At 39.1% G+C, this 125,910-nt stretch overlaps 4 protein-coding genes across 5 annotated transcripts; 3 read left to right on the top strand and 1 right to left on the bottom strand.

Annotated features, from left to right (window-relative positions):
• Positions 1 to 4,295: 4,295 nt before the first annotated feature.
• On the top strand, positions 4,296 to 6,609 carry LOC129718551 (activating signal cointegrator 1). Its single transcript, XM_055669429.1, has 5 exons — positions 4,296 to 4,458; positions 4,530 to 4,642; positions 4,699 to 5,555; positions 5,613 to 6,102; positions 6,155 to 6,609. Exons 1-5 carry the CDS (start codon positions 4,391 to 4,393, stop codon positions 6,229 to 6,231), a joined length of 1,605 nt encoding a protein of 534 aa, XP_055525404.1. The 5' UTR covers positions 4,296 to 4,390; the 3' UTR covers positions 6,232 to 6,609.
• A 2,447-nt stretch (positions 6,610 to 9,056) lies between these two features.
• LOC129718559 (casein kinase I-like) lies at positions 9,057 to 72,898 on the bottom strand. Its single transcript, XM_055669440.1, has 2 exons — positions 71,264 to 72,898; positions 9,057 to 11,594 (listed from the first exon to the last, which is right to left on the bottom strand). Exons 1-2 carry the CDS (start codon positions 72,085 to 72,087, stop codon positions 11,423 to 11,425), a joined length of 996 nt encoding a protein of 331 aa, XP_055525415.1. The 5' UTR covers positions 72,088 to 72,898; the 3' UTR covers positions 9,057 to 11,422.
• Positions 72,899 to 103,223: 30,325 nt separating this feature from the next.
• On the top strand, positions 103,224 to 112,499 carry LOC129733898 (ras-related protein Rab-40C). Of its 2 annotated transcripts, none has more exons than XM_055695486.1 (4): positions 103,224 to 103,739; positions 104,155 to 104,264; positions 104,330 to 104,571; positions 111,142 to 112,499. In XM_055695486.1, the coding sequence occupies exons 3-4, from the start codon at positions 104,448 to 104,450 to the stop codon at positions 111,840 to 111,842; spliced, it is 825 nt and encodes a 274-aa protein (XP_055551461.1). In that variant the 5' UTR covers positions 103,224 to 103,739; positions 104,155 to 104,264; positions 104,330 to 104,447; the 3' UTR covers positions 111,843 to 112,499. The 2 variants fall into 2 exon arrangements, with proteins under 2 accessions (XP_055551461.1, XP_055551462.1); XM_055695487.1 differs by lacking the exon at positions 103,224 to 103,739 and adding an exon at positions 103,902 to 104,055.
• A 3,654-nt stretch (positions 112,500 to 116,153) lies between these two features.
• LOC129718405 (putative vitellogenin receptor) lies at positions 116,154 to 122,536 on the top strand. The gene is made up of 6 exons (XM_055669175.1): positions 116,154 to 116,496; positions 116,566 to 116,805; positions 116,871 to 117,623; positions 117,684 to 118,430; positions 118,494 to 118,910; positions 118,967 to 122,536. Exons 2-6 carry the CDS (start codon positions 116,595 to 116,597, stop codon positions 122,395 to 122,397), a joined length of 5,559 nt encoding a protein of 1,852 aa, XP_055525150.1. The 5' UTR covers positions 116,154 to 116,496; positions 116,566 to 116,594; the 3' UTR covers positions 122,398 to 122,536.
• Positions 122,537 to 125,910: the final 3,374 nt, after the last annotated feature.

The following is a 125,910-nucleotide window of genomic DNA, read 5'->3' as shown; positions in this document are numbered from 1 at the left end:
ACTTTATTACTACGATTAACACTTTAATGTCCGATCACTACTGAATTACACACAAGACTGAATTGAAAATTAAATCTAGAAAGCTTAAATAAACTAAATCCACTGACTCGTCGTTCCTCCGGTGGTTCAATTCTGATGCAGCCTTTGTCCGCGTGGTTCGATCGAATCCTGCAGTCGTCATCGATTGTCAATTTATGGTTTCGTTGCTGGTTTGGTTCCTCCGCTTGTTGCTACGGGCCTCAGCTGGGTTTTTGCTGACGTCTCGGCTCCGGGTGCGCCTAGGCCGGTCGGTCGTGGTGTAACGTATATATATATATATATATATATATATATATATATATATATATATATATATATATATATATATATATATATATATATATATATATATATATATATATATATATATATATATATATATATATATATATATATATATATATATATATATATATATATATATATTATACTGACGTTATAATGGTGCTAGGGGACTACAACCTCCCACACCTAAGATGGCAATGTGACGCGGATCTGAAAGGTTATTTGCCCAGTAATGCATCGTCTGAACAAGAGATAGTACTTACTGAAACACTACTCGCCTGTGGTTTAGTTCAATTGAACAATCTCACAAATGTGAATGGGCGCTGGCTGGACTTGCTCTTCAGTAACATGCCGGATGAAGTCGAAGTAGACGAGCCCCCACACCCGCTGCTACCAGTTGATTGTCTTCATAGACCATTCGTTGTATTGCTCGATGCTCGTTGCGATGTGTTAAATGCTGCGAATCGACCAGCCGAAGTGGAGCTAAATTTCAGGCGGTGCGATTTTGATGTGCTGAATAATGCTCTTGCCTCTATCGACTGGCAACAGCATCTGGTTAACGAATCCGTCGATTTGGATATGTCTACTTTCTATGATAAACTGTTTGAGGTAATCAACACACATGTTCCGCTTGTACGTCGTGCGCCCCACGCATCAACTCGCAGGTCTTGGTGGACTCCCGAACTTCGCCACTCAAGAAACATGCTTCGTAAAATGAGAAAAAGCTTCTTCAAGTCGAAAACCCAAGAAAACCGTAGGGTGCTTCGGAATATGGAAGCTACGTATAAGAATCTTCTTGCTGATACTCACAGGGCGTATTTGCAAAATTTACAACAAAACCTAAGGCAAAATCCGGCCTCTTTCTGGAAATATGTAAAGTCACTTAAGGCTGGCCCTAGAATACCGTCCAGTTTACAACATGCGAGTAAAACCTCAAATACGGCTGATGAAGCTGTTAAATTATTTTCCGACTTCTTCCAAAGTGTCTATAGCAGTGGTTTTCAACCTTCTTCAGTTCATGCACCCCCTTTTGATAATTTACACAAGCTTTTCCCCCCTATTGGCACCATGAAAGAAAAGTTGTTGTAATAAAAAAATATAAGACTTTTTAAACTTCAATTTTTATCAGATTTCAAGCAGGAACAGGAGAACATCAATACACGGGCATACAATTCAGCATCTTTTGTGAAGGTGTACCCTTTTCACATGTTTGGCGAGAAATGTGCTTGTTGACGATGTTCACATGTTTGGCGAGATTTGACGTATGAATGCCTATACACGCTCACTCTGGATAACCCAAAACTGAGTCAAAACCTAATCAGTTTCGCTAAAACCGTATGTACTCAAAATTCAGTAGAAGTCGTTTTACTCATTTTTGAGTACCACCGAATGTTGTAAAAATTGAGTAAATATTACCCATATTATACCTGATGCGCGATGCGTAAATGTTACTCATTTTCGACTCAAAAATGAGTACTTTAAGCTTCAATGAGGGAATTTCGGAAAAATTATCATTATTGACTCGATATTATTATATTTTGCCTTATTAATAAATTGTATTTTAAAACAGGCTTATTTCAAGAAATTTACCTTTGTTCGCTGGGACACCGGAGATCTTTGAATTTATTAGCCGTATATCCAACCAACGAGTCCTGGTGAAAAAGAAAAATTGGCATTAGTTGCAGTCAATTATTTCAAATTATGAATCACCTACCGATAACAACTAATTTCAAACATTTCTATTTCATCCTTTTTTCAGACGGTTTGCTTGGTTTTCGGTTTGCTTTTAATTGCAAACAAAAATAACAAAAACAACACGCAAGCACCAGTTACCCAATTTTGAGGAAATTTGCCGCCATGATCAATTTAATTCTACTCATAATTTGACATCTTCGAACTGAAAAAAATGATTAAAATTCAACTCAACTGCTGAGTAGCCCAGAGTGAGCGTGTAGAGCAAAATAATTCGCAACTGCTGCATGGGTTTTTTTTCGAGCTAATTCATTGGACACTGAAAAAAATGTCGCACCATCGTCAATCACAAAAGCACATTACATGTGAAATTTTTCCACTCGCAATTCCCCCCCTGCAACGGCCAAATTCCCCCCTAGGGGGGAATTCCCCCCCGGTTGAAAACCGCTGGTCTATAGTACATCGTCCCCTGCGATACGTCCCGAATGCTTCCAGAGTGTAAATTCGTATGACATAAGTCTACCAGAAATAAGGTTTGGAGAGGTTCGAAAAGCACTGGAAAATGTCGACACCACAAAAGGCGCTGGAGCGGACGGGCTTCCGCCTCTACTTCTCAAAAATTGCGCAGCATCACTGGCTCATCCTGTTTCTGGCCTCTTCAACTTATCGCTCTCTTCGAAGGTCTTCCCAACGGTCTGGAAAACCGCACGCATTGTACCGATTCTCAAAACTGGCAATATTCACCACGTCAACAATTATCGTGGCATATCAATACTATGCTCACTTGCGAAGATATTCGAGTCGCTAGTTCATGTCGTGCTATATAGAGTAGCACGACCGCTTATATCAGAATACCAACACGGGTTTGTGCAACAAAGGTCCACAACCTCCAACCTGATGTGTTATACAAACGCACTATTTCCTGAAATTGAGAACAGAAAACAAGTCGATGCTGTCTACGTCGATTTCTCTAAGGCTTTTGATGTTGTACCACACGATTATGCCATCGAAAAACTTAAACGTATGGGGTTTCCAGAGCACATCACCGAATGGCTACACTCATACCTCACTACCCGTAAAGCCTCAGTCTGCGTGAACTCCGTGTGTTCCAAAGAGTTCGTCCTCACGTCTGGTGTCCCACAGGGAAGCGTACTGGGTCCGCTTATATTTGTCTTGTTTGTAAACGACATATGCACTAGACTGAAGTCCCAGAAGCAGATGTTTGCTGATGACCTCAAATTCTATAGAGTAGTATCGGCACCTCTGGACTGTCTGGCTTTGCAAGACGACATCAACGAACTTTCGCTATGGTGTTCACAAAATGGCATGAAAATGAACGCAGCGAAGTGCAAAATTGTCTCATTCACAAGACACTCTGACTCTGTAAACCATACATATTACATCGATGGTAACGTCCTGGAGCGGGTCACTTCTGTTCGCGATCTAGGAGTCACAATAGACTCTAAACTCCGATTTCATGATCATGTCTCAATCATTGCAGCCAAAGCGTTTGCAGTGCTCGGACTCATTCGAAGGCAGTCGCACCATTTCACTGATGTATACACTCTAAAAACCCTCTTCTGTGCATTGGTTCGGAGCATCCTTGAGTATGCAGTTCAAGTCTGGGCACCATACCAACTAGCGCACGCCGTGAAATTAGAGCGGATACAAAAGCAGTTCATTCGGTATGCTTTACGCCAACTACCGTGGAATGATCCGGTGAATTTACCTGACTACACCGCGCGTTGCATGCTTCTTAATTTAGAAACTCTCGCAGCCCGTCGAATCAAGCTGCAGAGAACGTTTATTTTCGACATAATAGAAAATGTTATTGACTGTCCTGAACTGTTAAGACACATCAATTTTAATGTACCCCCGCGAGCCCTCCGAAGTTATCCCACGATTAATTTACCTTTCCGAAGAACTAGTTACGGACGTGATAGTGCATATAATGCGTGTCTGAAAGCATATAACGATGTCAGTGACCTCCATGAACTGGGTATGACGAAAACGGCTTTTAAAAATAGAATTAGAAATTAGAATAAGCTATAATTAGTCTGTACGATTTTTATTCGAAGACGAGAAACAATAAACGAAATAAACGAAAATTTCATATGGCACTTTTCTGCAGTTCATCACGCAAACTGACGTGTAACATTTTTTGTGTGCACCTGCCCTCACAAAAAGTTCAGTTCCATCCACACACTGTCTCGCTATCGATGGTGAGTTCGCAAACTGTGCGCACTCCTGCTGCAGCTGTCAATGTCAGCTGTTTTATTATTTTTTGTGTGTGCTTTGTTAATTGCGGACGCTGTTTAATTTCAGACTAAAACGGCCAATAGTTTCCAAATTTCCATAGAAATAAAACCAAAACATGGACACTTGGTTGAAGGAACGTCTCTCGAAATACCTCTGCTTCGAGGTTCCGGATGAGATGATCGGGTGAGCATGTCTATTATCCAGATACGAACTTACCAAACATTGTGCAATTCTATTTACCCGGTTCCAAATAGCTACATACTCACCATCCGCGGAGCACAAGAGATTGACGAATACTTCAAGACTCTGCTCGATTTCAACAATCCTAAACATATGGGTTTCCTGAACGAGTTCAAGCAAAGATTGCGTAAGTTATGATTAAATTACATTCAAAATAAAATAATATTTACCGTTTTCAAATAGGCAAAAGTCCCATAGATGGCCGTGGTGGCAAAGGTCAAAAAGGGAACAACAAATCCCAGCTGCAAAATAAGAAACCGGATCAAACTCAGGTGCAGCGTCATCAAAAACTCGCCCCCGAACCGACACCAGTGCCGCTTGCAACTGGCTCCAGCACCAGCTCGACAAGTCAGGGAGCAGTGAAAAAGAAAACAAAGTTTGTCAGCTTGTACGACCAGGAGGGACGCGCGAATGTGGTCCTCCTAAAGGGACGACACCTTTGCGATTGTCAGGCTTCGAAGCATAAATTGGTAAATAATTGTCTCCACTGTGGGCGAATTATTTGCGAACAGGAGGGCAGTGGACCATGTTTGTTCTGTGGCAGTCTGGTGTGCACTGACGAGGAACAACGGTTGATTGATAGCACTTCCAAGAAGGGTGACAACCTGAAGCGTACCCTAATGGACCAAAACCGACCAAAGGGATGGGAAGAAGCGGTGGCTACCCGCAATCGACTTCTGGAGTATGACCGGAACAGCGAAAAACGAACGACGGTTATCGATGATGAGAGTGACTATTTTAAAGCCAACTCCGTCTGGTTGTCTGATGCCGAGCGTAAAAAGTTGGAACGGTTGGAAGCGGAATTGAGAGAGCGAAAGCATGCCAGTCGATTGAGCCGCAAGGTGACGTTGGATTTTGCTGGCAGACAAATTGTGGAAGAGCCGCAACTGACCATAGACGTCGAGGATGAAGTGTTGAAGAAGATTGCCGAATCGGTGGTGGATAAAAATAAAGAAAATAAGAGTCGCTTTTCTAATGGGAAAGTAAGTTTGGATCAATCTGCCGATATCCATCCAGGAATCATTGGAGAAGCACCTACGGTATGATGTCACATGGATAGGATTTATTACAATATTCAATAACAATTATGATTTTAGTTTTTAAATCACGTCTCCGGTATGACGTCATTCAATAGGAATGCACCTCCCAGCGGATATGATGGATTCTACAGTAAGGTGCAGGACAAAGAGTTCCTCGAGATGTCTGACATGCATAAGTGCTTGTCGATGCATCAGCCCTGGGCTACACTGCTGGTTGCAGGCATCAAGCGTCACGAGGGTCGCACCTGGTACTCCCCGCATCGTGGTAGACTGTGGATTGCCTCTACGGTGAAACCGGTGGATATGGAAATGGTTAAACAGATGGAGCAATTCTATCGTGCTCTGTACAATGACGAAACTATCGAATTTCCCACACAGTATCCCTCCGGTTGTCTGCTGGGATGCGTTTCCGTTCAAGACGTTCTGCCACAAGAAGAATACCGGAAGGCGTATCCAAACGGCGAATCGGAAAGCCCGTTTGTGTTTGTGTGTAGCGATCCGCAGGAACTGCCGATTCGGTTCCCAGTAAAGGGACAACATAAGATTTGTAAGTTTTGTTTTAGAGTGAAAGTTTTCTTCTGAAGTTTATCTATTTTCAGATAATCTAGATTCTAAGATTCACCAGGCAGCAGTAAAATCGCTACAGAGACTGTCGAAGCTCAAAGCTGAAGAGTAATGGTACTCGAAGATTTGTGTATTTAAAATAAAATTTTTTTGGCACGAACGATTGTTTTGTTTTTTGAATTTTGCCTTTCTCCTAGAAAGGTATAGCAATCACTTTTTAACATAGGACTGGGACATTGGGCACACTGAAGGTGGTGGTCACCAGGTTCTTAGGTCACCTAGTATCTCTAGTAGTTTAGGTGGAGGTGGATTTAACCGACAATCAGAATAAACGGTTTGAAAAAAAAACGAAAGCGAAAAGAAACATGAATATGTAATCAATTTACTTATTCGTTTGCGGATCCGATGAAGGATTCCTATGAGTGTAGAAGTTAATGTGCGCAATGGAAAAAATGTGAAGCTATTGAAAAAATGTATAAATATATAAATAATTTTCCAACAAATATAGAAACCAAATTAAAGGAGTCTATCTGTGCATGGACACTCCACAGCAGTCGGTCCTCGGATCGTCTCATGTTCCGCAGTTCTTTTTAACATCTTCGTGGGTTACTGAACCCGCGTATGCACGTAAACCACAGCTTCTGAATCAGGTGGAAATTGCCACCTCATTTCAATCAACCGAGTATTGTATTCCAATGTTTTATAGTGGAAAAAATACATTCCACGTCCAGGCATGTCATCTGGATCTTTGTTGGTTGTTAGGTTCCGATATACATAATGGGTACTGTCAGCTTTGATTCAGCGCTCTGTCCTAACCCAATTGGCAAACATGCTTTTCATTCGATTCTGCGCTAGAAAAAGCTGCTTAATTTCCTGCACACGGCTATGCTTATAACTCCCAATCCCTGGGCTTGGAGGTTGAGCCCCTATGTCGGGTTCTTATAGCTTTACGGAATCCTGAGATGCAGCCACAAAGCTATTGTATGAGAGTTTTGACAGCCCAAGGACGCGTGCTCCCGGGTGGCGGATGGGAGCTAAGGGAGATTAGTGCAAGCTCTTTTCTTGTCTATACCCATGAATGCATTACAGTCCCACATGATACTTCGTCACTTATAAGATAAAATGAATTAAAACTTTTACTTTTTTCTGGCAGTGTGACTTTTATATGCTTTTATGAATGGACTGTAGTTAAACTTTTTACTGTTGGTTCCATGGGTTCCATGTGCTAATTTGCAAAGTTGTATTGTTGAATGTAGAGTATTATTTACTAAACGTGTACTTTAGGGTGGGGAAAAATGATCGAATTTCCAGAACCAAGTTTTCTTGGTTCCTTTTGGGGCCCAAAACAACCCTAAACTTACCGGCAGTCGATTGGTTTTGTCTCCGCTTGGCGCATTGCTTTTCAAATTTGTATGAAAGTTTATATGGGAAAACCTACTTTTTTGCATTTACCTTTATAGAGAGCTCAATAATGATCTAATAATGCACTGCATTATGTTAAAGTATAGTATTTTAGATGCCTAACAGCTTTGCAGAAGACATTGAAGAGCTAGAATGTCCCTAAGAAGCGCTATAGCTGTTCAAAGTTGAGTATGTCGATTTAGATGCAGAAAATCTCGTTTTCTGCCAACATTACCAATGTACCGACGTCAGTAGGATTCCCATCAGAAGTAGCCTGTTGTAACGAGTTTATACACTCAGATAGGCCAAGCAAACAAATTCAGGTCAATATTCTAGCCGTAAATAGAATCTACAACGTGTTTCAGAGGTTACTTCTGATGGAAATCTGACTGACGCCGGTACACTGGCAGTGTTGGCAGAAAAAATGATTTGCAACATAAATTTCGACATACTCAATTTTGAACAGCTCCAGTATTTTTTTGGGACACCCTAGCTCTTTGATGTCTTCGGCCAAGTTGTTAGGCATAAAAAACCTACCATTTGAAGTCATGAAACCTATGGTTTGAGCCGCTTTGAGCTCTTTAGAATGGAAAATGCAAAAACGTTGGTTTTTCCATACAAATCTCCATATAAATTTCAAATGCAATGCGCCAAGCGAAGACTAAACCAATCGATTTCCGATAAATTTAGGATTGTTTGGGGCTCCAAATAGAACAAAAAAAAACTTGGTTCTGGCTTTCTGCTATCAAGTTTCGTTTTTTCCATATAACGATTTCCCACCCTATTGTACGTGGTTTCTTTATCGACTATATCGTTCATATATACATTTCTTTCTCTTTTTCTTTTTGTTTTTTATGATAACATTCACGTTTTTATTCCGAGCTTCATAATGAAACTTCGGGTTTAGATGTCTAGATATGTGTTGAATTCACCAACACAGTGAAATTTGATCAAGAAACCACAGTTCTTCGTTTTCAAAGCTAAGTATTTTTTTATCAACATGTTTGTTTTTTGTTTATTTATTAGCATATGTTGTTGTTACTATATTCTGTTTTTATTATAATTATTGTTATTACTATTAGATAATTTTTTTTTATTATCATCATTATTTTTCAGCATACTCAAACTCAACAAACAAACAAATGCACATACATTTACACACACACACTCACTCACACTTGCACACACTTATTAACCTTCAGAGATCCTTGCCTTTCCTTATCCTTCGGCAGTTAATTGAAACTCAGGGGTTTGCCAAGATGCTACCCAAACAAGACAGTATTTTGGCAACTAGCCCAGGGTTATTCTAGTTAATTACACAGAACTTAATTGGTCAGCTGGTTACTAAAGCTGTGATGCCGATCTTCTTATCACTGGTATAGCATGAATGGTGCCTCATAACACCAGTGACCCGGTCCTCGGCCCCTTCTATACCTCACAAATGCTTACAACTCCTAATCAGTTTGTTACCTTACAGGAAATCTCATTATTTTCTGCACGATTGTAAGTAAACCCTCCTAAACAAGAAAAAGTTAGTTTTTTGTGTCTAGTTTTTCTTTATTCCATAACTGTTTGCTGCTTCTTCGACCTATCATTTTAATCTTCAATCATTCAAGAAAAAATAATCATTATACTCTAGTTATAATGGATCCGCTTCCCGCTGGGTGCGCGGTACGTTTCGCCACGCATCCACATATCGGCTGAAATTTATTGTTTCTTTCTTTCTCTTTTTTTTCTGTTGCTGTTGTTGTTTTGCTTTGTTGGTGTAAGAATCCATTAGCCATCTCTGAGCTGGGTCCCGCAGTTTCTCCACAGCCGTGTCCGAAGTCTGTTCGAAATCCAGCCCAATCTTAGCGAGATAGTAAAACAGTTACCGGCTCTGCTCTGGTGTGTGTGTTTGTATTTTTATTAAATTCAACAAAGGTGCCAACCTTTCCTGCCTGTTGTTTGCTATTACACTTTGTCTTAGTTTATAATATGTGTCGTTCTAAGTTTTTCTTTCTCCTAAGCTGTTGCTCGCTTTGATTCACACTTCCGTTATTTTTTTATAAGAAATTTTATGCTTCTCTTCACCTTCAACATGTCAACAGTTTTTGTTTTGCTTTATCAGTTTACTCTCGTCGCCGTGATTTGTTGGTTGTTTTATTTTGTTTAATATATGTACACTTACTTTGTTTTGTTGATAGCATATTCGATTATTTTATTATTTTCTTCAAGTTTTCCATTTGTTTCGTTACTCTAACACGTGTTTGTTTCGACACTTTTTTATATATATGTATCTTTCTAACTAAATTAGAAAGAGCAGTGTTTTGATCAGTTTCTACAGAAAAAAGATTGAAGGGCGCAATGCAGACGCGTTTCTATTTAAAATTACAAAAAATGAAATAAAAATGAAACGAAAATAACGAAACATGAAAGCGGAATAATCACAGGAAAGGTGAGCGCAACAGGGGCCGGGGAGAAACTGAGAATATTCGTAAGGTCTTGTTCGTCTATTACAAACAGCAGAGAGTGAAATGGAGTAGGTGCAGACGGTAACAAGCAAACAAAAAAGTTAAAAGAAACGAGGCGCGTCCTTAGAGTAAGTAGTCAAGAGTAACTATGCGCACAAAGCGCGTCTGATGCACGGATGTATGTATATGTTGCATCGATTTTGTTTTTTTCAATACATACAATTGGTTCTATTCACGACAAAAATTTACTCATGCCTACTACGGTTTGAGTTCCATGAGTAAGGGACTTTTGTTTACATTCTACATAAACATGCTTTGTTTAACTTCTTGTTATTTGTTGTATTGGCTGTGTTTATTTACTTCTTCTTCTGTGTTCTGTTATTGTTTGTTTCCTTGTAACGGGTAATTTCAACGTTTTCTCCTTCACTCTTCAGTTCAGTTGAGAAGCAAAAGGGAGAAAATGAGTGTTTTTTAAACTTAGAACCTATTGGAAAACAAAACAATTGGCAAATTTGCGCATTTGCGTGTATCCCCAGTGTGGCTTTCCTTTTTTTTGTAGTAGTAATAGTAGTATTGTATTAATAGCTGTTTTTCTTATCAAACTTTCGCCTGAACAAACACGTGCAAAACGTGTACATTTTCACTGTATGACTGCTGCTTCGGAGTGAGTGATTTTGTATAAGAGTGTATTATAAAATGTTTCGGACAACGGGGGAAGAAAGTATCGCGTGATGAATAACATGATTATGCCTGGTGCACGATTGTTTATGTATGTATGTGTGTGTGTTCGTATGTACGTCGGTGTATGTTTGTGGTAATTCTTTCGCCATGGTCATTGTTTTGAAGGTTTTGTAAGTGTTACTACAAATGTAGAAAAGGACGAATGGGAAGTGCAGTTCTGTTTTTTTTTGAGTTTCGTCCGTTCCTACGTTTGCCGTCCCTACATTCCTGATTCCCCTGAACCGGCGCCAGCTTTCAGCTTTCTTTTAATCAATATTTTAAATTACTAACATTATTTTAATTATACATACTTTTGTTTAATTAAAGTTAGAGTTTGCTAATGTTTTGTTTTCTTGTTTTTCTTGATTTATTTATTATTCTCTTCAACGCAAATTCCCACTTCACTCGTTCCATTTTCAAGTGTGTGTGTGTCTCTGTTTCAAGGTTTACAGATAATCATCCTCTTGAAAACAATGCACAATCAACTGCACTCTCACTAGCTTCTAGCTGGTTTGTTTGTCTGTTTGTATTTCTACTGCCCCCTTTTCGTTTTTTGACTCGCTCCTTCCTTTCCTATCTCTCTTCTGCTGCTCTCGCTAATTCGCTTTCACATTAATCATGTTTTGTTTCGTTTCGTTTTGCTCTCCTCCTTGCTTTGTCTTCTACTTCTTCTGTTTACTCAAGTTTAGTAATATTATATATTTTACACATAAAAAAAAATTTAAATTTCTATTTCTCAGTTTCAGTTGGTTGCTTATCTTTATCACGCCGTTCCTCGCGATTCCCTTCGCCGGTTGCGTGGGGCAGAGCGTTGGTGCCTCCCTTCAGGATCCCTCGCTGTTTCAGCATCGTCCAGTCAAAGGTGTAGTCGTACTGATGATTGAGCGTACGGAATAGGATTCTGCAAATGGAGAGACGGTAAAAACAATAACGATGGTTAGTATGTTGTGCAATTTTTTCTCTAGAAAAATGATTTATTAAAATATAAAAAAAAATATCAAAAATAAAAATAAAACTGTTTAAGCTACGACAGTGAATAAGTTATAAGTTAGTCTATAAATTCGATTCAATCCTTAGCAATCGTAATGGTAGAACCAACCGTGCTATTAAGCAGTTATTATTATTTCATTTCTAATTTTAGACGAGAATAAGACAACACCTCAAACTCAATGCAGCGACGGGAGTCTACACCGCACCTATTGCAGAGCTAGTTTGTATCAGCTGACTACTACTAGAGTTAGAATTAGCGGCCCCGAAGATCGATAAATCAATAGATACACGGTTGATTTTCCCTCTCTCCCACACACCAACACCCTGTTCGTGGGCAAAGTTGGGTAACACAACTTAAACCCAAGAATAAGCCATCGGTAGACTCTCTTCGGTTTTCCTTCCGCACCTAGGCACGGAGGCCACCAGCCAATCAGTCGGTGTTACGTTACGTTGTCGGTTACTATTGGAGCTCTGTTGCCGTTGTCGGAGTGCCGCCATGTATTGAATGGTGACACCTTCAAAGGAAAGACAATCAGAGCCGCATCCCGTCCAACCTCTCCTTCTTCCTCTTCTTCTTCGCCATTGCAGCCAACCGCTTCGTGGGACCTAATTTCATAATCCACCCTAGCGGAACGACCCCTTACACTTGGGTTGTGCTGTTGCCGTGCCACTGCTTTCGAGGGCTTCGCTCGCTGCCACTAGAGGTCGGTTCGGCAAACTACGAGCAAGTATGTGCCAACTTGCTCGCTACTGGTGCTAGCTGTACTAACGCGGAGGCTTTGCTGACTTTTTCACCATTCCAAATCCGCTGATGTTTTCACAGCTTTTACTGTTTTTAATAAGCCTATTTTGTGACCGAATCCGGATGAAGCTTACGAAGCGCGGTCAAAATTTGCCTATTGCGGATGAGGTGTAGAAACGGAAAATAATTGAATGGAGGTTCACGAGAAAATAAAAAATGTTTCGTGAGTCAACCTTGGATTTGCATTTATTTTGTTTTAAATCGAAGGAACAATTTCACGTGAGAATCACACAGAGCGTTTTTTACCATAAACATTCGAAAACCGCAGAATCGTACATTTCCAGACCTAAACTCTTGTAGGATAGAAATCGAAAGTGCTCACATCATTGGCAGCGATTTGCATGGTTGCATTTTCCAAAAATAACCTTTCCGAGCTGACTAATGAGGGACGCTGTAATTTGGATGTGAAAAATTTGGCTAAAGTTGAACATATTTGTTACTGGCTAGAAAAACATTGCCAACATGCAATAATGTATTGAAGTGATCTTGTCCTTGATGTCAAGCTTGGTTCTAATTTAAATTTTTTAGTTTCAGTTACAAATCAGCATACAATTTCGATACTAATATAAAATTACTGTCAATAAAAAGAGATAGTACATGTGAGGAAACATATGGTTTGAACCTTCAAAGTATTTGTTTTCGAATTGGAACATGACCTCAGTGAAAAGCTTTTGAGTTGATTTCTAGAAATTTGTCGAGGGGATTGCCGAAAACGAACCGACCTGTTATCGGAAGCAGCTGTCTTGTGCAAAAGGAGTACTGGTCCACTGTATTGTTCAAAATTATCCAAGCGGCAGCAAGTAAAACACAATCATAAATCTCACCACAGGCTACAACTGTTTTTTTTGTGTTCGACCAAAAAATTGTTAAATAACATTTTGTAAAACGGCTAACATTTTGTAAAGTGATTGATGAATACAAAAAAAAGGATCCAAAATTCAGCTCAAGATTGCTGAATGCTGAATGCAGAATCAGAAATCATAAAAATACACAACAAAAATTATGCAAAATATCATCCAAATATGCTTTCAAAGGCCAGCTGATCACTTAGCGGCCATCCACATTCCACGTGGAAAAATTTTTCACGATTTTGATGCAGGGAGCTGCGTAACCGCAAAGTTGCAGAGTCCGCTTTGTCAAGCAGATGGTCGTGAAAAACTCTAATACCTTGGCGTGACTTTCTCTTAACAAATCCCTCTTATCAATAATACTGGCTAAAAGGACGCACGACGAAACTTCTCCAGGGAATTGTAATTGGTGATATTTGGTAGAAGGAATGCGATGCTAGGTATATTAGAGCAGTAAGCGTGTAAAAGGTTGGGTAAAATCACATAACACAGAAGCACTGATGAAATAATAATAAGCATGCTACTTCTCAATAGCGGTATTGCTAATAATAGAAGTGCGGGATACAGCAGACACCCGGGCAAATCTCACAATAGATCAACGATTCTGGTCGCAGTGAGGAAGTCCATACAGGAAAAAAAAAAAAACCATTTTGATCCCCCACCTCCCACTTCGTGGACAACTGCCCATATGAATTCTAAAAATTTTGTATGAACCGTGGACATTACACATACGACCCCCCCCCCCTCCAAAGCTGTACACGTACAATGTGGATAGCCCCTGACTAAACTTGAGGCCGTCGATAACTCTGGATACTCAGCTGAAAATCAGATGAAAATGAGCTCTGTTAGTCAAATAACTGAAAGCGATGCTGAACTTAACCATGCAAAATATTCAAAAATAGCCTTAGATATACATAGATTTTGACACGGGGTACGAGGTTGCGATAAGACTCCTTCCTGTTGACATAATGAGCTCCTCTTAGATTTAACCTGGCCAGAGAGGAACGTTGAGTCTAGTCTCACTTCAGGGAATTGTAATTTTGCGGTACTGCACACTGTTTCCAAAGTTGTGTCTTCAGTGAAGTTGTTCTATTGATTATTCTCCATTTTGTAGAAGTTAGAATTTTGTGATTAATCTACCTTAAAGTGAGAAATGAGTTTTATTTTTGTCATTTTTGCGTATAAAAATCCACTTTGCTGAGTAAGGTTTTGGCACATTTTGTAAGAAACAACTTTGTCGAAGACACTATACTTGTATCTGCTGATTTAAATGAACTACTGTGGAGTTTTCTCTAGAATGTCCCTTAAAATCATTTTTTTATTATAACTTTTTATAGTGATTTTCCAAAAATTTTCAATATTTTACAATGTTTTTGACTATAATAAAACACACAAGTTTACCGAAGAAAGTTTTTTTTTTATCTCTTAAGTTTATTTAGTTATTAAAGATTTTTATTAAAATAATGCACTTATTTATTTACAAATATCTGCACAGGAGACAGCGAGAGACAAATGCCTATATCTGGATTAAATGATGTTTTACTTATACCTAAATATAGAAGTAATGTAGTCTGTAGATACCTGCAGCTTTTAAATATATCTGTTAGTAAATTAGTGCATTGTTTCAATAAAAATCGTCAATAACTAATGAAAAATGAGAGATGAAAGTAAACTTTACTCGATGAAATTGTTCGTTTTGTTTGTGATAGCAAACAACAATGTAGAACATTGAAAAATTGTAAAAAAAAACTACTAAATGTTATATTGATAAAAATTAATTTTTAGTGGCAATCTGTAGAAAACTCCACAAAAGTCCATTTAAAAAGGCAAATAGAAGTATTGACAAAGTTGTTACTTATAACACAAGCAAAGAGAATTTTTATATGCAAAAATAAAAAGTAAAATTCGCTTCTCACTGTCAATTGGATTAATAACAAAATTGCAACTTCTATAAAACGGAGAATAATTAATGGATCAACTTTCCTGAAGGCATTATGGTCCTAAAATCATTTTTTTTTGGGTCAGAATAATTTTGCCCACGTTTTTGCGGCTTTGGAAACAGTGTGTACTGGTAGGATAAAAAGAGGCCCGGTATAGTAGAGCAGCAAGCTTGAAACGAAAGGATAAATTCTCACACACAAGCACGGATATAAATAAAAAAGCGTATCATTTACTTCAATAGTGATCCCACCAATAATATGAAGTTCGGAGTGCAGAAAACACCTGGACAATATCACAATAGATCAAATGTCTCTGGTCGCAGTGCTGAGTCCACACAGAAGAAAAAAAATCGACACAGGGTGCGGCAGGGAAAAATGCGATATTATATGGTACTTCTTTAAATCTTATTTTCAACTACTTTGAGCAATAATATCAAAATTTTCGAGTTCAGTCATCTTAATTTGGTTCTTTCAAACAAATGTACTCAATATGTCCACCATTATTACCACGTCTCCAAACAAGCTTGTACAAAACATTCGGTCTAGACCTCTTCGACTCAGGAGCAAGTAAGTTACCAAATCTAATCTGTATCTGAACTATTTCAAACCAGGATTAATTTAGGTATGATTGGAAGTAGGATCGAAAGCCTTGGAACGTAATCGCGAATTAATCATTTAACCGGCGAAAACGCTACTAAAGGTTAAGAAAAATCAAACTTACAATCTCTGCAAAATTTTCTGAAATTAAAAGAAACTCAAAGTTTAAAGAGTGGACCAAAAATAAACTTGAAATAGTCGAAAGTCATCTCTTTAGACAAAAACGGAACGTTCATAAAGATCAAAACATGACAATAGCAAGATTAAGAGCAGCAGAATGACAATCTATTTTATATTTTTATTATTTCGATATTTGTTGAAATTCTCGATCCCTCTGACATCAGTTTCTGAATTTAGAGTCAGTTTCTCAGTTTCTGTAGGTATAATAAATTAAAAAAAATACTACAAAGTTAGATACTAAGGGCAAAAACTTCCTGACTTTTCCAGGATTTTCTAGGTACCCTGACCCGTGTCAGCAGAGAATCCTGTGTAAGAATCCCCAGAATACTTTTAAGTCGGTGACGGAATCGTGAAAGGAATCGCAAACACGATCCGGAGGATTCCCACTCAGGATTCTTATTCAAGAATCCTAGAGCCATATACAGGGCATTCCTGAGGATTCTTTTTTCAGGCATTCTTTTCAAGGACGCTCACGAATCCAATGTGAGGAATCCTAGAGAATCTATACGAATCGTATGTGTTCGTCCGGGGAGTTACATGGGTTACTTAATTTTTTAGTGTGTATCCTTTTGCTGAAATTTTTACAACGTTTCTAATTTTAATCTGGACGTGACATTTTTTGCGACTGCAATCGAAAACCATGTTTTATCAATTTCAATCTGTTAATATAGGATTGGAAACTTACAACCCAAGCGACACAATTTGAACTATGTATTCCAAGTTAATCCTTCAGAATAGAAGACCAACCATTAGACAATGATTTATCTCTCGGTCACATGACGCATGACTCGTTAAAAACAACTTGATTAATGGCAATATTGAGTGAAAAACTCTAGTGCACGCGATATATTCCGCAGACCTAATCCCTTCTGATTACCACTCGATTCGATCGATGCTAACTGCATTCTCTGGAACAAGATCCACACCTCTGTCGATGGAGTGAAAATAGGTCGAAAAACACTTTTTGGAGCCGAACAATTAGTAGTTTTTTGAGGTTAGAATTTCCGTTCAATTTTCACTTCCCATTAACCCATAACTTTTTTCATCCGCGATTTAATGTTTTAAGAACTAGCTCAACGACAAAAATAGAACGGCCAAGGTAGAACTATATTCTCAAGTTGAAGCAAAATTATATTCAGAAGAACATAGAAAGTAAAGCAACCATAGATTTTTTGGATACGGCTGAATGGAAAAAAATGCTGAAAAATCGTTACGAAAGTGTATAAACTTTTATGGCAAATTTTCTCCTGTCGCAAAATCACCAGACCGCGAACGACGGAAATATTTTGCGATGAATATTGAATAACGCAGATTATTTTTCTTATAAGTTAACTTTCGGAATAATTCAATCAGCAAAATTATATTCAGTCGTTGGTGGTTATTCACTGTACTATCACTCCCACCACACAACGGGGCTACATGGTGAGAGAGGGGGTGGTAGGCAGACGCACGTTTATGCGCACGTTTCCATCGAAGTGAGTGAATAGTTCCATATGTGTAGCAACAAAGCGCTGCTGCAACTCCACCGCCGCTGTCTCACTTCGAGGATGACCTCGAAGCAGCCAGCAGCGATTGTTCCATTATTAAGAAACCCAATTTACCATTCGCACACGACTGGCTTTGTTCTCCGTACGTGTCAGCATCTTCACAACGCGCAATGACAAGAGAAACTGTGTAAATGTGGTTCACGTCTCAGACACAAACATTGCCACCGCATTTGCAGTCCTCAAAGACACGGATAATGGGAGATGAAGAACTGTAGTTTGATTTCATGGGAAACAACCTTAATGCAATTTGTCGATTGGCCAACCCTACCTCAAGATTTAATTCCGATAGCTGCCGGCCAGCATCATCATCATCATCATCATCATTCTTTGTCGTTCTTGGAGGCCAATGCTGTTCTGGACCCTGAATCAGAAGATAATTGGTGGAAATCTAGTCAACCATGAAGCCATGAGTTCTGACTAGGTCAATTTTACTTTCAACAGTAGAAACAGTTCCGACAGGAATTTTCTGAATCGGCTGCGAAATGCACTCAAGTCAACCACAAACCATAACAACCACCACTAGCACTGCCAGCAATGTTGGACAGCATCATCCCCTTCTACTGGCTTCTCCTGGTTCATTTACGCCGCGCGGCCCGCCAAAGTTCCAAAGTTGGTAGCAACAGTGCGCTTTAACCAGCGAAAAGTGTTCCAGTGCCAGCGCAGAGAAGAAGCTGAAGAACACAACAGAAGTGAAACAAAAACAACCGTTGTGCAAGCATCGGCAGATCGTCCCACTGCAGCCGAGCCATGGGGGTAAGCCTTTGCCTGCACTTGGTTCTGAGCCCGCAAGCTTGGGCTTGAAGGGAGTGTGACAACGGGGGCAAATGACGCGAAATGAGACCTTAAATGGGTCACAGCAAAGAATACCCATACATGTACACACTCCTCAGGTTGTTTTGAGAAGAGTTCTATTCGAGGCATGGGTGGATCATACGAGTCATGAGCATGAGCAATCATACAGTGATAGTGAGAGGTGCCCCCGAGGTTGGTTTTCGTATGCGGCGGCGTGGGGGAGTGGTGATGAAACGTGACACACAACAGCACACCCGCTGCCAGGGTTGCCAATGTCCCAGTTTAAACTGGATTCTTCCAGTTTTTTTCAAGTGATCCAGTCAAACAGTTTATTCCCAAAATCTTCCAGTTTTTTCAAAATATTCGCCAGTTTTAACCAGTTTTTCATTCACTGAAGCTCCGATTGATTTTCGGAAATATTTTTAAAACGTAAGTTTTGTAGATTGATGAATTATTGTGACAATTTTCAAGGCCATTCTCAGTATTCTATCTTCTCGCACGAAACACTGTCAAATTAAAGACTGCATGACATGGTTGAGATAAAACCAAACAAATAGAATTTACCAGACCATAAAAAAAATCTATTGAAGTAGCAGTTAAAAAATTGTTCGAAGAATTAGATACCAAAAGATAACGAAGTCAGAAATAATTGAAATTTAAACTCACATCCCTGTCACGAACGTCATCCCCATACATTTTGCTAGAAGCCGTTTTTTCTCTGGTTCTCTGGCTCGATTATACGTCAAAAGGCTGTCAATACTTGCGAAACAGCCGAATAAGCTCCGTCCATTCGAGATCAACTATTGTTGCAAGTGGTGTGTAAAAATGCAAAAAGCGAAGAACGACTGTTCGTTTCAGGACATAGCTGGTCACGTTCAAACATGTTTCAACACATTCTAGAGAACCCTACATTCAATATACTTAGAAGCACGCAAAAATCCGTACTGTAACACATGCGGCACAATGAACGGAGCTTATGATCATATTTTCAACACTAGCGCCATCATCATCGGCGGCGGCTCCAGGAAATAGTTGTCATGACATCGGTCTGTTTAAACTTCACTGATGTAACGGAAGAAAATATTCCTCTGTTTTCTTTTTTTTTTTGCAATTTTGAGATAGATTGATTGCGTAATTTTTGAATTTTGTTGCTGTTAAAGGAATTTTTTCAGTCAATAATTTTAACAAAATGTAAGCCCGAAACAAAACAGTTCTGATTAAAATGAGTAATTTTTTGCGAAGAGTTATCTCTTTAGTTGCTGTATAAAAAACTGACACTGGATCCAGTCCCCATAACAGAAAAGCACTCTCATCATTTTTTACTTTTTTTAATTTATTTGGAATCCAGTTTTTTCCAGTTTTTTCTTCAGCCTTTTTCCAGTTTAATTAAAAATTTCATTGGCAACTCTGCCCGCTGCTGCTGCTACTCAAGCCATGGGTAGGCTCCGTCTGCTGATGGGGAGTGCTGACTTCGCGCTCAACTGATAGCAGTTAACTGGTTTGAAAGGATGCGGAAGTGTCTTAAATGACTCTCTGATAATTGAATCGCCTAGCTTGTATTCTGTTTTTTAGACTTTAGTATCATGAATATTAAAAGCACTCGTAGGCGCATAAATTTACACACTTAGAGATGCCAATACCTTCGACTATCGGAATCGCAAGAAATCCGCCACATTGAAAACATGCATTTAACCTTATTTGCGTAGTGCCTACACCAAAAACATCAAGTCCGTATTTGTTCTTGCCGCAAGTCTGGTTTGAAATTAACTACTAATAAGGTTGTTATGATTTTTATCATGAAAACTGGAACAAAGTGCACTGAGCACTCAAGTGCCTGGAAACAATATATCACCAATTTAAACTGTAGTATTAATGCATATAGGAAAATCGAACTACTCCATTGGTAAATGTCGACTAAAACGATTGCTATCCGTTTTGTAAAAAAAAATGTAATCAAATTCCACAAAAAACACGCGATCCTTGGTTCTGTCCATTCATCTCTAGCTTTTCTAGCACAGACATCACAAGGTTACACCAATCATCTTCTGCCATGCACATTATTTTTCATTCTGACGACTGCCACAACGGACGAACCAACCAAGCAAGAGCAGCAGTTTTAACCTTCAATTAACTTAAGACAAACCTCTAGTGATTCGAAACTATGTGGTAATTACTCAGAAACCCCGTTCAATGACGAAATGTCGCATTGTTATTTATTACATTTTTTCGTAAACATGTTGGCTTGCTCGAAAAATTTTCATACATGTTTATATCGAATGACGACTTTCTCCTTAGAATGGCTACACAGTATTAGGGTTTTGTTTGAAAAATTTAGCTTCTAATTTACTTAATGATGGATTTTCAAAAGTAGATTTCGATTTCACAGAGTACCGTGGGCAGGAATGTTTCTACTTTTGGTGAAATATCATCGCTTCTGAAGTGTATTCGACTGAAAAATAGCCAAATACTATTCAATATGAGGACACCCGATTCTTTCTTTACACGGGGGATGCGTCCCGTGTAACAAAACCGTACAAAAAACGTGTTATTTCGTGAATCCGTGCAAAAAAACGTGTTGTTTCGAGAAACTGTGCAAAAAAGGCGTAAAAAAAATTTCCGTGACCGTGCAAAAGAAAAGAATCGGGTGCAACAATTTTTTTGCACGGTAGATGCTTCCGGGTTATTTTCGGTTATTTTTTTTATTAATAACCGGGTTATTTCGAAAAACCGTCCAAAATAAAGGCGTGTGAAAAAAGACCGTGCAAAAAGAGAATCCGGGATGAAACCCAAAGGCCAGAGTCTGACTTAGGTGCTATTTTGAAATCACGAATGACTATTTCCGGTTTGTCCAGACATCATTTTGAAATCCTAGATGGCGACTTCCGATTACTGGAAAAGTCAAAAAAAAATTAAGACATCGGGTACAGGGTGGCTAAAACTTGAAAAATCAGGGAATATCGAGGAATTCATTTTTCCATCAATGAAATTAAAGAATATCAGAAAAAACGGAAAAAAAATTAGTCCAGACGCGATTCTTTTTCAAATAACTTTTTAGCGTCAAAACGGATTTTTTCAGCATAAAAGGCTAATGCGGGTCTCCACAAATTTGATCGAATATTTTTTTACTGGGATTTCTAAGTTGCGTTTATCTTCGTTGCACTCAGGGCCGGCGTTTCATGTGGGTAGTATGGGTAGTATTACCCACTCGAAAAATATCCCTGTGGGTACTTACCCACACGGAACTATCGGACAAAACCAAAGTAAATGTAATGTTGCGAGCGACAGATTTCTTTATGGATATCGTTGAGCGAGAGCAAAGATGACTAGAACAAGATACCTGACTCTTGCAGTATGCCGCGGACACGATTGTCGCTGCGCGTGAACGAAAGTCGAACTAATTTGTATACTGGTAACCTGATGATGATGGCAAAGCGGCGAGAAGTGAAGCACTTTTTTCAATATCCTTGTACAGTGAAGGGCAAAATAAAGTGCCCACCTTATTATTTTTTCTTTTCGTTAATTTTTCTGGTTAAAATTAAACGAAACCACATCGTAATCATTTTTAAAATCTTATTTATTATGTTCTTTTCAAGTTTAGTTAATATTGCTCTGGTAAAAAAAAATTTTTCTACTAGAAAAAAAAACAATTTGGAATACTTAAATAAATAGGGACAAAAAAAAGTGCCCAGATAAATATAGTTTCAAATAAGCCAAACTGAAAGCAAACACCAACAATTTAATAGTGAGTATGGCCTCCTTTAGCCTTCAACACCTCCTGTAGGCGCTTCGGTATACTTTCTACTAGGTTTTTCAAGTGTTGTGGGTCGAGTGCTTCCCACGCGCGTTCCAGGGCTTCAAAATAGTTTTTTTCATTAGTTACCCCAGTTTTATCGATCCGAGCATCAAGGATGGCCCACAGATTTTCGATGGGGTTCAGATCAGGACTTTGTGGGGGCCATTCAAAGGGTTTGATGCGACAGGAACGGAAAAATGACTTCGTCAGCTTGGCGGTATGCTTCGGATCGTTATCCTGCTGGAAAACGAAACGCTCCTCGAGGCCCGTCTTTATGAGAGATACCTAGAGATTTTCCCGCAGGATATTGCAATACGACTCAGCTGTCATGATTCCGTCTATTTTCACCAAACTGCCCACCCCACTCCAAGAAAAGCATGCCCACACCAGCACGTTGCCTCCTCCGTGCTTGACTGTTCCTTGAATATGGCGGTCTTGGAACTCCTCAGCCGACTTGCGCCAGACACGATCCCGCTTCTTCCGTTTGAACAGCTCGAATTTGGATTCGTCAGTCCACAACACAGTTTTCCAGTATTGCAGCGGCTTATCGGCGTGCTCCTTGGCGAACTTGAGACGCTTAGCCTTATTCACCTTGCTGATGAAAGGCCTTCTCATTGCCATCTCTCTACGGAACCCCTGCGCTTGGATGCGGTGACGGACAGTACGATGCGAAACCGAAAGTTGGAGCTCTTCCTGTATCTGCCGGATCGTAACTTTTGAGTTTTTCTTTACCTCACGAATTTTTTTTTTTTTTTTTTTTTTTTTTTTTTTTTTTTTTTAAGGGGGGATTTGTTAGTAGCTTAAGTATTTATGATAAATATTAGTAAATAATGAGTATGTGTGTCCAATCACAAATGGTGACTTCTCAACACTGTTAGAAATTTGAAATTTTAATTGTTAGGATTTGTTTGCTTTCGCAATTAGGACTTATCATTCGTAGGGATTTAAACCTACTTGTCAGAAAAGGGGAAGTAAACTTACAACTAACTTAATTGCTAACTTATTGGCTATAAAGAGAGCTTATCGTAGCAATTGAGGATTGCAACGATTTTTGTCGAAAATTGTTAATAATTTTATTTGACATAGCTTCTAATGGTTCAACACCAGTAAGTCTATGTAATTCGAGTGTACCATACCAAGGAGGACGCTTCAAAATCATTTTCAGAATTTTATTCTGAATCCTTTGGAGCGTTTTCTTCCTTGTTGAACAGCAACTTGACCAGATCGGTGCAGCATAAAGCATTGCTGGTCTAAAAATTTGTTTGTAAATCAAAAGTTTGTTCTTTAAACAAAGTTTAGAATTCCTGTTAATGAGAGGATATAAACATCTCGTATATTTGATGCACTTGGCTTGTATACTCTCAATGTGCTCTTTGAAAATAAGTTTTTTATCATAAATTAGTCCCAAGTACTTAACCTTGTCAGACCAACTTAAAATAACCCCATTCATCTTGACAACGTGATTATTGTTTGGCTTGAGGAAAGACGCCCTAGGCTTATGCGGAAAAATTATCATTTGAGTTTTAGAAGCATTGGGAGAGATTTTCCACTTTTGCAAGTAGGAAGAAAAAATATCTAAACTTTTCTGCAATCGACTGCATATGACACGAAGGCTTTTTCCTTTTACGGAAATGCTTGTGTCATCGCAGAACAATGACTTTGTGCATCCTGGAGGCAAATCAGGAAGATCTGAAGTGAATATGTTGTACAGGACTGGCCCCATGACTGAACCTTGAGGTACACCTGCTCTGACAGGAAATCTATCAGATTTTGAATTCTGATAGACAACCTGCAGAGTTCGATCAGTAAGATAATTTTTTAAAATTTTGATAAGGAAAATCGGAAAATTAAAAGTTTGCAATTTCGCAATCAAACCTTTATGCCAAACACTGTCGAATGCTTTTTCTATGTCTAAAAGAGCAGCTCCAGTGGAATAACCTTCAGATTTGTTAGCTCGTATCATATTAGTAACTCTGAGCAATTGATGAGTAGTGGAATGCCCATGGCGAAATCCAAACTGTTCATTTGCAAAAATTGAATTTTCGTTGATGTGTGACATCATTCTGTTAAGAATAATTCTCTCAAACAGTTTACTTATTGAAGAAAGAAAACTGATTGGTCGGTAACTTGAAACTTCAGCTGGATTCTTATCCGGCTTTAAAATTGGAGTAATTTTTGCATTTTTCCATAATTTGGGAAAATATGCAATTTTGAAGCAGCAATTGAAAACTTTCACTAAAAATTCCATTGTGCTCTCAGGGAGATGTTTGATTAGTATATTAAAGATTCCATCGTCACCAGGTGCTTTCATATTTTTGAAATTTTTAATAATTGATTTAATCTCATTCAAGTTAGTTTCAATTATTTCTGCAGGTAAAAAATTCTGGGAAGAAATTAAATCAAATTGACGTGTGACTTCATTTTCAATTGGACTCACAAAATTCAAATTTGAGTTATGAACACTCTCAAACTGCTGAGCAAGTCTTTGAGCCTTTTGTTCATTGGATACAAGAAAACGTTCACCATCTTTTAAAACTGGAATAGGCTTTGAAGGTTTCTTAAGAATCTTCGACAGCTTCCAAAATGGTTTTGAATATGGTTTCAATTTTTCAACTTTAGTCTCAAAATTTTGATTTCTCAGAAGAGTAAATCTATGTTTAATCTCTTTCTGTAAATCTTTATAAATAGTTTTAAAAACAGGGTCACGAGAACGTTGATATTGACGTCTGCGGACATTTTTCAAACGAATTAGAAGTTGAAGATTTTCGTCAATTATTGATGAATCAAATTTCACTTGAGCCTTTGGAACAGAATAATTCCTGGCATCAACAATTGCACATTTTAATGCTTCCAAAGCGGAATCAATATTCACTTCGTTTTGCAAATCAAGCTCATTATTGAAATTTCTCTCAATATGAGTTTTGTATCTTTCCCAATTAGCCTTGTTATAATTAAAAACAGAGCTCATAGGGTTTAAAACTGATTCATGTGATAAAGAAAAAGTTATTGGAAGATGGTCAGAATCAAAGTCAGCATGTGTGATCAAATCACTACACACATGACTTTGATCTGTTAGCACCAAATCAATTGTTGAAGGGTTTCTTACAGAAGAAAAGCATGTAGGACTATTCGGAGACAAAATAGAATAGTATCCTGAAGAACAATCATTGAATAAAATTTTTCCATTGGAATTACTTTGAGAATTATTCCATGAACGATGTTTAGCGTTAAAATCGCCGATTATGAAAAATTTCGAACGATTTCTGGTGAGTTTTTGTAAATCACCTTTAAAATAATTTTTGAGCTCGCGTGTGCATTGAAATGGTAAATATGCTGCGGCAATGAATAAAATACCAAGTTCAGTTTGAACTTCAATTCCCAAAGTTTCAATAACTTTCGTCTCAAGATGGGGAAGAGCACGATGTTTGATTCGGCGATGAATAACAATTGCAACTCCACCGCCGGAACCCTGAATCCTATCATATCTATGAACCACGTAATTGGGATCATATTTTAATTTTATGTTAGGTTTCAAAAATGTTTCAGTAATAATTGCAATATGCACATTATTTACTGTTAAAAAATTAAAAAGCTCATTCTCATTGGCCTTCAATGAGCGAGCATTCCAATTTAATATTTTAATTGTTTTATTTAAAATCATTGCTAAATTTTAAATTAGAAACAACTTTAATAGTAAAATTTGTGCCTATTTGAATGGCTTCAAACATTGATTTTGCCTGCAACATGGCGTTCATAAGATCGAACATTGCCTGTTGCAAAAAAGAAAGTTTACCTGCCGTAATAGGCCCCAGGCAGTTGACATTAGAAAAAATATTTTCGGTAGCAATATTAGCTGGAGTGATAGGTGTACAATTATTTTCTAGCGTGTTTTGCTTACCCATATTAACAGTCATTTTCGAACTACCAACACTAGGCGGTATAATGTTCGAACTACCTGTAACCTGTGCATAAGTTAAACGGGTATGCAAAGGAGTAGGTAAACTATGCGTCACTGGTACGCTTGGAGAATTTTGTTTTGAAGTTGGTTTTAATTGAGAAATTGAATTTTGTTTACCTTGCCTTGCCTTAACAATTGCTAACCGGACTGGGCATTGATAAAAATTTGACATATGGTTGCCGTTACAATTCGCACAGCGAAAATTTTTACTCTCTTTCACTGGACATGTGTCCTTTTTGTGAGAAGAGTCTCCACAATTAAGACATTTTTGGTCCATGTTACAGAATTTGGAACCATGGCCATAACGTTGGCAAGTACGGCATTGGGTGATATGCTTTTCACCTCCGCCATACTTCCTATAAATTTCCCACTTTACACGCACATTATACAAAGCATGTGCTTTTTCAAAAAAATTTAAGTTGTTAACCTCATTGCGGTTAAAATGAATTAAATAATTAACAAGGGAAATTCCAGTTCTCTGACTGTTTTCGCCTCGTGATTTTTGTTTCATTAGAATTACTTGGGTAGGGGCTATGCCAAGTAATTCTGTTAAAGTAAGTTTGATCTCATCAACGGTTTGATCGTTGGTGAGACCTTTCAAGACAACCTTGAACGGCTTGGTGTTCTTGGTGTCATATGTAAAAAATTTGTACATCTTGTCAGTTAAATACTGGACAAGACGATCACGACCCTTTACTGAGTCGGCTAATAAGCGGCATTCACCTCTACGGCCAATTTGATAGGTAACTTTAACGTCAGAAACAAACGTTGAAAGTTCCTTTTTGAATATATTAAATTCAGAAGAAATAGTTACCACAATAGGAGGAACTTTCTCCTTTTTTAAAGATTTTATATTTTGTATAGTTTCATTATTAACAACTTCCATTTCACCAGCTTCTTGCTCAGGCAAAATATCAAAAGGATTGTCACTACAGACACTCGAAGTGTCAGAAAGAGATGCCTCTCTTTTCCTCCCCGCAGCGATGCGAGGTTTCTTTTTCCGTCCAGCCATTTCAGGTGATACGAAAAAAGTTAAAACAAATGTTAAATTCAAAAGTAGGAAGTCTTGAGAAAGACTGATGGGAAATAACTTTCAGGTAGTCTTTAAAAGACACACTGACAAAACACAAACTTTGAAGCTATAGGCAGTCAAAGACCAGTCCACAAGCAACCGAAAAAACGTCTGACCTGTAGGACAGTTCAAGACGCACGTTTTACCTCACGAATGATTCTCTTGTCCGTTCTGGCATCTGTCTTGCGTTTTCGTCCCCTTCCTGGGCGATCCACCAATCTTCAAGATTTTTCCGACCACTGCCTTGCTGATTTTGTAATGCTTGGCCACTTCCCGGTGCGATTGGCCGTTATTGACATCGCCAACAACCAGTTTCCGGATGCACAACGGAATCGTACGGGAAAGTACTGCGTTCTCCATATTTTACAACTTTTTCGAAGGCAGACACGAGTACAAATGCTTTAGAGCCAAGCCAGTTGTTTATGAAACGTCAAAATACTCAAAACGAACAAAATCAAGGGGTCTCACGATGGAAACTTATCGAAATTTTATCGATTTTCAGAGTTGGCACTTTATTTTGTCACTGTTTTTTTGGGAATAAAAACTGTTTTTGTTCTATCAGAAAAACTTTTTTTTATCAGAACAAAATTAAAAAAATTAAAAAAGAACATGATGAGAGCGATTTTAGGAATGATTATGATGTGTTTTCGTTCAATTTGAACCAGAAAAATGAAAGAAATGAAAACAAATAAAGTGGGCACTCTATTTTGCCCCTCGCTGTATGGTAGTACCATTTAATTTTCAATATCCTTGCACGGTGCGGCCATCTAATTTTTAATATCCTTATATGGTGCTGCCATCTAGTTTTCATTTCCATCTGGCGGATTATGCACGATAAATCGATTTTGCTGCCAATGAAATCCACGTGAACATATTTAATAGTTAAAATTTTCAATCATACCTGCTAAATACTTTTATTAAAGACTCCCTCTTAATCTCAAATTCTTCTTCTTCACATACGACTTTTTTCTAAATGATCAAATGTTTTTAAATGTTGGCTCCTGGAAAAATGGTATAGTTACCGCTTGTTGGCAATTTTTTAGTCTTATATTTAATTTATTTTGTATTCTGCACGGAAATTATTTGTATTTTCTTCTTTTTTTTTATAGTTGATTAGGGTTCCAATGGAAATCGACTTTTCGTATTTCACTTACGATAGAGTTCTAAAGTTTTGTTTTCTCATAAAAATTTCTCATGCCGAATTCGAGCTCAATCGGACTTCGAGAAGTAGAGCCTCAAAGCAGTCAAAGTTTCAGTTTTTGATCGATGGAAAAAATGTTCCAGCTGGGAGTGTTTCTTGTGTGTAAAATGTCAGGGAAATTAAAAATTTATTTTTGAAATCTTTTTCGCTACCCTGCGTGCATCTTGGATAAAGACAAGTTAATAGATTCCAATGGTTAATTATCACCTAATATGAGTATTTACAGAATCGGGATGATGGCCTGAGGCCAAAAATTGATCACATAGCCCATTTCAAGATCTAATAGGGCGGTTTTCAGTTTCTGGAATACAGCTTGAAGTGACCAAAAATTTTAAAATATGAATGTTTCCAATATGAATAGAACTAAAATGATGTCCAGAGGCCGGAAGCCATTTGAATTACCGAGATGGTAACTTCCGGTTTCTGAAATACAGGTTTCCATTATCTACAGAGCAACCTTAAGCTGTCGAATTTCATCCAACAAAGGAATTACAAAACCAGGATTACGCCCAGAGGCCGAGAATCAACCACAAAGGCCATTTTAAATCCAAGATGGCGACTTCCGATTTCTGGAATACCTAAAGTGACCAAATATCATTCAAAATTAACATTCCCGGAACTGAAATTATGCTCTGAGGTTGACAATCAAATTCCGAAACTACTTTGAATCTCAGGTGATAAATTTCGGTATGTTACTCCAGGCATCTGAATGATACTCAGAAGTCATGAATCAATTCCAGATGATCGATTTCCGGTGTCTGTAAAATAATCTTGAATGATCAAATATCGCTTAATACGGGTATTTCCAGAACCGGGGTCTATCGATTAATAAATCAAGTACCAATTTTATATCCATCGCGCTTTTTTCTGATTTCATAACTAAATGACTAAAATTGCTAATCAAACCAGGAGCTAGCATAACGACAAGCTCCTTGGAACCACTATAAAACCATTTTACAGCCAGTTGACTGACATTTGCTAACATTTTTAGAGAAAAAAATCGAACAACAAAAATCTTCTTCGGGGCCATCCACATATCACGTGGATAGATTTTAAAAGATACCCCCTGGACAACTGCTCATAGGAATTCTAAAAATTTTGTATGGGCCGTGGACATTACACATACCCCCCCTTCAAAGCTGTCCACGTGGTATGTGGATGGCCCCTCCGAAGTTATTCGATTAAAAGCTCATTACACTTGAATTATGTAAGAAAAAATGCATTTTTCTCAAGATATTCGCGGTTCTTCAGCAACATTAGATCAAAAAATGTATGGTCAATACTACACAAATATAATCATACCTCGATATAAAGGCAATTTTATTTTTGTTCTCGTTACATTTTACATTATATCGAGTTATAGTAAAATTATAACAATGCAAAATTGTTGGAATAGATACTCAAAGGTGCACGGAAACTTATTTTCCATTACCTTAATATATTTATGAACCTTGCTCATACTTGTTCAAGATAATTTTCGTAAATAAACATAATCAGTTTCAAAACATTGAGTAGAACCAGATCAATGTTACCCCATTTTATTATACACGGTACTTATTGGTTTCAAAACTTACTACAAACATTTATTCAAAACATTTTCTACCCCAAAATATTGACTACACTTTAATTTTGAGATATCTAGGAAAGTTGTGGTATATTGAGGTTGTCCTATATTGAGGTATGACTGTATTTCTTTGGCAGCAATATTATTAGGTACATATTTTAAATCACAAAAAAAATTAGAAAAATTATCCAAATTTGGCATTCATTTTAATTTTTTTTTATTGAAAAAAAAAATTGTCTTCAGAGTATATCATTTTTGCAGCGCGTTATTAGATCCTACAGCTCGTTTCTACAGTTTTTCTATACAAGCAAAGGTTTTTGAGTAACAACACTTCAAATAAAACACATGCTTAAGACTGTAAACCTTTTTTAAGCAAATTACTCAAGTACATCTGCAAAGTTTTATTTAAATCACAATAGTTTGAAACACTTTTTTCTGAAGTAGAATACTTCTCTCAGGAAGTAAGGCTCCATAGGGATGTGAAATGAAAATCTAAAACCGAAAAAAGTGAAAAATATGTCCAATTTCAAATGCTAATAAATCGGTTAGTATTCGATGGATTACCTTCGTTCTTGCAGCAATAGATTGGAAAATCTTCTAAGATTCTTCCCAAAAGAAGATAATTGTATTTTTGGTATTCACACTATTGTACTATTGAAAATAGTCAAGCTTTGTCAAAACGAAAAATACGACCTCTGATTGATCGTTATATGATTGCTTCCCAAGCACGGTCGACAAAATCATATACCTTGCATTTTAAAACATGCAATTTGCCTATATAAGAGCCTGTTTCAGTCGAAGCCGCTCATAATAGTTCTAGACAGCGACAACAGCAGTCGTCCTTCCTCAGCAGCAGCACTAGCAGTACAGTGGATACCAGCGATGGCGGAAAGCGGCCACAGCTATGGCGTAGCAATGGATAGCGCACTAGTTGCAGCGGATTCCAGCAACGATAGCAGCTGGGCCAGCTGATGCAGGGACAGTGGATACCAATGGCAGCGTATAGCGGCCACAACTGTGGCATGGCTATGAATAGCGAACTAGTTGCAGCGGATCTCAGCATCGATAGCGGCTGATGCAGTGAGGCACTTTAGTGAAATGCAGTCTCTGTGCGATAGTGGTCACTAGTAAATGCATTCAATGAAAAGTTGAGAGTTGAGTTGAGTGTTAAATCAGCTTTTCACTGTTTATTTTATCACATGGAATATTTTATTCACACACAGTGATACCGCAAAAATGTGATCGGCATCTTATCCGATACTAAAATGAACAACAAATTGTTCTTTCCAGGATGAAATAAAAAAAAGGAAGAATAAGAAAAAGTTAATATTTTCTAATGAGTTAATTCACATTTTTAAATTTGTAAAAGTTATAAATTTTACTTCATCTCCGTGTCTCAAAACGTACTAAATTATCTTTTCCTTCAGTCATGAGCACGACTTACTATATTATTGAAAATGGTCAATCCTTGTTGAAGCGCAAGATTCGTTTGATCTGATTAGTTAACGTTTATTTACTAGAAAAAATGACTGACACGCAAGCAACCGGGTTATCTTTCTTGTAAAAGTATTCTACTTCAACCTTGCGGTCGTGACTTTGCACACAACCATCCTGTTATTTTTCAAAAAACTACCAAGAAACCTTGAAACATCAATGCTTTTGACATTTAATAAATGTTGGGGTACTCTCCCAGCTAATCTCGAGGTAAGATGCTGACCTAACAAGCCAGTCGTCGTAGGTTCGAGTGTCGCCTCGGGAGAGACTGTTAGTGTCAGTAGGATCGTAGCGCTAGCCCCGCAATTGTCCTGTACACTTGACAGTTGGCTGCGAAGTCTATGTATAATAAACAGACGGTCGAGTTCCGATACGGAATGTAGCACCAAGGCTTTGCTTTTAAATGTTGGGGTTTTATAATAAGCTTCAAATATTTCATAGGACTTGATTTTTTCGGCAAAATTTTTGCTTGTTATTTTAAAAATAATAACGAAAAATTCTCCTTCTGGTAACAAAATTGTTACTTGGAAATCTATAACATACATCTACAGTCAAGCAACAACACATAGCGTCATATACCTACTACAGATGCTATAGTACTACTTATACAATATCTATTCGTTACTTTAAAAACAGCAACAAAAAATCCTCCCACTAATAACAAATTAGTTACTTAAAAAGCAATCAGGTCCATCTTCAGTCGACTAACAACACATTCTGTTGTATATTTTGCACATGTTACTAGTTTTTTCCATCTTTATTTTATTTGGTGTTCGTGCATTACAGGTCGGACTCGATTATTCGGAACAACAAAAAAAAATTCGGATAATTGAATCACAGAAAAAATATTCAAATTTGCTATCAACGAACATAAAATAAATATTTCCTTTTTTTTATTCAACTTGTATGATGCACTGGCGTAACCAGAAATTATTTTTGAGGCGAAAAGGGGTAAAATCTTGAGAAACAAAATAAATGAATTGGACATTGATTATTTTCACTTAATTCGAACATGTCCCAAACATGCCGGAAGTGACATAAATGGTCACAAATATGCCAGAAGTGATGGTAAAGGTAAAATTTCGGAATAAAAATTAAAAACGAACGCCAAAAAAATTAATTCCGGATAATGGAGTCTAAAATTCCGGATAATCGAGTCTCCGGATAATCGAGTACGACCTGTAGTTCCTTTGTCGTACGCATATGGAAGAACAAATATGATAAGATCTGCCAAGTAGGGGTATCTGGGGTGAGAAGCACCGTTGAGGCAAGATGCACCCCCTCCAATTCACTATGGAGAAACATTTAAATAACAAAATAATAATTCTATTATTTGAATCTATGTTTTCGATAGTCACCCTGTCAATTTGGCAAACACTACAATGTCAGAAAATGTAAACAAATACAAAAAAAAGTTTTCGTTGCATACGGTCTAGTTTTTTTTTCAGCTAAATTTAGTGTTTTTAGCTTTATGTCGAGCAACATATTTCTGATGAAATATCGGTAATTTTCAAAGATAATTACCGTTATGTAACCAGAAACATTCTTTTGTTACGTTCAGGACATAAAGCTTCCTGTAGCTCGGGCCAAAAGGACTTTTTGTAAACAAAGAAGTATCTTCAGAAGCGTCTGTTTCCTCTATTGAAGGAACACGAGGGACCTACGATATTCTGGCAGGATCATGCCTCTATTTAAATTATGCCCTGGAGTGGTACGAAGCCAACAGGATTACCTTCCGTACCTAAGGACATGAATCCCTTCCAAACGCATTAAGCCGGCACTTCCCAAGGAGATCTAATCTGGGAGGACATGAACAAAAAATGGGGTTTCGCACAGAAAAAGCTGCAGCCAGATGTTGTACAAAACCTACGGTTATGGCTTGAAGTTGAATGAAATAAATTTTGTTTGAAAGTTTGAAAAGGATCGGTCAACTAGGTAACTGTCTACAGATTTTCTCCGACAATTTGATGTGGGACACCCTTTACGTCCTAATTAGAACTACACTTTGTTTTGTCATTAAGCTCCCCATAGCTTTGTAATGGTTCAATTATTCACCAATGTTTATTTTATATATTTTATTATTGTGTGTTCTTCCACAAACGGCGACATATTACCACTATAATAATTACAATCTTTTAAAATATATGTAATAGTGGCACTATTACATATATTTTGAAAGATTGTAATTACTTACGCAGTTAAGTGAATATAATTGATATAAACTTGTAAACCAACTTGACAAGCAAATACTGCGACCCAGATTGCTTTTGCACGCCGCACTAACTACGACGAGCGGGGTTAGGTTTCGTTGCTCATGAATATTGAAAATTTATTGCCTTCGACATATCAAGAAAAAAAATGATTTAGTACTGAAACTTATAAGAGTTTCTTCGTCTATCGATTTAACACTTACCACCAGGAAGAATGGGAAAAGCGGGGGTGGTTTCTATTTCACCTTCCACAATGCAAGATGTGGTTAGCTAGAGAAACCTTCTATCCTATCCTGTCCTGCTTCGTGTCGGAACTGCATTTCCTTCGCAAGCGTTCTACTACAGCTCGTGCTATCTCTCTAACAGGTTCTTCCAGCATTTTGCAATTCTATACCAATCCATATTGGGACGAGGAGAAAAAGAAGCAAATTCAATCTCATACTCCTCGCAACTGTATTTTCTTTCTGTCCCGTATCGTATCCCGTGCAGGGTTGAATTTCCCTTCTAAGAGCTTCGGAAAAAGCCACTCCAACCGACATACGACTCAAAGTAGATCGATTTCTACTAGTGCTTGCCGTTCATCATAAATAATAATGATAATAATAATACCATCGGCGCTGGGTGCACTCCGCACTGACAGTTCGCGGTACCTCCGCTCCGATCACGCGGTGGCGCCTAGAGTTGTTGGAAAGCGACTCGTCTATAAACCTCAACAAACACACGGGGTTCATATATTTATATGTATGAAACGAGTCCAATCAAGTTTGAGCTCTCTTCCTTCATGCCTTACGCCGATTATTCAAAGACAAAAACAAGTTTTTGCTCTTCTTCCAAAACAAGCTCACGCTGCTGCTACCTTCTCAGCGATTACGACGCTTTTCACGGGGTGCTGGTTTTATTAGCTAGCTACTTTTCAAAAACTAGTTGCGTTGCGAGAAGTTGCTGTGGTGCTACTTTAGAGAGGGGCATCTTTCGCGCGTTATCCCGCAGACAATGCTCGTCCGATTACAGAAATAAACACTTGTGATAGCGCCGCCTTAATTTACCTCTGAGGTGTTGTTGTGAAATCACAACAAATCTCGTGAAAATTTCGTGAATATGTAGAACATCACCCGGGTTCAGGTTAATTTGGGTTTGCAAAAAAAAATCTGGTTTGTTTTTCGGACAACAGTCCTTCGAACCGTCAAAACTCTCAGTTGTGCTGGGGTACGCCTTTCACCAGCTAAGGCTCACGAGAGCAGTGGTGCCGGGAAAAAAGGGCACACAAGCATCAGGCACATAAATAGGTCACTCTTATGTCACGATTGCGCCGCGACTAGGCCAACACCTGGCAACCGTCGCTAATATTTTATATAAGTCTACCACGATCGTCACGAATCGACCGGCTTTGACAAAAGCGCACAGTCAGTTAGTACGAGACGGAAAGTGGAAAACTAAAAGAAAAAGAGTAATCGGGCGGCCATCGGCGAAATGAATCACGAAAAAAATCACACTGAAACAAGATTGACATATTGTGCGGATTTTTTTATTGAAGAGATGTTGATTGAGAGGAAAAAAAGCGAGACAGAAACTCGAGCCGAAACGCAACAAAAAATGAAAACTATCTGTCGGATCAACTTTCGATGAGTCTGTGTCCCGTTTGACTTCCTCTGGAGAGCAGTTCAGGTCCTGAAGACCCACTACTGCGTTATTTACTGTTTTTTGTAGTGCTACAAATAAAAAGAGCCGGTAAATCATGTCCGGTAATGCAGAGGAAACTAACTTCAACGGCATCTTTATTATACTATAATAAAGTGTGACAGAATTTCAAAAAAAAAAAACAGATATTCATTAATTCGTAAACATAGAGATAAAAATTTGCGCGAATCGGATCGCGAGGTAGCCGAAATTAATTAGCTATTTCAATTTCTTGTATAGCGATAATGCGATTATGATACGGTTTCAAACATCTTGTCTCACAGTAGCCGGATGCCTAGAGACAATGAAGTACCATAAAGCCGCACACTCAGAGAAGAGTCACCGACGGAACCTGGTGAAAGATCGATCGCAAAATCGGCAAAGGGAGAGTGAGAATCAAAGCAGATAAATACGATCCCCGTTAACGATATGCGGGTAAAGGGGGGAAATCCTTCTCCTCTACGATATCTTACAAAGAAGCCTGAGAGGACCAAAGATGACTTCAAAGATGCCTATGAAAGATGCGACTGTGTAGTTACTTATCGACTTCACTGACCAAAGTCTCAATGTCCAACCAGCTATCAACATTGCGGTAGGACCCACCAAGAGTACGATGCATCATCTCAGGGCCCCCCATCGATGGAAACAGCTATCCGATGTATACGATTCAAAGCTCCGAGGGTCGATCGCATACAGAAACGGAAGTTGACCTCGTGCAATCTGTACAAATGCTGGATCAATTCATTAATATCTAGAAAACCGCGAAATTTCCGGCCGCCAGAAAAGAGGATTGGCTTATGTGCTTGCTCTGTGTGAAGTTATCTAGTCTACAGTTCAACGCGACTCTCCGGTGGCAGTGGATTATATTCCAAACCTGAAGATCTTGTGTAAACCATCATTCTATGGATTCCAAAAGTTTCTTCGAGAAGGTTCCGATTGAGTCAGTCACGAAACACTGTGGGATACCTTGAGACATACGAGGCCAAAGATTAATTTTCGCATCAAGATCCGTATCTTCAGCTCGAATGTGTAATCTGTGCTGCTATACGCTAGTCAGACATGGTGTGTATCAGCGGAGAACAGCTAGAAGATATAGGTCTTCGTCAACCGATGCTTGCGGTATATGATTCGCACTTGGTTGTCTCACAACTGGATCTCGAGCGCCGAGCTCCGATGCCGGTTCCGTCAAATGCCAAGTCTTTTGCCGATGCCCACAATCGATCCTTTTGTGCATTGTGTGGCTACTCCAGGGCAAGTTTCTTATCCGAAAAAATGGACTCGTAATTAGCATGCACATTGATCAATTGTGATACACTATTCGTTCGCTAACTGGGCTGAGGGCCTAGCCCAGTTAACGAATGTCGCTCGCTAACTGGGCTGACATTTCAAATGTCGTCAAATACCGAGGGGGATTTCGATGTAATGGCGCTAGGCAAATCTCCCTCAGCGAAAATTGGAAAATGTTTAAAAACAAATACACTAAAAATCCTGATTGATGAAATGGAAAATAATACATTGTCTTTAGCTTTGCGTGTGCTTTATTTACACTAACCGTTGCTTGGAAACATGTTCTTTCCACAAAATATTTATTTGACCTGGAAACGAGTCTGGTGGATCGCATGTGTGATGGCAACCAAAATCCATTGAACTGAAAAAATCGATCTCAATTCACTATTCATGAGCCCCTATCTCGTTTTGACAGCGTTATGCCAAACGCTGATTTTTGACGTTCATCTGCTTTTTAACTGGGCTATAGCCCAGTTAGCGAACGCCCAGTTAAAAAGCAGCCCAGTTAAACAGCACCCAGTTAGCGAACAGTTACTGTATTGCCCAGGTGTCTGCTGTATTCCGTACTTCTCTTCTCAGCAGTATCATTGAGAGTAGGTCACATGCTTATTATTTATCCGTGCTTGTGTGTAATTGTTTTTATCCTGTCTTTTACGCTTGGTGGTTTACTATTAACGTAATATTAACGACATTTGACATTTTTTTAAACATTTCAATCTTTCGTGGATTTTTTTATAGAAAATCTACTACTCCTCAAAGCAAATGACCCATTAAAATCCAAAAACTGATCGTTGACCTGAGAAATGATGGTAAAAGCTTGCATTGTAAAGCGTACACGTACGTTGGTCCAATATGTACTTCAAAACTTCCAAAAAACAAATTCTCTAGAGACTACTCTTGGTAGGAGGTCGTAAACCAAAGCTTACAGGGTCGTCACCATCGATTTGATCTGCAGGAAATTGATCAGAACTCTAAAATTAGTGTCCCCAAGCTGGCTGCTAGATTATCACAGCTCGACCATTTACAGATTAATTCCCAAATAGCATGCGATGTTCTCCAGGAAAACAATTACTGCCAGCAGACGCTTTCAAAAATACGTGCCGGAGCCGGGAATGTTCTGGCAGAACGTCAAATTCACCAACTAGAGCAGGTTTTATACTTTTGAGCCTGAAGGACAAGTAACAGACAAGACGTATCAGGGTAAAGTATTTCGAGGACAGTGCGATGAAACTGGATCATGGATAAAAGATTCGTCAAAATTCATCACGGGGTACTCTAAAACAGCCTTCCCAATCCCGCATCTTAATCCCATAGAAAATTTTTGAGACCGTTTTGAGAGAAAAATTTAAGAACACATGAACAAAAATCCGCTGAAGGAATTAAGATTTCGCAATCACAAGAGGTGCAAAAAAGTTATGCTGAACACACCTCTATAAATAAACAAAAAAGGGCACAAATCATGCCACCAAATATTGTCCGCTTTGTTCTTCATCACTACCTGTTAAAGTTAATGCTGCTGAAACTTTCTATGTGTGGAGATGATGGCGCTGCATGGAACCAAACGCAGACGAACCCTCGAGGGGGATGCAAACCAATCTGACCCATCACCGGGCAGAGCATGTGCGACCGATAAGCGACGGCGATGACAGCGCCGCACTCTCATCATGTCTGACTATATAATGACTAAATATATGTAACGGTTCATTTTCATTACCTTCTCTCACTCACTCTCTCGCACCGCAATGGTACCTACGAACACACACACCACTCAGTCTCTGACATCCATCGGTGAAAAAAAAAAGAAAAACCAGCAAGATCCAGGTTGCATTGAACAAAACCGATCGGCATACGGCGGCTGAAACGAGGAAGCCTGTTGTAGTGTGCAACGTCTGGCTAGTCTGTGCAAGTAGTAAGTAGGTACTGTAGCTGTATTAAGGCACTGTTGACTATTTATCGCGTTTTTAGCGACGCCGAAAACAAAAAAAAAATCGTCAAACTAATTTCCCCCCGAGCGCTGGAATGGATCGTCACCAACTCAATGACGACGTGGATAATCCAGCGGCTGGTCAATGAAGAGCTGGTTATGACTCACAGCACAGATTAAAACCTCTGCGGTCTGCTCAACTTTTCGTGGTTCTCCTATCTACGCGACTGCCGCACTCGCCGTCGTTCTATAGACACTTCAATGATTGAAGAGCTGGCTATGAGTGCGGTATTTCGTCACGTAGGTATTCATTTTCGACGATTTTTGCGCCGTCCACAAACTGACAAGCGAGCTGAAGCTGTTCGTTAGGTGACTTTCAGTTTTTTTGGTTGTTTTCTGCAGGAGGAAACTAGACAGCGGCTTCGTTTCCAAGAAACGGCGCTGTCGCATAGAATGCTAGGCGAAATGTTGCGAAATACCTATCAAGCAGCTGAAAGTCCTCTCTTCAAGTCTTCACCCAGTGAGGGTGCCCCGCCCCCTCGTGTTATTTGATGTTATACATCAATGTGCTACGGGTTAGTTTTTTTTGACTTTTGGAACTGAACAGTATTTTTCACCGTGGATAATTTCGGAATTTAGTTTTCATATTTTTCAGTCAAATGACAGTTGTTAATTGGATACCATACCATTAAACCGAGGCAAGCGTCAAAAATTGAAAAACGAACCTTGAGTTTTCAAATAATACCATACGATATCACCCTTCGGGGTCCAACACAAATTCAGCAACTGTTTACTCTGGCTTACGTCATCATTGATGGTCCCTAACAAGTTCAACTTGCTGAATTTTAATTGAGCGTTATATTAGTCGTACCTACGTGATGCAGGTTGAAAGAGCTTGAGCTGAGGGAGGCAGACTGGCACACTGTTGAACTTGTTATTTAACACGTTGAAGACTGCCACCGTACTTCGGTACGGGTAGTTGTTATTGGAAACTTTAAGATATTTCTTTGCTGGCAGACATTGTGTTAATACACCCTTGAAAATACAGACGTTCAGTGAAGTGGTGTTGTGATCATGTAAACTTACACATTGCTGAGTTTTACGAAACGTTAGGGACATCATCGGTATCACTCGCAAAGAAATTTGCTTATCTTAAATTTTTTAAACATGTCTCAGCGTTGTGAATCCCAGAAGTCTAAAGTAGTAAACAAGACTTTTCACGGATTACGGAATGCTATGCACCGATAAAAAGCAGGGAGCAAATGTCGCTGTAATGTCAAAAAAGTTATTAGAAAACCTTTAACCGGTTTTATCCAAAAAAACGTCACAATTGCAAAGTTGACTTTTTGAATATGTTATACAAAAGACGAATATGATGTTGGTAACATCTTCTCAGATTTCATTAAAATTTTTGGGTGTATAAGCCTTATTCGACTAAGCAATTTTGCATACTTTTTTTTTCGAAAAAAATATCTAGACGAACATTTGGTCTAACTAAAGCCTTTTTTCAATAAACATATATAACCAAATAATGGGGTTTGCAATCTGGGGAATGATTTCACGGGAAATACGTTTTTCCGGAATTCCCGGAGCCCGGATAGGGTGGTGAAAAAAATTTCATAATAAAATTCCCTGATTTACCCTGAAATATAACGTTTCCCTGATATTTTCCAGCATTCAGGACAATAAAGTGCAACGTAGGTGAACACAACTCTGAATTCCTAGTAAAAAAAAGTGTTCGATCGGATATGAAACCAAATATTAGTCTTTTACACTGGAAAAAACCTTTTTTGGCGTTAAAGAGCTGTTCAAGAAAAAATCGCGTCTCGGTTTAAACATTTTCCCTGATTGTTTTTCAGTTTTCCCTGAAATGAATTACCTGACAGTCCCTGATTTTCCAAGTTTTCGACACCCTGCCGAAAATGGAAATATTGATTCCCGGATTCCCGAAATAGCATTCCAGTCAATCAACCTAGAGTTATATTCTTATATTATCGTTGTTTCATCCAATCGCGCACCCACACGCTCGGAGAACTCCGAAGACTCTTCTGGTTTCCGTTATTTAGGATGGTGAGTTGTGGCAAGCATTTCCAAAAAGACAAACACACAACGCATTCTCTCATTTGAGATCCGCCAGTCTCGCTCGAAATAAAATAGCGTGTTCGGCATTATAACGCTTCAAAAAATTTACCGTATGATCAGTTTGTGACGAAACACTAGGTTTCCTGCGCGTGCTGTGACACGTTTGTTATTTTCATATTCCTCCAGTTGTGTGAAAATGTCTGATTTTGTGCTCAATAATAGTCATTTTCGGGAAGTGTTACTTTTCTCATTTCATTCAGAGAAAACGGCGGCTAAAGCGCATCGAGAGTTTAAAAAAATTATGGAAATGCCGCTGCAGATGAACAACATTTTATGATTGGTATCGTCGCTCTAAAGAAGGTAATTTGATTGTTGACGACTGTCCGTGAGAAGTAATAGAAGCCAAAATTGGAGAAATCATTCGATAAGTATCTATACCAAACTCTTCGGTGATGTATAAAATTGCGGTCCTGGCAGAGTCTTATAGTCCAGTTTTATGTAGGTTTCGTCATCCATGATAACACACCCCATTTTTTTGGTCAGAAGTTTGTCATAAAGCTTCCGAGCTTCGGTTTCACAGATTCAGCTTGTTTTGGATTTCGTTTTGGCTGCTTCTGCTTCCCACGGGTCTGCAGACCCATTCTTCTCTTGACACGCATAACGTTACTCGAGGAGGTTCCAAGCTTTCTCGCCACATCTCGTACTGATACTGAAGGATGCCGCTCGTAGTGTTCCTTAACCTTTTTGTCCATTGTGGGATCAACAGGCCCGGGTTTTCTACCACGTCTTGGGGCATCAGTAAATGTGCACTCTTCACAATACTTCCGCAATGCGGTTTGAACTGCTCCGACACTTATACCATCTTCTCTGGCTAATTTTCTTATAGAAAGACCACTCACGGTGCCCCATTTGTGCACAATTCGCTTTCTTTGCTCGGGAGAAAGGCTACGCATTTTCAAAATTTCGCACTAAATGCTAGAAAAAATGACAGCATCTGTTTCTTTTGAATGTAATCAAACAGGACGCAGCCAACGTTTGGTTGAATACTGCACGTTATTTGAAATGACGGTTGATCGTAAGTGTATTTATAATTATCGGAACGGTCTTTAAACACAAAGAGCTCCGTGGCCCCCTTTGATATAAACAACCCCCCCCCCCCCAGAAGAATTTCAGATTCGAATTTTGCAAAACGTTGCGTTTTTCATTCTCATATCGTCCTATGAGTCCAATTTATTTCAGGTCTTGGTCCTAATACGCAGAAGAGTTGAAAATCCGCTTTTACAAGATATCTAGAAAAGAAAAAAAAATAGTCACCTGTCTTCATGTGTGTCTCTTAAGTATATATCAAATGAGGATAGCATCCAGGCAGAAAAGCAAATTGAGTTTTTTGCTTTGCTTCTCGAAACTGAAAAAAAAATCCAGTCGCCCGTCACGCATGTTTGCTCTTCGAATTCTATCGAAATTATCTCAGCAGTGCACACTACCGCGTACAGTTGTGTGTTCTCCCTAGAGTGATTCACCACCCTTATTTCACTCAGCTGTGGTGTAAGCAGGAGGTGTATCATTTTTTTTCTGCGAGCAGCAGAGACACAGCGCAAAAGAGAAAAAAAGTGCAGTGCAAAAAATACTACAAGCAGCGCTCACATGGTGGCCACTCATTTTACATTTTCGAGTTCCCGCATTTTTCCCGCATGATTGCAAGAAATTCTCGATTGTCAAAAACAGTAACTAGGTTATGTTCTATCGACGGTTGAACCTTAAATTGGAAGTAATAGCGCATATCAGTTTTACCGAATTTGCTAGGGACATTCTACACAAACAGTTGATTAGTTACATAAAATGCATCTTTTGCCTTTCCACAGGGTAAAAATAATTTTTGAGGTTTATCAAATTTGCAAACTTTCCATTAAGCAATCAATAATCGAGTTAGCTATTTTGTGCTGTCTGTCTTCTTGAAATATGATATAAGGCTCATTTCAAGATGGCTTGACAAAGTATTTTTTTTAATTCTTTTAGCACCAATATTTAGTGGTTAATTTGTGAGTTCGAAATCCAATTTGTGGTAATTTGTGGTTGAGTGGTTTCCGAGAGATTTTCAAAAAACTGAGTCAAGCCATCTTGAAACATGATTTTTTTTCAAATGAATCGGACAGCGATGATATATAATATACATCAATCGAAAGCTCTTAATTTGTGGTTCACGAAAATGTAATTTTTAAAGTCATAATTACTACTGTTTGTACAGAAATTTGTGTTTTATTGTTCACGTAGTTCTACGTTTTGTTTATTTGTTGATGACGCTGCTGTCCGCTAGTGGCGTTGGCTGTTTGCGGTGTTTGTCACTGATATACCGAGCGTGCGTGTGGGGAATATGGTAAATATCGAGATTTGGGGAACTTAGCCAACACACTTGCTATTATTGTAGGTAGCCCAAAAGGCGCAGAATGTATATGTGTGAATTTGTTGTCCAAAAGGATACCGGTAACGAAAATGTACTTTCAAAGGATTCGACGGATTATTTTTCAGAACCAGTAGGAATGGCAAACAATAATTATCACTTTTTCATCACCTAGATTCTGAGAAATGTTTCGGAAATACTCAAACAAATGTTCAAATAAGCTGCCGGGATCCAACTTAATGTTGCTCTTCTGTTATTTTTTCATGCATATGTGCTAACTTATGAGCAAAGTAATAAAGAAGATGTCTGCTGTCCGCGGGTCTGTTAAGCTACTAGTGGCACCGTCGCACCGTACTTATAACAAAAATCTGGCCAAAATAGAAAAAAATATTTTTTTCTGCAGCTTAAATGAATGCTTCACAATATACCATCACTCGATTAACGTTAAACGGTATTATCATATGCTGAGAGCGCTGTAAACGTTGACAAATTTTCAAGCATTTTTTGGGAATCGAACCAAGTTTGGCCAGGCGTCAAAAAAAAAAGACAATTGATCAATATTATGCACCAAATGAATTCTTTATGTTCAATGCTAATAAACCGGTTGATAAAAATTTCGATATTAAAAATTATAGCTACTCTTAAGAGGTTTTCGCAATTAGCGATTTTTTTCGTATTTTCGAGCGTTTTTAATATTGAAAGAGTTATCAAATCGCGCGGAATCCGATCATATAACCATCGGGGGAATGGAAGTTCATAACATCACATTCTCGCAAATATCTCATCCGGTAACGTCCGGATTGACATTTGCGACCCGTTTGAAAAATGTTGTTCATGACATATTTTGACGAATACCTGCCACATGCTTAAAACAGAGTTTAGGTTCAACAAAGATTAAATGAGATTAGTTAAGTGAATGAACTTCAACTAATTCAAGTTAACTTAAAATTAACTTGATGCACAGAATCAATAATCCAGGTTAATAACACTCCGCCCAAAAACCTTTTTCCAACCTACGTAGGTTCCACGAGGCATCATATAATCTGTGAGCAACAAATTGAAAATTCAAAATGAAGATATTTTGCTACATCATTTTGCTGGTAAATTCTTCGATTTGTTTCGCTGCCCGTTTTGCGAACACAAATTATACGAGCGTATTTCTTCATCTATTCAATAACATTAATGAAGCCACATAGGCTATGTAAATGTAAACATCAAGTTATGTGCGTGATATTTAGAGTTACTCTTTGATACAATACTCGAACCAGCCACTTCCACTTCTCACTCAAACATTTTCCAACATGTTACTAAACAGTAGCAAAAATAATTTTGGCCAGGTTTCCACTCGAGTTAGTTTTCTCTGTGCGCTCGAAAAATAATCCGTCGAATTTGGATTGCCAGTAATTATGACCTTAAAATTACATTTTCGTGAACCACATATTATGAGCTTTCGATTGATGTATATATCACCGTTGTCCGATTCATTTGAAGCAAAATCATGTTTCAAGATGGCTTGACTCAGTTTTTTGAAAATTTCTCGGAAACCACTTAACCACAAATTGGATTTCGAACTCATAAATTAACCACTAAATATTGGTGATAAAAGAATTAAAAAAAATTGTCAAGCCATCTTGATATATGCGTCTATTGTGTTGTTTTTTTCTGATGTTTAGAAGTGTTTTCAATCGTTCAAAGCCCAATTTGTCATTATATTGACGATTCCTGTCTACGTGGAATGTAGCCAGCCTCTGATTGACATCATGTCGGGAAAACAGCCAATCTTCTAAAAAATTTAAGGTTTTATTTACTGAAACACTAGACACTAAAGCCGATATGTCGAATGAAACGCTTACCCCTTCAGCTACTCGAAAATCTCAAATTTCAAACGAAATCTCCTCTGCTCTTAACCGATCGACTCTAAAATTTCTCAAGCATAGCTTGGAACTCTCTCGCCCATGGTGCTGTGCTGAGATTCCATGTTTTGTGAATTTTAAGGAGAACCTTTATTCTCGGAAGGCCTGGAGCTGAAACTCGTAGAGTTATGGGTTAGCAAGCACCCACAGTGGATTTGCATTCTTTAATTGTATTTTCAACACGTTTTACCGTATCAGCAAGAGGGATAGTCGATATACAGCTGCCAATAAACCAGGGACGACTCGTGCCTTTTGAACCTACCTGTTCAACTAAGAATTCTTTAAATCACAATTTGGAAAAGTAGTCACAATCATGTCCGCGTAATCACGTAAGTCATTTTCTCTGATACTATTTAAATGTGAAAATGAAAACCAATTCAATATAAATAAAAATTTACGTTTGAAATTTATTTTTTGCTGGCGTCCCCGTGTGCAGTGCACAGGTAGCACCTATGGACGAGTCGCCCCTGCAATAAAGACCGTTATCAATTTGACCTATCATTTGTTCATCATAGTCAATCTTGTCTGTGACGACGGTTTGCTTATTTGCTTTTAAAAGAAAACCTGTTGTTTTGCGTAATTCCTCGATTTTCTTTGTATTAGACTAGTATACCGCATCATCTAATAAATAGTCACCAATAAACAGAAAACTGAAAATTTATAAAGAAGGAACAAAATTCTTAAAGCGCTGATAAATGATGGTTTTAAAAATACAAAAAACATGTTAATTTTGACTTTTTTTATGCAACAACGTGTCTGAAAGCAGTTTTTACTCATGTTTTTACCCGTAAAATAATTTGGGAAAGATGACTTAAAACGTAAGAATATATAGTCCTGCTGATTGAAGCTGGAGTTTCACCTCTCTCACATATAAACTGGATAACGCGGCGTGAAAAACCAGACGATGATTGACATTGAAGGCTATCTGTCAGACCAGATTTAAAAGTGTCTAGAGTGCAATTTTTTTACTTCATTATCTGTGGTTCGTTCATTCGAATCCGTTTCCACCAAATCGCACATTTACGGTTGTTGATCCTGGTGGTGCCGTAACGTGGCTTCCGACCGAGAAAGTAACAAAATATACAATTTTGCGATTCATGTGCACACACTGCGGTATGGACTTGTACCTGACCTTAGCAAGGGTAGACAAATATAGCGGCAATTCTCGAGGCCAGAAGACAAAGACAGTTAGACCGAAAAAATAAACTAAAGTCAGCACGGTGATCGATATCGTTGACGTCGTCGTTGTTCGGCGAACCCGACCTAGCACTGGTGACAGTCGTTAGCTGTCGGGACACAAACACACACAGTGATATTTTGTTTTGCAAAACGAAATCGTTAATGCAGCAAAAATCCAAGCAGGCAAAATCCGAAGGTTCTTCGCTCTCGTCGCGGTGTTCGACCGGCTGAGCGCCGTTTGTTGGCGGCCCACTTGAAGGTAAACACGATAATCGAAAGACCGTATTCGAGGCCCTGGATTGAAAACCAAAACCTAGCGGACTCAGCTGAATCTTTTCAACTTAACGATAAGAAGATGAAAGTTGATTGAGAAGAAACAATTATGGTTGTTTGAAGTGGAAAACCGTACGTCAGACTATTCTTTTTTCTTTGAAACTCAATATGGATTGCAATGATCAGTTGATGTGTACCTAGTAAAATGCATTATACCTTCAATGGCTACTAAGCACTTCTTATTGTAATGTTTTTACAGCAGCAGAATATACTAATAAAATCTTGTGCTTTTTCACTCTTATCCGATTTTCTGTTTAGTTTTGAAACTATTCGCTTTTCATTGTTTTGTAAGTTGCAAGTATTTTGGCTTTTATTAAATTTGTGATCCATAAATGTTTTATCCATTTCAGTTAATCCTTGTTGTTTTTCCAGTTTAAAAAAAAGGGTGTCAAGAAATATTTGTAATGTATCTTTGGTGATCATTATTTATGTTGCTTTTGAAGCAAAGTTAACGTTTAATCAACATAATTGCTGCCTAACCAAGCCTAAATTGGCTATTTACACAGCAGTTTTGACGCTTTCCCGCTTCCGCTGTACTCGGTGCAAACTGACAGACGCAAAAAGCATAAATATAGCTAAGTAAACATTCTTTGCAGTTAACTATCGATTTTACATGCATGTGTTGTCTAGCTGTAACCCCTCCGCCGAGTGGGATCCGCAGGAAGCGATATTTTAAAACTTCTTCAATGCTCATAGCTGTTGAAACATGATCTTCCGCCTCTTGCTGAAATGTTTTTCTTCGCCGGACCGAGCTAATCAACACGAATTGCGCTTCTGCCGACGACGCTCGCATCTCACCTCTACACGAAAAACTTCTATGCACACAACAGTCGTCGATTTGCTGGTTTGTGTGCTGTTGGTTGGTATCGTTTTTCCAGTTTTGTTTGAACCCTACCCATTTCCAATAACTACTTAATACGTGCGATAACTGTCCGACAGCGGCCAAAGCCGAGTCGGAAAGCCGCGAGCAGTTAATATGCGCCGCCGCCAGCAAGCAGCAAGGTGAGAGAAAGGCGAATTGTGTCAAGGACAGCTCACGATTGCCCGAAACTATTGCGCTGCTCTCTGCTTGCTGGCGCTAGTGATTCGAAGGTTTCCCTGCAAAATATTGATCAGCGAAACCAACAAAAAAGAGCTATTCGGAAGACTTTGAAAAGCTCATCTGAAAAGACATCAAAACAGACAGGGAACCACAGTCATACGCAGTAGGGATGGTGATTTAACATAATAATAAGTAAACATTTGCTTCCTACTATACTAACATCAAATCTAACAACGCAAAAGATGTTATCAACCGTGTTAATATCGTTAGCGCTTCTACAGACGGTGACAATTGCACTCAAATCTTCCAACCGCAAAGCAACAACAAACCAACACGAATTAGTCTATCGATAAAAGGGTATCGTAAGGGAACAAAGTCAGCCGCAGAGTGATACACTGGGTGTTGACTTACTAGTTGATATGCGCATGGCGAGCAGTTTCCTGTGTGGCGATGAGCATTTTTCAAGAGCTGACAGATTCGAACCGAGCAACGACTAACAGTAAAAATAAGCGCCAATCAGAATGCTCATCACTTGATTCATCAATCCTGCTTAGTAGTACACTGCGGAGGCTAAAATGTGTACATCAGCTCTTCACTCGAGGCTTATCATTTGGATTTATTCCCACAATCGCACTGCAGCCAGGCCGGATGTCGTCACACTCCTCAATTATATACCCCGTGTGGATTTGATTCACCGATTCGAGTCGGGTCACCGCTGCTAGCGACGCAAATCAAAACGAAAACAAATCATTCAGGAGCTTGGCCACTTGGTAGACAGTCTCATTTGCTAGGCTGCTGCTGCACCTGCCAGCAAGCAAGCAAACCAGTGCGAATAAATTCTTACTGACGATGGATGATTTCAAAGTCAGCACTCGGTTCCCGTGTCTTGTTGTCGGCGCTGATGATGATGCAGTGGAAAATGGACCTTTTCTCCTTCTACGTGGTACGAACGCTGCCGGTTGGTAACACAGACTGATGCATGCTACAGCATTCTCCATGTTGCAATAAATTTTATGCCAAGTATGATATTTTGGCAATTAACTTACACCGAACGGGGTGGAAGTGGTTTAGTTGGTGTTTAGATGTCGATTAATGCGACAGCGCTAAAAGGTTTGGAAAAAATGACATTAGAAATTGATAAATAAATAATGATAATTATTAACATTTCAGTCATGCTACCTGAAGGTTTTATTTGTCATGCATATTTCAATAATCCTTTTATGAATATGTAAGAGACGCAAACCTCATGTTTCATGATACTTATAATTCGTCTTCTGTGCGATCTTAACACTTCGCTAGCTTTTATATTCACAACAAATACTCCAGACAAATTAAACCAACTAATTAGACAGTCTAGTCAAACCTTTTTGCCACAAGCCTCTCGAACTAATCTGTAGGTTATCTTGTCATTTAAGTACCAGTTGTCACGTTTTTTTTATTTTCTAGACAGGTTTTTTAAGAGCATTTCAAGAGTATTGAATTATTTAGACCATTATACAGCAGTTAAGTTGTTAGAAATACTGGTTTTGACCATTGTTCGTCTAACCTTTTTCTTAAGCTAGCAGAACAATATTCTTGAAAAAAAAAATGGAAAATGCCCTATTGCACCTAATTTATTCAAAATACCTGCGTGTGCGTCGAATGTCCCAGATGGTCTCGAGGTACGATGCTGACCTAACAAACCAGTCGTCGTAGGTTCGAGTCTCGGCTCGGGAGAGACTCTTAGTGTCAGTAGGATCGTAGCGCTAGCCCCGCAATTGTCCTGTACACTAAACAGTTGGCTGCGAAGACTGTGTATAAATGAATAGAAGGCCGAGATCCGAATTGGAATGTAGCACCAAGGCTTTGCTTTACTTTTTTTACCTGCGCATCGATTTGCCTCAAAAGGTTTCTGATCGTTTTCAGAAAAAAATTAAAAAAAAATCGAAGCTTTGTATGTATAATTATATTTTTGAAAAATTGAAAAAAAAACGATAAATTTTTTCATGAAAACCAAGTTTTTCAGGAGCATTGAATTTTTTGACCATTCTACATCAGTTTATTGCTTGATGCTGTCTTTGACCATGGTTAAGCTCAGCCACGTTGAGAGTCCAATAGAATGTCTAAATCCTTAATCTCACTTGAATAAGGCACTAGTTATTGATCAACCTTAACGGATGGGGTATACACGAGGGTCGTTCACTTAGTTTTGAAAATTATAGCTTGTGTTTTCTTTGCATTTAAGCTTAATCCGTTTATCTTACTCCAACGTAGATTTTTTTCAATGTCAGGGTTAACTTCATCTACAACTGAGTAACGTTGACTAGATTGTCAGAAAGATAAAGTTAAAAATCATCAGCACATATGTTTTTTTTGACGTGAATCAGCTCGTTAGGGAGTACACTGATAAACGTTAAAAATGAGAGTGGGTCCAGAATAGAGCCTTGCGGTACGCCAGAAAATACTGGCAGATATGATATGATATGATTTTTTGTTAGTTAACTCAACAAATTGAAAACGTTCTGTCAGAAAAGAAGAGATGAGAATCGCTGTTCTATTCAAATGAAATATTGATCGGAGTTTTTTACAAAACAATTGGTGGTTTATAGAATCGAATGCCTTATAAAAATCAAGTAGAGCTGACACTATTGCTTGTTTTACATCAAGTACACATCATAAGTCAATTTCTACTATGATAAGTGCCATTGTCGTACTGTACTTCCTGCGATAACCTGACTGCAGAGGACATAGCAGGTTATTAAGTATCAAGTATTCGTTAAGTTGTTTGCATAAAAGGCTTTTAAATATATTCGATAGGACGGGTAGTATATTTATTAGCCTTAAACATTTTTTTTCGGCGGGGTTCTCAGTTTTGGCAATAGGAACTATACGAGCAGTTTTTCATGCTATTGAAAATGCTGATATAGTATTGATACAATTGAAAACACCAGTGTAGTCAGGTAGAAGAACGCCAGATACCTTCTTCAAAATTATTAAAGAAATTTGATCACAACCAATCGCCTCACAGGTTGCATGGTTGAGTTCAATTCTTCGCTGAAGCAAGTAGGAGGATAAAATTAGTAACGAAATAATTGTTTAGCGATTCTGCAGTTACTTTACCTCAGTCTATATAGCTTCCACGAATTTTTGCTTTGGTGAGTTCTAAGTGATTCATATTTATCCTTAATTTGATTTGTACAATATGAATGAAGCGTTTTTCGTTTTTTGTGTATTTGATAGTTTCATAAATTTAGTATTTTAGAAGAAGTATGCTATGTCTGTATTTCTATTTTCGTTTCTCATAATTGCACAATCTTTCTTTTGCCTCATTTTGTCTTTTCTATTTTAATTATCATAATTATTAATTTATGAATGTTTTATTTCTATTTATTTTTATACATTTTTCCTCTATTTGACAATTATCTGATTAAGAAATGCTTTCAACTTTTTCAATTTATGACTGATTTTAAATCTTGACCCGTCAAAAGATTGAAAAATTTGTCTATTTTTAGCATCCGGGGATCTTTGGGGCCAAGGTTGTTAATCGATAATTTATCGTAAATGTCGATAACGATACCGTCTGTTATCGTTATCGACGATGACGCTCACGTCTTCAGACATTATCGTCATTGTCAGTGACGAAAGCTACTGGACGATATCGAATCAATAACGTTTGCTTGTTACTAACCACTGCAATACCGTCTTTTGCTTCATTAGATATATTATTTAGATGCATTTTCAATGCAAATATGACAATGCTACATACCTTTCTTTTCCAATTTATGCTTCAAAAAGCGCCTCATAAGTTAAAACAATGAAAACTGAGACATTTATTTTCCTGATGAGAAGCGAAACAAAAAGTGATGTTTCGCATCAACCCTCCGAAGTGCAAAAAAACGATTCCTCACCGATAACGTCAAGTGACTATCGTCATCGCCGATATCGTTAATAACGATACCATACGTTATCGGTAACGGCGATGACGATTATCGACGATAATCTATCGTATTAACAACCATGTTGGGGACCATGTTCCGGTGAGACGAATTACAGTAAGGTCTTTTTTACGCGGGTAGACTTCCTCCATCACTCAAAAACGTTTAAAGATATCGCCCTCATTTCAATCACGTTTTCCGATTCAGGTCAAAAGTAATCATATATTCGTTTGGAAAAAAATCACAATTTTTGGTGTAAATACTGACATTTGAAGTATTAAGTTTTGGTTTCTAGATTGACCACTGTCATGTTCAAACGAGGTTTGAACATTTTAGGACGGTTTGCCATACAAATTTTTAACGCATCCCCTGCGTAAAAAAGACCTTATTGTAGCAACTTTTTGTATCAAGATTCGTGAAATCGCTCCAGGAGTTGATTTACGTCATTTTGAATAAATCTGATGAATTGTCGCCGAAGGACACCGTAGCAGATTCCCGTAAGGCTCTTTATGACCACAAATATGGTTGGATAGAAACTTTAGCAATATGTATGTCGAATTTCATGAAATCACTCCAGAAGTTGATTTACATCTATTTTATATACACTTTTAAAGTTGTTCCTGGAATGGCCACATGGGCGAAAATCAATTCCTGGAACAATTTCACGAATTTTGACGAACATATTGCTGAGTTTTTATAAAACATGTTTGTGGCCATGTAAGACATATTGCTGAGGTTTTTATGAAACATGCACAGGAACCTGCTCCAGAGTGGCTATTTCAAGGACAACTCGGCAGATGAGGTGATTTAATGAATTTTGATACCAATTGTTTGGTTTTATTTTTATAGTTTTCCCTGGATCAAGAGCTTGTGGTTAATCAATAGTTTAGGTTCGGAGTTATGACACAACGTGGTGCTACTCCAGACGCCATTTTGAATTTCAAACTTCCGGTGTCTGGAAAACAAACTGATATGATCAAATACCTCCCGATACGGGTGTTTCAAACCCCCAAACTAACGATTGATGAAAAAATCTGCTAGAATATGCGCAAAACTTCAGAAATTAAATAAAAACTGATTCCTCGAAATTCTCGCCAAAATGTACCTATTATTTTTGATTAGAAATTTCACTAGCAACTTTGCACAGACTGTTCTGATTGAGTATGTATGTCGAATTTCATGAAATCACTCCAGAAGTTGATTTACATCTATTTTATATACACTTTTAAAGTTGTTCCTGGAATGGCCACATGGGCGAAAATCAATTCCTGGAATAATTTCACGAATTTTGACGAACATATTGCTGAGTTTTCATAAAACATGTTTGTGGCCATGTAAGACATATTGCTGAGGTTTTTATGAAACATGCACAGGAACCTGCTCCAGAGTGGCCATTTCAAGGACAACTCGGCAGATGAGGTGATTTAATGAATTTTGATACCAATTGTTTGGTTTTATTTTTATAGTTTGCCCTGGATCAAGAGCTTGTGGTTAATCAATAGTTTAGGTTCGGAGTTATGACACAACGTGGTGCTACTCCAGACGCCATTTTGAATTTCAAACTTCCGGTGTCTGGAAAACAAACTGATATGATCAAATACCTCCCGATACGGGTGTTTCCGTAATTGAGATAATGCAAAGCAAAGCCTTGATGCTACATCCCGTATCGAAATTCAACTTTGCAACCAACTTTTAGTGAACAATTTTGGAACCATCATACTGACACTAACAGTCTCTTCCGAGCCGGGATTCGAAGATACTACGACTGGCTTAGAACGTCTTTTTAATTTATCTCTAAAAAATGGGAAATTCCCCGAAACCTGGAAATGTTCTTATTTGGTGCTTGTTTTTAAATCAGGCGCGAAATCTGACGTTCGTAACTTTCGTGCCATCATCTTTTGCATTCTAAAACTTTTTGAATCACTTGTAAATGACAAAAATTTCCAGGAAGTAAAAAACTATATCCCTCGTAAACAGCATGGCTTCTTTATAGGTCGCTCAACGACCTCGAATCTTTTGGAATTTGTAACTTTTATTCACAATGCAATGGATAATAGTAGACACGTAGAAGTTCTTAACAGTGACTTCAGTAAAGCATTTGACCGAATCGACATACCATTATTACTCTTCACATTGCAAAAAATCAGATTGGCGCCTCAACTTCTGAGTTGGCTCCAGCCATATCTAACAAATCGCAAGAGTGCGCTTTCAAAACAAATTCTCAAAACCCATTTCTGTCACCTATGGGGTGCCCCAGGGTTAGCATTTGGGTCCACTTATTTCCATGTTGTATGTAGATGGCATTTCCCTCATACTTAAAAAATAAACATGTTAATTTACGCAGACGACATGAAACTCTTCATGTCAATGGAAATTAGTAACTCTAGCGACGCAGAAGAATTCCAGAAAAAAGTCAACTTATTCTTCACTTGGTGCAATAAAAGCCTACACCAACTTAATGTCAAAAAATGTAACGCAATAACATTTAGTCGAAAAATGGAAATAGCACTTATTGCAACATCTTTAGGAAATCAAACTGTACAAAAATGCAAAATTGTTAGGGACTTAGGGGTAATCCTAAACAGTAAGCTAAGCTTTACAGAACACTATAACTCATTAGTAACGCAAATAGTATGCTGGGCTTTATTAAGCCGTTTAGCCACAATTTTCAAGACCCGTACTGCCTGTGACCGCATAATTGTAACATTTGCAAAATTGGTTGTTCGAGCAAACGACGCTTTTATATTTTGGCTTTAACTGCATTGTTCTTAATATATGTAGTAAATGGATGGTCAAACTAATACATTTATGCCGTTACTTTCAAGATGGATTTGGAATATATTCGCATATCAGTCACACTGCCTTCTTTGATTGAAAATCTGCGTTTTTTGCATCGCAAATCCCACGTATTGTGATTTGTGCTGCAACCGAACTGTCAAGATGTCTCTTGCTCTCCTGTTAATAAAAACGGCTTATGAAAGTGATGAAAATTCCGAAGAATATTCAGATATCGACCAGAATAACTTCCGAGTTCCAGTGGATGCTGATGTGGATTCTGATGGCAGCTTTTTTGAGTCTCCCGCTAATCCTGTTACCAGAAAACGCAAGCGATCAAAAAAAAGAGCAACAACGTTTATTGAAGGCGAAGAAACGACGAATAATCCATGGTGTTAAGTTTGAGAGATGTGGATGCCGCATAGGCTGCTCAGAAGAGTTTACAAAAGATGAACGGATGCAGGAAAACCTGAAGTATTGGAATGACACCTCTGGGCAAGCAGCATTCGTACGCGAAAGAGTGTATCGTGTGGCAGTCAAACGGCGTCAAAGGAACCGCCATACCAATGGAAGGTTCAAAATGTTCCGGTATGAATTCAACATTATGATGAACAATGGCGAGTTCAAAAATGTTTGTCGAAAGTTTTTTTTTGAACAGAATCGGATTCAAGGACACGTGCGGGTATGTTTCTCCGCAGAATGTGATTTTTCTGTTCTTAATCCGTTTTCTTTGTATACCTATATAGAAACGTTCTATATCGCTGCCTTACCAACGAGGTAGATGGAATGCCCAGAGAATTCAAACGAGGCAAATACGTCCGTAGCACCTCGAAATACGACGCCGTTAGGAGCCATATCATGAGCTACAACCCTACTGTGTCCCATTATCGAAGGGATCATGCGCCAAACCGTCTATACTTGCCCTCAGACTTGTCTGAGAAAAACATGTATAACGAATACCAAAGATCCCACGTGGTGAAGCTCCAAGTCAGCTACTCGTTTTACTGCAGGGTACTAAAGCGGCTCAACATATCCTTGGTCAAATTGGGCCATGAACAGTGCGAGAAGTGCGTCAGTGGAAAACAACATAAAAAGGATTTCAACCACAATGCTGATCCTTTTCCAGATGAAGTTGCTTGCAAAATATGTGAAGATATGGATGCACATGTTGAACTTGCAAAACATACAAGAGCTGCATACCGCAAAGATGGTGAAGAGGTACAAGCTGGGTGCGTTGTGCTAGCGGTAGATCTGCATAAGGTATTCGTTTTATAAAAAATAAGAAAATGACTGCATCCTTAATAAGTTATTTATAAATAGGTTGTCCAGATTCCACGCCTTGAAGGACTTAAAACCGTTGTTTTTTCTCAAAGACTGCTAGTTTTTAACGAAACCTTCGCTCCTGTGGGAAACTATTCCAAAATATATCCTGTGCTTGCCTGCATTTGGGATGAGCCGACTGCAGGTAGATCATCAAATGATATTTTAAGTTGCTTTGGACGGATTGTACATCGGTTCAATGATAAACCCAAGATCATCATGTGGCTGGACAACTGCTCGGCTCGAAATAAAAATTGGAATCTTTTTTTGTACTTGATACTATTGATAAATGCAGAAAATATTCAAGTACAGGAAATTGTTTTGAAATATTTTGAGTCAGGGCACACCTTTATGGCTGCTGATAGTTTCCATGCTGCTGTGGAAGCACGCATGAGACATGGTAAACCCGTTACAACCATGGATGATTTCGAAACCGCTGTTAAAAACGCGAAGAAACGAGTGGAGGTCATCAAAATGGAGCCTGGAGATTTTCTGTCCTTATCGATGATTGTATCACAATATACATTGAATAGTTGCAAACCTCGTCCATTTATCGACAATATTCGGAAAGTTATACTAAGAAAAGGATCGTTTTTATTCCAATATAGCGATAAAGTTGGAGACGGTGAAATTAAGAGCTGTTCCTTACTTTCAAAAAAGCAACATCGTATTGTTGAAGATGAAATGTTCAGATTGGAAAACACTGTCAAACGACAAGTCATGGCCCGAGGAGTAGAGTCCGAGAGAAAAACTAGTCTGCTATAGATTTTGTTACCTGTTCTTAGTGCTGAAGATAGGGAGTATTGGAAAAATATTCCTGAGATAAGAAAAAAATGTCTTATTTATAGCTTGCTTTCGTTGTTCACTTAAATAAATAAAACAAACAAAATCCAGAAATTGTTTCATTATTAAAAGCAAAAGAAACGGAACAATTATAAGTTGTTAGTATTTTTTGTTTCAGCGACACATAGGTTCATATTGAGCATTAGAGTAGTGAGACAATTATGCGGTTATTTATGCTGTGTGACAAAACAACTTGGTATTTTTTACGAGTTTTTTCGAACAAACATAAGCATATTATTGCAGATGTAAAAAGTACATACCATTTTAAGCACTTCCCCATTAAAAACTCTAAAACCATGAAATGTCGAATGTTACAGTTATGCGATCACAGGCAGCGTACACTATCAAACTATTGTATATTACATATGTTAGACCTATTGTGGAATATTGTAATCTCATATGGAATCCTTATGCTGCCTCACACGAAGAACGTGTAGAATTAGTCCAAAAACAATATCTTATATACGAGCTTCGCAACTTGAATTGGACTTCATTTCCTCTACCATCGTATGAAGCACGTTGCATGCTTATTAATCTGCAAACACTTAAACAACGCCGCGAATTTACAATGCCTTCGTTAATGACATTATTTCAAATCGTATAGACTCATCTGCATTACTATCACAACCCAGCTTTTATATGCCTTACGGCATCTTAGAACATGAAAACTTTTTTCAGAAAAACAGTGCAGAACAAATTATGCAAAAACGGTCCCATAAATCGAATGATGCCTCGGTATAATGTACATTGTGAAACCATTGGCATAACAATGTCAAAAGAACAAATTTAAAACTGTCTAGAATACACTAGAAATAATGCTTAGCACGTAAGAAAAACATTGTAAACACTATAAGAACAAATGTAATGAAATATTGTATGTATAGACACATTTGCTTGACGAAATAAATAAATAAAGAAAAAAATTGAGCTTGCTAGACCACTAGCATCGTATCTTGAGACCAGTTAGGAGGTTTCGAGATAATGCACAGAAACCAAAAATTGACTCAAGAATAGCCTCTAATCCTTGAGAAAGATGAAATAAATCATCGAAACGTCGGATAGTTAAAGCGAAACATCGTTTAGCTGCTCTAAATAAACTGAATAGCCGAAAATCTTACCCCGACTTCTCAATATGGGTATTTCTAGAATCTATATGATGCCCAGAAAGCGAAAATCAACTCCAGATGCTATTTTTAAAATCTAAAATGGCTACTTCAGATTTCCGTAATACAGCTGAAAACGACTAAATACTACCAACATGTATATTCTAGTACTCGGGATGATGCACAGAAGCCAAAAATCGTTGTTGATTTGAAATTGCGGTGCCTGGAAAACAACCTAAAATTTTCAAATAAATGGGCATTTGGCTATTTGCATTCTCTTTGCTCTTTTTACCTCCAGAGGCTATGAATTGACCTCAGATACCATTTTAAATCTTTTCGAAAACATCACATTATTTTAAAAGTTATTCAATAACAGTTGATAAAATTGACATAAGCATATTGATACAAACTAGTTTATCGTAAACATAGCGTCTATCATTCAAAGAAATATTTAAAAGGAGAAACTTGTTTAAAACTTATCACTTACGATCACTTTCGAATGCAGCAAAAGCTAGTAATGTAACAAATACCCTTATGTAGTTCCACGTTAACCTCGCGGTTGTGGTTTTGCGCACAAACATTCTGTTATTTTTCACTGAATTGATTAGAGAGGGTTCTTTCGACTTCAGGGTTTTGACTGTAGAGATACAAACTATGGAAAACTTGAACTTATCAGCATGATAATGTTGGAGTCGCATGTCTATGCGATACGTATTCTTTAAAAAAAATTACGCTGAATCGATTGAATATGGATATACAGGGCCTAGATCCATATATTTTGTGGCCGTTAGGATAACGATGTCATCCACGATACAAAAGCCTTTGACCTTCTGAACAAGTTTACTTGGAACCGCAACTCTCTAGGACGTCGGAAACACGATATAACTGCCCATTCCAGGCGAAGCTCAACTTGTTGAGAGGTGCTGCATTATTTAAGCCAGATGTTGCAATACTCAATGAAGTGTTCTAAAGTTAAGGTGGGTAGTATATGTATTCTTCGAACATTATTGAACAAATCTCGCCTAACTTTTCAAAAGGACCTAAGTAACATGAAGAGCCTTTTTTGTTTACTTTCTCATTGATTAACAGCTAAGTTATTTTTACTTTTTCCATGATGCTTTTTGCATAGAAGGCAAGGTAATGTTGTAATCTTTCGATTTGAAGAATGAAGTCGTTGAAAACTCTCATAATGACGTTGTGAATAAATAATCAAAGTGATAGAGGAGAGAATCTTTCTTTTTTACTTAGGTTGTTTTTAAAGGTTACATGAGAAATCTTTGCAAAATTATATCAGAAATTTAATTCTCTCGTGAACAATAAAAAGAGTAGGTATCAACAAATTTGCTTTTAAACCATCGTTCCTATTTTTTCTTTAAGTATACAATTTTTGTAAAAAAAAATCAAACCCCCAAACTCACGATTGATGAAAAAATCTGCTAGAATATGCGCAAAACTTCAGAAATTAAATAAAAACTGATTCCTCGAAATTCTCGCCAAAATGTACCTTTTATTTTTGATTAGAAATTTTACTAGCAACTTTGCACAGACTATTCTGATTGAGATGTAGTAAATATTGATTGCTCTTTCGAAAAAACTGTTTTCCGCTAATTCTTATATATAAAATTAAGTTACATATATGTGCGACCGCCCATAACTATACAACGGAGCGTCCGATTTGAGCTGGCTTTGTTTTGTTGTGTTCGTCTTTGCCCAAGGCAAATTGTTACGGCGAGAAAACTAGGAAAATTCAAAGGAAAATGCTAGAATTCACGAAAATAGAATTTCCATACAAAGAAGAAATGATCGCAGAAGGCGTAATGAACAACAATAATATGACAGTAATTTAAACAGGTGACTATCGACAGATATTTTGGAAGCATCCTTTGAAAGCTACCACCGAAAATTTAATAAAATATAAGTGCGCTCGACTGGTCGCTACCGTCACGGTAATCGGTTGAACTATCAAGTGATAAAACTTCAGTGATTGCAGTGAGTATTGATAATATAAGAGGTAATCTTACAAAAAATTAAAACTTTGCAGTATAGAGGAGACACTATGCCACCAATCAGGAGATCGAACATAGGTTCACGCAGTCGAGACGCAAGAAGATTAACGATCCGCCGCGGAAACCAAACACCTCAGCAACGCTCCGAAGCGAATGAGCAACTACGAGAACGTATGTCGCGAATTCGGGCAGAACGATCCCAGCAGGAACGAGATATGCATGCAGCAGCAGAACGACTTATCCAGCAGCAACACCACGGTATGCATCGTCGAACCACATCAAGCTCCAACCGTAGAGCTAGAAGAAATGCCGTGAATATACAGTTGAAACGTGCAGCTTTCAAATACGACTGCACCATTGACTACAGCGAATTATTATGTGTTACGATAGGACAAATGGATGTGGTATGCAAGTATTGTAAAGCACTAAAATTTGAAAAAGAAACACCTGGACTGTGTTGTGCAGGTGGCAAGGTGAAGTTACCACCTTTGATACAACCACCAGAACCGATGCGTTCTTTGCTTTACGAAGATTCACCAGAGTCAAGACATTTTCTAAAGAATGCCCAAAAATACAACTGTTGCTTCCAAATGACGTCATTCGGTGCGAATATTGTCGAAGAAAGTGGATTCAATCCGACGTTTAAGGTAAATAAATAACAAATAAAAAAAAATATGATTACCAAATAGAGAATTGATTCAAAAATACAGATTCAAGGACAAATTCATCATCGAACTGGATCATTGTTGCCGCCAGCAAATGAAGAACACAAATTCCTTCAAATTTATTTCGCTGGAAATGAGGAAAGCGAAATTAATCAACGATGTGCGATTAACCGTGCGATGAAACGCCAGACGATCGCGGAATTGCAGGAACTTCTTCACGAACACAACGCATTGGTTCGGTTATTTAAAATGGCATTGGAGGAGATGCCGTCTGATGAACACGCAATAGTCATCAGAGCAGATAAACGACCAAGTGGGAGTCATGAACGACAATTCAATGCCCCAACTATCAATGAGATTGCTGTGCTCATCATCGGTGAAAATGTGGGAAACAGGGACATAGTACTGAAGCGTCGGAATAATGGTGAACTGCAACGCGTATGTGAGACACATCGTTCATACGACGCATTACAGTATCCACTTATGTTTTGCCATGGAGAGGATGGATATCATCTACATATAAGTATGATCAATCCATTGACAGGTTTGTAACCAAATAATTCATAAGTAATTCAAAAATCAATAAAATGTATGTTGTATGTGAAAGGTGAAGAAACAAACAAGACGGTCAGTTCAATGAACTACTACGCACACCGATTAACGATTAGGCAGGATGTTGATAATCATTTGCTGCGATATCGTCGTTTGTTTCAGCAATATATAGTGGACATGTATGTCAAAATTGAGACTGAGCGCCTAAACTTCATCAGATTTAATAAAAAAAAACTGCGATCCGAGGAGTACGTACACCTCAGAGATGCTATGATTTCAGAGGGAAACGTGAACAACATTGGTCGTTTAACAATTCTACCGTCTACATATGTAGGAAGCCCACGTTATATGAATGAATATGCTCAAGACGCAATGACCTACGTGAGGAAATATGGACGCCCGGACCTATTCATCACGTTTACTTGCAATCCGAAATGGCCGGAAATATTGCGATACTTGATACCTGGCCAGACATCAAGTGATAGACATGACATCACTGCGCGCGTATTTCGGCAGAAGCAAAAATCACTCATGGATTTCATTGTGAAGCAAAGTGTTTTTGGAGAAGTCAGATGTTGGATGTACTCCATCGAATGGCAGAAACGAGGTCTCCCACATTCACATACATTAATTTGGTTGGTAGATAAAGTACATCCAGACTAAATCGACAACATAATAAGCGCGGAGATTCCCGATTCAGAAATCGATCCAGAATTGTTCGATATTGTTACAACACATATGGTGCACGGTCCTTGCGGTCAACACAACCCAGAATCACCATGCATGGCTGAAAATAAAAGTAAAAAACGATATCCACGTCCATTGCTCGCAGAGACTATCTCCGGAAACGATGGATATCCACTGTATCGGCGTCGTTCCCAAGAGGACAATGGTAAAAATATAACAATGAAAGTGAAAGGAAACAATGTTGTTGTTGATAATAGCTGGATTGTTCCGTATTCGCCACTGCTCTCCAAAACCTTCAAAACACATTGCAATATTGAATTATGCAACTCAATCAAATCAATAAAGTACGTTTGCAAGTACGTGAACAAAGGTGAGCAATTCCAAGCAACATGGGGTAACGATTTCTATAGACCATTTTCATTTAGATGAACTTTTTTTCAGTGTTAATTCATTTTAAAAGATCGTAACAACATCTACAATTTTGTCGAAACCACTATATCTATCATACAAACTGTTTTGCCTCTAAAAATATTTTTTTATTAATAGACACTCAGCTCAACATATTGTGCTGGCATGACTAAAATTTGCTGAACCAATTGTCTATTGATGAGAAAAAATTGTTTTGGAGCTAAAACGGTTTGTTTAAGCGATATTGTATCTTCGGCAAAGTTGAAAATAATATTTTGTCCTAAAAAAATAAATATAGACTGTAGAAATGTATATATAAGATTCTAACTTTACTTTACAACCTTGTCGAAAACTCCACACCAAACAAACATAAGACCTTTTCAAATAGAAGTTGTTATTTAAAAAAGTCATAACACAGAATGACATCTTTAACCTATAGAAACATTTGTACAAAGTTTTAGTCAATTGAAGAGAAGGCATTTCAACATGAACAATTTTAAAATTTAAATTGTTCTATGTGTCTTAAAATTTTTCAGGTAGCGATATGGCAGTTTTTGGGATTGATGCCCCTGATGCTAACGACGAGGTGACGCGATATCAGTTAGGCCGTTACGTGAGTTGCAATGAGGCTATTTGGAGAATTTTTTCATTCCCGATTCACGAACGTCACCCGACAGTCGTCCATTTAGCAGTCCATATAGAAAACGGACAACGTGTCTATTTTACGGAAGCAAATGCAGCCCAAAGAGCGGAACGAGCCCCTAACACGACACTGACAAGTTTTTTCAACATCTGCCAGAGTGATCCGTTTGCCAGAACTCTCCTATACTCTGAAGTTCCACAGTATTACACATGGAATATTGCGTCGAAAATGTTTCAGCGTAGGAAGCAAGGGCAAGCAGTTCCCGGATTTGTCAATGTTTTTTCCACCGACGCACTTGGACGTATCTATACTGTGCATCCGAAAAATGATGGGTGCTTTTATCTTCGTCTGCTTTTGGTGAATGTTCGTGGACCAACTTCATTTGAATCACTTCGGACTGTAGATGGTGACTTATGTGTGACATACCGAGAAGCCTGTAGTCGCTTGAAATTAGTTGAAAACGACAGTCATTGGGATTCAACACTTGCTGATGCCATTGTTACAGCACCTGCGAATCAAATTCGCACACTATTCGCTATAATAATTTCGACATGTTTTCCTTCAAATCCAGTTGAATTGTGGAGCAAGTACAAGGATTATACGGCTGACGACATATTGCATCGAGTTCGTACAACCACTCTGAATTACCAACTTGAAATGGACGATGGGATACACAACGAGGCGTTGCTTTTGATTGAAGACATGTGTTTGGTCATGAGCGGCAGTTCGTTGGACAAACTAGGCATGGCAGCACCGAATCGTGCAATGCACGATGCATTGAACCGAGAGTTAGAACGTGAACGAGAATACGCATTGAACCAGGAAGTTAGAACTAAAATTCCGTTATTGACTAACCAGCAAAAGGACGTATACGACACATTGCTGAAAGCGGTTGACGAGGGAAACAGAGGCATTTACTTCATCGATGCGCCTGGCGGAACTGGCAAGACGTTCCTGATTTCATTGTTGTTGGATTAAATAAGATCGAGATCGGAAGTTGCAGTGGCTATTGCATCCTCAGGGATTGCAGCAACATTGTTAGAAGGTGGTCGTACAGCTCATTCCGCGTTTAAGCTGCCATTGAATCTCCAACTGACTGATGAACCGACATGCAATATTTCGAAAAATTCAGTCATGGCAAAAGTGTTGCAGAATTGTAAAATTATCATCTGGGACGAATGCACAATGGCAAACAAACGAGCATTGGAGGCACTAGATAGAACAATGAGAGATCTACGAAGCAACGCAAGACACTTTGGAGGGGCACTTATTGTGTTGGCAGGTGATTTTTCTTATATTTCATCAATCAAGTAGGTATAGAACTAATATTCAGGAACATAACTTCTAGGCGATTTTCGACAAACGCTTCCCGTTATTCCGCGATCAACGGCAGCAGATGCAATCAACGCTTGCCTTAAGCTTTCTCATTTGTGGCGTTTTGTGAAGAAGCTGAAATTGACAACCAACATGCGAGTACTGATGCAAAATGATTCGTCCGCAGATGTGTTCTCAAATCAATTGTTAGCCATTGGTAATGGGGAAATACCAATCGATGTTTGCAACGGATTGATTACACTGCCGCCGAATTTCTGCCATTACACAACGACGAAAGAGGAACTGATTACTAATGTATTCCCAAATATCGTACACAATTATACAAATTACGATTGGTTGAGTGCACGTGCTATTTTGGCAGCAAAAAATAAAGATGTTGATGAGTTGAACTTCGCAATTCAAAATGCGAATTCCTGGACAATTGTGTCAATTTAAGTCAGTAGATTGTGTGACTAATCCTGAAGAAGTGACCAATTATCCAACGGAGTTCCTAAATTCATTGGATTTGCCAGGATTTCCACCGCACAATTTGCAACTAAAGATTGGATCAGTCATCATCATGCTCAGGAACCTCAACCAACCTAAGTTATGCAATGGGACAAGATTAGTAGTCAAGCAACTCAAAAACAACATAATTCAAGGAACAATACTCAAAGGGAAATTTCAGGGCGAAGAAGTGCTTATACCCGGAATTCCTTTAATTACTAACGATTTACCATTTGAGTTCAAACGCATTCAATTTCCCGTACGCCTTGCATTCGCTATGACTATAAACAAATCTCAAGGTCAATCTTTAGAGGTATGCGGAGTGAATCTTGAGTTTCCATGCTTTTCACATGGTCAATTGTATGTGGCATGCTCGCGTGTTGGTAAGCCATCGTCTTTGTTTATTTATGCACCAGACAACAAAACGAAAAACGTAGTTTACCACAAAGCATTGAATTGACTTTTAATGTGATTACTTAACCCATTTCGCAATTGATGTATATAATGAAGTTAATGTAATGTAAATAAGTTAAATAGGGTAAATAATGTAGTTAATGTAAATAATGTAAATAATTTGAACAATGTAAATAATATAGTAAATGTAAATGATGTTATTAATGTATATAATGTAAATAATGAAACTAATGTTAATAATGTTAATAACAAATAAAAACTAGGATGCAATTTGAATATATTAAAATAGACGGAATAACTTATTTGAATGAGAACTATGTCCAAATTAGCGGTGTTTGAGTAGTTATAAATATTAACGATATGTTGAGGAAGAGGTATTTTTATTTTTGCTGTCCTGATTTTTGGTGTTTTAGAAATTAATAGTTTTTATATAGATTAGATATAAATAAGTTATTCAATAAGTCATTTAACATTCAGCAATTTGGCATGAAATCCGCCACAAAATGAGAATCTATCTAATAAAGTATTCTGTCGTATGGAAGTGGTAACACCGTTGATGAAATGTCTTTCAGCGAACCGATTTTTCACGAATGTTCAAACATAGGGGAATGTATTTCAACAATCGCGGAAACTGTGTCTATAGTTGTGTTGGAAAATTGCGAAAAAATTAACAATGCAACAGTAGAAACACAAACTGTGAGTATTTGATTGCTTATCTTTAATTTATAACTAAAACCACTTTCTGGCGAAATGAAATTTGCCGGGTCAGCTAGTAAAGAATAAAGTCTTCTTCTGGTAAAGGTTGGGGGTTGACCAAAAGACCAGGGGGAATCAATAATCAAAATAGAACCACGAGGTTTAGGAACGATCCTATTGTTTTTTTTCCTTAACGTCACATGGTGAAGTTACATGTGATAACATCGAAGTCAACAAAAAAATGTCATACGTATCAGAAGGAACCCCAATGAGATCAATAATGTAACCAGATTAAAATAAAAAAATACCCGATTTTTGTTAGAAAATATACGCTAGGTTCTCCTAAAGAAAACCATGCATTCCACATTTTGTTGCTTTAATAAAAAGCAATGAAAGAAATAGTAGGGTAAGGGCACCGGTTTTGGCCATAGTATGTTATGTATGAGAGATATTTGTCCTTCTTCCTTCGAAAAATATGTAATTGAATAATTTCAACGGGGAAATCGGATGAAATCGCCTATATTCTACACTAACGATGAGTTCAAATAATCAAATTATGTTGTATTGTTTACATATTTTCCAATCAAACAACTTCTCTAGGCTCCTGTTTTGGCCATAGTATTTCTAAATTGGCCACTTGGGTCTCCTATTGTGGCCATTTCGTGAAAAAGTTGAAGTCACACGAATTTATTTTATATTTTGACTTGATCATATAGATATAGGGCCAGTATACATAATAATCAAACTAAATAATGATATTATATTCACACATAGCTAGCAGGGCAAAGTACTTAAAGTTAGAATTTGTTAAAACTTAATAGGATGTTTAATAACACTGACATTACATCATTGACCTAGCTCATTTCAAGATGGCTTGACAAAGTTTTTTTTTTCAATTCTTTTAGCACCAATATTTAGTGGTTAATTTGTGGTTTCGAAATCCAATTTGTGGTAATTTGTGGTTGAGTAATTTCTGAGAAATTTTCAGAAAACTGAGTCAAGCCATCTCTGAAAATGATTTCGCTTCAAATGAATCGGACAACGATGATATATACATCAATCGTAAGCTCTTAATTTGTGGTTCACGAAAATGTAGTTTTTGTAGGCATACTTCATATTAAAATAATTAAAAAACTATTATTTAAATTTTTGAACATTGTTTACCTCTTGTTGTCAACGCCGACCGTACGCGGCGCTGGTAGACTATCAAGAGCTAAGAGATCTAGAGCATATCGAAAACCGGTAAATCTTTGTTTGAATTCTATCATCTACCTGCGCCATCTGCACGTAACGTTTTCCAATTCGTCATTTTTGTGTAGTGCGTATTGTTCGAGTAACGTAAAACAGATGATTTTTTCTCAGAAAGCTTTCGTGTAGCGATGAGTATGGTGAACCTAGAGATACTCAGAGGGAGAGATATGCGGTGAGCCAAACGAACCGTCAAAATTGGAGCTAAACGAACAAGAAAGGTAACACCACATTGAGAGGTATTGCAATCAGGTACAAAAAAGAACGTGTTTATTTCCATACGATTTTTTGATCTATTGCCAATGAATGAATTAAGAATGCTGTGAGTGATTTTTACCCGGAGTTCAACAAACCTTGTGTATAGGTAACAAAATAAGTGAAGGTGTATAAAATTAAACATAAACATAAAATATATCACCTTAACAGTTTTTGCGAAGCACTTCACTATTCTTAAGGACTTTCACCGTCACCACCGATTATACAAGTCGAATGTTAGTCAACATTGCGCTTTGAGAAGAGATCTGGCACCTCTGACATATGAAACTCAGTTGCCAAATTGGCGATTTTTTTCACCGCGGATCTCTTCCTCTGAGTATTTCTAGGCGAAACAGTATGTAAACAGCAGGGATACTATATGTGCAGATTTGCTGCGAAATGCAAATGTTGATCAATTAGCAGATATTTGTAGTTGACAATCCTCCGTGTGTTTTACGTAAATTTTCTCAAAATAAGTGAAGTTTTACGTAGACATGCGAGCGTAATTTTCTCGATCTTCGGTCGAATCATTTCCGGAGATGTAGTTTTGCCGTTTACCGATTGTTTGAAAAAAACCTAAATTAATACACCTAGGGGTGTGATCTGGTCTTTCTCATACAAAATCTATTATATGTTTAAATCTATTAGCACATACGTTTTAACTGTTGGAATAAATTACAGCCTGATAATAATAAAGAACATTTTTTTGTTTCAAAAATATAATAATATTTTGATAACCAACTACGCAACTGTATTCGACTGTTGGGTATTTTCGAAACCGGAATGATGCCTGAAGGTCGGGAATGGGCCTTAGAACTGTAGGGAACGGTTGAAACGCATGGTAAATGCCCAAAGGTGTGAGTCCTGACTAGAATTAAAATTCGATATTTTCTCGTCTCAGGAATATGCTTGTTGTGAACGCCCCTCGTCAGTGAGCGCACCTTGAAACCTACATGCCGACTGATAACGACAGATCTGTCGTTGGTTGCTGAATTGAGGGAAGCAGATCGAACCTAACGATAAAAACTTCCTTTTGCTTGGAGATCGCCGAGGAATGCGCACGCGTAAAATTATATATCTGTACGACTCATAATTAAGCCAAACGTGTTAATTGTGCATTTGTTAACCTTGAAATCGTAGAGTAAGCTAAACTAAAACTTGATCTAAATTTAAATTAAATTGGAAATTTGTTTGTAGGTAAAATTAGTTATTAAATAAAATTATTATATACTATACTTTACCCTGATAATTTTCAGGAAACTTTAACTTGGATAATAAACCAGTTTTAAAATTTCGAAACTCGCTTTCTTTACGTTGCAAAGGCAACAATGCTACTACAAATACCCCCTGAATAATAAAACAAAAAAGCATTTAACGGCAGCGACAACTGTATGTCGTATATATGAACGACTGTCGATATGTTCTAGATAACCCACTAGCACTAACATCGGCAGGTGCCAGTACCTACTATGCTCATCCAACGCCGCGTACGGTCGGTGTTGACAACAAGAGGTAAACAATGTTCAAAAATTTGAATAATAGTTTTTTAGTTATTTTAATATGAAGTATGCCTACAAAACTACATTTTCGTGAACCACAAATTAAGAGCTTTCGATTGATGTATATATCATCGTTGTCCGATTCATTTGAAGCGAAATCATTTTCAGAGATGGCTTGACTCAGTTTTCTGAAAATTTCTCAGAAATTACTCAACCACAAATTACCACAAATTGGATTTCGAAACCACAAATTAACCACTAAATATTGGTGCTAAAAGAATTAAAAAAAAAAAAACTTTGGCAAGCCATCTTGAAATGAGCATTGACCTATATTAATTTTTCGTCTGTCATTGATCTACATTAAAAAGCTTCCGCTCTTTCATTTTTCACATAGAAACTTTTTCGTATTATTTGCTAACATCAACTTCGGTAACTCAAGTGCCATTTATTATAGGCAAGTTAAGGTTGAGAATCCAAAGCGTTAGTTTTGGTAAATACAAATGAAATTACAGATTTGTAAATAATTTGAACAAACGGAGACTTTCTAATCCCAAACCAATTTTGTAGTTTCACATATCTCATGCGATTAAAATATCAGCCCGAAAAACTCCATACATTTCATGTTTTGCATAAACATCAATACGTTACCATGGTTTTGTTTACATATGGCCAATATCAGGATTATGAATCATGGAATTGCATTAATATGTGGCCAAGAATAGATCAATGAACGTTTTTGGAAGCTGTAGGTAATCTTGATATAGGAGAAAAATCACAGCAAAATGTCTACTTTTTTTATCCATGTGCTGTAGTGAGTTGTGCCTGATGCTGGTAACAAGATTTGTTATAGAAATGGGCAAATTTGAACAAAGTCTAGCTCTATGAAAAACAGCTTGCAAACTACCTAAACGTTAGGCTGTATAGTGAACTGGAGAAAGCATAGTTAGTTCCTTTATTAAAACTAAAATACGCAAATTTATTTGCTTAAGTTTGTAATAGTTTTGTTGAATAGTATCAGCAGGTTCAATAGGAGACTTTGAATTAGGAGTAATCTAAGATACTTTTTCACAATTATCAATTTCATTCTATCATGGCCAAAACTGGTGCTATGGCCAAAACCGGTGCTTCTACCCTAGTAGTCGAAAATGGATATTCTTAGGCTTGCTGCATTTCGAAACGATTGTGCGCGAAGTCAATCCCTAACAATCAATTACTATGCCAAATACTTGAATCGTAAAGATATGATGCTATCTATAAAACCATTGAAAAGTTATTCATGAGAGTATTTTTTTTTGTCACGAAAATAAATAAATTTTCTAACCGCTGGCTATGAAATTTATGAACAGACGGTTGCATTTCGACAGTTTCGATTATATAAGCTAATTCTCATACAATGTGATAATAGTATCTTGAATTATTTTATATCCAACCATATTTCGCTTCGATTGTTTAATTATACTGTTTTTATCTAGCTTAACCTTTTTACGTGATGCAGATCGAGAAAAAATAAATGTTCAAGCTGAAATTTGACATAGGGTCACAACATTGGATGACTATTAGCGATGGCGTTTTGCTAAAACAGAACAATGTTTGTGATTATTTGAACTTTTTATAAGTCTATCACAATATAGCGAATTAGGAAAGAAAATCATCAGTTTTTGTCCGCAAACTTTGAGTCTCCTCACATTCTTGTTGGACCCTGTTAAAATCATGGAAAATCATCATATCGAGAGTAAATAATAATCACAAATACAACTGCCTAAGCAAGCATAAAGGAAGGCTTCTCTAGTATCAATTGTAGAACCAAAACGTCTGTAATTAGAACCGGCGACAGAACTGAACTGAAGTGATGAGAAGCCTACAAAATCCTTTCCACGGTGTTCTAAGTTGAGGATCTTTTGATTTTCGTGAGATGATACCTTGTACCTTCTAGAAACGACTTACGACTTGTATGCAGCTTATCGGAAAAAGTTTATTCACTTAACATAGAAATCTTTTCCTAAAAAGTATCTGGTACTAATGATGTATAACTTTTGTCTGCATCCCTATCAATCTCGAGGACATCATTGTCCTACTTAATGTGAATTGATCAAATTGATGTTTTGACATAGAATAACTTCCTGAATGTTATCTAGTTATCAGACCTATAAAATTCGAGTAAATCTATCGCAAATTTTTTTATAGGATTATGAAAGAGTGACGATTTTCAGTCTGTGATTTTTATTGCGATCAGTTCGAATCGACTTTTCCGGAAACGCAACAAGAAACGACTTTTCAGAATCCGTTCCGATCAAATTTCGGAACCCATTTTTCGGATTCTAACAGGTTCGACGTCGATTAATGTAACTTTCCAACTTAGAGATGTACAACCATTGAGATACCATCAGTTAAAGCTATTGTTCATTTTAGCATTGAACTTACAAGAGCTTTTTAATAGAATGCTTCAAATTTATGTAGAGAACGTGTTTTCACTAAAGACGCAAAATGCATTGAAGGAAACATCTAATTGCGATGTCATGCTAACTCTAGAGAATAAGCTAAAAATCATTCGATGTGAAACCCCGCAGTCGTGGGTTCCTTCATTTCGGAGAAAAAGCTTAGTAAATTGCGCGGCAGTCCCAACGTACCAGATAGCAACCAACACAATCGTAGGTACTGTTAAATCGGGATTGGCAAACAACGATGCGAAGCAACATCGCAAGCAAATCAGAAAAAAAGGGGCAACAAGAAACCTCAGTTCGACAACCTGCCGCGCTAATGGGAACTGGAAACGAAACCATCAATTTCGGCTACTCCTGAGGCAGAAGCAGCTGTTTTGGTTTCACCGTCGTAGAAGAAAAATTAAAAAACAGACAAGAAACAAAATGAAGATGGTACAAAGATTGGTGCAACACTCACCTAAACAGTTGTCTCAAGTACATATAGTCCGGTCCTTCGTCGAACCGCAAACTGCGACAGTAGTTGAGATACATCGCGAACTCCGCCGGGAAGCCCTTGCAGAGCAGCTCAATCGGGGTGGACATTTTCTTCTCGGAGATCTTTTCATACTTCTGCTTCTTGTTCGTGGCTTTCAGTCCTTGCCAGGGCAGCGAGCCCCGGTTGAAGTACATCATTACGTAGCCTAGCGACTCCATGTCGTCCCGGCGACTCTGTTCGATTCCGAGGTGGGCATTAATCGAGGCGTAGCGGGCGGTTCCGGTTAGGTTCTTATCCTCTCGGTACATGATATGAACGCGCGACCGGAAGTCTCGATATTTTTTCGCCAGTCCAAAGTCGATCATGAAAAGCTTGTTACAATGCCGCCCGATGCCCATTAGGAAGTTGTCTGGCTTGATGTCCCGATGGATGAAATTTTTCATATGCAAATACTCCAGCCGACCGATCATCTGATCGACCAGCATCAGCACCGTTTTGATAGTGAAATGGCGGCTGCAAAAGTTGAACAAATCTTCCAGCGAAGGCCCCAGGAGATCCATCACCAGTACATTGTAGTTTCGCTCCTGACCGAAGTAACGGATGTGTGGAATTCCGACGCCCCCGATTAGCACCTTGTACAGCTTGTATTCGTACATCAGCTGCGGGTGCCGTGCGGTCAGACTTTCCATTTTAAGAGCCACTTCTTCGCCATTGGTTATGTTGATGCCCAGATAGATGTCGCCGAATGAGCCGGATCCGATTTTGCGGATGATCCGGTATTTGCCTGCCACGATGAACTCATTCATTTTGTTCTTCTTCTCAGTTCCCAGTTTGGCGTTTATCTTCAATGTATGTTTCCTTCAATCACCCAAGCTATCCTTTCTCGACCTGTTCGAGTTTGGAGGATCTCCACAAAAGAGCACACTGTAAACCCCCAAAAACCTTGCTAATCACTTATTTTTTTTATTATTTTCAACTCTCCTACGACCCGTTCACAGCATTCGAACACAAACTTCAGATTTTCTTCCTCCCGTGTGGCACTGTTTTCCTTACTTCATCACACCAGTACACGGGGCTTAACCGTCCGGTAATCGGGGACGGAGCAGAGAAAATCTCAAGAGGAAGAAAAATCGTATCGAGAAAAAAAAACTTCAAACGGCAGCGAGCACTTCTTCTTCACCTCCTTCCTGGTCAACACACTTGCGTTAAGCCCAATGGCAATATGCTGACGACGTTGGCGAACGGGTAGGTCGCAGCGGGTGGAAACGGGAGGAAGAATCCGAAGCGAAATCCGCAGTTCTCGCTTGCCCTTCTGATCCGGATCCGATTGCACACCCGAGTTGGACAACGTGGCCAACGTCTGCGATTGGAAGGAAGCGTTTCTGCAAGCGAATTCGTCGGGAAATTGCACTTTTCCACCACGGGGAATAGAAAATTTTCGTTCGAAAAGCACACACGCACTCACCACACTCGCGTTTTTTCTTTCTTCGTCGTGTGTTCGTAGACTGTTCAGTTCAGCAGAGCAGATTACCAGCTCAGCTTCGTCGATCCCGTCGTTTCTTTTTTCTTTAGTAATGATGGCCTCCGAGCTTTGAAGGCGATCTGTTCGGGTGGCTCTCTCACTCGTTTGCTGAGATGATTGGGTCAACTGCCAAAGCTACGTGACGGTGTGGAAAAATTATAACTTGCTTGGGTGTTAGCTGGCGACGTCACGAAATTGCGTGTACATATTGGCAATCTGAAAAGTCTGTGCAAGTATTAGAGAGCGAAGACTAGATTACCTATCACTGTTTGTACCGTCATTGAGCCATGATGGCTGCCATGCAAAATGATCAAGAAAATACTGCATATCAAATAACCATCAAGCCAAATGAGTACGAATTGTGTTCTCACGAGAGTAAATTGCTGAATTCGTTTGAGTGAGTTAGGCCAACACGAATAGGGTCAACCAAGTTAGAACGAGGGACACAAAGTTGACAATACGGTTGTTTGATGCAGAGATGCCAGATATACAGACAAATCTGTATTATACAGACTTTCTGTGTTGCGATACAGACACGCATAAGCCTACAGATTTTATACAGACATTTAGTATAATACAGATATTACACAGATATCTGATATTCTACATAATGGTTTTACCAGTATACACAAAAAAAACGAACACAAAAACCAAAAGTCACTGTAGCCGTTGCTGGAAAAAGTGAACTAGGAACTGAACACTTTGCTGAACATATTAATCTTGCGTTTTTGAGAGTGAAATCATGACAACGGGAATCGAGTCAGGCTATCGGGGTTTTTATCGGCCCCGTGGGCACTAATCTGCCTGTTTCGCCCCCAGTAACAAACAGCTGATTGTCTCGATCGATTGCCATGCAGGTTATATTGGTGAAAAGACCGCTTGTTCTATTCGGAGCAATATCCAACGTTGAAGAATTGCTTAAAATGTCCCAAACCTTGAAGGTACTATTTTTATAACCGCGAGACTTCTGCCATCATGTATCAGTTTAGCTACATTACGACGAACGACGATTTTTATCACGGGAAAGACTCTTACTTCTATGTGTTACTTAGATTTAAAAGATAAATTAGTTATCGATTAATCGACCAACTATGATAGACTCGAAAAAGAACAATCAAAACAAGCAATAAAACAAAACAATCTGACAGGTCGACAAATAATTAGGTATCAATGTATCGGTAACTTTTTTTCGCAGCGGTATACAGACTTATACAGACATTTTTATGGATTATACAGACTTGCCAAAAAAAGTCGGGCATCTCTGGTTTGATGCGATATCATGGGCGAATGATGAAATAATAAAAATATGATTTGGTTGAAAAAATTCTATCTATTTCGTATATTTTCAGTTGTTTAAATGGTTCTATATTCATACTTCTAGCAGAGTTACATACAGGCGGCATCTTATTTCGGCAATTAATTTCTATTGCGCAGCCAAGAGATGGTGAACTCAGAGATAATTGAAATTTAAACTTCACTGATGTAACGGACGAAAATGTTGCATCAGTACTTTTGTTAAGCCTGTAGTACACTCTTTGACCGAGCGTCAAATATTTGTCACTTTTTGACAGATAAAAATTTGGTCAAAGATAATTATTTGTCACTCTCCAATTTTAACATGGGGCAAACACGGGCAAACAACAACCATGATGTCAAATAAATTTGACCATTATGTCAGAAGGTCAAATATTTGCAATTAGACAAAGAGTGTACTACAGGCTTTAAAGGTTAAGGTAAGTAAACGAAAAAAGTTTTATTTTCCTAATATTGAGATAAATTGATTGCGCAATTTTCAATTTGGCTGCAGTTAAAGGAAGTTTTTCAGTCTATAGTTTTCACAAAATGTAAGCTCTCTACGAACTTACGAACGTTTTTTGTTATTAGCCTGTTTTAACAATGTGTTTTGTTGTTGTATCTACCACTAAAAATTATTTTACCATGAAAAACATTGTCAGTGACTTCTAAATCTATGGGAAAAGTGCCTGAAAAAATGCTGTTAAGATACATAACAACCCCCCTTTTGTATGGTAAAAATAAAAAAAAAAACAATGTATTTTATTGTTCTGGACAATGATATTTAATGCAAAAACGATGTATTTACAATGAAAAACACAGTTAAATTATGATAAAACTATGTACAATTGCAGCAACTTTTAAGGTTTTTTTGATGTTATTTTTTTCGGTTGTACACTCGGAAATTTTAAAGGAATTTATTGTAAAATTGTTTTGCGGGCGTTGAAAAATATATTGTTTAGCTATGTTTCAACATAACAAAATATCAAGATAAATGAATAGAAAATCCATGTATTCGATATTGTTTCAAAATTATGGAAGGAATGAATTTTCCATTCATCATACCTAATATATTTCATCACCAAAATTCTACTTCAAATCATTCGCAAAAATAAAACGAAGCTTTTTATCAGCTACAAGAACGTGTCGTTGCTTCGATAATATCATGGACTAAAGCACTTTATACGCTGTTAGAGTGATAGCTTACAGGAGAATATGATAGGGTCGATAGAAGGCAGTAGGTAACTAAGTCTAAAGGAGAAGATTAAAGGCACAATAACACGGAGCAGGTTACTTCTCAATAAGTAGCACTGCAAAAGGTAAAAAACAAATTGTGCGAACAGTAAAAACGTCCGGACAATGCCAGTAAACCACTAATTAGCGACGCTGAAATGCAGTTAGCGATTTCGCTAATTTCTGAGCTGGTTAGCGAAACTGTTAGCGTCACTAAAATTTTGGCCTTCGAAACGCTAATCGCTAATTCGCTAAATTTTGTAGAGAAGTGACAATAGAAATATTTAGAAAAACTGTGAATTTCTGATGGCTTACGTAAATTGCTTCGGAAGATGAACATACTTTACTGCGAAAGTTACTTTTGTCAGTTTTTTTACCCTAGAATGGAGTCCCAGTTATCGTACAAGCCACAGGAGCATTTTGAAGAACAAGCACAAGGTCTAGATTGAATTTTCGGCACACCAAGAACTTTGGTAAATTGCAATGCGCTTGAAATTATGACAACTTTGGTTCTACTTTTTGGATTCAGATAATAATTGAATTTTTATGAAAACATTTCTAAGAGTGTCTTTTTTCAATGCAAGCTAAATAACTTTTGTTATTCTTGTTTTTACAAAATCAAATATGAATACCGTTTCGTGAACCTCTTACTGTAAATAGCTTTAAAAAGTAATTGTTTTCGTTTGTTTAACCAAAACAGATCAAAGTGGTCTAAATCTGACAAAACACGAGCAATAAATATAGCGATATGACTATTTACCTATTAAAAAGTTAGCGATTAGCGATTAGCGAAAGTTCCGCTAATGTGGGTTTAGCGTTTAGCGTTTAGCGATTATCGAGCTAAATTTTCCGGCTAGCGACTTAGCGATTAGCGTCGCTAAATTTTCGGTTAGCGGTGCCCACCACTGGTTATAATGTTTTTATATAAAATAATAGCATCAAACAGATCTTACCAAATACGCGATCCGATTTCTGAAAATATAACATGAAAATTCGTCTGCGCAAACATAAGAAGATACGAATCTGCGGAATCTCTAAAAAAATCTCTAAAAAAACAAATATGTGCAAATTAATAAAAATCTGTGCATGAAATCTAAGAAGACAAACCTGCACATCTGGTACCCCTGTCCCAATGTTTCACTGTGTTTCTTGTCTGCCTTCGCATACAGGCCAGATTTACGGGTTTTTCGTAGATTTACGGATTCGTTTCACTTTTACGGATGTAGGGATCTGTAGACAAACCGACTGGCCAAAGTAACCCCACAGACAGACGTCCAAGCAAGAACAAAATTGATCAAAAATTCCGTGTAAATTTACAAAGAAAATTGCGTTATAAACCACTTGTATACTAGCGCCGCCTGGTGACCTTATCGCTACAATACATTTTTTTCGCTGGTGTATGAGGCTGGCGTCACTGGTAGCGCTATCTGGTTACGAACTGCTACTACAAAAATCATTACACAAGTTTGGCACTCAGCTTGGACGTCTGTCTGTGGCAAGGCGGCATCCATAAATTAAGTAACGCTCATAGGGAGGACGGGGGTATCCTTGAGCGTCACGATTTGTTGCACAGGGGAGGGGGAGGTGAATTAAATGTTACGTAACGAACAATCTCTGGAGATTCTCCAAAAACGAGCATTTTTATCAAGGAAATCCTTCTGCAGCGTTACGTAATTTTTATGGGGGGTAGGTGCTAGCGTTACGTTTCATTACATATGGGGGTGGGGGTCCAAAAATCGTTTTTTTTTTTGCGTTACGTAATTTATGGATGTCGTCTAACCCATTACGTTCATTGTAGTTGAAAAGAAATCTTTCATTAAAAAGAGTGGAGAAGGAAAAAATCAAAATGGAGAGTTTGAAAAATGATGAGAGGCTTGCGTGTGAAATCGTGGAATAAAATGTGAATTTGACAGTATTTTGTTTATTTGAATGGCCCAAACCTCTAAAAATGAAAATTGATTCGGAACCAAACAAGCCTGCTTGGGAAGAAAACGGGATAAATTGGTTCAAAAAACGGAACAAATGAAAAGATTGATTTTGAAAAATTTCTTGAAAATTACAAAATTCTGTAAAATATTTGGTGTGTGATGAAATTTTGCATAACGAGCAATTCAACAAAAAAAAGGACAATCATTGCAATCGACCAATTTTGATTAAGCTGAAACTTAGCGTGGATGCATATGGTGGTCCCCGTGGCTCTGTGGTTAGCGATGTCAGTCGGCTAGCTTTCCCACACGGCTGCGATATCGGGTTCGATTCCCGATCAGGTCAAAGATCTCGAGCTGGAAATTTTTTCGACTCAGCACTTGGGCACGGTGTATCGTTGTACTTAACCTACACATGCAAAATGTGCCGAAAAACAATATCGATAACGAATTCTCTCAACTAATCTAGTTGATCGAGACCGCTATTCGCCCCAAGGCTAGGCTTGCGAAATTTTTTTTTTTTAGCGTGGATGCCATTATGTGTTATTGTTTTTTTTTTTTAAAGAAAGTTACGAAAAAACCTGATTTATCTGATTTTATGAATATTTCTACGTCTTGACCAAGGTTGTTAATTTATAACCTATCGTAAATGCAGGGTTGTTACAGAAACCTTAATTTTGAATCCGCAAAATCCGCGCCACGGGTTTTTGGACCCGCGCCGTGAAAACTAAATCCGCGCCGAAAAAAAAGTAATAAAAACTTATGATTCAACATGGTAAAATTAATACCATCTTTAAAATGCCATGCTGATATGTATAACTTATTTGTATTTAGCTTCAAACGCAGGACAGTTGACTTACTGCGGCCATGTTTAGGAATGATGCTGACCAAAAATGTTGTTTGGAAATACAAATGTAAAATGCCCGTAGCAATGATTTTTTCTCTCGCGATTTTCTCTCGTTGAAAAGAGTATGATTATGACGAGTAAAATTCCTGTGAGACATAAGTTAGACCTAAAAAGTGAGAATTGATTGACGAGATTTGGAAAGTGATGGATAACCATTTAAACCCGTATATTGTCGGAAAATTCAATAAGTGCCTAATAATCTTCGTGAGCTGCAAACGATAGCAAGTTTTACTAAAATTTACAAAAAATCTTGTTGAAAATAATTCAAAAGGACGAGATAAGTTTTAGCTAGAAAAAAGCCCAGCCAACAATTTGGTCCGTATATTTCAGTTGTTGTTGAGATATAAGCACCCTTGTACAATCTGATAAAGTTGTATATAACGTTCTATATGAGCTTATAAGTACCAAAGTGGAGGCAATATAAGTACCAAAATGGTTCGCGTAGTTAAAGATATACAACTTTTTATTCCATTTTTTACAATTTTATAACAATAACCTTTTGCATAAAATCTGAGGTATGAACAGCTCTGTTTGCTACTTAGTACAATTTTCTACTGCCATAATTCAAGCATACATACAATTCCGTTTCACTCGTATTATGATTCTACCACGATGCTCTACGAACTTAAACGCAGCAGTGTGTAACCTGAACTGCGAACAAATTTTGCATTATATACAACCAAAATTTTTCAAATAAAAAAAAACATAAAATTGAGTAGCAACAATTTTAATTATTTTTTTTTAATGATAACTACGCGTACCATTATAAATTTAGTACGTTGTTTGGTATGTATTAATTATTGAGGTTGGATGCGGCATTTTTCTTTATTATATTTTACAAGGCTGTGTTCAGCCTCGAACCCCCAACGTTCTGGATCACTGCTCTTATTCCCTATCCTCAGAGTCATTTTACGATGCTATATGTCAACGAGTTTTATCTAGTACTGTAGAACACCTCAAATCGTATGAACCTGCAAATCGTATATAATGTCACTTATTGTCTTCAATGTTGACCCAAATCAATTTATAGACTCTGATGTCAATGTGTAACTCATTATTGCCTCATATACGAAGGAATAATAACATGCGATCTGCAACGACCTTCTTTTTAACTGTTAGGCGATTCAAGCAATTGCAATCAACAAACGTTAAAAATCTTTCAAGGCATTCCCCATGTTTATGTGAAACCCAACTGTATGTGCCATTTTTTTGGGTGATTTTTCTTTTAGTCAAAACTGCGTTCATGATTTATACCCAATTATTCAAATCTTTCAGGAACTAGATTTTGAAAAACAGAGTTGCTGAAAGGGACATTTTAATTTAAATTAAATTTGACATAAAAATGGTATCATTCTATACTATTCAACGATCTCGTGTTTCATGATAGACGATTTTAACTGTCACAAAAAAGTAAATTGTATAAAATTCATTATGCAATCCTCTTACAACTGTTATAGGAGTTTTCAAGGAATATGTATATCAACGTGAATCACATAAATTAGAAATCCTTCAATTTTGAACTGCAATTAAGTTTAGCACTGTGGACAACTCTACTGCGATGAAACCTGATTTTTTGTGTGCATTTATACGAGGAACAATATGTAGTCATATATCACGGACTGTACGACCCATATATGATGAAAGATAACTTGAACTGGTTATAAAATGAACTTTATACAATTTCGATTGAAACTGGATGTTTATACGATTTTGTATTGCCATTTTTATACGATTTCTGGTTATCTGGGAGGTTATTAAAACGATTAAATACATGTAACTCACGTATAGCGCCAAACTCGAAAAAGTAGAAACAATCGAAAAAGTAGAAAAATCCCTCAACTCGAATTCAGGTCTAACATTTAAACATAAGTTGAATATCATTAAAAATGTTTTCGGAAAGTCTGAACAACATCCTCTGTAGAAACATGGAATAGTCTCAAGTGAACGTTTTTTAATGCAGGATGACCACTCAAAATCAATTTTCGATTTCCCGCTTATTTCCGGTTTTTCTGATGATAGGTTTTAAATTTTTTCGGTGCTTTATTTTTAAAAAATATGTGAGAAACATCAATTTTACATGTTTATATATATCCTTGCGAGAATAGTGTTATTAAAACTATGAAAAATATTTCTCCTTCAAAAATATTTCTTCCTTTAACTGTTTATCGACTATAGCGAGTACCTTCATGGAAACCTGCACAATTTGCGCCCTTTTTATTTCAAAATCGTTGACAATCTTCCTTCTGCTTTTACTCTCTGTAAACCTGCTCTTGAATGCCAATGAAATGTATGGGAAAAAAATTAAACACCGATCGTTTTAAATTAAAGCTTAGAAGTTTTGTCTTCTCATGCAAAATTTGTTCTCAAGCGAACATCGATCGGGAAGAAATGCCTCAAAGTGACCAATGAAAAAATTCACATGGAACTGTTAAAATTATTTTTTTATGGTAAATGTGTTGGAAATTCATAAAACGTTGAGATCTGTCATCTCGAAACATTTTTTTTAAGTTTCGATCTTGGGACCAATTAAATGTTTGAGAAATTCTCTAAAATCCGCTAAATAAATTCAACCGACACTCTGAATAAGCAATTTGAAAAGAATATTATTTGAAACAATCGGTGTAAAACGCGGATTTTCCTGGAAATCCGAATGATAAACCACGGAAATCCCGAAATTCGCATTAAAATACTACAAGGTATACAGCCCTAGGGTTGTATGAAATGGTGACGTGGGACTAAACACTGTAATTAGGGGATTTTTTTGTTACAAAATACACAGAGTCTGCGGACAGAATCAATGTGCTTGCTCAGCGACTGTACGTATTTTCACTTTCAGCCTCCCCTGGAAATCATTTTTTGATATATATTCAACAACACTCGAAAGAATATCGTTTATATCTGACGTTATTATGCCAGTAGTATTTTTTGTGCAAACAACATGTATTTGACAAGGCACAAGTATATCGTGCTTGTTGAAGAAGCACCAAGAATTTCTCATAATGCGTCAAAGTCAGAATTAACTCTATATCCTCAAAAACCAAATCCAATAATACTTACGTTATCATAATGAATGGGTTTGTCTTATTTAACTCTAATTAAATCAAATCTATAACATGGATCATACTTTCAAAATAATATGGGAGCCCTTAGAAAGGTTCATTAATTGGCAAACATAAGAAGATATTTTAAACAAAATTATTAACAAGTTCCAGCAAAAAATCGTAGCAATACACAATTACATTTTTATTTTTTGCTAGACAATTTTTTTCATTTGTCTACAACTACATTCGCTGTATTACGAAGACAGGTAATATACGATTATTATGGTAAAGCATAGAATAACAATATATCATCTAACAATTTTGAAATGTAAAAAGAGATTTTGTATGAATCCTAGTAAATAAACAAAAAAATCACAAGCATTCGCAGGCTATCACTCTTCTATAAATGTATCTATTTTGGAATTCACTCTTTCGATACTATCCGGTCACGATTATTTAGTGAATATCCAAGATAAAATTAAATAAATATCCGTTGCAAAAATCTACAATTCTTGTGGAGTAATTTGTGGTAATCATATTTATGAGATAAACTTTCAATCACCATCAACAGCAGCATTGCAGTTTTTCCTCAATTGCACACGAATAGAAATGTACGAAAAAAAGTGTACCACTGCAATACGAATAGTACCGCTGCAGTACGAATAGAAGTGTACCGCTGAAATGTACGAATAGAAGAGTACCACTGCAATCATAGACGACGAGAGACCTGCGGTTCTTTACTCCACTGGTACTGTTGCTTTTACCAGCATGTTTTCCTTCAAGACATTGTAACTGTAACACTCTCCTAAGAGAGACCACCCGCCGAGATGTGATTGCCCAGCCTGAGACCTTCCAAGGGGAGGTTCTTTTTTATCCCGTTACGGGAAGGGAAGCTGTCCGCTGACCTCAAATGCCCTGCTCTACTCCGCTAAATGCGTCAGATACTTTGCCTACGCTCCCACCTGGTACCTTTATCCGCGGTACTCGACCTCGCAAAAACAGAACGGCAGAGGGTTAATTTTCATCACTGGCCCAATCCAGTCTCGCAGAACTAAAATTGACCAGGGTGGATTCGGGAGCTTTCCGGGCTGGTTTCGGAGCCAGCCGTCCCAGTAAAATAATACCAAAAAAAAAAAAACAGCGAAACTACACGAAACCCCGAGTGAAACCAGTGAAAAACCTTAACTCATCTACTAGGACAGTCTATCACTTTTCATAAAAACTGCCGTTTTCTGCCGTATAACTACTGCGGTTTATTCCAGTGAGATTTGCTACCTTCTATCCCGTTTCAGCATTTTCTTACAATGGTTTTGGTTTACAATTTCGCTTCACTAGGCCTAGTCATTTCTTATCCTAACTCATTCCTTTCCCGATTTATTCCCTATCTTCTACAGTGTGCAATTCTGCTGTCGTCAAAGGGCAAGTGTGCGGCGGGGGCAAATCTTCTCTAGATTCGGCTTAGGGTCACGGCCCTAGTTTAGTCGCATGCGCATGGACAAAAATTAGATGGGAGTACTCACTCTTTACCGGGTTTCATGAGGGTGGGTCGGCTTACAATGGCGTAGCCGCCATACCTGGTTACTGCTGCTGCGTCGTTCTGCTTCGTACCACGCGGGTCCCTTCACCGATGTCCTATCGGCACGCTACCAGTGCTACGTTGGGTCGAAATCGGGTGTCTCCACTCTATCCGTCTAGCCTATTGTTCTCCTCGAACGTCTGCTGCTGCCTGGCAGCGCACAGCGTGCGCCTCGATCAGTGAATCATCAAGGGTGATGGTGCCGATTACTGGTCTTTCGGCCTGTTCCGTACAGGCATAAACGTTTGACGATGCTCGTGTTCGGAATCGTGTTGTGCAGGAAAGCCGCGGGGGTATCCGTGATGTCGCAATCGATGAGCGGTGGCAATTCTAATGGAAGAAAAAGGTGGCCAGCACGTGTCGTTTCATTATCTACCGCCTTTGGGCAAGATTCCGCTTCTTACCTTTATGCACACTTTGCACACTACAATTTTTTACGCACATCCACTCTGAATGGAACCTGCCTTTATCTATCTACGGGTCTATCTGGGAAAAGGAACTGTCCTTAGTAAATTAAATAAAGAGTTTCACTGGTTTTTTTAAACCACCTGTCTCAAACTTCGCGCGGATCTGTACTGTGCAGATCGCTCCTGCCTCTTTCACTAATCAACTTAGAGTGAACTATCAAGCATTGGGATTCCTCAGATCAACCGTCCACGGTAACTTCGTTACCGGAACCTGTCTCGCGAGGATCATTGCCCACGCTAAAAGCCCGAAGGTTGCAGTTTCGGCAAAGTTATCTTCTTCTAGCGTGCATCTTCCACCCAGCATCCAGTATCCCATCCCCGAGGATAGAGAGAAAAAGGAAACTCTCCCAGTGACGCAATAGGTCAATAGACTTATTCGGCTGGGTCAATCCACTCTTCGACCGCCAGCGATGCATGCAAAGCAACGTAAGCGAACGTAAGAGGACTCGTGGCTGAGTAAATATTATGCCAATTACTACTTTTTTGGCGCCTGTTGCGGTAATGTGAACCGCAGCTTATTTAGAAAAAAAAATTAATTCTAGCATGCATTATGTGTAATGCAGAATAAATGAAATAAAAAACAAATCAATTCTGATTCAATCTTACAATATCGTTATTTAATATTACGATAGTGCTGCTAAATCTTAAAAAACATTACTTCCAAGGTACTCGTTACATCATTCCCTACTAAAAATTACGAAAATTTGATTGGCTTTGAAAGGGACCTAACAATAACCAATCAAATTTTCGTAGGCAACAGTCGTATTTTAAAAAATTGTGTTATAAATTCGGGGTCATATACGGTCATCGCCAAGCTAAATTGGCTCAGTATCTATTTCCGGTACTATATTCTTATTAATATAGGCCATCACTGACTATCAACGACCACAGTCTCCAGTCTCCAGCAAAAAATTTAAAAACAAATTTCCAAAAAAATACGACTGCAAACCTAACGTATGCACTACATGGTTTGATAAACAAAACCCATTTTCAAAGAAGTTTTCAACTAGTCAGTTGACGGTGACTGAACAACTCCATTCATGCTTTCCACTCATTCTTCTTAATCATACCTCGTACGGTTAACACGTGTGAGACTTGAGATTCAACTCGCCGCCGTAGACCGGCACGAGTAACTTCAAAAAAAAAAAAATATTACTTGACTTGGTATTATCCTCTACCTCGACAAGTCGAGTAGCGAAGATAATACCACGAAATGATCGCCTGAGCGAAAACAGACTAGTAGGTCCAGCTTATCACCCTCCCCCGACACCTAGCGAGATTACAAGGTGACGCTTTCCCCACCAAAAAGTACTGTTCCTGTTCGCAATTTGCTACCGCAGAACACAATGTCTACACTTGACGCTAAATGGGAATTCGGAACGAAAATCTTGTTTCTACGAAGAATTTTTATGAATCAGCATTCCACAAATCTGATCACCAAATTGTCGTAGTTAACAGGAACAAACCGTGAGTATACAAACTCATTCACATTCCTTTTTTGCGCATGTCAGAATCCATCTCCTGACATGCTCTCAGCCAGTCTACCACGTCTATTATTTCTGTCATTCAGTCTGTCACCCAACTGTCAACAAAATCCAGTCAATCCTCGAACTTGAACGTCATAACCGTAAGTAAGTAGTGAAAGTGTGTTTTCTTATCTAAGAAAAAAATAATTTAACCGGGTCATCCGAACCACGTTCGGTGAATAATGGAGGGATCTGCACATTACTGTTTGCGAGGTGTATCGAACGATAAGGAGCGTAACAAGAAAAAGGTATCGGTTCTATTAGGTGTAAAGTGTTTGTTTTTCCATTCGCAGGCAGCCGAGTTTGCATGCTCATTGTTACGCAACGCTACTGAGGAAATAAATTATTCGAAGAGGAATACAAAGTGGAAGTCGAAAATTCGAGACAAAAAACTACAGGGTCGGTTTACGACAGCTAAAGAAAAAAAACATCGTGACACTTCTTTCGGCTGGGAACAGATAATATTATAAGCTCATGTAAGGTACAGCGAGCAAATCTTACTAATGAAATTTTTATTTAAGGATGGTATACGGAATAACTTAACTTTAGTGATTGCAAATATCCCTGCTGAAGGAAGGGAGGATGCAGGTTGAACTTAAACTGACTGGAAAAATGGTGAATATGCCCTCTGGAGCAAAGTAGGATGCATCAACCACCGAGGGAAAAAAATGTGAGAGTTGTATTTACACCTAAGACTAATCTAGACTAAGTACTAATATTTACATAAGGATTAGGACTGTAGGCCCTTGACAAACTAATTTACTATTTACAAAAATGTACAATGTCCGGGGCGAGCGGACTAAGTGTCGCCACTAAATCGATTTTGCGGTCCCTATCGGTGTTTCTTTGGTTGTCTTGTTTTAACCCCTCATCGGAGGCGTTTCGATGAAGCTTTTTTTTTTTTTCTATAGCTGATCGTTAATTGTTACATTATTGGCCAGATTTTGGTACCCTCAGTGCTAGCTTTTCTCGGAAAAAAAAATGCCAGCACGAGTCCGTCAAAATCGGCTTGCTGCTCATACCCTTTCGGTGTTTTGTGTTGCAAACTGTTGTCGCTCCTTATGGAGGTTCATAGCTTTAACACTTCTGACTTAGTGTCGTGAAACCTTACAAATTCTGAGTACTCTTCCGGTAAATATGTTTTGGTTTTCCTCTAAGAATTGCATTACTGTGATTACCCCGTAGGTTTTTTTTCTCGATTTTCTTTGTTTGAAGTCGTTAGTTGCTCTAAAAAGAGGTACATAGCTGAATGTTCATCGATTAGTTTTGGTTGGAAGCTGTTTTTAGTTTTTTTAACTGATCGGCAAAGAAAACTCCTATTCGTTTTCCCCCTTCATTCTCTAGCTCGTACGTATGGGATCCCAAAACCTTTCTTACGACACAAGGCTCAAACTTTGGTGCAAGTTTCTTGCAAAACCCTTTTCCTTTGTCCGAGAGGTCGAAAGTTTTTTTAAGAACCTTCTCACCAGCAACGTAATGCGGACAGTTGACGTTAGAACGCAGGTTGTAGGACCTCTTATGTTTTTCATATGCTTGCGATAGGTTCTTTTTCACCTCTTCGAGCGACATGTTCCTCATTTTAGCACTCTCCGTATCGTCTGTCTCCTCTGGCAGTTCCTTGTCGCGAATTTGCGCGTACTCTTTACCGTTAGCTATTTGATTTCGACCGAATACCACAAAGTAAGGACTATATTTCGTGGAATCGTGAACAGTTGTCCTTATCGCGTTCGCGATAGCTTGAATACCTTCAGCCCAATGTTTATGCTCCTTTTTGAGTGTTGCTCTTATGGCAGTCCCAATCACCCGGTTTACTCGTTCTGTATTGTTCACTTGCGGATGATAAGCTGGGGTTAACCAGTGATTTACCCCATATTGTTGGAGCAAGCCTTTGAATATTTTTGACACGAACTGAGTGCCGTTGTCAGTTAGAATGATTTCCGGTACCCCAAAAAGCCGGAAAATCATGTTCTCAACGAACTCCGATAGCGACTCTGCCTTCGCCTCACGAAAAGGTTGTACCAACACAAATTTGCTGAGCACATCTGTTGCTACCAGCAAGCACGTGTAACGATTACGTCCTGACGCTGGCAGTGGTCCAATGTAGTCCAAGGTGACAAATTGCCACGGATACTCCACCGGTTTCTGTGACCCCATCGGTGGTGTGACTTTCACATTCCCCGCTTTGCTTGTTTGACAACCTAGACATTCCCTGCAGAAATTTTTAACTTGTTGATTCATCCTTGGCCAGAAATGCCGTTCTTTAATGCAGGCCAACGTTTTTTCAAATCCAAAGTGTGATTTGTTATGTTCTCGTTCGATTATCGAGATCCTTTCCGCTTGTGTTGGAACGTGTTTCCACGAGAAACGTGGGTCGCTTATTCTGCTAGTACCCCTCACGTACTTCCAGATTGTCCCGTCTATCACCCGATATTCGCCGTACTGGATGGGGTCTGTTTGGATGTCTCTGATTAATTTTTCATATTCCGGGTCTGGTGTGTTTATTTCAATTGCCTCGATTGACCTGGATAAGCAGTCCGCGGTAATGTTATTTTTCCCTTAGCGGTACTCGAGTTCGATGTATGACTGTATTCGCAGTGCCCATCTCAGGAGTTTCGAGTTGCCTGATTCTGCTCCAATCTTGAATAACCAGAGCAGGCTCCTCGCGTCCGTTACTACCTTGAACCGGGTGCCCTCCACGTAGTGCCGAAAATTGTCGATCGCTAGTAGCACCCCTAGGCACTCCTTCTCAACTGCCGAATACTTTCTTTGGGTACAGCTAAGCTTTTTACTAAAGTATCCGATGACTCTGGTTTCTCCATCCTGTTCTTGAACCAACGCAGCTCCTACAGCATTTTCGGAGGCGTCAGATTCTATAGTAAACGGCTTCATAAAGTTTGGATTAGCTAGAATTGGTGCTGAAGTGAGTACAGCTTTCAGGTTGTTTAAAGCTGTTTCCGCTTCTTCTGACCAGGTAAATTTTTTCTTTTCCTTTTTTAAAAGGTCCGTTATTGGAGCCGTCATTTGGCTGTAGTTTTTTATGAATTTCTGGTAGAATCCAGCCAGGCCCATCAATCTTCGAATATCCTTCACCGTTTTTGGGCGAGCATAGTCCAAAATCGGTTTAATTCTCGAGCGATCAATGGCGACACCTCTCTCCGTTAACAGGTACCCTAAGTACTTCACCTGCTTTCTGCAAAATTTGGATTTTTCCAGAGAAATGGTCAATTTCCCTTTTTTCAAGCGCTCCGCTACTATTTCGAGGAGACGAAAATGTTCCTCTAAAGTCTCTGTAGCAATCACGATGTCGTCTAGATATACAAAGACATACGGTTGAAGGTCAAACCCAATGACTTTATTCATTAGACGACACATCGTAAATGGTGCATTCGTCAGTCCAAACGGACACACCTTGAACCGTAACAAACCTTTTTCGGTTCGGAATGCAGTATAATTTCTGCATTCTTCTTTTAGCGGTATTTGAAAATAGGCATCCTTTAAGTCGATAATGGTGTAATATTTTGCCCGGCCCAATCTGTGAAAGATATATTGCATATTTTGCATTGGATATGCGTCCTTGATCGTCATCGCATTAATTCGTCGTGAATCAAGACAAACACGAATCTTACCGTTTGACTTCCTCACTGGTACTAGTGGGTTAGTCCATTCACTATAGCATTCTTCGATTGCGCCCAGATCTTTAAATCGTTCGATCTCCGCGTCAATCTCTTTTTGAATGAAAGGAGAACATTTATAAATCGGTTGGTTTCTTGGTTTGGCATTCTCTTTCAGTACGATCTCATGCTGGATGAGATCCGTTAGCCCGAGCTTTCCTGGTGCTGTGAATTCGAATTTTTTTATCGTCTCAATTAGTCTTCCCCTATCCTCGTTCGACAATTCGTGTTCTGTTTCAATACTCTCCGGAACTGGTTCTGCCGGTTCATCAATCGTCGGTATGTCGAGTGTCTCATCCGGTTCTTTTTCCTCTACCTTCGGTAGTTTCTCACTAGGTTCTATGTTGAAACAGATGTATGGTTCCTCCCTAGCTTGAAGGGTTTCAATTGACTCCGGTCCATTCCCAACATCGATCATCGGTTGGATTCTGAAGCTTTCCCAAAAGTCTGCCCCCAAAATGAGTGTTCTAGAAATCTGTAGGACAACGATTGTAGGCACCACTCTAGTTATTCCTTTGAATGTGAATGGAATGTTAAGGTATCCGGAACATTTGTACTCTGTTCCATCTGCTGTGCTTATCCGGACCGCGGCCGGAAGAACTTTAAGTCCGTACTGTTCGGCGATTTCCGATGAGTTGATAACGCTTATTCCTGCTCCCGAATCTAAGAGAGCGTCTATTTCAGTTTCGAAAACGTGCACTCGAATATGAGGACATTTCGTCACGCTCACCCTAATATGATGTATCTTTGTTAAAGGATCCAAATCGATTATGTTTCTCGTTTTGGGAATCTTGTTTAAACTAGGAGTGGATTGATCCCCTTCTGCCCACCCCTTTCTTAGTTTTCCTGATTCGTACTTCTTTTATTCATTGCGGCGCAACGTTCGCAGCAACGTATCGTTCGCCCTAAATTCCCACATCCGTAACAAAAAATAACTTTGGGTCTAGAACATCCTCGCCACCCATGGCCTTGTTGTTGGCAGTTCCAACAACCACTCATTGTTGACTGCCCTGCATATCCGGTTCGCGATTGATTAGGCAAGATTTTCGGCCTATTCCGTGTTGTTGCTTGGTTGTTTTCTTTTGGGGAGTGTGGTTCCATTGCGTTCACTGATGCTGACCCGTCACTGTCGTAATCTCCTCTCTCGACTTCCATATTGTTAATCGTTCGCCTTGGCTCGCCAGTTAGGTGGAGACTCGGGTCAGCTGCATCTATACGATGGTTTAACATGACTAGTTGCTGTAGATCTTTGACCTCTACGATGGATATCTTCGATCGGTAGTGTTGTCTCATATTGTCCGAGATCAATTCAAATTTCCTTGTCCTCGATAATGGTTTCGATAGCATACGATTTAATTTTTCTATTTCCGTGACGAATGCGATAAACGTCTCGCCTCGATGTTGTTTTCTCTCTTGCATTTTCTGACGAATCCCTTGATCCTGATTAGGATTTCCAAACCGGTATTTGATGAGCCTGTCGAACGTTGACCAATCGTTGAACTCGTCCACGAAGGTAAAAAACCAATCAGATGCCGGTCCATCCAACAGTAGATGGACATCTCGCAGTAATTGCTTTTTTGTTACGCCCTCCCGCTCCGCAATTTTTTCTAGTTTATATAAAAAGTTCTCTACGCTGACTGTTCTGGAGTCACCAGTAAATCTGATTTTCCATTTTTCCACCCGGTTCAGGTGGTCCCTGATCCCGTGATCATGTCGGTTATTTCGAGTTCGTCGTCTATCTTGTCTTGACCCTGACTGTTCCCTATCCGTGAGTCTGCCACTCAATACGGAGCTTTCCGAGTCGTAACCCGATGCTTGTCTTTGCTGTCGCGCTCTCTCGTAGTGTCTATCGAACCCTTCAGGGTTATCATCGTCCCCTTCATTGCTTGAAATGGAAATATCCCGTGAGAAAAAGCCAGATATGTGCGGCTTCTCAAACGCTCGCTTGGTATCGCGTGTTTTTTCAACCGATTTTTCTCGAGACTCGCGCTCTACCAGCAACTTCGACATGCTTTCCACCATTCGTTCTAAGTGCTTGATTCTCTGCTGTGTTTCATCGTTTTGCTCTTCTCTTAATTCTGTACTATTCTGTTTCGGAATTTTCGGTATCGCACCTGTTTCCTTTGAATTTTTGGGTGTACTACTACCGTGTGCCCCTAATTGGTCCTGTGGTATCTCACTCCTATCTGCGTCGGTTAACATGTCGTTAATTCTCTCAATGAACGGTGAAGATGGTGGTCCTATTTTGTACTCTTTCATACAATTCTCAATTCCACGTATCAACTCCCTTCTAATCTTCTTTTCTTCTTCATCTCTCGCCACAGTCCGTTTTGCTCGGTACCAGTAGTGGAGTATCCGTGAAACATAGCGCCTCTCTAAACCGTGTCTCTTAATTGCTTTCACCAAATCTTCGACCCTACCCTCAATGTGCAAGTGCTCTTCCCTTATATTATATGGCGAAGGGTAGTTCTTCCAATTTGCTATATCATCTTTCATCAGGGCTCTCAGATGCCTTTGTTTATTTGCAAGATCTAGTGCAGCGACCGCTTCATCTAACTTACCACGGATGAGAAGTTCGTAATTGACTTCTTCGTGGTTCAAATATTCTGGATAGGGAAATTTTTCCATTTTATGTCCTCCAGGGAAACCAAAATTAACAAAATAGAATAAATCACTTACTACTACAAACTAAGCTAAATCGATCAAGGAAGGACTGAAAATTGTGCCGTTCCTGTTTACCAAGTGTAATTGATGTTAGAGTACCAAATAAATGTTTAAAACGCAACAGGATAACCAGGATGTATTTTCGAAGACTATGTAAATTAAGAAAATTAGGATATTCAATGAATATAGAAAAAAATATTATATGATTACTAAATAATTTCCGAAACAACAATAAGAGAACTTCGTTAAACTTATTTACTTTCACTATATACACTGAAAGTATTCTTATTCTTAGGAACATTAGGTTATTAAATCTGGAAGAAAAACACAAGTTCTCTCGGAAAAATAAAAAAAAAAAGAGAAGATACTACGTTGCTTAAAGACTTATTATTAGAAGATGGCAAATGCTTCAGCCAATTGTTAGGCACCCTAAAAAATTTAGAAAATTCTATCAAGAATTATGGCGATAATGTGCAAATCTTAAGAATAAATACCAAAATTCTGCCTTTTCTGTGACCGCCAAAATAAAGAAATTGAAGCAAAAAACAATGCTGGCTAAACCCTTTGAAAATATCACCAGGCCAATCTGCAAAGCCTTGTCTACTGATTGCCAAATGTAACTAAACGTACAATGACTACCCGTATACTGCATAAGCCTTGTTTTGTTGGGCGCCAATGTAACTGGTCGGCCGAATCGCTTCCCGATGATAAGCGGGTGGCTTAAATGCGCCACTCTCCTAAGAGAGACCACCCGCCGAGATGTGATTGCCCAGCCTGAGACCTTCCAAGGGGAGGTTCTTTTTTATCCCGTTACGGGAAGGGAAGCTGTCCGCTGACCTTAAATGCCCTGCTCTACTCCGCTAAATGCGTCAGATACTTTGCCTACGCTCCCACCTGGTACCTTTATCCGCGGTACTCGACCTCGCAAAAACAGAACGGCAGAGGGTTAATTTTCATCACTGGCCCAATCCAGTCTCGCAGAACTAAAATTGACCAGGGTGGATTCGGGAGCTTTCCGGGCTGGTTTCGGAGCCAGCCGTCCCAGTAAAATAATACCAAAAAAAAACAGCGAAACTACACGAAACCCCGAGTGAAACCAGTGAAAAACCTTAACTCATCTACTAGGACAGTCTATCACTTTTCATAAAAACTGCCGTTTTCTGCCGTATAACTACTGCGGTTTATTCCAGTGAGATTTGGTACCTTCTATCCCGTTTCAGCATTTTCTTACAATGGTTTTGGTTTTCAATTTCGCTTCACTAGGCCTAGTCATTTCTTATCCTAACTCATTCCTTTCCCGATTTATTCCCTATCTTCTACAGTGTGCAATTCTGCTGTCGTCAAAGGGCAAGTGTGCGGCGGGGGCAAATCTTCTCTAGATTCGGCTTAGGGTCACGGCCCTAGTTTAGTCGCATGCGCATGGACAAAAATTAGATGGGAGTACTCACTCTTTACCGGGTTTCATGAGGGTGGGTCGGCTTACAATGGCGTAGCCGCCATACCTGGTTACTGCTGCTGCGTCGTTCTGCTTCGTACCACGCGGGTCCCTTCACCGATGTCCTATCGGCACGCTACCAGTGCTACGTTGGGTCGAAATCGGGTGTCTCCGCTCTATCCGTCTAGCCTATTGTTCTCCTCGAACGTCTGCTGCTGCCTGGCAGCGCACAGCGTGCGCCTCGATCAGTGAATCATCAAGGGTGATGGTGCCGATTACTGGTCTTTCGGCCTGTTCCGTACAGGCATAAACGTTTGACGATGCTCGTGTTCGGAATCGTGTTGTGCAGGAAAGCCGCGGGGGTATCCGTGATGTCGCAATCGATGAGCGGTGGCAATTCTAATGGAAGAAAAAGGTGGCCAGCACGTGTCGTTTCATTATCTACCGCCTTTGGGCAAGATTCCGCTTCTTACCTTTATGCACACTTTGCACACTACAATTTTTTACGCACATCCACTCTGAATGGAACCTGCCTTTATCTATCTACGGGTCTATCTGGGAAAAGGAACTGTCCTTAGTAAATTAAATAAAGAGTTTCACTGGTTTTTTTAAACCACCTGTCTCAAACTTCGCGCGGATCTGTACTGTGCAGATCGCTCCTGCCTCTTTCACTAATCAACTTAGAGTGAACTATCAAGCATTGGGATTCCTCAGATCAACCGTCCACGGTAACTTCGTTACCGGAACCTGTCTCGCGAGGATCATTGCCCACGCTAAAAACCCGAAGGTTGCAGTTTCGGCAAAGTTATCTTCTTCTAGCGTGCATCTTCCACCCAGCATCCAGTATCCCATCCCCGAGGATAGAGAGAAAAAGGAAACTCTCCCAGTGACGCAATAGGTCAATAGACTTATTCGGCTGGGTCAATCCACTCTTCGACCGCCAGCGATGCATGCAAAGCAACGTAAGCGAACGTAAGAGGACTCGTGGCTGAGTAAATATTATGCCAATTACTACTTTTTTGGCGCCTGTTGCGGTAATGTGAACCGCAGCTTATTTAGAAAAAAAAAATTAATTCTAGCATGCATTATGTGTAATGCAGAATAAATGAAATAAAAAACAAATCAATTCTGATTCAATCTTACAATATCGTTATTTAATATTACGATAGTGCTGCTAAATCTTAAAAAACATTACTTCCAAGGTACTCGTTACAACATCAGTTTTTATTAGGTTCTTCAGAACCTAACACGCAGGTTTAGAAATTGTTCAAGAATGGGGATTGTTTCAAACTTTTCGGAAAACTTTTACCTTCGAGACATCATATTAGTCTAAGCTCATGGAAGCAAAAATAAATTGACCTATTGGGACGGGGAGACTCTGTCAATTTTTATTTCGATATTGATACAGAGAATATCACAAGCAACGGATGGTGTCCATTCACGTCGTCTGTGCTAGGAATGCTCGCATGTAATTGGTTCATTATTCGCGTAAATTTGTTATTGAAACTTTTTATCAATTTTACCGCTAAGCAATGAAATTAGAGTGATAACTAGCATATTACGAAATTGTTATACATTTTATCTATCCAACAACATATTGGTTATTGTTATCCATCATGTGGTTATGCTGTTATTAACGTTTGAAATCTGACGCAACATTTGCCAGTTTCATTTCCAATTTTACAGAATGCATCCCAGTATAGTAAACAAAGACGTAGTCCCACGTCAAAAAAGACGTGAAAAACCAACTGCGTAAAAAGCAATTTCAATACATTTCTAAACAAAAGTTTGACAGTTTTTTTAGGAATTCGATAAATTTGAGCTCCGCTTCTCCTGGAATGCGAGCAACCTTAAATGAGTAAGGCTGCAGCCGTAGTGCCCAAGCCTCAGCTCTCGAAATAGCTCTTTTTCCTATTCTGTGTAGCCCGCCAAAAATAAATTCGTTTGACTCTGCGTCCGTCCGTATTGTGAAGCTTATATTCAGCAGGTACACCGAAAAACGCTCCACACCCCACACCATTGCCAACGCCTCTTTTTGCGTTTGGGGATATTTCTTTTCGGCCGGTGTCAAAGCTTTTGATGCGCAAGAAATAATCCGGGGTAGGGAATCACTGTCGTATTGAACTAAAATAGCTCCTAATCCATGCGGGGAAGCGTCAACGAATAGTTCCGTTTCGTCACCTCTGCTAAAATAGCCAAGCGTCTTAACGTGCTTCCATGCATCATTTTTCAGGCTGTTGAACTCCTCTTCTAACTCTGAATTCCAATAAAACTCTCTTGAATTTGCTAATTCGCGCAAACAATGGGTTTTCTCCGCTCGCTGGGGAATAAACCTTTCGATGAACGTGATCAACTCAAGGAAACTTTTTACCTCTGCCTGTGTTTCAGGTATGCGGAAGTTCTTGATTGCTCCTATTTTTTCGTCGTCTATTTTTCGATCGTGGGTTTCGTTTCAACCAGTTCACGTCTATGTTCCTGTAATATTTGATTAATCATTTGCTGCTTGGTGGCTGGAGAAGCTTTCTTCTTCTTCGATTGTTTGGATGCAACTTGTTCTGGCTGGGCATGCTCCCATGACACCGGTAGAGGCGAGTCAAATATTGACGGCATTCTGGCCATAACCAACGACGTGTTTATTTCTGAAAAACAACGTGCGATCAGAAAATTTGCCATCCTTTGTTTGAAAATTTAAATCCCAGAAACTTCGTTACTCTCTGTGTGAAAGTACATTTTTGTTAATTTATTCTGACATTGTGCTCCTCAAGCTTTTCTAAAACCTTTTGAAGGTTACGATCGTGCTCTTCTTTCGTTCGACTGGTAACTAGAACGTCGTCCAGGTAATTGACGGTTCCTTCACATCCTGAAAGTACAACCGTTGCATCACCTCCTGGAATATATCAGGAGCATTCGTCAGACCAAAGGGTAACCGGCAGCATCTGTAGAGTGCGTCGCCAGCGAAAAAATTTGTGAGATGCCTCGAACTTTCATCCAGAACAATGTGATGAAATGCATAGTTCAGGTCGATGGTAGAAAAATATTCTGCACCATGCAACTCTAGCTAAATGGATTCAAACGTTGGCATTTTAAAGGGAGTTCTATGGATACATTTGTTGGGTCCCCGCAAATCAACAACGAGACGAATATCTGACTTTCCTTTAGGGATAACCAACAACGAGGAACAAAAGCTTTTGTCCATATCCGGAGTTACTTTTTCTATGATGCCAGAAATCATCAGTTCATCCAGTTTTTGTCTTGTAAGTTGTTTAAACGCCGCCGGAATGTGCGTGTAAACATTTCTTGACAGAGGTAACGATTTGTCATAGTTTAGTATAACCGCTGGAATATTGAATTTAGGAAATTCTGTTTCATGCGCACCATCAATGGTATGCACGGTAACGAATTCGCATTTCCAATATGAATCTGTTGTTTTTTCGATTGTCACATTTAGCCCTACGGCCAATAAACTCTACCTGATCGCAGTGTTGAAACCAAGAAGCGCTTTGGATTCGCTTACAACATAAAATTTTTCCACCGTAAGTGGTCTGTCCTCGGACACAAAAAGTTCTGCCGAAAAGGTTGCTTTTACGCTAATGTTGCCGTCTGTTGCATATGCACGCAGAATTTTATCCGACTCGTAACTCAGTTCGTGCATTTTTTTTCTCGCCTCCTCGTCTCGAAGTATAGCGTTAAAAGACTCTGGAGTGATAGTGTTCACCTGCGCACCAGAGTCTATGTAAAATGTGACTTGTACGCCAGCGACGAATGCTGTAACGTAAGCTTTCGCATCATCTGTTGATGCAGATTCAAGTTGGTCAATATTAGCGTCTACCAAAATGCAAGGTTGATGGACCTGTAATTACCATATTATTAAAACAGTTTTCTCGAATTGATATTTTATATATATATATATTTTTTTTAAATAATTTCAACAAAATTTCACTCGTTATTAACTTCCATTACCTTTTGGGTTTCTTCGTTTTCTTCTGTTTTTCACACTGTTGCGATTTTGTTTGGAGGCTCTGGTTCTTCTCCCGTCCAACGACGTTTTTGAGGTTCTGTTTTTACTATGCAAGCTCGCCCGATATGTCCACGACGATTACACTTACGGCAAATTTTATTAATGTGAAAACAATCATTTGAAGAATGATAAGTGCTCAGACATCTCCAGCACGATTGAGCGATTCTGGGGTTTCTCACTGGGCCACGAGTGAAATTTCCTTTTGCGCGGTTTCCGAAAGCTCCTCTCGAAGATTCATATTGACCACGGCGATATTGATCATAGTTACTGGATTGATGAGAAACTGTTGCTACTGTTGCCACATTTTGCTGATGAAGTCTGCGGTAATCATCTTCGTTATCAATTTTCACTGCCCGATTACGTACTTGATCGATTAAATCGTTCAGTGTTCCTCCATCAGTGAGAACCCCGAATGCTAGAGTTCTAACACGGCTGTCTATACCTCTGGTAATTGTTCGTGATATAGCTTCAAATAATTCATCCGGTTTATAGTTGCATAGTTTAGATGCAACAGAAACTCTCCGCACGTACTCAATGTTTTGCTCTCCATCTCTCTACACCATGTTCGATAGCTCACTGCGTTGAGACATAATATAGGCTCGCGAAAGGAAGTATGCATCCAAACGAGCGATCGCATTCGAGTAAGGCAACAACTTCTCGTCAGGCATACCTTGCTGCGTGGTGGTACCGTCGAATAACTCGAGCAACAATGGACCCGCCTTGATGCGAAATAGATCAAATCTGGTTGATTCGTCAACAGCCTGAATGAGATTCATTGAGGCATGTAGAACGTTTTTCCAGTGATCGTACGCTCTCTTGTTGATTTCCGTTTCTCCTGGCAGTGGTGAACATTCCGGAATACTTAGACTGCCCAGTGACATGTTATTCACCCAAGAAACATTTTTTGGCTAAATAAGCGCTTTTATAACTAATCTTATTCAGCTGACGGCTGAAAATAGGTCGAATAATGTATTTCTAAGTGTTTGATCAGTTTTTAATCAGTCGGTTTTGGAGAACTAAATCAGCTACCTGTTACATTCGACTTCCTAAATAGCCGAACACGGGCTTAATAAGAAATAACTCAACAACTTTTGAACAACTTTTATACATGCTGATCGGTTCTGTAGAAGTGATTATTCATACTTTGTAAAGCTTGTAGAAAAACTCTTTAACAGTCAACAGTAGTTGGCTTATAGTCTATATAAGTGCTTTTTCAGCTTTATTACAGCTATGATTCAAACTATAGAATAGTCTTAATTAGACAATTTTTTTTGCTTAGGCGATTCGAACACATCTAAATCTTTCGATGTTTTGCACTTGTGTGTGTATTCTTCATCGTTTATTTTTATATTATTGTTAGTGAAAATTACCTTTTTAGTATCCAATTAATTTACTGCCAGTCTCGAATCTCGAACTCATGCTCATAAGGTTCCTGGTAGAACGCGGTACCGATTCGTCTATCTTGACACACATGCATACGTATCGATTTAACACATATGTATATTTCCAGTTTATTTCTTAAACAATTTTACATTGGCTGTACATATACTGAATTGTAGCTGAACAAGCGCTTCAGCATTTGTATCATATCCCTTGAACACGATAGAACACGTTTTGTCAAAGTGACTGTCCTCTGTAATTGGTCGATTTAATACAAGGCACTGTAGAATTTTAATATTAGTGGGTACGGCTAGCCGTGCTGCAAAAACTATCGTTATTTTTCGTTTGAACTGTTTGTTTCTGTTTACGAAGTGGATACACTAGCAATGATTTCTACAATTTCTACAGTTAGGGATACAAATGCTGAAGCGCTTGTTCAGCTACAATTCAGTATATATACAGCCAATGTAAAACTGTTTATGAAATAAACTGGAAATATATGTACGGGTTAAATCGATACCTATGCATGTATGTCAAGATAGACGAATCGGCAACATGCTCTACCAGGAACCTCATGAGCATTAGCTCGAGATTCGAGTATTTTTTTTTTTTGGTATTGGAATTGGAGAATTGGATACTAAAAAGGTAATTTTCACTAACAATAATAAAAAAAAAGCGATGAAAAATACACACAGAAGTGCAAAAAATCGAAAGATTTAGATGTGTTCAATTCGTCTATACAATAAAAAAATTGTCTAATTTAGACGAATATATATTTCGAATTATATTAATCGTAGCTGTAATAAAGCTGAAAAAGCACTTTTTCAGAAAAACAGAATGTACAATTTTAGCCATGGAATTGTCATATAGGCGCTTATTTATACTATAAGCCAGCTGCTGTTGGCTGTAAAAGAGCTTTTCTACAAGCTGTACAAAGAATGAATAATCGCTTCTACAGAATCGATCAGCATGTATAAAAGTTGTTCAAATGGCTGAGTTATTTCTTATTGAGCCCGTGTTCGGCTATTTAGGAAGCCGAATGTAACAGATAGCTGATTAAGTTCTTCAAAACCGACTGATTGAAAGCTGATTAAACATTTAGAAATACATTATTCGACCTATTCTCAGCCGTCAGCTGAGTAAGATAAGTTATAAAAGCGCTTATTTAGCCAAAAAATGTTTCTTGGGAAGTGTCAAGAAGCGTTTATTCAACCAGTTGGTTTAGTGTTTGATTAATGTTGTCTAATAGCTATTTTTTAAATCGAAATAGCACTTAACCAACCAACAATTAAATAATTCCGTGGAGTATTTCACAAGTTTTTTTAAACCTGAATTTATTGCTTGTTCAGCTGATAAATAAACCTGAGCGTTGTGGCAATCCGTTTCACCTGTATGCAGACTTTATTCAGCTATTTTGAAATTATTAGCTGTTTTATTCAGCCCAAATGTTTGTTGGGCATTGTCATGAGAAGCGTGTCGTTTTCATTAGCCTGTTCCTCCTGCATCGTGCTTGATCTAGCACCACAAAAATCGCCGTTTTGAGTTATCCCTGCCAGTACACGACACAGCTGCTCCTGTTCCATGCGCGTCTTCTCTTACTATGCATTCATTTTTGCTAGTTCTTCTTCCAACTTCTTCGTACGCTTGCCTTTCGAATGTCTGTAAATAAAGTATGGGACTTCTTAGCTACGAAATAACGTAGAGAATTTTCCAAATTGAACTGAATTTCAATTACAACTTTTTTTTTTCTTCATCTATAGTTTATTTGACACGGCACAAATACAATTCAATGTTTAACGGCGCCAATTATATCTGGTAGCTTACTTTCTCAAGTATCTTAATAACTAGAAGCAAATTCTTTATCCTCGCCGCCGACTACGAGCTGAAACTAAATCTAACTTAAAGCTAGAATATTTTGCATTAAAAGCACAGGTTTGCTGTTTGATGGTTTTCATTGCCATAGGTAAGCAGCATATTAAATTTGTTCCGCTGCTGGGCCAAGATATTACGGACTGGCATATTGGGCTGTTTCCATCGGGCCCTGAGAGTATCGTGCGGGTCTGATTGCTGCTTCTGGATCCGGGGTCTTAACGTGTTCCTGTCGTTTGGTTGGATGTAGGCGGAAGGGGATAGGACCAAACTGCGGCGTGGATGGACTTCAGGAAAACGCATACAAGGGACATGCAGGATAGGTCACGGCTCGCCAAGACATCACGAACAGGAACAGCCGGCTGCCTACCTTCGGCCTGCAGGGAAGCTATTAATCCAGACCTGGCGTCACGGTGTACAGGGCATGACCAAACAACGTGCTCTATGTCGTGATAACCCTCACCACAGGCACAGATACCATTCTCCCCGAGCCCAACACGACGGAGATGCGCGTCAAATCTATAGTGATTGGACACAAGCCGGGACATCACGCAAATGAAATCCCGACCCACATCCAACCCCTTGAACCACGGGTTCGTCGATACCTTGGGGATTATGGAATGTAACCACCTTCCCAGTTCCCCCTTGGTCCAAGAATTTTGCCAGCTGATGATCGTATTCTGACGTACAAATGCGAAAAATTCATTAAAGGCAATTGGTCTTACATAAATATCACCGTTTGTTGCGCCCACCTTAGCCAAAGAGTCCGCTTTCTCATTACCCGGTATCGAGCAGTGAGAAGGGACCCACGCTAAGGTAATCTGAGTAGATTTTTCGGATAAAGCACTTCAATTACAACTTGTTACATATAATTTTCATCAATTTTATCTATGAAGTAAGAATAAGTCAACAAATTCCGCCATTTCTATCGGAATCTTAAATATAATTCCACCTTTCCAATTGGAATTTCTATGCATCGTGCTTCTATATAATTGAAAGAATATAACTCATATTCCACCTTTCCTATCGGAATGCAATCTCTATTCCACCTTTGAAATTCATATTCCACCTTTTCCATTGGAATATATTCTTATTCAATGCACCGCATAACATCTCAATCATAGCGAGAGAAAATAAAACAATACCTTTTTTTTTTTTTTTTCTAGCGATGAAAACAATACCTTTTCTCGGTAGTATTAGGTTCGGTGTTGCCACCAACCGCGCCATTGTCGTAATCAGGCAGCATTTTGCTGCCCGCGTCGCTCAAAATCGTTGCCGATGAGGGGCAGATAGCTTACCACACTCCTAGGCCAGGGACATACTGGCGCGTTCTGCGTTGCGGAGACGGTTCGCCTTGCCGTGGGTTAATGTACAGCGCTGAGTAGAGCTGTACATTAATCCACGGCAAGGCGAACCGTCTCCGCAACGCAGAACGCGCCAGTATGTCCCTGGCCTTAGCGAGAGGGTTCGCTTACTCGCCGATCGGATACCGCTGCTTGTTGCTGACGTTGGCTGGCCCGGCTCAATATGAGAGGGCCTTGTCAGTTAGTTGGATCCTAGATGGTCGCTGTCTGGCGTCCGACTTACTCCCAGTGTGAGTGACGACTGGCCGTGCGTCTTCCTCTGCTTCGGTGTTGCTTCTGGTTCGGTGCTGCTTCTGGCTCGGTGCTGCTTCTGGCTCGGTGCTGCTTCTGCTCCTGCTTAGCTGTGTACTGTACAGCATTGAACATTCGAATGAGGCGTCTCCTGTTGTTGTTTGTTGTTTAAGTTTATCTGTATTTTTATGCATTTGTTGGGTATCTTTCATGTTATTACAAAGTTCAAGTGATTTACATTACTGTTTACATCTTTGGTGCGTGAGTTTTGGTTACTGTTTTGCTATCCTTTTTTAATTACAGAGAATTTTAATCCAAAGTTGACCACTTTGGTGGCGTTTGTTTGAAAAGGAAACTACTTAAGACTACTATTTACAGCTTAAATCTAACTTAACCTACTATATACAAGCCGCTTATTAGAGCGTATTCTGAGTGCTGACATTCATGTACAAATTTAGTTTTGGTTTCTGTAATTTTGGCATCTACTCTTGGAGTAGCTGCTTCTTGGTGGAGGTCTGTGATCCTGGTATCATAGGGACAATCGAGAATCATCCGCAATATTCTGTTTTGTGCCACCTGGATTTTGTTCCTGTGAGTTTGTGCACATGACTCCCACACCGGAGCTGCGTAAAAGACCGCGGGGGCAATTATTTGTTTGTAGACTGCCAGTTTGTTTGTTCTTGAGAGGCGAGATCTGCGACAAATTAGCGGGTATAGTGACCGAACCAAAGCTGAGCACTTAACCAGTGTCCTCTCCACATGCGATCGGAAAAGAAGTTTCTCGTCGAATAGCAGTCCAAGATAGGTAACTTCGGAAGACCACTCAACCCCTGTACCGTTCATAACCACAACGCATGATGGAGGGGGCTTCAGTTTGGGGGATTGTCGATGAAGGAACATTATTGTTTGGGTTTTGGAAGCGTTGATCTTGATTTTCCAGGTGTTAGCATACTCGACAAAGGTGTCTAAGCATCGCTGAAGTTTGTTGGTGATCTCACGAGGCATTCTTCCCTTGACGGCAATTGCAGTGTCATCTGCGAACAGAAAGAGCACGCAGCCATCTCCCAGGGAAGGAATGTCGGAGGTGTAAATGTTGTATAGCAAAGGGCCCAGCAGACTGCCCTGCGGGACCCCTGCTGGGATGGAAAAAGTATTTGATAAACAACCATTCAGCGATACCCTGAACGACCTCTGCCGAAGGTAGCTACAGATGATTTTCGTATGAGGCGTCTCTCGTAGTGCGCTCTCGTTTATAGCATTATCAGCCATGTTTCGTCAGCGATGGGATAGAAGAAATAAGGGGAAATGATTTCCCTGTTCAGGGAAGATTTTTGACTTGAAAGGGAAAGACTATGTTGTATGCTGTTTATTATTATTTTTATTATTATTATTCATTCCAATCCTACACTAACATATAATATCTTTCGCCGGTTCGTGGACTGAACCTACAAAACATCCTCTCGAAGCGTTCAAAATCGGATTGTGATAAACATAATCTGGATTCATGTCAGGAAACAAATAGCTTTAAAATAAGGATCATTCTGCAGGAGTGTTTACGTGATTTTAGTGTTAGTCAGTACCTTTTGTGTTTGTTTGACTTAGAATTCGACAGTTCGTTCGGCTCACAACAACTTCACCGCTCATCTCTGCCACTGAAAATGTTTCTAAATAATATCTTGTTGTGGACGTCATTTGTGAATGTGTAACTTTTTGTGCTTGTTGACCCAACGCAATCGCGCGGCAGCCATCATTTTCGCAGTTGACCCACTGTTGTTGACCCTTTCGTTCATTTGACAGAACTGTCATTCGCTTATCCGCAGGCGTGAAACGCAAAACGAAAACCAACGGGTAGTGTAGCATTCGAGTCGTGTAAGAAAAACAGGAAAAAGCTATCTTCGTTGTAATCGGAAGTCTTTCTTGTGTATGGCAAACATAAAACAAAACTGTTCTGTACCTCTGGAACGGAAATCAGCATTACTGGAGTTTTATGCCTTTGAAATTAATAAGCGATTTCGGGTGAAAAGATTGTCTCAAAAGACTCAAAAGTGAAAGCAATCGGTTTTCCTGGCGGCTGCAGTTTTCCAGTCAGGAAAACAGTGACTTCGTTCCGTCCGTGATAGTTCTTGCTTCGGCAAGAAGTAAGCTAGAAATATTCGGTGAATGCTAATATAAAGTGGACACAGCAAGTTTAAGAAGATAGGTTTGGTTTATTTTATTTTTTTCTCACTAAAGTGTAAGGTGCAAAACAGTGTTTCGCAATTTGAGTGCCCACACGCATATACAAAGCCACACAGCACACAGAACGGGAAACGGGTTTCTGTTTTCGACACACACAGGTAATAACGTTAAATAATAAGAATCGCCTAGCCAACCCACTCTTGACCCATCAGCCACCCACCTGCCTTTGCCTGAACACCTACGAGTGGCCCCCGCCTCCTTCATGCGTTCTACATGACAGTAGACCTTTGTGTTTGTTGTTCTATTTGATCATTATTTTTTGCCGTTCAGCGGCACTCATCGAAAAGCCGCCGACATATTTTTCAGTCGTCATCTTTCCGAATAGCCGCTGGGCAAGCAACCGAACAAGCAGTCAGCCAGTTGACCTTGCATTTTAATTTATTCACAAAGTTTAATTTCTGCTGCTAGCAGCGGGTAATACAGGCTTCTCTTCGATACCATTCGCTGCGGAGTGGTGCGTGCTTTTTTCGCTAATTGTTATCGCATTCCTCTTCTTTTTTGCTGCTATTGCAGGTGATACGAAGTTACTTCCTGGAGAAACGGTACGAACGTTTAGGGGTGTTCCTCAGAACGAGATTCCGTCCCTATGGCTGTGGTAGGCCAACTAGGGGTCTATTCGAAAGGTTCGCGGATCGCATAAAATAAATCGTATCCTTTTTGTTCACTTGAATAAGTTTTTTGCTACTAGTTTTGCAGTGGCTTTGGAACACTAGAAAAAACAACTGAGAGAACTGGTTATCGAGAAGAACAGATTCGGCATCGGCATCTAATTTGGTTTGCTACACAACCGGAACGGTTTCGAAACCATGGCCAAGGAGTATGACTATCTGCTGAAGGTGCTTCTGGTTGGAGATAGTGACGTGGGCAAACAGGAGATCCTTTCCGGTCTGGACGACGGTTCGTCCGAGAGTCCTTTCTGCAGTGGAAGTAGTGAGTAAAAGTTTTATTTTAAATTTAAATTGTTTTGACCGTCATAGCAATCGCAATAGAGAGATAGCATTGGAGGTTAAAAAGCTATGAGACTGTTTGCAATGTTATTTATTCATGCTCTTATGAGATTTTATTGTAAGTCAGGCAGTGGTTTGATAACATCTTTCATTGCTTTTGCTAAAAATCTAATCACGCACCGAATCTGTTCTGCAGTAAAACGAATAAGTATCAGATGTAGCTGGCAAAATATAATGGATAATCAAATCAATTAGCACATCATTGTCTTCTAGCGTTCGCCGAATATATTGAATATTGATAAATGATTGTTTTCTGTTTTCATCAGCAACAAAGAGATGTAAAGCTTTCTGTTTTTATCAGCTTTGATAACTATTACGTTAGCAAATTATCAAAAAGCTTTCGTAATTTAAACGAAGACATAATCAGTGATTATATATGAGCCGTTGCGGAACAGAGTGGTCTAAAGACCATTTTTTCGAAAATGAGTTTTTCCCATAAACTGTATCTATTGAAAAAACTGAAGTTGGGAAATTTATATCGTGTTGGAAAATTCGTCCGTAACAGAATGGCCATTCTGTTTCGGAACAGAGTGGTCTATGCACAAAAATCGGTGTAATACTATCATGTAACATGTAGCATATTACATGTGATAAGTAACATGTCACTTGTTCTGTTCATGTCATACGTGATATGTAACATGTTACATGTAATGTAACATGTGAAATATTTTCTAATATGTAACGTGTTGTGTTGCATGTAATGTTACCCGTGACTGTGGAAAAAAGAGCCTTTAGTTAAAATAGTTGAAATAACCTTTAACCTTCTAAATTTGACCGTTTATTTTTCTAGCCCCTTAGAACCGTGGTTATAAGCCGGTTTTCAAAGGAAATCGACCAAATATGAAATCTTGCGAACATTTTTGGTTGAAACTCCAGAAGTATGCAATATATAGTGCCAGTTGATTATATGCAAAGCATGTGACTATTTTGTGATCCAAAATATAAACCCTAGCTCTTGAAAAGGTTAAGGTTTGTCTGTTTATCTGACGCGTTGTCGGGAATGGGCAAGATGCGGAGTTATCAGGCTCAATGGAAGAATCTTGTTGGTTTTCTCTGATGCACACGGATAATCAGTCATGTTAAGAATTTTGATAAACTCAGAACTGCTGATGATAATTATGGCCAATGTGTTTATGTGTGATATCAATATAAATAAGCGTTATAAACACTCCTAAACTACTCTTTAACAGTTGATCGATCGATCGGCTCTTCGATCATCTATCATAACAACATGATCTGCATTTTGAATTGCTGGAATTGACTGTCATAATTTTTTGGCGAAAAGAAAATGAAAAACACAAATGATCATTAACATCTGTCGGTCTCATGAATTTTTCTTCCCAATATAACACTTATCTAAATTCTCTAAAATTCGAGTAATTAACTATTTTCAGCGTTCGAACGGACGGATAGAATTTACTTAGGACGAAGTTGAAACCGTTAAAACGTAAATAGAAGAATAAGGTAAAAGGGTTGTTTTAAGAAAATGCAGAGATTAGTTTTTTATCAAATCAAATTGTTTTGATCGAAATTCAGGTAAACTAGTATATCCTTTGAAAATACTTCTTTTTCTCGTATCAATGTGACCACAACAGACACTAATGAAGTAACATGTCCTTAGTATGACAAAAAATTTGCTTTGCAATCCTAGTAAGAAACACAACAGAGATCAAAACATTGAATGCAGAATCCGATGCGACAGATGAAAGTCAAAAGCGGATGACACTCTTTTGAAGGCTCGTTCAGTAAACGCAAATGTTCAAGTCCTTATCAATCAATGTGTTTCCTCATTTGGCATAACTTTTGCTTTAATTTCGTATAATGAATGTGTGAAACGCATAACGAAATTTGTGAACTGGTTCATATGAACGGCTGTCCATCCCTAGGGCTGCTTCAACGGTTGCAAGATTCTGAAAAACATTATGAATGCCGGTGCAAATCATCATGACGATACGAACGAATGGTTGATATTTTATAAGTGTGATGATTTGCTAGACGGCTTACATTAAACATACGCTTGAACATCAATTGTATTATGAGTAGCCCAAACTCGTTATTCAAGTTTTTGACAATCAAAAATTGCGCTGATTTCGCATATTTTCATTTTCAGTATTCATAATAATTTTTGATAAATAATAAGCTTATGTGGCCAGCCACAAATAGTGACTTCACAACACTGTTAGAAATTTGTAATTTTAATTGTTAGGATTTGTTTGCTTTCGTAATTAGGACTTATCATTCGTAGGGATTTAAACCTACTTGCCAAAAAAGAGATTTCGCACAACATCGATGTGGTTTTGTATCATCCAACTTTTGCTTTCGATTTCGATACATACAAATTCCAGTGATGACCGAACAAGGCAGCAGTAGTGTTGTTCAAAATTGTATATTTCTGAAATCCCGTGTGACGAGACTCTGCCAGTTGCCAGCAAGCTTTAGCAGCAATGAACGATGCATGTTGGGTATCGAGGTTAACTCCAAGATTCATGACGTGTTAGACTCGCTGTTTAAAAGATCCGCCCAACATTAAATCAAATATCTAGTAAGTGTGTTTCCTAGTAAATATTATCCAAATACTGGCTCATTAATCGTTCACTTTCGCGGCAAATCTTCGGGCTCAACTATAAAGTTTTCCGTCGTGACCAGAGCTCAAAAAGAAGCCGTAAAACTTAAGGTGGTGGAGTTTTGATCGCAGTTCACCGCCAACTTAATGCCTCTATCCTTGAAAGCGGTGTGTGATCTATCGCTGAGCAGGCGATTTCAATCTACCCGGTATTATTCATGTACGCCGATCCCGGCTCGTCTACGTTGTCACCAACCTAAAGAATTGCTAGATTGATACAGCACAGGTACTCTTCGACAGTGTAGAAAAATTACCAACCAAAAATGACGTTTCTAGGATCTCTGTTTCGCTACTGTATGCTGCCAAGCCCTTGAAGTGACGCTGGATCCTTTTCCACTTGTTGAACACGTTCCTCATCAGAAAGTCTCTCACAACGCGGCATCGGTACTGACAATTGTTTAACTACGATTTCGCCCACGCCGGTTTCGATAATAACAACGTATTGCTGACCAAAATCAATTGGGATGCTATCGTCCCACATAGGAGTATCTGAATGCAGTAAGCAGAATCGAGTCAATGCAACGAAGATTTGTTCGTTTCGCACTCCGAAGACTGCCGTGGAACAACGCTTTTCGATAACCCAGCTACGAACAGCGATGCAGACTCATCGACTAGACACACTGCAAATTCGTCGGGACATAAAAAAGCAAAACCTTGGTGCTACATTCCGATTCGGAATACGACCATCTGTTCATCATACACAGACTTCGCAGCCAACTGTTATAAGCAGTGCTGAGAATATTCACTATTATGATATTCAAAAGCAGCGATTTTCACTCGTCTTTATATTGATAATCATGCTATCCATGTGACCGTTGATGCTCATGATACCAAACAATCGATGGACACCGACGAGATAAACTTTAACACTCGTGTTGATTTTTTGATCGTCAAAAATGAAAATCATATCAAAATAGTGAAAATCAAAATTAACCTTATTCGATCATTTATACTGTACTGGGCAGTGTACAGCATCTGAACAGATTTGCACTACTTGAATTGATAATCACCGAAGCTTCTTTGAATATCATTACAAGGCCTTTGATATTCATTCCACTGTTCTGTCATTGAATATGAGAAACGATATTCATGCATCGTCGCAATGAAAATAGGTTACTGAGTTGCATCAGAGAATAAATGTGCTGACACTGAGATTAATTCAATTCATCTACTCATGAATAAACATTGATATTCTAAGGCACTGGTTATAAGTGTACATGACAATTGCGGGGCTAGCGCTACGATCCTACTGACACTAACAGTCTCTCCCGAGTCGAGACTCGAAGCCACGACGATTGGCTTGTTTGGCCAGCATCGTACCTCGAGACCAGCTCCGACGTGTTGACCTCACTGATAGATAGGCCGGCAATTCTCGAGCAACTCAATGTTTATGTTTCTTTACGTTCAGAATAGACGAACAAACTACAGCAGCTAACCGGTCTCCAGCGCCATTTCAATCGTTATGCAACATGCTTTGATTTTGAGACGAAGTGAGAGACCCACTCCTTGACGTTTGCACGTAATTTTTAGTATAAGAACATCATTTGGGTCTGTTGATGTAGTTTACAAATAAACAAGTAAACAAATGAGAATCTCATTGCTATAATAGAGAATTTATCAGGGTTAAGTACCATCCAATTTAATCTACACCAACGTGTAAATAGGTTGAGCTGTTGTTGAAGATGAGAGACGTCTTCGATGTTTTTGATTTCATTAAACAGCAACACAACAAATTACCACTAAAGATCAAAACAATGGTCGCAGTGGTCCAAATCTTACAAAAAAACAGCTTCAAATCATCAGCGAACGCAGGGACTTTTTAACAAGTGATGTATATCATTGATGTACAATTAAACCTTGGGCAACCCCGGAAATAACGCAGATGATTCCGAATTTTCGACACCAGGTTTGCCAAAAAAAGTTGCCGCTGAATTCGAAACGATCGAGTTTAGTAACTGTAATCAAGGTTGCATATTCAATTTTGGGGTGTCAATTCCATTCAATTGGTCGCGTGCCAACAATTCGCTCCACAAGTATAATTTTGAAACATGGTGTACTACAAGTTTGCAGTCTCTTATTAATGCTACAAGTTTGTCAAAGAAAGCAGTGCTCTAACTCCTATGCTTGAAGTGGGAGAGCCCACATTCAGTGGGATATCCAGCCTATATTCGCGGTGAATATCATAATATTCACATATAGCACTGAATATGGGCGCTCATACTTAAGGTATAAGAGTTAGAGCATTGCACTATTCGACAAACTTGTAGTACTACTTAGGGACTACAAGTTTGTCACACATCGTTCCTTAAAATTGCTTTGATGGAGCGAGCTATCGGCACGCGGCGAAAAAGCACCTCAAAATTGAATCTGCAACCTTGACTGTACTTTAGTGATTTACTTTGTCGAAGACAGCCGGAGTCTCCGTGTAGATCACATCGGTTTGATATCGTTCAGCAAAGCTATCGAACACGTAGCAAGCTGAGCAAAGCGTTTGGGAAGAAAAACGCGTGGTCATCCATGACCCATGTATTGATAATATGAATGCCTCCATAATCATTTTTCTTCATTCAACTACGTTTTCTGTGGACCGGAAATAAAATGGCCTGTTTCCAAGTTATAAGAAATGGATGTACAAGCGAAACAAACAGGTAATCGGTGTGAGCAAAACAGTAATCCATTTTTTAAGTAGCGTAGCTAGTATCCTATTCGGGCCTGGGGAGTACGTGCGGCAAAGATTCCATTATCGTCAGCCTCGGTCAAGGCTATGAAGTGCCCAGGGAAGGAGACGTTATTAGCAGCTTCAGAAATTTTATTGGCTAGAAAATTATTGGCTTTCTCGTCTGACTCCGCTGGTCTGTAACAAATTGCCATGGGTTTCCCCGATTTACTTTCAGTTTGCTTCCATTTGGCGTATGTAGTTTGAGTAGCACTGTCAACGAGGTCTCTTGTGCTCGTAGTTCAACTATCGGTAATGCTCACAAAGAAAAAGAGCACCACTTGCTAATAGCGAATTTCTTTATTCCACTGGGTCAGTGCCAACCTACCCAAGAATAAAGAAATGTTATTGCGATTTACGACGCATGTAATAAAGAGATGCCAGATAATTGGTTACGAACTAATCCCATGCGTTGATGTGCATAGACTGACAAATTTTACGGTGCGCTTCGGAGGTGCTATCAGGTCACTACTGGGTCAAAACCAAGCGAATAAAAAAGGGTTTTGACGGCAGTTAGGTTGATTCCAAGTCAAAACTAGGTGGACACTGAGAATAAAAAAAATCGCTATAAGAACCTCTGAAAGTTTGCAAAGCAGAATAAAAAGGCCGGTGTGATGTACGCTGTTTTTTATTCCAGAACTCGAGGAACATCACTTCAGTAATTAAAATATTTCGTAAAAGAGCTCCTTAACCCGTGTATCAACATTAGTGAAGTGATTTTCATCGCGATAAACCCCGATAGCGTTAGGTAAACTTTTTAAAATCGTAAAAGTGAAATTGAAAAGTTAAAAATTCATATTTATTAGGGTTAATTATTATCTTTCTTATATCACATTCTATAATGACCTTGATTATTTATTTTACCGAAGAAAAATTAAATTACAAAACTAAATTGCACTTTTCCCTTATTCGACCATGGTTGAAGGAGATTGCGGGTTCAATTCCCGTCGGGACGCGGTATATTTTTCCAAATCTGTATCATATTTCCAGTTCGCTCATTTTCGCTTTTCCTACTGCACATACTATCTGCCTAATGAACCTGGTTGAATGTGTCACATGTTTCTCAGTATTCTACTCACTGCGAATTAAGCACTGTTTAAGCACACCTAAACCTTATAATATGTTATTAATAATCTTCTCTGTTTAATCTTCAGCCGCTTACAAAACCACAACTATCCTGCTGGACGGCAAGCGTGTCAAGTTGCAGGTGTGGGACACCTCCGGCCAGGGTCGCTTCTGCACCATCATTCGATCCTATTCCCGGGGAGCGCAGGGCATAATCCTGGTGTACGACATAACCAACAAGTGGAGCTTCGACGGGCTGAGCCGTTGGCTGAAGGAGGTGGAAGAGCACGCCCCTGGCGTCCCAAAAGTTCTGGTCGGCAACCGGTTGCACTTGGCGTTCAAACGACAGGTGGCGGCGAAACAGGCCGAACTGTACGCCTCCCGTAACAAGATGGCCTGCTTTGAGATTTCCCCCTTGTGTGATTTCAACATTCGCGAATCGTTCTGCGAGTTGGCCCGAATGGCGTTACATCGCAACGGAATGGAGCGAATCTGGCGCTCGAATAAAGTGCTCTCGCTGCAGGAACTCTGCTGTCGGACGATCGTTCGTCGAACAAGTGTGTACGCTATCGACACCCTTCCACTGCCGCCGTCGGTAAAGTCGTACCTGAAATCGTACGCCATGACATCGTCGCAGTGCCTGAACACGGTGCTGCATCACAACACTATACCGGCGTCGAACGCAAAGAACCTCAAGTGCAAAACTCCCACCGGCCATCTGAAGCTGCACAGGAGCAGCGCCATCAGCAGCGTTAGCGGCAGCATGCGGAACAGCTGCGTGATTTCCTGATTGGCATCGATGATGGCGTCGCTCAGGCGGATTTTTATTCCCCGCCAGCGGCGGCGATCTCGTTCGGGTGGCGGCAGTGGTGGTACGGCCAGTGGTAGCAGTAGACGTAGCAGCCAGAGCACAACTGCCTTCATCGGGACTGGTAGTGTTGGCGGAGGTAAGAGTGGTTGTTGTTTTTAAGGTTAATTTTTTAATGTTATATACTCATTGGTTGCTTCCTAAGTTTCACGATCTGTATAGAAAGTGTTAAAATTTTGATGTCAAAAGAAGGTTTATTTTCTATGGTTTTTATTTTATTTTGTTTTTAATATTTTTGTGTTTCCTTTGCTTATGTTTGTAGGTTGGTTACTTTTTGGAGTGTTAAATTGTGAAGTGCTAGTCTTTAGAAATCATTGTTATTCAATGCCATAGGGAGCTACGATAATTAATTCAGTGCATGCACAATTTTTCGTTGCAAATATCCTGAGGTCATGATTGTTTGTACTCAATTCAACTCCAAAAAAGAACCGATATGGGTATCTTTTTTTAGCTCTTCCTTGCTTTATCGTATGTTTTAGTTGTACAGAATTAAATGCAGCAAAACGACTAACAGGTTCGATTAAGAAGGAAATCGCCAGTGACAGTCGGTACCCAAAAGCATTTTAGTAGTAAGAGAATCGCGCATAAAATATTTGGCAAAACCTGAGCCGAAAAAAGTAATTTATTCTGATCATATACTAAATATACCAAATACTAATTTTATACATTTATATTAAATTATAACATAATCGTTAGACGAAAGGCACACAAAATTACGCAAGTGTAAATTATTTTCTCAAAAGTTCTAGTTAACATCAAGAACGTGTTTATAATGTTATTTGAAAGTTTTTCAATTGGTTAGAATTTTTTTCTATAAACATATTAAGAAGAAGGCAAAAATATCGAGATTACAATTATCACAAGAAAACAACCACAAAAAATCTATCACAACACGTCCAACTAAACCTCACATAGATTTTTCGAAGTTTCTAATCTCTATATCGTAAGACGCAAATAATAAAATCGCTGTAGGTCACATACTGTAAGCTTCGCTTGTACTTCCTGGCGGAATATTCGCCTAGTTCTCTTTAACCATTGTTGCCATACTAATTAGAGTGAGAAGTGAAAATGGGCGGCGAACGTTGTCCGTAAGTCTGATTTCGTTTTTTTAAATTTTTATTTTGTAATCTCATGAAGAAACGTTTAATCGGAACCACTGACGAAGTTTAGAAAAAATCTTTCCAAAATATAATCATGTAAACGAATACACTCTCACGTACTTGTAGACTTGTTTCTACAGCTAACTATATCTATATCTATCTATCAACATATACTAGAGCGTGTGGATATTCAACTATTCATCCAAATCAATAAACCAACGACTGAAACTATGCAAAAGGTTCACATTTATAGCCACAAACTGATATCCTATATGTATACACAAACATACGAAGAAAACCGAGAGTAATATTACCGGAAGCCAATCAAATTGGTTTTTTTTCCAGCGAAATTATTTTTATTTTCATGCTGTCAAGTAAAAAATCCAAGTTTTGAAATTTCGCTGAAATTTTCTTTTGTTCTTTTTTTTTATATGTACTTTTTACCTGGCATCGGTCGAAGCTGAGTCATACATACAAGCAGATAGCAATATCTAACAAACTTAATCCCGTTTTGAATACAAGATATAACATTTTTGGCAAAGTTGGGCCGACCTGAAAGTTCGTATTTGTATTATAACATATACATGAAGGCTTACCTTGATGCGAGCATTGGAAAGCGCATACAATAGTTTATAGTTTACCTTGTACATATACACACAAACATATATATATATATATATATATATATATATATATATATATATATATATATATATATATATATATATATATATATATATATATATATATATATATATATATATATATATATATATATATATATATATATATATATATATATATATATATATATATATATATATATATATATATATATATATATATATATATATATATATATATATATAAATGACAAAACTATTATAAACAAAAACAAGTATTCTAATGCGACTGTTTCAAAGTACCCTAAACATGTCCGAAATCCTTTATTCGCCCGAACGGCGTCTTTTTCTCTTCCAGGGTAGATTCAGCAAACATACAGCGGAAAACATTGCCTCGCCCCACAAGCTCCGAGGGAGACCAGCATCCTTCATCATAGATCAGTACTTGTCCGGAAGTCCTAGGTTCATTCGCTCTGTTCTCTGTTCTGAATAGGGGAACTGCTCCATTATTCATCTCAGCCCATATATTTATCTCATACAACATGAAAACACAATTGAAAACAGGAAAAAATGCATATTTTCTTCTTAAACCAATCTGCTAATCCATGGAATGGATTCTTCTTAGTTCACTTTAGATTCCTCATAATGCAAAAGCCTCAAAAACTCACTTAAAAGCACTAAATTTGATAATATAGTCGGGCATCTGTACTCGAAAATTCCTTTAATTCAAACACCTGCCTCAGAAAACAAAATCCGCGCATTGTTCTATACGGCTACAACGGGACTCGTTCAGTAGCCAACCAAAGTTTTTTTCATCACTAGCGGACCATTTTTTATTTTAATCACTAAACAAAATTATTCACTACACTAAGAATACTTTAATCTGTGAAATGTTCACCTCAAATTTCCTAAAACAAGCTTGAATTAGCAGAAATATATGAGATGAACTTCAACAATTCCTAAATTTCAACTGTATGTATTTTCATCTGTTTTCACTGCGTTGAAGAAAATCAAAAGTTGCCAAATCAGTTTCTGTTAATACGAAACAATCACACTGAAAATGATGAATTATTCCGACATAATTGACACAAATCTACAGCATTGTAGCATTGTAGGTTACCAATTTTGCACGTAAACAACTGCAGCGGATATCTAGGTAACCTACTACGACGGTTTGCGGCTACGTTCATTCATGGAAGTGTGATTCATTCATGACTAACAGATGAATATGGGGGCGTCGTGAGATGAATAATTGAGCAATGATTCAAGTTTTGTGATGGATATGGAAGCGTTATGAAAAATGGTTCGTTTTACGAAATTCAGGATAAATTTAGCTAAATTTACTAAGTATACAATGCTAAACGATTCCATAAGAGCACTTAAGAATATTAGGTTATTTCGTGAAAATTTGGTGTTTAAATATTCTTCGTGAATATCGGCTTAATGAGATGAATAATGGAGCAGTTCTTTATGCTCTGTTTTCTAAGTCGTATGACTTTCTAACAGGCCTCGTCAGAGCAGGCAGCTCTTTGAAAAACAATTTATACTTTATCATGTGATCTGTGATATCCGAATCCAAGATCTACTCGATTTGTTGTCCAGCCATCGCAACAAGTGATAAAGCACTTTCACCGCCCGACCAGCAACGAAAGTCATCTCGTTTACGGTCCTCTAATTTGCATCGAATTAAAAAAAAAAAAAAACAAATAAAGAGCGTTCAACACATACGCCAATACAACAGATCGTGTAAGTATTTCGAAAAAATTTCGTTCAACCCGCATGAATTTGAGAGAAAGTGGCCCGACAGTCCGACTCTCGCTCGATGGAATTCTGACTGAGTAGATTTTCAAATTGAAATTCTCATCCGCAAAAGCTGTAATTTGTCTCTCCGCTTCTCGATGGATTATGGTTCGCTCTTTTTACCTGCTTACCCAAATAGTAATTTTTTACGTACACCAGCGTCGACTGGTCAGGTTGAATCGTTTCCGGCGCTCTAATGAGTGCTCCATAGGGTTTCCGAGGTGCTAGCAGCAGCTAACAAACAACGTCCTTCTCGTTCATTTCTACTTTAGCAGCTCTTTTTGAGTCTCATTTCTACACTTGGGAATAATTGCAGTCCTGGCGAAAGGAACCAAATAATTTCAGTCGTGGTATCAAGTCAATGGGACGCAGTTTGAATGAAATATACACTAAAAACTAGCATCAGTGTTTCACAGTTTTTATAAATTTTCCCTAGTGGATTGGAAAGAAACACTTGAAATGTAGAATAAAGATCGTTTTTTTCATACAGGTCTAGCATATGTTATATGCAATTCACACAATCTAACAGTAGTGAATATGATAAAAGTTCTATCTATCCACGCAAAGTTAAAATTGACTGGAATCCCCCCGTCCAACGAAAAGCACCCACAAATGGGCTCACTTTTCGAGCAATCGATTTGACACGGCAAACAATGGCAACTGTCGAGCAGTTCGCCTCGGTGCTTTAGAACAGTCAACGATTGCGCCATTGCTTGTCTAGCATCCACACAGACTACGTAGATCGTTCCGGTTTTTTCTTTGCATGTCTTTTGTTACCGGTTAATGTTACATAATGTGGTTCGATTAACTTTAAATTACGCGTGGTACAACATCGGATTTGTACGGGCAGGTTCGTTTCGTTTGGCAGAGTTCAACGGCCTTCTGCTTGTGTTTTCTTTCCTTTTCCGCTCGTTCTTTGTGCATGACTATTGTTTAGTGTAGAGTAAGATAAAGGCAAGCATGCGCTCGCAGTGACCTTGGAATTTAAACTATTTTTTACGTGGTTAACTTTGATTAATTTGCTAGCAATCGACAACAATATTAGTTTTTAAGGTAAGTGTTAGAAGCGAACCACGTGTTGTCAAGTCGAGCAAGCTAACCTCAAAGTTCGTTCGTGTCTAGATTATCAACGCTAACGGACGCATACGATCATGTCACGATCGAGCGTCACGATTGTGGTGATCGTGATTGCATGTGGGTTGCTTCCATGGATGGTATTGGCGGGGCGTAGTAAAGGTGGCGCTATGAAATTCACCTGTTCGAACGATGAGTTTCAGTGCGATAATGGGGCATGCATTCCAAAGGCGGGACACTGTAACGGAAGCAAGGATTGTACGGATGGCAGTGATGAGCAGGGTTGTGGTAAGTAGTGAGGGACTGAAACTTGCTAATCGTAGTTGACTGTACTAACCAATGATGTGGTTTAGATTTCTTCCTATGTCGTAAGCCCATGTGGTACAGGTGTAAGAACGACGAAACGTGTATCAGTGCGTCGTTCCTGTGCGACAAACATAAGGATTGTCCGCTAGGAGATGACGAAGAAAACTGTGAAAACTTTGAAGTACCACACGTGCCAGTACCCTGCAGTAAATTCGAGTTCACCTGTACGGATAAAATGTGTATTCCTTTGGATTTAGTTTGCGACGGAGAGCAGCACTGTTTGGATGGATCGGATGAGACGATCGGGTGCATGGACATCGAAAGTAAGTGCAAGGGATTTCTTTGCAAGAACAAACACTGCATCAAGAATCACGACTGGGTGTGCGACGGAATCGACGACTGTGGAGATGGATCGGATGAGAAGAACTGTTTTGCTGCTTGTAACCTCGAACACGGCAAGTACGAATGCGCTGACAATCGAACCTGTGTGGATCTGGAGCAGGTCTGCGATGGGAAGGATGACTGCGGGGATCGCAGTGATGAAGGAGAACTGTGCAACTCGAAGGAGTGCGACACACTTAAATGCCCAAAAAGTTGCAAGAATACTCCCCAAGGAGCAGTTTGCCTGTGCAAGACGGGTTTCGTGTTCAACAAAATCTCGAAATCTTGTGAAGATATCAACGAATGCGAGCGTTACGGGCTGTGCTCGCAAGGTTGCGTAAATACTCCAGGCTCATTTAATTGCACTTGTGTCAACAAATTCACTCTGCAGAAGGATGGGCGTACGTGTGAACTTAGTGGTGAGTTATTTTTGTTAGAAAGCATTGGTTAGATAGTTGTGAGGATAATTTTGCTTTCAGACGCTTCGGAAGCTCTTATGCTATACTCAACGCAGAAATCAATTGGTGCTCTGTACCTAACATCCAAGCATCAATATTACGTGGCAAAGGATCTATCGCAGGTGATTGGGGTCAGCTACGATGGAAATCACGTCTACTGGACCGATATTTCCTTCAAAACGGAATCGATCGAACGCTCCCTGGAAGACGGTAGCAAACGGGAGTTGCTGCTCACTTCGGGGCTCTCTTCTCCTGAAGACCTGACACTGGATTGGCTAACTGGAAACATCTATTTTAGTGACAGCGGCCACATGATGATCGCAGTCTGCTCCAACAATGGTTTCCACTGCAAGATATTGATTAAAGATAACCTCCACAAACCAAGGGGAATTGCGTTACTTCCACAGAACGGAACCATGTTCTATTCGGATTGGGGCGATAAACCGATGATCGAAACCGCCAACATGGACGGTACCAACAAGCGAGTGTTGGTCGAAAAAGATATCCACTGGCCCAATGGTCTGAGTCTTGATTGGCCAAACGGTCGGCTGTACTGGGTTGATGCCAAACTGCGAAAGATCGAGAGCGTACGCCTCGATGGCAGTCACCGACAAACAGTTTTGAGCGATGTGGTGAAGCACCCGTTTTCGATTTCGCTCTTCAATGATCGCATTTACTGGTCAGACTGGGACACCAAGAGCATTCAATCCTGTAACAAGTTTAACGGAAAAGATCGCAAAACTTTAGTGCACGATCGTCAAATTTTCGGTAGGATTTATTTTCTAATTTGGTTTTTTGATCGCTAATCAACCTCTTTGTTCGTTTGTTCAGATGTTCATGTGTACCACTCCAGTATCATGCCGAAAGGTGATCATCCATGTATTGGTAACCTGTGCTCGCATCTCTGTCTGCTTGCTCCGAACAATAACTACAGTTGCGCCTGTCCGTACGGCATGGCCCTAAAACCAGACAAGCACTCTTGCCAGGAAGTCATAAAACGTCAATATCTGCTCATGGGAATCGGCAACTATTTAGTCCGCTTGGATATGCCAGCTTTCGGAAGACACGAAACCAGCAAGGGTGACGCGTTTCAATTCTTCATTTCTCGGATGGTGTTCAACTCCATCACGGGCGAGCTTTTCGTGGCTGACAATATTCAAAAGGTGATTTTTACCGTTGATATAAAAGCGAAAACTTCGCGAAAGCTCATCTCTACTGGAATTGGAAACATTACTGCCATGGCCTTCGGTAAGAGCTGGAACAGTCGTTTGATTTGTAGCACATAATTCAATTTTCCCTTCTAGATTTTCTCGGCAACAACCTGTATTGGGCTGACAGTGAGCGAAGCACGGTGGAAGTTTTCTCGCTGCAAACTCATCATCGTTCGATCCTGCAGCACTACCTCGGTACGGACACTCCGGTCGGTCTGGCAGTGATTCCCGAACTCGGTAAAATGTTTATCGCACTACGGGCAGCGCTTCCGGTGCCGCATACGCACATCGACCGGCAGGACATGAACGGTCGGGGTCCCCACACGCACATCATCGAGGAAAAGCTCAGCGGCAACGGTTCGTTTAATTTCGTAGTGGACCGGGATCTGCGCTCCGTCTACTGGAACGATATGGGTCTCAGCCGGATCGAGTTCACCAGCTACGAAGGTGACACTCGGCATTTGTTCCGCGAGTTTCTGCGCATGCCGGTATCGATCGCAATCGTCGAGGATGGTCTCTTTTGGACGTGCTACAAATCGCGGCGGCTGTATTGGTCCGATAAGCATAACCTCGGGACGACAAAGAAGATGAACATAGAAAAACCACCGTTTGGAAATTTGCCGGATGAGATCGTGCTACTGGCCAGTCAGCCATTGCAGCGTTACGATCATCCCTGTCAGAAACAAAACGGAGGATGCTCACACATTTGCATAGCTGCAGGCATGTACAGCAGCTCGTGCGTTTGTCCTACGGGAATGATCTTTAGCTCGACGAAGAACACAACCTGCATCGATGCGATCGATTGCGAGTTCAAATGCACCAGCGGTGAATGCCTAACGATCAGCAAACGATGCAACGGGAATGTGGATTGTGCCGACGGATCGGATGAAAAGGGATGCGATGACCAAGCACGATCAGCTAGCGTTGAGTGTCGATTTGATCAGTTCATGTGTGCCGATCGGAGCAAATGTATCGATCAGAAGCTACGGTGCGATAAACACTTCGACTGTCCGGATCAGTCGGACGAGAAGAACTGCGAAAGCTACGACCCAGGTAAGGGTTGCCACGAGAACCAACATGCCTGTCCGGATGGGCTGTGTATCGATGTAAATGCTCTGTGCGATGGATTTGAAGATTGTTCGGACGGTTCGGACGAAAAAGATTGCACAAATTTGAACAATGAAAAGCACAATGCCACTACATGCCCACCGATGATGTTTCGGTGCAACTCTGGTCAATGTATTCCCAAGTGGTGGGAGTGTGATGGACATCCGGATTGTTCTGACGGTTCCGATGAGCACGCCAAATGTCTGAAGAAGGCTGAGTGTGCGAAGGGCTTCACCAAGTGTGCACTGGGACACTGCATCGAAGATCGGTTTGTTTGCGATGGAAATAATGACTGCGGTGATAATTCGGATGAACAGAACTGTACGGTCGAGGCTGAGCCATGCGTGGGCTTGGAGGAAGATAATCCGACAAAGTTTTTATGTCATCGCTCGGGTAAGTGTCTGGATATTGCTGTGCGATGCAATGGTACTTCGGAATGTCCACATGGGGAGGATGAGGCCGATTGCAGCAACTGTGGGATTCACGAATTTCAATGCAAGAGCGGATCGTGCATCAGAAAAGAGTGGCGATGCGACAAGGAAATCGATTGTGATGATGGAAGTGACGAACTGGATTGTGTGAATGCCACGGCCGGAACGGAGAAACAGTTTTTCGTAGCTTGCGGAGAAGGGACATTCGAGTGTAAACCAGGAGTTTGCATCGAAATGAGTAAAGTGTGCGACGGTAAAAAGGACTGCTCAAATGGAAAAGATGAAGGAAAAGGCTGTAATGATGCCTGCACGAAGAGCCCCTGTGAACAGAAGTGTATCAAGACCCCGAGTGGGCCTGTTTGTGATTGCCGAGTTGGGTTTACGCTGGCAGGAAACCGAAAATCTTGCCTGGATATCAATGAATGTGTGGAAGGTAAACCATGTGCGCAAATTTGTACCAACACCCGAGGTTCCTTCCGCTGCTCGTGCAATCCTGGGTTTATGCTACGTTCGGATAAGGTTTCCTGCAAAGCAGTTGGTCCCAATCGATTTGTTTTGTACACTTCGTACAACCAAATTCGGAAGCTCGAAGTGACACCTCCCTCGATTAGAGTTCTTCTGCAAACCAACCAATCCAGTATAACCGGTTTGGATGTAGATGTGCGCCGCCAGAAGCTTTACTACACCGACGAGTACAGCCCAGCTATCAGCCAATACGACCTGGCTGAAAACACCACCGAGACAATTCGTAATGTTGGCCAACCAGATCACCTAGCTGTGGATTGGATCACTGGGAATATATACTTCTTCGATCACTCGGAACCCTCGATCAAGTTGTGCTCCCCAAAGGGGATATCTTGTGCCCGTTTAATAACTTTCTCCACCCAGGTGTTCATAAAAGCTATGGCTGTTGATCCCATCAACCATGTTTTGTTCTTCGCTCAGATGCACTTCTGGATTTTCCAAGTGCCCCACTCTATTATCTATCGAGCAAATCTGGACGGCTCCCATATGGAAGTCATCACCAAGGATGTTTCCCACGTCACTTCCTTGCAGTGCGACATTGAAAACCGGTTGCTCTACCTGACTGACATGGGTACCAAATCGATCAAAGTAATCGACTACGAGGGTAAGCAACTTCGAACCGTAGTAGATAAACAACCGCTGGCGATCAATCGACCGATCGGTTTCACGTTATACGAAAATACTGCCTTAGTTCTGAATATGGCTTCCTCGACTGTCGGTCAGTGCAAGCTCTACGGTGACTACGAATGCAAACTGCTTGAGCTGAATGTCCACAACTCCAACCAACTGCTGATTGTTCAGAAATCCCGTCAACCAATGGTCGACAACGTTTGCGATGCTGCTAAAATCAACTGCAGTCTGATTTGTGTTCCTACCGAAAACGGTGGCAAATGTATCTGCTATAACGGTGAGCATGTCCGTCCAGGAGATCAGTGTCCTCAGAGCATCGAAGCTATTCATGCAAAGGAACGAATACCAACCGAGTCGCTAGTAGATCCTACCGCGCATCAAGCGTCTCACAGCAATACAACAAGTGTCGTAGCAAACGTTTTTGTTTCTCTACTGGTAATCGGTCTACTACTGGGAGCTGCCGTTTACTACTACAAGCGTCGCTTCAGTGAAAAATTCGAAGTTGGTGTGCACTTCCACAACCCGGAGCTGAGTACAATCGATTCGGCCCAGGTAAAGATGTTCCAGGGTGCCCCGAAGCTGAACGAAACCGCTACCCATACGGAGTTGATGATAGATACACCTCCCTTGCATCAGACTGCCATCGCCGGATGCTCCACGGCAGCATGTTCCGGTGCAGCGGTGCCGAGTTCGAGTGAATCTATCGTCACACCCCGGCAGCTGGATGTCACCTGTACGGCGATGGAGCTTGAAAATATGTCCGATGCGGACTCGATGAAGGATGCCTACTGCTGTATGTCTGATGATCCCAGACAGAGATTGTTGATGTGATGGTTTAGTTTTTTGTTACTTTTGTTGGTAGAAAGTATGAATGCTTCTAGGTATTTCGTAGTGTTTAGCTATTTAAGTTTGTAGTTTGTAGAAATGTTTTGTTATTTGATTGTACCAAATAGAATTGTTAACTGTAGAACTGTGGTTGATTTTGTGATTCCTTCATGTCCTTGATGTCTTACTACTCATATTGTATTATGGTCAATTTTTATACCCCATTTATTTTCTACTGTAACCGGTTTTTTTTTCTACCAAATAAGGTTATTTTACTCCATAACAGGTACAAAAGGACAACTTGTGATTGAATGAAACATATAAATTTCAAATCAAGAAAACACACAGCTTTAGAAAATTTATGCATTGGTTCCAACACCATTGGAATCGCGCTCAATGCATGTAATTAATGTTTATTTTCAAATAATTCATACAGTGATTAAATGAAAATTTAAATAAAGTACTGCATACTGATAGCCAAATTATTGTTTAAGCTTCGCATATTTTCGAAAAACAGAAAGAAAATTGCGCTGAAAGAATACAAGAACTTTTTAATCAATACCTCGGTATAATTAGTGTTCCAAATAAATGATTCACATACTCTACTTACGTGGAATTGCCATTGCCATGTTTTGGGCCTTCTAATTTATCTATTTGAAAAATGCAGAAAAAATACGGAATCAACAGAACCCAATAATCCCATGTATAAGGATGGTTTAAAGGCAAGATTTGTTTTTATGAAAAACTTCTTGTGGTTTTTGCAGATTTCGAACCAAAATGAAAATTCATAGAGGTACAAAAGCTCGCACTAAGTTTTTACAGCAGGAGCAGGAGTTAAGATGTACAGATATATGAGAGAAATATTAGCTGAACGTAATAAACACCAAAGATACTTAAAATAGTACGACAAAAGTTAATGAATGGAGTTTCGAAGTGTCTGTATGACAAAATGGTGTTTGGGCGATGGTTGGAGGCTGTTGCTCTCAGAAGTTACGTACCTGATTGACCCGTATCTTTTTTTTTTACTATGCCTTCACTTCACTTCCAAACTTTTCTTTTTCTATTTTTTTCTCAGTTTTAAACTTTTTTTTAAATTCTACCAAACAATGGTCGCAATTTCGCTTTTACTTTAACTCGTATTCGCTTTTTGTACAACCTTTCCGCTCGAGATTTTGTAGATTAGTCAAATCCAAACGATGGTTGGCGATTGATTTTGGCGCTCTCTGGTTCACCCAATAACTCAGTCCCCCCATTTTCAGAGGTTTTTTCGCCTCCGCCCCCGTGGTTGTTTTACCGAGTGTGTCTCCTGGTGGCAACTAGCTGCATCTCGTAGACGTCTGACATTCAAGGTTTACTTGATCCTTTCTCTCATCATTTAAATAATATTCGCGTAAATCGCGGTATTCTTCACCTATCGGCATTTTCACCTGTTACAGCCGTGGTACACACTTGTCGATTACGTCGAATTCATCCCCGTCGATTGTTACCGTATTGCCAAATCGTGTCCTGTCGTGCTCGGACCCCTCTACAAACATATGCTTTGTTTTAGACGTGTTAATCTTTAATCCGATCTTCACGTTTTAGTTAGGTATATTGGTCTGCCACCGTCTCAAATTTTCTAGCGACAATATCCACGACATCCGGAAAGCGTATAAATAGACCTGATCTTTTGAAAATCGTGCTCCGTATGTTAAACCTTGCCCGTTTCATAACACCTTCGACTTTCCATCATCTTTGGAACCATCACTTTGACGGAGCACCCAGTGGGACTTGAAGAAGGCTTACGGCTTTAAAATAGACGAAAAGATGGAATGTAGTGACTACATTTCGCGGCACTTTTGAAGGGTCTACCGCAGTGTAAAGATGGTTAGTCGTAGGCCGTCCTTCCATGAAGCTGGCCTGGTAACTTCCCTCGAATCTGCTGGCTAATGGTGGCAGGCGTTGGATGATGACCTGGAAAAATACTTTGTAGGCGGCATTTAGGACTGCGATCGCTCGGTAGTTCTCGCAGTCTAGTTTGTCAGATAACTCTTCATTCCACTCCTCCGGTAGCTGTTCTGTTTCTCAGATCTTGAACCCTTTCTATCCACTCCTCCGGTAGCTGTTCTGTTTTCCAGATCTCGACGATAAGCCGATGCAGCGAGCTGGCCTATTTTTCGTCGTTTCTTCCATACAAACAAAACAAAAATTTCAATTTCTGTGCAGAACGGAACCAAAATTGAAAAGTGAGGATTAGAGTACATGTAAGTTTTCTATGTATTTGACACTCCTCTGGAATCCGTAAAATCTACGGAATTACATGAAATAGTTCTAGCATTTCTGATTAGAAGTGATATTGAGTTTGATACCTTTTATACAGAGCAATGCCAATGCTTCAGTCCATCCAACGTCACGAACGCGGCTGATGTCTCGCACGCACGGTTTTGATCCCTCCAGCGTCATACGACTCAGCTTAATTAGTTTCGTAGGGAAACCGTGTTCCAGCATGATCTGCCACAGCTCGTTTCTTTTCACTGAGTCGTACGCCGCCCTGAAGTCCACAAACAGATGGTGAGTCGGTAAGTTATACTCCCGGAACTTATCGAGGATCTGTCGCAGGGTGAAGATTTGATCCGTCGTGGAACGCCCCTGTCGTAAACCAGCCTGGTATTCGCCAACAAAGGATTCCATTAACGGTCTCAATCGGAAGAACAGGATACGGGAGAGCACTTTATATGCGGAGTTGAGCAACGTTATGCCTCCATTGTTGCCACAATCCAATCTATGGCCCTTCTTATAGATAGGGCATATGAGGCCTTCCAACTAGACCTGTGCGCCGACCATATCACCTGCGGCGGCGGCGTAGAAAACATTTTACCTCGGCGGCGATCGGCGCGTCGGCGTGACGCCGTTAGCTTTTATCAGCGTCGGCGGCGGCGGCGTGTATCGGCGTGACACTAATTACCACTTATAAAATATTGCGCATAATGTGTGCTTTTGTACTCTCATGTTCGATTTTTTTTTAATTGAACGTTCATAAATAAAAATGTATGCGTCAGAGTTGTAAGAATGTCAAAAATAGAAATGAAATTGGTAAGATATCAAGTAAACAAACAATTATATAACCAGAGAATAATAAACCAAGCAGAGAAGTACAAACAAGTGTTAATCCCAAAAAAAATCATCAACGAGCCCACAACAAAAAATTACATGGAATACTGTTCCCAGAGACGTTCAATTTAGGAAAAAAGATAGATAGTTTTTTGCTATGTTGATTTCGATTAACCGTAGACCTTTGGGAAAATTCGATAAATCTTACGTTAGAGAGTCGTTTTTAACTTTCATATATTTTGTTAGGTTACCCATGGAATAACTGAAAAAATGGGAAACTCTTTTCAATCGAATAGAGTTCTTCGGTAAACACCACAGTTTCTTCATTTTCTATTGCGACTTTTGGGATAAAACTGACCAGAGGTGAAGCATTAAGTCCTCCTCGGGTAATTGTGATTGTGACGCGGTGTTGGTAGGAGCAACGAGGTT

Source organism: Wyeomyia smithii, chromosome 1, assembly GCF_029784165.1.
Source record: "Wyeomyia smithii strain HCP4-BCI-WySm-NY-G18 chromosome 1, ASM2978416v1, whole genome shotgun sequence".
In the NCBI taxonomy this organism is placed as follows: Eukaryota; Metazoa; Arthropoda; class Insecta; order Diptera; family Culicidae; genus Wyeomyia; species Wyeomyia smithii.
Note: the sequence above shows the minus strand (reverse complement) of the source record. Positions and strands in the feature narration are given on the sequence as shown.

Excerpts from the sequence above, each read along its gene's own strand:
- LOC129718559 (XM_055669440.1), bottom strand. The coding sequence starts at position 72,087 with ATGAATGAGTTCATCGTGGCAGGCAAATACCGGATCATCCGCAAAATC. Across the intron at positions 11,595-71,263 it reads TACTTGAGACAACTGTTTAG|AATCCTATTCCGTACGCTCA; the intron begins GTGAGTGTTGCA and ends CTCCATTTGCAG.
- LOC129718551 (XM_055669429.1), top strand. The coding sequence starts at position 4,391 with ATGGACACTTGGTTGAAGGAACGTCTCTCGAAATACCTCTGCTTCGAG. Across the intron at positions 4,459-4,529 it reads GTTCCGGATGAGATGATCGG|CTACATACTCACCATCCGCG; the intron begins GTGAGCATGTCT and ends GGTTCCAAATAG. Across the intron at positions 4,643-4,698 it reads CGAGTTCAAGCAAAGATTGC|GCAAAAGTCCCATAGATGGC; the intron begins GTAAGTTATGAT and ends GTTTTCAAATAG.
- LOC129718405 (XM_055669175.1), top strand. The coding sequence starts at position 116,595 with ATGTCACGATCGAGCGTCACGATTGTGGTGATCGTGATTGCATGTGGG. Across the intron at positions 116,806-116,870 it reads CAGTGATGAGCAGGGTTGTG|ATTTCTTCCTATGTCGTAAG; the intron begins GTAAGTAGTGAG and ends GATGTGGTTTAG. Across the intron at positions 118,911-118,966 it reads CATTACTGCCATGGCCTTCG|ATTTTCTCGGCAACAACCTG; the intron begins GTAAGAGCTGGA and ends TTTCCCTTCTAG.
- LOC129733898 (XM_055695486.1), top strand. The coding sequence starts at position 104,448 with ATGGCCAAGGAGTATGACTATCTGCTGAAGGTGCTTCTGGTTGGAGAT. Across the intron at positions 104,572-111,141 it reads TCCTTTCTGCAGTGGAAGTA|CCGCTTACAAAACCACAACT; the intron begins GTGAGTAAAAGT and ends TTTAATCTTCAG.